Source organism: Chelonia mydas, chromosome 28 (genome assembly GCF_015237465.2).
Source record: "Chelonia mydas isolate rCheMyd1 chromosome 28, rCheMyd1.pri.v2, whole genome shotgun sequence".
Lineage (NCBI taxonomy): Eukaryota > Metazoa > Chordata > Testudines > Cheloniidae > Chelonia > Chelonia mydas.
In genome coordinates this window covers 1,664,281-1,802,141 of record NC_051268.2, presented here as the reverse complement: position 1 = coordinate 1,802,141, position 137,861 = coordinate 1,664,281, and the positions used below count along the sequence as shown (strand labels likewise).

Below are 137,861 nucleotides of genomic sequence, written 5' to 3'. Positions count from 1 at the left end.
TGGCCAGCTGTGTGTACTGCATGTGCGTGAGATTTTTTTTCCCTTTTTTTAACCCCTGAAACGCCAGGTGGGTAAAGAAAAGTCCAGCTGGGGGTCGGCCCATGTCCCCCAGGACAGCCCCTCTGCCGTGACCCCCCCACATTCCTCTTGGGCACCGTTCGCGTGGTGCATGAGGAGACAATCCTGGGTGGGTCTGATGGGCATGTCCGGGGGCAAGGTCTGTGGTTTTAACCCCCCGTGGGAGGAAGAGCGCAGCCCAGACCTCGGCCGGTGAGGGAAACGCAATCCACGAGGAGACAGTAGATTTCAGTGTTACCAGGTGGATCCAGCCCTGGCCCCCGACGGATTCACTCCCAGCCCACTTGAGTCAATCGCTTTCTCCCATCCTGAAGATGCGGAAAAGCCCCCTTGTCCCATTCCCTGCCCCCCTGAGCCAGCCAGTCCCTGCTCTGGGGCCGGATGGGAGCTGGCGCCCCCTAGAAGGGACAAGCCCCGTGCCCCATTCCCACCCCCCAATGCCCCAGTCCCGGCCCTTGGTCTGGATGGGAGCTGGTGCCCCGTAGAGGGGAAAGGGCCTGTGTCCCATTCCCTGCCCCCCTGAGCCGGGCAGTCTTGACTCTGAGGCCGGACGGGAGCCGATGCCCTCTAGAGGGGAAAGGTCCCGTGCCACATTCCCCCCCCCCATGCTCCAGTCCCTGCCCCCTGGGGTCATATGGGAGCCCAAATACTACAGTGCTGGATAGGGAAGCCTCGTGCATACAGCCAGCATGGCCGTGGGCGGGAACTGAACCCAGGACCTCTAGCCCCCACAAAACATCTGTTAGCAGAGAGGGAGCAAAACTTTGTTCCCTTTGCTGCCCCTAGAGGGAGCTAATCCCCCGGCACTCAGCCGGCAAACTACAGTAACCCCATGGGGGCGGCGCTCCATTCCCCCATCGTGTCTGTCCGGGGTTCTCTGCAGAAAGCAATTAGGGTCTGAACAAACCACCCAGCCACCCCCATCTCCTCGCAGTGGTACAGTCTGAACCCCTGAAGAAAGGGGGGAGAACGGCTGGTCCCAGGGGACACTGCCCATTACAGGAATGAATGCGAATTCCCAGGTTGGCTGAAGTCCCATGATGCACCTGGGGACCTTGATTGGAGGTGAACGGCAAATTCCAGGTTGGCCGAAGTCCCATAATGCACCTGGCTTTGTAGTAGAAGGTACATGGAATTTCCCAGGTTGGCCAAAGTCCCATAATGCACCTGGCTCTTCGGCTGCAAAGCAAACAGCGATTCCTAGGTCAGGGCCACAGTCCCACAATGCACCTGGGGAGGCGGGACCAGCGCACACAAAGACGAGTCCATTTCTGGTGACCGGCACCAGTTGCCCGCCTGCCCCAGCCCATCCTCCTTCCGCAGGGTGTGATGGGGTCGAGGCGGGGGAGCAATCTGAGTCTGCCCTGCAGCAGAAAGGCCCACAGGGACTGACCGGAAAGCGTCAGGTGGTCTTGGCCGCAGATCTGGATAAGGGGGGTGGAGGCAGAATTAGTCACATCAGAGCCACTTGGTCTCCCCCAGTTTCCCCCCCGCTCCCGCTTTTATTGGGGAGGCACTCTAGGCCACATCTCTATGGCTAGGGAGAGCTGGAGGACTCTAAATGCAATAGAGTTGGGCCTGTCCATGACCATAGGGCGTGGGCCAGGGCAATAGAGTGGGCAGAGTGGCTCTATGTAGGTGGCTGTTCTGGGCCCCGCCTCTATGGTTCAGGAGAGTTGGAGGACTCCAAATGGAATGGAGCATTGGGGTGACCTCAGTGGGGGCAACCTGTAGGCCACCCATGACCATAGAGCTCATGGCTAGAGCGGTGCTACCGTCCCAGGCATTCTAGCCTCGTCTCTATGGTTATGGGTCAGTCCATAGGAGTGGGGGTGGAACCAGGCTCCTGGAGGGGGCTCTGTGATCGGGGCGGGGTGGGAGGTTGTTGGAGGGGAAATTCGGAGGGAGGGTGAAGGGGAACGATATGGTGGAGTTATGCAAATGATCTGGTGCATATTAATCAAATATGTAAATGAGAGCAGTGCTCATTTGCATAGACCTGTGGTTTCTGGACCTGGCTCTGGTTTGGAGGGGATTAGGGATTTGCTCCCGGTGAAAGAGGAGAAATTAAGAGCTGCCGGTGGCTGCTGATGGAGTGTCTAAGGGGGAGGAGCCCAGGGTAGCCCCGCCTTCCAGGAGGTGGAGCCAGGAGGGGCGTGGCAGGTGCCTCTGTCTCCCAGCATGGCTTGGCCTTGCCGAGTTGCTCCTGGGGGCTCCTTTATCCACAGGGGGGCAGTTATCGCAGCTCCCCGTCCCCCAGCCCTGGCCTCACCTCGGCCCAGCCTGGCTTTCCGCTCGCTGGCCTCCCTCACTACTTGTTCTGCCGGGCTTTCTCCAGCTTCTTCCGCCGGTCCTCGGGGATCTCGTCCAGGCTGATGCCGTGGTTACTCGCCCTGAAGGAGGGGGGCAGAGTGAATCCTGGTGCCCAGGCCGCTCCCCTGCTCTAACCACCAGCCCCCACTCCCCTCCCAGAGCTGGGGAGAGAACCCAGGCATCCTGGCTCCCAACCCCCCCTGCTCAAACCACTAGCCCCCACTCCCCTCCCAGAGCCAGGGAGAGAACCCAGGCATCCTGGCTCCCAGCCCCCCCTGCTCAAACCACTAGCCCCCACTCCCCTCCCAGAGCGAGGGAGAGAACCCAGGAGTCCTTGCTCCCAGCCCCCCCTGCTCAAACCACTAGCCCCCACTCCCCTCCCAGAGCCAGGGAGAGAACCCAGGAGTCCTGGCTCCCAGCCCCCCTGCTCTAACCACCAGCCCCCATTTCCCTCCCAGAGCCAGGGAGAGAACCCAGGAGTCCTGGCTCCCAGCCCCATCCCACTTTGCTTCTTTCCAGGCGTCCCCTCCCATCTCCCTCAAGGCCCTCTCCCCTCTCAGGGTGGCCTCCGGGCCTGGGCACAGACGGTGGCCACCCACCCCCTCCCGTCCTGTCCCTCCCATCCCCCCGTGGAGGTCAGAGGGGGCTCCAGGCCCATGATGCTCTTACCCCGGCTGCAGGTCGGGGGGCGTAGGGATGGGTTTGTTGAATCCGTCTCGTCCCACCAGCCAGTACGTGTCTTCTACACCTTTGCCCTACGGCAAGGCAGAGAGAGAGAGAGACTGTCAGCCCAGGGCTGGAGTGGCGGGGGGGCTGCGGGTCAGGAGTGGGGGGCACCGGCAGGGCTGCGGGGGGCAGGGCTGGGCCAGCAGGGGCTGCGGGTCAGGAGTGGGGGGCACCGGCAGGGCTGCGGGGGGCAGGGCTGGGCCAGCAGGGGCTGTGGGTTGGGAGTGAGGGGCGCCGTTACCTTGAGCTCCGTCTTGCCCCGAACGTCCAATTTGAATCCCTCCTTTAGCGAGTGCAGGATGGTGACCGTGCGGATGTTCACGTGGATACGGTAAGCTGTGGGGGGCGGGGGGCACCAAGAACATGGGGGGTGAGGACCCCTAATAAAATCGCCACCCTCTGCTCTGTCCACCCTCCCCCTCGCCCCCCACATACAAACACCCCTGGGCGCCACCCCAGGAGAGTCTCTCCCGCCCGCCCCAGTGCTGCCCCGGGGACGAGGGGGGGACTCACGCAGGCCGGTGGACTCCATGCGGGAGGCGGTGTTGACGGTGTCCCCGAAGAGGCAGTACCGGGGCATGGTGAGCCCCACCACGCCAGCCACGCAGGGCCCTGTGGGGAGACAGGCCAGGAGACGGGTTACGGGGGGGACGGACAGGGTGACAGGGCGCTGGCCTGGGCGGGACCAACACAGCAACGTGGCCTGAGATTGCAGAGAGCCTGAACCCATTGTTCTGACAGGGGGAGGTGCCCCCTGAATCTCAGTGGGGAGTTATCTCCAAACCCCACTGCTCTGGGGGGGGCCCAGCCAGCCCCAAGCCAACAGGGAGGTTGTGGGGGGGGAGCAGCCCTGATTCCCCACCACCACTCGGTGAAGTAAACCCCGGGGAAAATACCGGGATCCCACCGCTAACACCAAAACCTCTCCAGGGGTAGGGGTGGAAAGAGTTCCCCGGTGGAGGGGAATGAAGGACCCCATTATGGTACCACTCCAGATGGGGATCCGGTAAGCTGTGGTGGGGGCATGGGGAGGGCAGAGGAAAAGGGGCACGGCCATCATGAATGAGCGGAGGCCCACAGAGGCCATGGCATTGTGCCCGCGCCATACCAGAGTGCAGGCCAATGCGGATGCGGATCGGCACGTCGGGCATGTGGCGCATGCGGAAGGAGCCGACGGCGCTCAGGATGTCCAGCGACATGTTGGCGATTTCGCCCGCGTGCCGGTTCCCGTTCCGATGGGGCAGCCCCGAGGCCACCATGTAGGCATCTCCGATGGTCTCCACCTGCCGGGGAGGGGCGGGGGTCAGAGGGGGAGCCCTGTCCTCCCGCTGCGGGGCGCCCCACTCCCAGAGCCCCCAAACTCCCCAGTCCCTGCCACCCAAATCTCTGCTCCCCTGCCCCCCAACCTCCACCTGCCCCTGGCTGGGCCCCCCAATCTTGCCCCGACAATCCTGTTCCCCTGTGCCGCCAGGCACTGCCCCCCATCTCTGGGGTCCCCAATTCCCCTGTGTCAAGATCTTCCCCCGTGTCAATGCCCTGCCTCCCGCCCAGGCCGGGCCCCACCCCCCAGGCCTGGCCCCACCCCACAGGCCCGGGGATGGGGGCAGCACCTTGTAGACATCGTGGGAGCCAATGATGGCATCGAAGAGGGTGTAGAGGTCGTTGAGCAGGTCGACCACCTCGATGGGCTCGCTCATGGCCGAGATGGTGGTGAAGCCCACGATGTCACTGAAGTAGAGCGTCACCTCCTCGAAGTACTCGGGCTCCACCGGAGTCCCCATCTTCAGGGCCTGCGCCACCGACCTGCGCCACCGGGGGGCGTCAGTGGGGCTGGGACGGACCCTCCCCGGCCCCCCCACCGCATCCCCAGAGCCTGCGCCACCGACCTGCGCCACCGGGGGGCGTCAGTGGGGCTGGGACAGCCTCCCCGGCCCCCCACCGCATCCCCAGAGCCTGCACCACCGACCTGCGCCACCAGGGGGCATCAGTGGGGCTGGGACGGCCCCCCGGTCCCCCACCACCTCCCCAGAGCCTGCACCACCGACCTGCGCCACCAGGGGGCATCAGTGGGGCTGGGACGGCCCCCCGGTCCCCCACCGCCTCCCCAGAGCCTGCACCACCAATCTGCGCCACCGGGGGGCACCAGTGGGGCTGGGACGGCCCCCCCGGTCCCCCCACCGCCTCCCCAGGGCCTGCGCCACCGACCTGCGCCACCGGGGGGCGTCAGTGGGGCTGGGACTGCCCCTCCCCGGCCCCCCACCGCCTCCCCAGAGCCTGCACCACCAACCTGCGCCACCGGGGGGCGTCAGTGGGGCCGGGACGGCCCCCCAGTCCCCCACCGCCTCCCCAGAGCCTGCGCCACCGACCTGTGCCACCAGGGGGCATCAGTGGGGCTGGGACGGACCCCGACCCCCCGGCCTCCCCAGAGCCTCTGCCCCAGTCTCAGGTGGGACCTGGCAGCCGGGCCGCACGTTGTTTCTCTGGGTACCGCCGGCTTGGGGATGCGGGGAGTGTCTGGTCAGGCGCAGCCCGGCCCCTGGGAGGACTTGGGTGGCTGGCTGGTGTACAGGCCCCCCCCCCAGTGGCACGGCTGTGCCGGCCTCGTGAGTCTGCCCTGTATGGCTCCGGGCTCCCGCTCCCCCCCGGCTGGGACTCACGGCGGCAGCATCTGGGTGAGCAGCTTGTCCGTCTTCTGCTTCTCGATCTCCAGCTCCTCCGTCCGCTCCCGGATCAGGTCCTCCAGGTTGCTGGAGTACTGCTCCAGCATGCGCAGCATGGAGTCGATGATGTTGGTCTTCCGGCCCTTGTTGATGTTCTTGAACTGCGGCGGGGGGCGGGGGGAGGCGTGAGAGAGACGGCTCCCGCCTGGCTCCGGCGCCCCCCCCCCAATGGCTCCGGCGTCTCTGCTCCCTGCCTCGGCATCCCCACTCCCTATTGACTCTGGCTCCAATATCCCGGCCCCTCCTGGGCATTGGCTCCAACATCCCCTCCGGCTCCGGCGCCCCCCCCCCCCCCGTGCCCCATCCCCCATGGGCCCCCCCGCTACCTGGTCAAAGATCTGGTCGACGGTGGGCCGCCGCTCGGGCTGCTCACTCCAGCATTGCTTCATCAGCTGGATGCACTCCAGAGGGGCCTGGTCCACCGAGACCGAGGGCCGGCAGAGCGGGGGGGGGTTCTCCACCTTCCGGATGATCTCTGCCCACGAGAGGAGACCCACGGTCACCGCGGGCGCCTGCCGCCCCGCTCTGCCCCCTCCTACTGCCCCGCCGGAGCTGGGGGGCAGCCCGGGGCTAGGCTAGCGGGGGGCTGTGGGTCGGGAGTGAGGGGCACCGGCAGGGCTGGGGGGGGCAGGTCTGGGCTGGCAGGGGCTGCAGGTCGGGCGTGGGGGGCACCGGCAGGGCTGTGGGGGGCAGGGCTGGGCTAGCAGGGGCTGCAGGTCGGGAGTGGGGGGCACCGGCAGGGCTGGGCTGGCAGGGGGCTGTGGGTCGGGAGTGAGGGGCACCGGCAGGGTTGGGGAGGGCAGGGCTGGGCTGGCAGGGGGCTGTGGGTCAGGAGTGAGGGGCACCGGCAGGACTGGGGAGGGCAGGGCTGGGCTAGCAGGGGTGTGGGGCGGGAGTGAAGGGCACCGGCAGGGCTCGGGGGGCAGGGCAGGGCTGGGCTGGGAGGGGGCTGTGGATTGGGAGTGAGGGCCCCCAGCAGGGCTGGTGGGGGCAGGGCTGGGCTAGCAGGGGGTTGTGGGTCAGGAGTGAGGGCCCCCGGCAGGGGTGGGAGGGGGCAGGGCTGGGCTAGCAGGGGCTGCGGGTCGGGAGTGAGGGCCCCCGGCAGGGCTGGGGGGGGCAGGGCTGGGCTGGCAGGGGACTGCGGGTCGGGAGTGAGGGGCACCGGCAGGGCTGGGGGGGCAGGGCTGGGCTAGCAGGGGGCTGCGGGTCGGGAGTGAGGGGCACCGGCAGGGCTGGGGTGGGAGGGGGCAGGGCTGGGCTGGCAGGGGGCTGCGGGTCGGGAGTGAGGGGCACTGGCAGGGCTGGGGGGGGCAGGGCTGGGCTAGCAGAGGGCTACGGGTCAGGAGTGAGGGGCACCGGCAGGGGAGGGAGGGGGCAGGGCAGGGCTAGGCTGGCAGGGGGCTGCGGGTCGGGAGTGAGGGCCCCCGGCAGGGCGAGGAGGCGGGAGCTGGAGGAGATGGGGGCCCAGTCCCTCCCCCCCGTACCGTCGGCCGGCATGTCCAGCATGCAGTAGGGGGCGCTGCGGCAGATCACCTCCTGCATGATGATGGAGATGCTGTAGACGTCCCCGCGGAAGGTGCCCTTGCGCTCCAGCGACGGGTCCCGCAGCAGCTCCGGCGCCGTCCAGAACCGATCTGGGGCCAACAACAAGCAGGGCCGGCTCAGTCGCCTGTAGCCCCCTCCAGCCGCGCCCCCCCCCCCCACCTGGGCACTCCCCCGGGGCGTCACCTTCGGGCCTGGGCGGGTCGTGCGGGACCTTCTGGGCCTCCAGCAGCTCATTGTAGCCGTGGTCCGTCACCTTCAGCACGAAGCGCCCGTCCACCACGCAGTTCCGCGACTTCAGCCGCCCGTGGACCACCTCCCGGTGATGGAGATACTTCATCCCCTGCAGGGGGGGCGGGGCGGGGGGGGGAGAGAGACAGGGGGGTGAGATCAACCTCCCCCACCCCCGGCTGGTCCCCAGGGCCGCCGGCAGCACTGGGATCCACTCTGACTGTGCGACAGCCCCGATTGGCCGTGGGGGAGATCCAGTGGATCCCTCCAACTCAGCCGGGGAGTTTGCTCCTTGGTTTATTTGCATCAATAGGTCCCAGGGGATCTCTGGTCCTGAAGCCCGGGCGAGCGAGTGGATCCCTCTGGCTGACCCAGGATTGAGTGGATCTTATGTTCTTTGAGGATGGCCGGGCTCCGGTGCCTAATCATCCAGTGGATCCATCCGCTCGATCGTTTAATTGATACGGTGAGTTTGCTCTCTGGTCGACGCACTGAATCAGTAGATCCAACTGCCTCCTGATTGGTTCGATAAATCCATCTGCCCCGGCCAGTTGATCTATCCCGTGGATCCTCTGACCAGATTTTTTGGCCAGTGTATCCCAGTGGGTCCCTGACCAGCACCTGGCTGATCCAGTAGACCCTTGTTGTCACGAGACCTACTGGCTAGCTTCCCTGGGGTGTCTAATTAATAGATCCCAGTGGATCCACAGCCCTGCAGTCTGAATGATCCAGTGGATCCCTCTAACCGTGCCAGTTGGTCTATCCCATTGGCATCTTGCCTGGTGTGTGGTGCCAGTGGATCAAAGATTGACCCCGTTTTGATCCAGTGGATTCCTCCACTGCAGACAGTTCAACTATTCATGGGGATCCCTGTCCAGTTGTGTGTTGTACCCGTTACAGAGTGGGGGGGAGTCCGGGGCCTGCACCCCCCTCTTCCTGGGATTCACCGTGACTCTCAGCCAGCCAGTAAAGCGGAAGGTTTATTGGACAACAGGAACACAGTCCAAAACAGAGCTTGTGGGTACCCCCAGAAGGTCAAGTCCTTCTCGGGAGCAGGGAGCTTAGACCCCAGCCTTGGGGTTCCCTGCGTTCCACCACCCAGCCCCAAACTGAAACCAAACCCCCCCCTCCCCCAGTCTCACTCCTCCTCCCCCCGGCTCCTCCTCCAGCCTTTGTCCAGTTTCCCAGGCCAAGGTGTCACCGGGGTCCAACCCCCTCCCGGCTCAGGTGACAGGCTCAGGTCTCCTCACTCCAGTGGAGTCTCTCCCATCCCCCGTGCAGACAGTCCCAGCAGATGTAGACGGCATTCCCCGGTCAGTCCGCCCCCCTCCCTGCTCCCTCACATCTCTCCCCCTTCCAGACTGAACTGAGCGGGGTCACTCTGACCAGTGACCTGGGGAAGTTCGGGGCCCCCTCTCCGGGACAGCGCATCCGCTATCAGGTTGGCCCTTCCCTTCACGTGGACCACGTCCATGTCGTAATCCTGCAGGAGCAGGCTCCACCTCAGGAGTTTGGCGTTGGCTCCTTTCATCTGGTGCAGCCAGGTCAGGGGAGAGTGGTCGGTGTACACGGTGAAGTGTCGCCCGAAGAGATAGGGCTCTAGTTTCTTGAGGGCCCACACCATGGCCAGGCACTCCTTCTCGATGGCCGCGTAGTGTTGCTCCCGGGATAGCAGCTTCTTGCTCAGGTACACGATGGGGTGTCTCTCCCCCTTTTCATCCTCCTGCATTAACACCACCTCCAGCCCCGTGTCTGAGGCGTCGGTGAACACCACAAAGGGCTTGTCAAAGTCTGGGTTTGCCAGAACTGGGCCACTGACCTGAGCCTCCTTCAGCGCCCGGAAAGCCTCCTGGCACTGCTCGGTCCAGACCACCTTGTCTGGCTTCCCCTTCTTGCATAGCTCAGTGATGGGGGTGGCTATGGTGCTAAAGTGGGGCACAAATCTTTGATACTACCCCGCCATCCCAATAAAGGCTTGGACCTGCTTTTTGGTGTGGGGAGCGGGCCAGTCTCTGATCACCTCCACCTTGGCCGGTTCCGGCTTTAGGCGGCCGCTCCCCACCCGATGGCCCAGGTAAGATACTTCAGCCATCCCCACCTTGCACTTCTCAGCTTTTACAGTCAGCCCAGCCCCCTGGAGTCGGTCCAGCACTTGTCTAACCTGGGACACGTGGTCCTCCCAGGTCTGACTAAAGACACAGATGTCATCAATATACGCCACGGCAAAACTCTCCATCCCCCTCAGTAGCTGGTCCACCAGGCGCTGGAAGGTGGCCGGCGCTCCCTTGAGGCCGAAAGGCAGGGTCAGGAACTCACAGAGCCAAGAGGGGTGATAAAGGCCGATTTCAGCCGGGCATCTGCATCCAGCGGCACTTGCCAGTAGCCCTTTGTAAGGTCCATGGTGGTAAGGTACCGAGCTCCTCCAGCTTGTCTAGGAGCTCGTCCGGCCTGGGCATGGGGTAGGCATCAGATACAGTGACGGCATTGAGCTTCCGATAGTCCACACAGAACCAGACCGACCCATCCTTTTTGGGGACCAGCACCACCAGCGAGGCCCAAGGGCTGGCCGATGGCTGGATCACCCCCAAAGCCAGCATGTCCCGGACCTCTCTTTCCAGGTCCTGAGCAGTTTTCCCTGTGACTCGGAAGGGGGAGCATCTTATCGGCGGGTGCGACCCCGTCTGCACCCGGTGGATAGTCAGATTAGTGCGTCCAGGCTGGTTGGAAAACAGCTGTCAGTACGGATGCAGCACCCCCCTGACCTCAGCTTGCTGGGCAGGGGTTAGCTGATCCGAGAGGGGAATTGTTTCCAGGGGGGAACCAGCTCTGGTCCCAGGGAATAGATCTACTAAAGGGTCATCTCCCTGCTCCTCCCACTGACCACACACGGCCAACACCACATTCCCCCTGGCATAATATGGCTTCATCATATTCACATGGTACACCCGGCGGTGGTGAGCCCGGTTCGACAGCTCCACCACATAGTTTACCTCATTGAGCTGCTTGACGACCTTGAAAGGGCCCTCCCAGGCGTCCTGTAGTTTGTTCTTTCTCACGGGGATGAGAACCATCACCTGATCCCCGGTGGCGTAGGCCCGGGCCCGCGCCGTGCGGTCATACCAGACCTTCTGCTTCCTCTGGGCTCTGGCCAGATTCTCCCTGGCCAGGCCCATGAACTCAGCCAGTCTCTCTCGGAAGATCAGGACATACTCTTCCCGCTCCTGCTGCAGTTCCCACTCCCTGAGCTCCAACTCTCACAATTTTCGCTCCTTCTCCCATTCCGGCCACCTCAGATCCAGCGATGGCGAGCTCTGCCTGGAGGATCCCCCGCTGGCCGCAGGGGTCACGGTGCCCTCCGTATTCGCTGGGCTCCTCCCGGCCCTTACCCTAGGCATAGGTAGAAGGGGTCTCGGGAAGCCCTCAGCAGCCGCCTATCACTCCCCGCTGGGACAGACACCGGTGCTTGCACTGCATCTGCCAGGCTGCTTCCCTCCGAGACAGGGATCGGTTCGTTCCAGCGATCTCCCTCCTCCAGCTGGGCAATCAGCTGTTCTTTGGTGGGCCTCCCAATGCGCAGCCCCCGCTGCCCGCACAGCTCCACCAGGTCGCTCTTAAGGCGTTTAGCGTACATCTCCCTGCTGGCCACTCGCCGCTCCCCGCGGTTTCCAGGGAGAACCCCTAGGGTGCCAGCCTTTCTCGAGGTCACCTCCTCTTTGCCAGGGTCGAGCTGCAGACTCCTCCGCCCCTGGGACCGCTCGCTGCAATCCCCCGGGGGACCCTGTTACTGCAAAAGTCCTTCTCTCTGGTCACACACTCCCAGGGGTAACCGTGCCCCCCGAAACCGCTCCTCTCTGAGCCTTCAGCACACCGGGTCCTCGTCAATCCCTCTTCATCTTACTGCTCCCCAGTCACTTACGGCAGGAAGCGCCGTCCACGGGGTGCAGTATATCCCACCTCTGCCACCAGTTGTCACAGAGTGTGGGGGAGTCCGGGCTCTACACCCCCCCTCTTCCTGGGATTCACCGTGACTCTCAGCCAGCCAGTAAAGCAGAAGGTTTATTGGACAATAGGAACACAGTCTAAAACTGAGCTTGTGGGTACAGCCAGGACCCCTCAGTCGAGTCCTTCTGGGGGTCAGGGAACTTATACCCCAGGCCTGGGGTTCCCTGCGTTCCACCACCCAGCCCAAACTGAAACCAAACCCCCCCTTCCCCCAGCCTCACACCTCCTCCCCCCGGCTCCTCCTCCAGCCTTTGTCCAGTTTCCCGGGCCAAGGTGTCACCTGGGTCCAACCCCCTCCCGGCTCAGGTGACAGGCTCAGGTCTCCTCACTCCAGTGGAGTCTCTCCCATCCCCCGTGCAGACAGTCCCAGCAGATGTAGACGGCATTCCCCGGTCAGTCCGCCCCCCTCCCTGCTCCCTCACAGTACCAGTGGATCCCCAGCCAGCAGATCGATCCACTGGATCCCTTCTATCCTCTCACTGAGTAGACCACTCTGGCCAGTGGTTGGTTAGCCCAGTGGATCCCCCAGTCCTACCAAGGAGCACAATCTAGGAGTGGGTCCTATCCAGCCTCCCAGCCCCTGGAGTAGATCCCCTTCCCCTGCTGTGAGTGGATTCCCCTTCCAGCAGATCTCCTCCACCTAGTGCTTTGGGCATCAGGATCCCTTCCTGAAGCCGGGGCTGCAGGTGAATGGATCCCCCCCTGCCAGGATCCTGCAGCATCCCAGTGGATCCCCTCTGCTTAGCGCTCTGTGTGAGAGGGATCCCTTCCTGAAGTGACAGCAGGCTCACTCCTCAAATGGATCTCCCAGCAACCTTCCAGGCAGCGTCACCTGGAAATCGATCCCCTCCAAACTGAGCTGGATCCCCGCCCTGCCAGCAGTCCTTCCCTGTGTGAACAGATCCACTTAGGTGATTTCTGGCAGTGGATCCCTGAGCTCCCAGCAGATACTTGCTGTCACGGGATACCCATTGGCTAGCCATCCAGCAAGTGGATCTCCCCCTCCCCATACCCAACGAACAGCAGATCCTGGCTGGCAATTCAGACAGCTGGATTCCCCTGCCCACCCCCTTCAGATCTGCCATGTATCCGTGGATCCTGGACGGCTTTGCAATCCCTGCAAGTGGATCTCCTGGGCCTCTCCGCAGATCGGTCATCTGAAGGGGATCCCCTCTGTGTGGTGATTTCAAAGTGGATCCCTTCCCCCCTGCACATGCACATTGCTCCTAGCTGATGCCCCATGTCCTTAAATTCACTCACCAGTGGATCCCCGGGGATCCTCCCCCACCAGGTGCGATTCCCGCCCCCGCCCCAGACCCCAAGGCAGGATCCCTGCCCCGTCCTGCCCCCGTCCTCCCGGCTGTACCTTGATGAGGTCGATGAGCAGGGAGGACTTGAACATCCAGTCGAGCTTCATGTCCTGGTTGCGGATCAGGTCCTCCAGGCTGCCGCGGGAGCAGTGCTCCGAGACGATGGCGAACACCCCACAGTCGTAGAAGAACCCCAGGAACAGGTTCACGTTCTCATGCCGGAGGTCCCGGAGCTGGAGGTGGGGGAAACGGGGGAATCCCAGTGGCCAGGGGGGGAACGCACAGGGTGTATCCAGCCCCCCCGGAGCAGCGCTGACACCCAGTGGCCAGGGAGGGGAACGCACAGGGTGTATCCAGCCCCCCCAGAGCAGCGCTGACACCCAGTGGCCAGGGAGGGGAACGCACAGGGTGTATCCAGCCCCCCCAGAGCAGCGCTGACACCCAGTGGCCAGGCAGGGGAACACACAGGGTGTATCCAGCCCCCCCGGAGCAGCGCTGACACCCAGTGGCCAGGGAGGGGAACGCACAGGGTGTATCCCAGCCCCCCCAGAGCAGCGCTGACACCCAGTGGCCAGGGAGGGGAACGCACAGGGTGTATCCAGCCCCCCCGGCGCAGCGCTGACACCCAGTGGCCAGCGAGGGGAACGCACAGGGTGTATCCAGCCCCCCGGAGCAGCGCTGACACCCAGTGGCCAGGGAGGGGAACGCACAGGGTGTATCCAGCCCCCCCGGAGCAGCGCTGACACCCAGTGGCCAGGGGGGGAACGCACAGGGTGTATCCCAGCCGCCCCCGGAGCAGCGCTGACACCCAGTGGCCAGGGAGGGGAACACACAGGGTGTATCCAGCCCCCCTGGAGCAGCGCTGACACCCAGTGGCCAGGGAGGGGAACGCACAGGGTGTATCCAGCCCCCGGAGCAGCGCTGACACCCAGTGGCCAGGGAGGGGAACGCACAGGGTGTATCCAGCCCCCCCGGAGCAGCGCTGACACCCAGTGGCCAGGGAGGGGAACGCACAGGGTGTATCCAGCCCCCCCGGAGCAGCGCTGACACCCAGTGGCCAGGGAGGGGAACGCACAGGGTGTATCCAGCCCCCCCCGAGCAGCGCTGACACCCAGTGGCCAGGGAGGGGAACGCACAGGGTGTATCCAGCCCCCCCGGAGCAGCGCTGACACCCAGTGGCCAGGGAGGGGAACGCACAGGGTGTATCCAGCCCCCCCGGAGCAGCGCTGACACCCAGTGGCCAGGGAGGGGAACGCACAGGGTGTATCCAGCCCCCCCCCGGAGCAGCGCTGACACCCAGTGGCCAGGGAGGGGAACGCACAGGGTGTATCCAGCCCCCCCGGCGCAGCGCTGACACCCAGTGGCCAGGGAGGGGAACGCACAGGGTGTATCCAGCCCCCCGGAGCAGCGCTGACACCCAGTGGCCAGGGAGGGGAACGCACAGGGTGTATCCAGCCCCCCCGGAGCAGCGCTGACACCCAGTGGCCAGGGAGGGGAACGCACAGGGTGTATCCAGCCCCCCCGGAGCAGCGCTGACACCCAGTGGCCAGGGAGGGGACCGCACAGGGTGTATCCAGCCCCCCCCCGGAGCAGCGCTGACACCCAGTGGCCAGGGAGGGGAACGCACAGGGTGTATCCAGCCCCCCCGGCGCAGCGCTGACACCCAGTGGCCAGGGAGGGGAACGCACAGGGTGTATCCAGCCCCCCGGAGCAGCGCTGACACCCAGTGGCCAGGGAGGGGAACGCACAGGGTGTATCCAGCCCCCCCGGCGCAGCGCTGACACCCAGTGGCCAGGGAGGGGAACGCACAGGGTGTATCCAGCCCCCCCGGAGCAGCGCTGACACCCAGTGGCCAGGGAGGGGAACGCACAGGGTGTATCCAGCGCCCCCGGAGCAGCGCTGACACCCAGTGGCCAGGGAGGGGAACGCACAGGGTGTATCCAGCCCCCCCGGAGCAGCGCTGACACCCAGTGGCCAGGCAGGGGAACGCACAGGGTGTATCCAGCCCCCCCGGAGCAGCGCTGACACCCAGTGGCCAGGGAGGGGAACGCACAGGGTGTATCCAGCCCCCCCGGCGCAGCGCTGACACCCAGTGGCCAGGGAGGGGAACGCACAGGGTGTATCCAGCCCCCCCAGAGCAGCGCTGACACCCAGTGGCCAGGGAGGGGAACGCACAGGGTGTATCCAGCCCCCCCGGAGCAGCGCTGACACCCAGTGGCCAGGGAGGGGAACGCACAGGGTGTATCCAGCCCCCCCGGAGCAGCGCTGACACCCAGTGGCCAGGGAGGGGAACGCACAGGGTGTATCCAGCCCCCCCGGAGCAGCGCTGACACCCAGTGGCCAGGGAGGGGAACGCACAGGGTGTATCCAGCCCCCCCGGAGCAGCGCTGACACCCAGTGGCCAGGGAGGGGAACGCACAGGGTGTATCCAGCCCCCCCGGAGCAGCGCTGACACCCAGTGGCCAGGGAGGGGAACGCACAGGGTGTATCCCAGCCCCCCTGGAGCAGCGCTGACACCCAGTGGCCAGGGAGGGGAACGCACAGGGTGTATCCAGCCCCCCGGAGCAGCGCTGACACCCAGTGGCCAGGGAGGGGAACGCTCAGGGTGTATCCAGCCCCCCGGAGCAGCGCTGACACCCAGTGGCCAGGGAGGGGAACGCACAGGGTGTATCCAGCCCCCCGGAGCAGCGCTGACACCCAGTGGCCAGGGAGGGGAACGCACAGGGTGTATCCAGCCCCCCCGGAGCAGCGCTGACACCCAGTGGCCAGGGAGGGGAATGCTCCCTGTGTCTCAGCATGGCCATTACACTGAGACCCCCACGGCTGTTCACACTCACCTTGCAGAAGCTGGTTTTGGTGGCTGGCTTGATCTCCGTGTGCTTTTCCCCTGGGAACTTCTTGAGCCAAACCCAGTCACCCTAGGGGAGGAGACAGAAGGGCAGCCCGGTAACCCCAGAGCCGGGAGAGCGGCGGATTCCCACAGCCAGTCACACCAGGGCAGGGATCAGAACCAGCCAGGTTTGCGACAAACCAAGCCAGAGCCACCCTGCCCCACCTCATGCTGCCCTCCTGGCCCCAGCTCGCCCTCCGGAGGTATCCGGAGGTGTCCAGTGGGAAGAGCAGCAGAAGCTGGTCTTCCCAACGGTGAGGAGAGGGCAGCAGAGATGCTGCAAACATGAGGGGGGACGGGGGCTGTGTGACGGAGCAGGGAGTGGGGCGGACTGACCGGGGAATGCCATCTACATCTGCTGGGACTGTCTGCACGGGGGATGGGAGAGCCGGGGGTGACCCCACTGGAGTGAGGAGACCTGAGCCTGTCACCTGAGCCGGGAGGGGGTTGGACCCAGGTGACACCTTGGCCCCGGAAACTGGACAAAGGCTGGAGGAGGAGCCGGGGGGAGGAGGTGTGAGACTGGGGGAGGGGGGTTCTTTGGTTTCAGTTTGGGGCTGGGTGGAGGAACGCAGGGAATCCCAGGCCTGGGGTCTAAGCTCCCTGCCCCCCAGAAGGACTTGACTGAGGGGTCCTGGTTGTACCCACAAGCTCTGTTTTAGACTGTGTTCCTATTGTCCAATAAACCTTCTGCTTTACTGGCTGGCTGAGAGTCACGGTGAATCCCAGGAAGAGGGGGGTGCAGGGCCCGGACTCCCCCACACTCCGTGACAACTGGTGGGTGCAGTGGGATATACTGCACCCCGTGGACGGCGCTTCCTGCCGTAAGTGACTGGGGAGCAGTAAGATGAAGAGGGATTGAAGAGGACCCGGTGTGCTGAAGGCTCAGAGAGGAGCGGTTTCGGGGGCGGCGGTTACCCCTGGGAGTGTGTGACCAGCGAGAAGGACTTTTGCAGTAACAGGGTTCCCCTGGGGATTGCAGCGAGCGGTCCCAGGGGCGGAGGAGTCTGCAGCTCGACCCTGGCAAAGAGGAGGTGACCTCGAGAAAGGCTGGCACCCTAGGGGTTCTCCCTGGAAACCGTGGGGAGCGGCGAGCACACAGGCCTGCGAGCAGCCAGCAAGGAGATGTACAGCAAAAACCTTAAGAGCGACCTGGTGGAGCTGTGCGGGCAGCGGGGGCTGCGCATTGGGAGGCCCACCAAAGAACAGCTGATTGCCCAGCTGGAGGAGGGAGATCGCTGGAACGAACCGATCCCTGTCTCGGAGGGAAGCAGCCTGGCAGATGCAGTGCAAGCACCGGTGTGATCCCAGCGGGGAGTGACAGGCGGCTGCTGAGGGCTTCCCGAGACCCCTTCTACCTATGCCTAGGGTAAGGGCCGGGAGGAGCCCAGCGAATACTGAGGGCACTGTGATCCTCCCGGCAGAGCTCCCCATCCCTGGAGCTGAGGTGGCTGCCTGGGGAGAAGGAGCTAAAACTGAGAGAGTTGAAGCTCAGACAGTGGGAACTGCAGGAGGAGTGAGAAGAGCGGGAAAAGCAGCGACAGCATGAGCTGGAGGAGAAGGAGAAACAAAGACAGCAGGAAGAGAAGCAGAGACAGCATGAGCTGGAGTTGGCCAAGCTGAGGAGCAGCGAGCCCCCGGCTGCGGTGAGTGATGGGGGACCCCGGACGGCTCGGAGCTTTGACAAGTGCATCCTGGCCCAGCGTAAGGAGGGGAGGACATGGATGACTTCCTGGATGCCTCTGAGATGGCCTGCGAGGTGCACCAGGTTGATCCTGCGGACAGGCTCCGGTTTCTCACCCCCTCACTGGACCCCAAGGCCATGGCATTGTACCGCCGACTGGAAGGGGCGGAGAAAGGGGACTACGAACTATTCAAAAAGGCCCTGCTCCGCGAGTTTGGGTTGACTCCTGAGATGTATCGGGAAGGGTTCCAGAGTCAGCGTAAAAACCCCTGAGGCCTCATATCTGCACCTAGCCCCCCACATGGAGGGATATGCCACCAAGTGGGCAGAGGGGGCCCAGATGAAGGAGGACCTGGTTAAACTGATCGTACTGGAGCAACTGTATGAGCGGTGCCCATCTGACCTGAGGCTGTGGTTGGGGGACAAAAAGCCAGAGAACCTGCGACACGCAGGGCGGCTGGCCGATGAGTTTGTGAAAAGCCGGTCGGGGGTAGCAGGGAGGAGCCCCAAAGGAACAGGCCCCGCGCGATGCAGAGAGAGAGTCACCATGGGACCTCCCAGCGTGGAAATATGGAGAACCTCTTCCCAAGGGGAACATCCAGTGTCAGGGCCAACCGACCGGCTCGAGGGGACCAACGGGACATGGGCTGCTATTACTGTGGCCAGAGAGGCCACCTACGGACCCAATGCCCAAAGCTCAATGACAGACTGAGCAGACCAAACTCACCCAGGGTTAACTGGGTAGGGACCCAGCTGGATGAGGGGCAGGCTTCCCAGGCAAGGGGGGCTGGCAGCTTATCAACTTCTCAGGAGGGGGAGGGCCCCAGGCCAGCTCCTCTGGGGGGCTGGATGCCCCAGACTCAAGGGTCTCCATTTACAGGGTGGGTAGGGGCTGTCCCTGTGGAGCGAATGCCTTGTTCCCCTGGAGGTGGATGGGAGGAAGGCCCAGGGATCCAACGTCATGTCGGCCCTGCTCCGGTGCCTGTGGGAGAAATGTGGTGTCCGGCACAACTGGGCCTCAGCTTATCACCCCCAGGCCAATGGGCTGCGGGAGAGATTCAATGGGACACTAAAGATGATGCTGAAAACCTTTATGAACCAGCACCCGCAGGATTGGGACAAGTACTTACCTCACCTGTTGTTCACGTACAGGGAGGTGCCCCAGGAGTCTACCGGATTTTCGCCTTTTGAACTGTTATATGGCAGGAGGGTAAGGGGGCCCCTAGACCTGATGAGAGAAGAATGGGAGGGGAAGGCCACTCCCGATGGAGAGTCAATGGTGGAGTATGTCCTGATCTTCTGAGACTTGCTGAGTTCATGGGCCTGGCCAGGGAGAATCTGGCCAGAGCCCAGAGGAAGCAGAAGGTCTGGTACGACCGCACGGCGTGGGCCCGGGCCTACGCCACCGGGGATCAGGTGATGGTCCTCATCCCCGTGAGAAAAAACAAACTACAGGCCACCTGGGAAGGTCCCTTCAAGGCTGTCAAGCAGCTAAATAAGGTAAACTACGTGGTGGAGCTGTCTAACCGGGCGCACCACCGCCAGGTGTACCATGTGAATATGATGAAGCCATATTATGCCAGGGGGAATGTGGTGTTGGCCGTGTGTGGTCAGTGGGAGGAGCAGGGAGATGACCCTTTAGTAGATCTATTCCCTGGGACAAGAGCTGGTTCCCCCCTGGAAACAATTCCCCTCTCGGATCAGCTAACCCCTGCCCAGCAAGCTGAGGTCAGGGGGGTGCTGCATCCGTACCGACAGCTGTTTTCCAACCAGCCTGGACACACTAATCTGACTGTCCACCGGGTGCAGACAGGGTCGCACCCGCCGATAAGATGCTCCCCCTTCCGAGTCACAGGGAAAACTGCTCAGGACCTGCAAAGAGAGGTCCGGGACATGCTGGCTTTGGGGGTGATCCAGCCATCTGCCAGCCCTTGGGTCTCGCCGGTGGTGCTGGTCCCCAAAAAGGACGGGTCGGTCCGGTTCTGTGTGGACTATCGGAAGCTCAATGCCATCACTGTATCTGATGCCTATCCCGTGCCCAGGCCAGAGGAGCTCCTAGACAAGCTGGGAGGAGCCCAGTACCTTATCACCATGGATCTTACAGAGGGCTACTGGCAAGTGCCGCTGGATGCAGATGCCCGGCTGAAATTGGCCTTTATCACCCCTCTGGGGCTCTATGAGCTCCTGACCCTGCCTTTCGGCCTCAAGGGAGTGCTGGCCACCTTCCAGCGCCTGGTGGACCAGCTCCTGAGGGGGATGGAGAGTTTTGCCGTGGCGTATATTGATGACAGCTGTGTCTTTAGCCAGACCTGGGAGGACCACGTGTCCCAGGTTAGACAAGTGCTGGACCGACTCCAGGGGGCTGGGCTGACTGTAAAAGCTGAGAAGTGCAAGGTGGGGATGGCTGAAGTATCTTACCTGGGCCATCGGGTGGGGAGCGGCCGCCTAAAGCCGGAACCAGCCAAAGTGGAGGTGATCAGAGACTGGCCCACTCGCCACACCAAAAAGCAAGTCCAAGCCTTTATTGGGATGGCGGGGTAGTATCAAAGATTTGTGCCCCACTTTAGCACCATCACCACCCCCATCACTGGGCTATGCAAGAAGGGGAAACCAGAAAAGGTGGTCTGGACCGAGCAGTGCCACAGGGCTCTCTCTGCGTGCTGAAGGAGGCTCAGGTCAGTGGCCCAGTTCTGGCAAACCCAGACTTTGACAAGCCCTTTGTGGTGTTCACCGACGCCTCCGACACGGGACTGGGGGCGGTGTTAATGCAGGAGGATGAAAAGGGGGAGAGACACCCCATCGTGTACCTGAGCAAGAAGTTGCTACCCTGGGAGCGACACTACGCGGCCATCGAGAAGGAGTGCCTGGCCATGGTGTGGGCCCTCAAGAAACTAGAGCCCTATCTCTTCGGGCGACACTTCACCGTGCACACCGACCACTCTCCCCTGACCTGGCTGCACCAGATGAAAGGAGCCAACACCAAACTCCTGAGGTGGAGCCTGCTCCTGCAGGATTACGACATGGACGTGGTCCACGTGAAGGGAAGTGCCAACCTGATAGCGGATGCGCTGTCCCGGAGAGGGGGCCCCGAACTTCCCCAGGTCACTGGTCAGAGTGACCCCGCTCAGTTCAGTCTGGAAGGGGGAGAGATGTGAGGGAGCAGGGAGGGGGGCGGACTGACCGGGGAATGCCGTCTACATCTGCTGGGACTGTCTGCACGGGGGATGGGAGAGCCGGGGGTGACCCCACTGGAGTGAGGAGACCTGAGCCTGTCACCTGAGCCGGGAGGGGGTTGGACCCAGGTGACACCTTGGACCCGGAAACTGGACAAAGGCTGGAGGAGGAGCTGGGGGGAGGAGGTGTGAGACTGGGGGAGGGGGTTTTTTTTGGTTTCAGTTTTGGGCTGGATGGTCGAACGCAGGGAACCCCAAGGCTGGGGTCTAAGCTCCCTGCCCCCGAGAAGGACTTTACCGAGGGGTCCTGGGGGTACCCACAAGCTCTGTTTTAGACTGTGTTCCTATTGTCCAATAAACCTTCCATTTTACTGGCTGGTTGAGAGTCACAGTGAATCCCAGGAAGAGGGGGGTGCAGGGCCCAGACTCCCCCACACTCTTTGATAGGCTGCCCCCTGCATTTTCAGCACCAGGTGCTTCAGTTCTTTATCCCTCACTGCACCAGGCTCTGGGTCAGTCCCTGATGTCCAGCCCTCCCCCCTGCTCTGACCACTAGACCCCACTCCCATCCCAGAGCCAGAGAGAGAACCCAGGAGTCCTGGCTCCCAGCCCTTCCCCTTCTAACCACCAGGCACAGGGCTGTTCAGGGTTTAGTGCTACAGCTTTAAAAAATGCAACCCTCCTTTTCCACCCCCACAGCTCCATCCCCCCATGCCCTGAACAGAGTTGGCATCTGGCCTGGGGGTGTGTGGGGGTGGGTCTGGGGATGGTAGAGGGGGGCTGAGTTGTTAGTTGCCCCTCCCAGCTGGCTAAGACCCACCATCAAAATTGTTGCATCCTGCAGCTTTGGCCTCATGCCTTCGTCCTCAGCTGGGGAAAGCCAGGCCCACGATCACCCACCCCAGCCAGAAAGAGAACAAACCCGGCGTGAGCAGGCAGCCGCTCAGCCAGCTATGGCACCGTCCCACCAGTTGCTATGAGGACTATGATTCAGGGTGGGGGGGAGCAAGGTTTGCCCCAGGCTAAGGTTTCCTTCTCAAAACCCCATTTCACAGGTCTTTGTCAATCTCTCCCCAGTAGAGGCAGTAGGAAAATTTTCAGCAAAACAGTTTCCCATTGGCAGACGCCGTTTGGGCCACACCAAAATTTTTGGCATCAATTTTGTTCAAAAAATTGGGGAAGGGGCAAGCGGGGAGAGGGCAATTTCAAAAGGGTGAAAAACATCTGATTTGGGGGCAAAACATTTGGGTGGGTTTTTTCCCATTATGCAATGACTTTTCATTACTCGATCATCAAAGAGAATTCAAACCAACCATGGAAAAAGTTCGGACTGAGCTGAACGAAACATTGGAATTCCTCGAGACGAGAGACTTCCAGCTGAAACAAAATCTATTTCGCAATTGGGTTTTGCCCTTCAAATTCTGAAATTTTGAAGGTGGAAAATGTACCCCCCTCAAAAAAATTGTGTTTGATTCCTCCCCCCCAAAAAAATCTAAAAAAACATTAAAAAATTGCAAGACAGAAAATCCATTTCTGACCAACTCGATTCAAAACTCCCCGATTCACCAGCGCACTTCCTCACGGATTGAGTTCTGAGAGTCCCACTCAGATGGACGTGTAGCCAGAATCGGAGTGGAAAACACCAATCCTGCGTGGGACAGATTCATTGATAGGATCGGGGCCTCGGGACCCGAAAGACCAGAGCTGCTTTCGGCGGGGGGAAGGGTGGTCAGTAGTATACGGCTGAATAGCATTCATCACCATGTCTTTTTTGACAGGTTTCCATGCCCCATTCAGGGCTTATATCCCACCCTCCGTCCCCGTTTCCGTTGGTGTCGAAGTTCGGCGCCATCGGCCATTTGGAAAAAAAAAAACTGATTATTTAATCTTTAAGCTCTCTCACGCTATTCTTTCAATGTTTTTCTCTAAACAAACAATCAAATGTATCAAAGCAGAAGCATGCAACACCCCCCCCCATTCAAACATAAACCATAATCAACAGGTTTTTTTTTCAAAATGGCCAATGGCACCGAACTTCGACGCCAACGGAAACAGGGATGGAGGGTGGGATATAAACCCTAAATGGGGCTTGGAAACCTGTCCAAAAATATATGGTGATGAATGCTATTGAGCTGTATACTACTGTGGTCAACCTGATGGGTTCAAACCCCATTTTCCAGCACTTCAGAGAGGCAGTGGGCACCATTTACCCAATTTTCCAGGGGTGTGTGAGTCGCGGGAAACTGAGGCATGGAGTAATTCAGCCCTTTCCCCAAGGTCTCACCATCGAACCAAGAATAGAACCCAGGCGTCCTGCCTCTTTGCTAACAGACTCTGCTTGACACAACTCAAACAAAGCAGCAGAAACAAGAAAACCTGGGGTATTTTTGGTAAGAAAGCCCAAAATTTTAGAGCCAGGGTTCAAGGGTCACGGGGGGGAGTCATGGCAGGGTTACAAAACCCTCCCTTTCTTTATGGCTAAGAAACATGCCATTGGGTTTAGCACAGGGAGAAATTGTGTCCCACGCAAGAGTTTGAACGCATCTGGCTTCCAACCCCCTGAACTTTCGCCTGGAGCTGCAAAGCGGGATGGGGTGTCCTCCACCCGCGGGGTTAATCTGCCAAGGATGCCAGCTGGGGTTGATTTGAGGCCTCGTGTCAAAGAACAGAGATAAAATTCCAGGCTGTCCCGCTTGGCACAGAAAGAACAGGGCAATTCGGACAGCGGCCGTCAAAAATTCACCCATTGCCATACCCGGACTGGCCACTAGTGGGCAACAAGGAGTCACCCCCGGTGTTGGGAGAGTCCCCAGTGGGACTTCACATTGTCACACACCCCCGCCCGAACCCCGCTGCCAGGCGAGAGGAAATCGAGTCTCAGCCTCGAGGAGACCCCACTGGCCGATGGGTCAGCTGCTGAACGTGGGCTCAGGAGGGTTGCAATGTTGGTGGCATGCAGCTCCTGGAGTCGGGGATCGTTACAAGAGGAACACAGCCCAGATCTGGGTCGGAGTCTGGGCAGCACCTGGCCCAACAAGGCCCAGATCTGGGTCTGAGTCCAGGCAGCGCCCGGCATGAGAGAGCCCGGCCCTCGATCGGGGTCTGGGCAGCGCCCGGCACAATGGGGCCCCAGTGAGCAGTAGCTGGCCCCGTAACACCAATAGTAAGAACCACTCCCCCTTCCCCGGGGTGCCCCCTACTGCGTGCCGTGTGCATCGCGGGGAGAAATTCTCACTTCTCGTACCATTAAAAAAAAATCAAAATACCCTCCCCCGGCAAGGGGGATCCCCCTCTCCCTCCAGGGACAGGCAGATCCAACAGGCGGGGGATGCAGTTGATGAGGAGATTGGACCCAGGCCCGGCAGTGGTGTTATTGACTGAATGCCAGGTGACGGGGAAGTGGGGGGCGGCTACCAGTTGCCATAGCCGCTGCTTTCCCTCCTGTCCTTGGGAGAGGAGTGAAACCCGGGGGGCAGGAAGGGAAGAAGCTGAGGGGGAGGATGCGGGAGCCCAAAGGCAGTGCCTGGAGCCTTTGGCCGCTTACCTGCACGGCTGCCACTAGCCCTTGGTTGTTAAACAAAAGGAGGAGGAAGGGGACGTGGCTGTTGCATTTTTGCTTCTCATCTCCCTAAGGATGGCAGGAAGCAGCTGTCAATCATGTGGCCTGGCGGGGTGGGGGGAGAGAGAAGCGGGGGCGAGGGGGGACGCCCCGAATGCCGGCGGGGTGGGGAAAGGGGACGGAGGTGGAGGAGCAAGGGGGGATCCTGTTCAGACGGAGGAGGGGATGGCTGGTGCTGGGGCGCGGGGTGGGAAGCACAGGTGTCCCAGGGGGGATGGCATGGCCAGGGGTGGTGGGAAGAGCCATCCCAGGGAGACACGGAGGGAGTGAAACCCAGGTGGATACTTACGCAGGGGGTATTTTCCCAGGAAGGGGTATTTACCCAGGAAGGGGTATTTACCTGGCAGAGGGTGTCCTGGGGTAAATACCCAGTGCGGGACAATGCCCAGGGGGTATTTACCTGGTGGGGGCACTCAGGGGGTGTGCACAAGGGACAATTATCTGGTGGGGGCACATGGGGGCAGTGCCCTGGGGTATTAACCTGGTGGGGGCACCTAGGGGCAGTGCCCAGGGGGTATTTACCCAGTGGGGGGCCTGTGCCCTGAGGGCAGTGCCCAGGGGGTATTTAGCCAGTGAGGGGGGTCTGTGCCCTGGGGGCAGTGCCCAGGAGGTATTTACCTGGGGGGGTCTGTGCCCTGGGGGCAGTGCCCAGGGGGTATTTACCCAGTGGGGGGGTCTGTGCCCTGGGGGCAGTGCCCAGGGGGTATTTACCCGGTGGGGGGGTCTGTGCCCTGGAGCCGGTGCAGAGGGAGGGGGCACCGGGGGGGCCGGGGGAAGGTTACCTCGGCGACAGCCATGTTGGTGTTGTCGGGGGCAGCTGCCAGGCTCTTGAAGCTCCTCATGTCGGAGACACTCTTCCCCGCCAGGCTGGTGCGGCTCTCGTCCATCCTCTGCCGGGGCCAAGAGCAGAGCATCAGCCTGGCTCTGGGGGGGGCCTCTGACCCCCAGATCCCTTCCACCCACTGAACTCCCTTTGGCATCTCTGACCCCTGACCTCTAGGGTGTGCCCCTCTGCCCCCCCCCAGGGAGCATGACCCCCAGTTGGCATCTCTGACCCCAGTCCCCCAGCCCTGGGGGTGTCTCTCCCTCTGACTCCGGGGGCGCCACTGCCCAATGTCCCTGATCCCGAGGCATGTCTGTGACCCCGGGAAACACGACTGATCCCCCTGGCCCCTCTCCCCCTAATGCCGTCACCATGGCCGTCCTACCTGACCTCCGACCCTCCTCCCGCTTCACCCCACCATCCCGAACCCCTGACCCCAAGGACTCCCTACCCCTTCCGAAGACCCACTTCCCAGCTCCGCCCCACCCATCACCCTGGACAGCCCCCGCCCCTTGGCCCCAGTGGGGTCCCCCCCCGCCGTCCTTTGCCCCCCCCCCACTCTGCTTCTTACTTTGTTGCTGCTCTGGGTGTGGATGAAGGTCAAGTCGTCCATGGTCAGAATGATCTTGTTGGGTCCCTTCATCAGCTGGGCGTGCAGGATCCGGCGCCTGCAGGGTGTGGAAACACAGACGCATGGGGGGCAAGCCCCGAAGTGTGTGGGGGGCATTGCACCTCCCCCCTGACTGCTGGGAAAGGATGTGGGGAGCCCAGCTTGGGAAATGGGAGGGGGGGGAACCTTGCTTGGGCTACCTCCCCTGCTGGGCACTGGAACATGGAAACACCAGATGACCCCCTGCCCCCCAGGATTAATTAAAAGGGGGAGTTTATGGAGATAGTAGGGCAGCAGGCATGCATGTGGGGTCTCCCCCGGCAACCTCTGCCTGACAGTCCCAGGAAAAGCCAGGAGACGGCACGATTATCAATACAATTGTTAGCCCACAGCTAGTGATAAGGAACAAGGATCCAAGATGGATGGGCCGGGACCCCACATGGCCGCCAATGACGCCATGAGCCCACAGCGGGATGGGCCGGGACCCCACATGGCTGCCAATGACACCACGAGCCCACAACGGGATGGGCCGGGACCCCACATGGCTGCCAATGACGCCATGAGCCCACAACAGGATGGGCCAGGACTCCACATGGCTGCCAATGACGCCATGAGCCCACAACGAGATGGGCCGGGACCCCACATGGCTGCCAATGACGACATGAGCCCACAACGGGATGGGCCGGGACCCCACACGGCTGCCAATGACGCCATGAGCCCACAGCAGGATGGGCCGGGACTCCACATGGCTGCCAATGACGCCATGAGCCCACAACGGGATGGGCCGGGACCCCACGTGGCTGCCAATGACGCCATGAGCCCACAACGGGAGGGGCCGGGACCCCACATGGCTGCCAATGACACCACGAGCCCACAACGAGATGGGCCGGGACCCCACGTGGCTGCCAATGACGCCATGAGCCCACAGCGGGATGGGCCGGGACCCCACATGGCTGCCAATGACGCCATGAGCCCACAACGGGATGGGCCAGGACCCCACATGGCTGCCAATGACGACATGAGCCCACAGCAGGATGGGCCGGGACTCCACATGGCTGCCAATGACGCCATGAGCCCACAACGAGATGGGCCGGGACCCCACTTGGCCACCAATGACGCCATGAGCCCACAGCGGGATGGGCCGGGACTCCACATGGCTGCCAATGACGCCATGAGCCCACAACGGGATGGGCCGGGACCCAACATGGCCTCCAATGACGCCATGAGCCCACAACAGGATGGGCTGGGACCCATGTGGCTGCCAATGACACCATGAGCCCACAGCGGGATGGGCCGGGACCCAACATGGCCGCCAATGACACCATGAGACCACAACGAGATGGGCCGGGACCCCACATGGCTGCCAATGACGCCATGAGCCCACAGCGGGATGGGCCGGGACCCAACATGGCCGCCAACGACGCCATGAGTCCACAACGGGATGGGCCGGGACCCAACATGGCCGCCAATAACGCCATGAGCCCACAGCGGGATGGGCCGGGACCCCATGTGGCTGCCAATGACGCCATGAGCCCACAACGGGATGGGCTGGGACCCCACGTGGCCGCCAATGACACCATGAGCCCACAACGGGATGGGCCGGGACCCAACATGGCCACCAATGACGCCATGAGTCCACAACGGGATGGGCCGGGACCCCACATGGCTGCCAATGACGCCATGAGCCCACAGCGGGATGGGCCGGGACCCAACATGGCCGCCAACGACGCCATGAGTCCACAACGGGATGGGCCGGGACCCAACATGGCCGCCAATAACGCCATGAGCCCACAGCGGGATGGGCCGGGACCCCATGTGGCTGCCAATGACGCCATGAGCCCACAACGGGATGGGCTGGGACCCCACGTGGCCGCCAATGACACCATGAGCCCACAACGGGATGGGCCGGGACCCAACATGGCCACCAATGACGCCATGAGTCCACAACGGGATGGGATGGGACCCAACATGGCCGCCAACGACGCCATGAGCCCACAACGAGATGGGCCGGGACCCAACATGGCCGCCAATGACGCCATGAGCCCACAGCAGGATGGGCCGGGACCCCACGTGGCTGCCAATGACGCCATGAGCCCACAACAGGATGGGCTGGGACCCATGTGGCTGCCAATGACACCATGAGCCCACAGCGGGATGGGCCGGGACCCAACATGGCCGCCAATGACACCATGAGACCACAACGAGATGGGCCGGGACCCCACATGGCTGCCAATGACGCCATGAGCCCACAGCGGGATGGGCCGGGACCCAACATGGCCGCCAACGACGCCATGAGTCCACAACGGGATGGGCCGGGACCCAACATGGCCGCCAATAACGCCATGAGCCCACAGCGGGATGGGCTGGGACCCCACGTGGCCGCCAATGACACCATGAGCCCACAACGGGATGGGCCGGGACCCAACATGGCCACCAATGACGCCATGAGTCCACAACGGGATGGGATGGGACCCAACATGGCCGCCAACGACGCCATGAGCCCACAACGAGATGGGCCGGGACCCAACATGGCCGCCAATGACGCCATGAGCCCACAGCAGGATGGGCCGGGACCCCACGTGGCTGCCAATGACGCCATGAGCCCACAATGGGATGGGATGGGACCCCAAGTGGCCGCCAATGACACCATGAGCCCACAACGGGATGGGCCGGGACCCAACATGGCCACCAATGACGCCATTAGCCCACAATGGGATGGGCTGGGACCCCACGTGGCTGCCAATGACGCCATGAGCCCACAGCGGGATGGGCCGGGACCCAACATGGCCGCCAACGACGCCATGAGTCCACAACGAGATGGGCCGGGACCCAAAATGGCCACCAATGACGCCATGAGCCCACAACGGGATGGGCTGGGATCCAATTTAGCCGCCAATGACGCCATGAGCCCATAGCAGGAAGTTGCCCACCACAGCTCTCACCTGATGTAATAAGCGAGAACCATTCCCCCAACAATCAAGCTGGAAACCAGGATGAAGAGCAGCAGGATGAAGCTGGGGTCCACCCCTACAGGGGAGGGACAGCAGGGGTGGGGTTAGCGATGGAGGGTGGGGGAGACCTCCAGCTCCCCCAGCCCCACTCAGGATCAGCCCTCCCTCTCCCCTTGAAACCCACACAGGAATGCCCCCATTTCCCCTGCTCCCCGCAATCCCTTACAAGGGGTTTCCGGGGTCCAACCCTCTTCTTCTCCCCGTTCCAATACCCCAAAAAGGACTCCCCTCATCTCCCCCAATCTCATCCATATGGACCCCTCCTCTTTCCCCATTTCCGCTCAGCAGAACTCCTCCTCTTTCCCCTCCTCCATCCCAAAAGGACCCCCCCCCTCACTCCCTGCCACCCCACGGATGGAAGGAGGGCAGGGGAAGGGGATTCTCTGACTATTGGCCACAGCTCAAGTGGTCATGGGATAATGAAGGCTCCAGAACCAAGCCAGGAGGTCCCAGGGCAACCGTCAAGCATCAAACTGGGCAAATCCGTGGCCAGCTGAGGAATTCCCGGCTGGTGCAGAGCCATGAGTCGCCTGCTCCGAAAACACGGGCTCCAGCCGAGGGAAATTCTCCAGGAATAAGAGCAGTATGGGGTCTATGACACACAGGGGAGGGGCTCTGTGCCCAGCCAATAAAGGTCAGCTCAGAGTAAAATAGCCAGCCCAGTGCATTCTTAGCGCACAGCGGGAAGTGCCAGGATCCAACATGGCCACCACTAAAGTCCTTCACCATGAACAGGAACTGGACAGAGACAGACAGTCTGAGGCATGTATGGAAATGGATGGGTGTGCAAGGGGATGCATGACTGAACGAAGAGGTGAGTGGATGGACGGACAGATGGACAGATGGGTGGGTGTGAGGAGGGTGGAACAGACAAATGGATGGATGGACAGACAGATGGGTGGGTGGGTGAATGAATGGACAGATAGGTGGGCACATATGGGAATGGGTGGGTGGACAGACAGATGGGTAGATGTGCATGGGACGGATGGATGGATGGATGGATGGATGGATGGATGGATGGATGGATGGATGGGGGGTTTGTGCATGGGGTGGGATGGGTGGACAGAAGGATGGATGGATGGATGGATGGGTTTGCATGCAAAGGGGTGGAGGGAGGGATGGACGGACAGACAGACAGGTGGGTTCATGTGGGGAGGGAGGTGGATGGATGGGTGGGTGCGTGGGAGATGGATGGGAGGTTGTTGGGAGGGTGCATTTGGGGATAGATGGATAGACAGGTAGATGGACGGACAGACGGGTGGGTGGGTATACGTGAGGACGGATGGGTGGCTGGGCATGGGGATGAGTGGATGGACAGTTGGATGTGTGTGAAGATAGATGGATGGATGAGTGGATGGATGTGCATGCAGAGGGATGGATGGACAGACGGATGGGTGGACGCACTTGAGAATCGATGGATAAAAGGACAGGTGGGTGCAGAGATGGTTGGGAAGGTGTGTGTAGGGACAGATGGCTGGACAGATGGGGGATGGGCACACATGGGGACAGATGGCTGGATGGACAGACAGATGGGTGCATATGGGGACAGACAGATGGGTGGACAGATGGGTGGGTGGGGGCGTGTGGGGACGGACAGATGGGCGTATGGGTGCATGTGGGAACGGATGGACAGATGAATGGGCATATGGGTGCATGAGGGGACAGACAGTTGGACGGACAGGCGGACAGGGGCGTGTGACGTTATTGACATAACCTGTGATCATGTAGATTATTGTTGCAACCACTGTTATATATTTGCAGCAAATATTGTACAAAGGTGGTCGTGTAAGGTGTCTATGGGAAGTTTATGATTTGCTGATTATGGTTATGTTGTCTCTGGGTGTGTATCATTCTTGTAGTTGAAGTTATGAATATTGGCTATGGACTTGTATCTCAGTGTGTTTTGATTCTAAGCAGCCTCAGCGAAGCATTTGGTCAGCTTCTTGAGAAGGGACTATTCTCAGTAAGTGCCCAGTCAAGAAACACTTAACGGACAATGGACTTTGGGAGATGCCAATCCATATCTGAGCTTTCCTGGGAACATTCAATCTAACATGTAAACAATGGCGTCGGCCTGCAAACTGAGTCATGAGGGCACGTGTGACTTGCCCATGTGACGCCAGACTCCATCTTGCTGCTGTGATCGTCCACAGGGCAGAGGATACAAAAAACGGCTGCAGCTCCTCCATCTTGTCTTCAGTCCTGCTTCTTGCCTCTGGAGGGACTTGGCTACAAACTGAAGCTCTGAACCAGGGACTGAAAGCCCCATCCCAGCTGGGGATGTTCTCCAGAGATTGGATTTGAACCTGCAGTTTATTCCATCCCTGCTACAAGCCTGAACCAAGAACTTGGCCATTACTCTATGGAATTAGAATCATAGAATATCAGGGTTGGAAGGGACCTCAGGAGGTCATCTAGTCCAACCCCCTTCTCAAAGCAGGACCAATCCCCAGTTAAATCATCCCAGCCAGGGCTTTGTCAAGCCTGACCTTAAAAATATCTAAGGAAGGAGATTCCACCACCTCTCTAGGTAACCCATTCCAGTGTTTCACCACCCTCCTAGTGAAAAAGTTTTTGCTAATATCCAGCCTAAACCTCCCCCACTGCAACGTGAGACCATTACTCCTTGTTCTGTCATCAGCTACCACTGAAAACAGTCTAGATCCATCCTCTTTGGAACCCCCTTTCAGGTAGTTGAAAGCAGCTATCAAATCCCCCCTCATTCTTCTCTTCCGCAGACTAAACAATCCCAGTTCCCTCAGCCTCTCCTCATAAGTCATGTGTTCCAGTCCCCTAATCATTTTTGTTGCCCTCCGCTGGACGTTTTCTAATTTTTCCACATCCTTCTTGTAGTGTGGGGCCCAAAGCTGGACACAGTACTCCAGATGAGGTCTCACCAATGTTGAATAGAGGGGAACGATCACGTCCCTCAATCTGCTGGCAATGCCCCTACTTATACATCCCAAAATGCCATTGGCCTTCTTGGCAACAAGGGCACACTGTTGACCCATATCCATATTAAATTGATTCCATTTAACCAGCTCTAGCTCTCATCTCTCTCTTTTTCCTTTTATGAATAAACCTTTAGATTTTAGATTCTAAAGGGTTGGCAACAGCGTGATTTGTGGGTAAGATCTGATTTGTATATTGACCTGGGTCTGGGGCTTGGTCCTTTGGGATCGAGGGAACCTTTTTTCTTTTACTGGGGTATTGGTTTTCATGACCATCTGTCCCCATAACGAGTGGCACTGGTGGTGATACTGGGAAACGGGAGTGTCTAAGGGAATTGCTTGTGTGACTTGTGGTTAGCCAGTGGGTAAAACCAAAGTCTTCTCTGTTTGGCTGGTTTGGTTTGCATTGGTGTGCACAGAGACCCCAGCCTTGGGCTGTAACTGCCCTGCTTTAAGCAATTTGTCCTGAATTGGTATTCTCAGTTGGGTCCCACCAAAGCCAGCATCATTACAGGGCGCATGGGGATGGATGGCTGGATGAACGGGTGGAAGGGGGTGAATGGGGACAGGTAGATTGGTGCACATGGGAACGGATGGCTGAATGGATGAGGGGGTGGCGGTCGTAGGAACAGATAGATAGATGGACAGGCAGGTGCACATGGGGACGGATGGATAGATGGACAGGTGGATGGGTGCACATGGGGACGGATGGTTGGACAGATGGGCGGATGAGTGCACATGCTGACGGATGGATAGACAGATGGGTGGGTGGGTGCGTGTGGGGCAGATGGATAAACGGACGGGGGGATGCGTGTGCATGGGGATGGATGGCTGGACAAACGGGCATGCGTGGGGACTAATGGCTGGATGGACAAACGGGCGGATGGATGCGCGTGGGAACGGGTGGCTGAACGGACGGACAAACGGGTGTGTGTAGGAACAGATGGCTGGATGGACGAGCGGATGGGTGCCCATGTGGACAGATGGCTGGAGGGATGGTGAAAGGGTGCGTGTAGGGAACATTGGCTGGACGGACAGGTGGTTGATGCGCATGGGAATGGATGGCTGGACAGACAGGCAGATGCGTGCATGTGGGGACAGATGGCTGGACGGGCGGACGGGTGCACGTAGGGAAGATTGGCTGGACAGATAGGTGGGTTGGTGCACGTGGGAATGGATGGCTGGATGGACGGGCGGATGGGTGCACATGGGGACTGATGGATAAATGGATGGGTGGATGGCTGCGTGTGGGGATGGATGGACTGGAGGATGGGTGCTTGTGGAGACGAATGGATGGACGAGAAAATGAGTGTTCATGGGGACAGACTGCTGGATGGGCGGGCAGACTGGTGCGTGTGGGGACAGATGGAAAGACGGACGGGTGGATGGGTGCATAGGGATGGATGGTTGGATGGATGACCAGACGGGTGCTCGTGGGGATGGATGGCTGGATGGATGGGCTGATGGGTGCTCATGGGGATGGATGGATAGATCAACGGGTGGATGGGTGCTCGTGTAGACAGATGGATAAACGGATGCGTGGATGGGTGCACGTGGGGATGGAGAGTTGGACAAATAGGCGGATGGGTTCACGTGGGGATGGATGGACGGACAGACGGGCGGATGGGTGCGCATGGGGACAGATGGCTGGACGGGCAGGTGCACGTGGGGATGCATGGATAGATGAATGGGCAGATGGGTGCGCTTGGGAATGAATGGATGAACGAGCGAATGGGTGCACATGGGGATGGATGGGTGGCCGGGCGGATGGGTGCGCGTGTGGACAGATGGCTAGACGGACGGGCAGATGTGTATGCATGGGAACAGTTAGATGGACAGACAGGAGGGTGGGTGAGCACAGGGACGGATGAATAGAGGGACAGGTAGATGGATACATGTTGGGACGGATCGCTGGATGGACGAGTGGATGGGTGCTTGTAGAGATGGACGGACGGGTGGATGGCTGCGCTTGGGGACAGATGGCTGGACAGAGAGACAGACGGGTGGGCATGCACAGGGGTGGATGTCCAGCTAGACCGACAGACCAGAGGCGTGCAGGGAGGGACACATCGGGAGGCCAGAGGACAGACGGCGAGCGCTCACCCCCAGAACAGACAGATGTTGGGTCGAACCAGCAGCTCGAGTCGGTGCCGGGGCTGGCACCGTGGGGCCAGTGGATGGCGTGCCCTGCATAGCGCAGCCCCTCGGGCCCCGTGGCCACGCTGTAGGTGGGCCAGAGGTGGTTCCCTTTGCCGTCCGTGTCAAGGATGATGTAGCTCACCACGGGGTCGCCATCCTCGTCGGCTGCCAGCGGCTGGCAGAAGCCGTCCAGCTGGAAGTCCCGGGCGTGCTCGGCGACGCTGGAGCCCATCACCCAGCGGCCGGCCTGCTGCGTGCGCTCCACCGCCTTGGCCAGGTAGTAGATGGAGTTGTAGATGGTGCCGAAGAGCGGGTGCACCTGGGGGCAGAGGGGGGACGGGGTCAGCGGCAGCGGGTGGCGGGTTTTGGCACGCCCCCTCCAGCTGCCCAAGGGTGCTGTCTCCTCACTGGTCACATCTGTGCACCTCCAACCCGCCTCCCCCTTGGCCCTGGTCCCAACACCCCTACCTCTCTGCCCGTCCCAGGGTCAAGACCAGCATCCTACGGCCTGTGCCCTCCGTGTCCGGTGCCCACCTGTGCGGGGTCCAGGTGAGCCGGCAGCTCATGCGCCCGCTGGGCATCCTGGAAAGCCTCACGGAAGCTGCGCTCGGGGGCGTCGATGGTGACGGTGAGCACGGCGTCGTAGGCCAGCCGCAGCTTGGTGTTATTGCCCAGCACGGGGTAGGGGGTCCGGTGGTAGGGCAGGCTGTATGTCAGGGCGTCGTAGGGGATGAAGATGAAGGTGCCGTCCGTCATGCGCAGGTCCTCGGCCTTCTCCAGCAGGAGGCGCTGCTCCTCCCCGCCCAGCAGCACCGAGTGCATGCACATCACCACCACTGCGGGGGGCGGGGACATGGGGGGCAAGGGGACATAAGGGGGGAGGGGAGGAAGACGCATCAGAAGGCTGAAAAGTGCCCGACAAGTTAGAGCGGTGGGCAGAGCTGGCCCCCCCTAGGGCCCCCAAGCCCCCACGGCTTGGGATCGGGCTTCACCCTTGCACCAGGACTTCGGTGTTCCACCTGTCACCCCAAGAGTCCTCTGACTTCCCATCCCCGCACACCCTCTATTCCCCCCACGCCTCTGTCCCTCCATCCATCCTCAAGCACTTCTGTCTGTCCATCCATCCATCCCCCACACACCTCTCCGTCTGTCCGCCCATCCATCCATTCCCCACACACCTCCCGTCTGTCCATCCATCCACCCCACACACCTCTCAATCTGTCCATTCATCCACCCGACACACCTCTCCGTCTGTCCATCCATCCCCCCCACACACCTCACCATCTATCCATTCACCCACCCCACACACCTTTCCATCTGTCTGTCCATCCACCCCACACACCTCTCCATCTGTCTGTCCATCCACCCATCCACCACACACCTCCCGTCTGTCCGTCCATCCTCCCCACACACCTCTCCATCTGTCCTTTCATCCACCCCACACACCTCTCCGTCTGTCTATCCATCCATCCTTCTCCCCCCCACACCTCACCATCTGTCCATTCATCCACCCAACACACCTCTCCGTCTGTCTGTCCATCCACCCCACACACCTCTCCGTCTGTCCGTCCATCCATCCATCCCCCACACACACCTCACCGTCTGTCTATTCATCCACCCCACACACCTCTCCGTCTGTCCGCCCATCCATCCATCCCCCACACACCTCCCGTCTGTCCATCCATCCACCCCACACACCTCTCGATCTGTCTGTCCATCCATCCATCCCCCACACACACCTCACTGTCTGTCCATTCATCCACCTGACACACCTCTCCGTCTGTCTGTCCATCCATCCATCCCCCACACACACCTCACCGTCTGTCCATTCATCCACCCCACACACCTCTCCGTCTGTCCGTCCATCCACCCCACACACCTCTCCATCCTCCATCCATCCATCCCCCACACACACCTCACCGTCTGTCCATTCATCCACCCCACACACCTCTCCGTCTGTCCGTCCATCCACCCCACACACCTCTCCATCCTCCATCCATCCATCCCCCACACACCTTTCCATCTGTCCATTCATCCATCTATCCCACACACCCCTCCGTCTGTCCATCCATCCATCCCTCACACACAGCTCTCCATCCATCCATCCATCTACCCCACACACACACGTCTCCATGTGTCCATCCATCCCCCACAGGCCCAATCATCCATCCATCCACCCCCCACGCCTTTCTCTCTGTCCGTCTGTCCATTCAACCACCCAACACACCTCTCTGTCTGTCCATCCATCCACCCCCATACAAACATTCTTATGCCTTTATTTATCTATCCATTCCCCCTACATCTCTCTGCCCGTCCATCCCCCTATACCCACACCCATCTTCTCTATCTAGGCACCCAGCCCCTGGTAAATGCACATGTCTCCAGGCCAGCAGGGCCAGCAGGGCTGGCCAGAGCCCAGGGGACCTCGCTGAGCCCTCCCACCATCGAACCCGCAGCTTCCAGCTCAACCAGCGCGCCCCCTTGGCCGTGAAAGTCTCCCAGTGATGGGGCATTCTCCCTCCTTTGGGGGCTGTTCCCAGGAGCTGATCCCCCTCCCGGGGCAACATGGACCCCTTATTTCCTGTCTGAATTTGTCCGGTTTCAGCTCCCAGATAGTCCTGACTCAGAAATCCTGGCTCCTCTGCTCTAACCACTAGACCCCACTCCCTTCCCGGAAACAGGAGAGAACCCAGGAGTCCTGGCTCCCAGCCCCCCCTGCTCTAACCCACTAGACCCCTCATCCCCTACCCTCCCAGAGGTGGGGAGAGAACCCAGGAGTCCTGCCCCTCTCCCACCGGCGTACCTCGGACGTTGTCGGCTCTCTGCACCCTCCGCAGGGCATTCCGGGCCCCGTCGGCCCCGGGCTCCATGGTGGTCACCACACCCACGGGCAAGCCGAACTCGCGCAGGGAGCTGGCCAGGCCCTGCCCCACCTCCACCCACAGGTCCTGCCGGGAGGTGACCACGGCCACGTGGGCCCAGCGGAAGAACTGGAGGACGGCGTAGAGGACGGCCGAGGCCCGGGGCAGGGGCCGGGCGAAGGTGCCCCACCGCTCGACCTCGGCGTCCCCGTTCAGGCAGGCCCAGGAGAAGACGGGCTTGTTCCAGGCCCGGCCCAGCGGCCCGGCCGCCCCGCAGGACCCCGGGTTGAGCGGCCCCACGAAGCCCGAGGCGTAGCGCTCGGCCTTGACCAAGGCCACCAGCGCCTGGCTGGTCTGGCATTCCTCGTTCAGCAACACGTAGTCGAACCAGTAGCCCTGGTTCATGGTGGGGTCCTTGTTGAGCCGCCCCACGGCCAGCTTGGCGGCCACCTCAGGCAAGGCCTGGGCGAAGATGGGGTCGCAGGTCCAGGGCCCCATCACCCCCACCTTGAAGGTGGCCGGCTGGACCCAGGCGGGCCAGCCCAGGAGCAGAAGCCAGAGCAGGGGGGTCTGGGGCCGCCGGCGTCCCCACCTGGGGTGGTTGGAGAGGCGCAGCAGGAAGCTGTGGACACCGAACCAGGCGGGAGGCATGGTTCAAGGGAGCCTGGAGGGGACGGGTGCAAGGGGGGGAGAGGGTGCCGGGCTCTTTAGCCCCGTGGGGGCCAGGCCCCGGAGGCTCGGGTGGAAAGAGGTCTGGCCGCCGCGCCCGACATCACGGGAGGGGAGGTCACTGCCGCCGGAGCTACGGGGAACGGTGCGCCTGGAAGAGAGAGGAGACAGGTGTCAGAATGGGAGGCAGAGAGTGGGGGAGACGGGAGCCAGGACTCCTGGGTTCTCTCCCCGGCTCTGGGAGGGGAGTGGGGGCTGGTGGGTTAGAGCAGGGGGGGCTGGGAGCCAGGACTCCTGGGTTCTCTCCCCAGGCTGGGGAGAGCGGAGTGGGGGCTAGTGGTTTGCGCAGGGGGGCTGGGAGCCAGGATTCTCCCCCTGGCTCTGGGGAGGGGAGTGGGGGCTGGTGGGTTAGAGCAGGGGGGGCTGGGAGCCAGGACTCCTGGGTTCTCTCCCCAGTTCGGGGGGGGGAGTGGGGGCTAGTGGTTTGCGCAGGGGGGCTGGGAGCCAGGATTCTCCCCCTGGCTCTGGGGAGGGGAGTGAGGCGTACTGTACTGTCTTGCTACCCAACGGCAGCCATCTTACTGCCAGGGGCAGCCCTCTTGTTGCCAGCGGCAACCACCCTACTTCCAGGGGTGGACGTCTTGCGGCTAGGACCATCCATCTCACGGCTGATGGAGACCATCTCGATGTCAACAGTGACCACAACGCCAACCACGGCGGCTGAATTGCCCACAACGGCAGCCATATTCTTAACGACGGTGGCCACCAGCCGTAACGTCACAAACGGCAGTCATATTGCTAACAATGGCGGCCACATTCTTAACTTCGGTGGCCAATTGCCAAGGGACTGTGCAGAAATTACACAACATTTAGTGGGCGGGTCCTGACTTGTGCGGGTTTGTTTCGGCATCGCAAAGCGTTACAAGGGGTGAGCGGCTCTTGAAAATCACCAGGAAAGCGTGTTGCATCAATTATGGCCAGCCCCGGCCTCCCCCCCCCCGCAATGGTGGCCATATTGTCACCATGCCAGCAATATGTTCGCTAATGGTCGCCAACAACGGTCGCCAAACTGTTAACTGCAGCGGCCATGTTGCGAACAGTGGCGGCCACATTGCGAACGGTGGCCATATTGCGAACAGTGGTGGCCATGTTGCAAACAGTGGCGGCCATATTGCGAACGGCGGCCATATTGCGAACAGTGGTGGCCATGTTGCGAACAGTGGCGGCCATATTGCGAACAACGGCGGCCATATTGCGAACAACGGCGGCCATGTTGCGAACAATGGCGGCCATATGGCGAATAACAGTAGACAAAGTGTTAACAACGGCCATATTGCCAATATGCCAGCCATATGGTCACTAACAGTGGCCATATTGCTAACAACGGTGGCCATATTGTAGACCTACTGTTAACGGCAGCCATATTTGTGAATAACAGCGGCCATATATGGCCACCAGCGGTGATTATAATGCTAACAATGGCAACCATCTTTCCAGGGCATGACCCTCCAGCCCGTACCCGCCCGCCATGACCCTTGCCTTGACAGCAGGCAACCCCCGGCCCCTCGTCCCTCCCGCCCCACGCGCATGGGGCCTTGCATGGCTCATTTCCACGGCAGGCCAAGCAGGAGGGGTCGCGGCGGGCGAGGACAGCTGTCCTGGCCTAAATCCACCTGATCTCATCAGCCTCGGCTGGTATTAGCCAAATCACGGCGACACGTGGCGCCCGGCACGTCCATAAACCTGCCCGCTCCCCTCCCCCACCCCAATCCTAATCCCCCAGCTGAGCTAAACGGGGATTAACCCTTTGGCCCCAGCTGCCCCGTCGCATTAGGTGTGAAGCAGCCCAATGGCCCAGGCAGCCACGTGTGAGCGCAGCTCCGGCGGCCCCAGCCTGCATGTCGCCTGCCCCACGTGGATGGGCCGGAGCGGGGCGGGGGGGGGGCTAGAAGAGGCCATGGGCAAGGTGGGGCAGGATGGAGGGAATGGATGGGTGGCCAGGGGGAGTCAGTGGTGACCTTGGTCCTCAGTCGGTTCTCGGGCTAAGCAGGGAAGAGAGCCAGGGAGCGGGGCAGGGGGCTCAGCAGGGGGCGCTCTCCCCTGGCTGGCAGGGCTGGCCCCAGGGCGGCCCTAGGGGGCGCTGGGTGGGCAGGGAGCGGGGGGCTCGACAGGGGGCGGTCTCCCCTGGCTGGCAGGGCTGGCCCCAGAGCGGCGCTAGGGAGCGCTGGGGGGGCAGGGAGTGGGGCAGGGGGCTCGGCAGGGGGCGCTCTCCCCTGGCAGGCAGGGCTGGCCCCAGGGCAGCGCTAGGGGGTGCTGTGGGGCAGGGAGCGGGGCGGGGGGCTCGGCAGGGGGCGCTCTCCCCGGCACTGAGAGTTTGAGGCTGGAGGAGACCACACGATCGTCTAGGGTGACCTCCTCCACAGCACTAACTACCCAACGCACCCGACCCCCAACATTAAACCGCGGGATCCCAGCCCACAGGTGACTCAACTGGCCGAGAACAGGCGGGAGCAAGATGCCCCCCGTGCCCGCAGGGAACCGACTACGTGAGACGGGCCCAGATGAGCCCCACGGGGGAGCTGCGCCCTGTGCTACAGAGGAAGGCATAACCCCCCACCCCCCGCCATAGTCCCTGCCACTTTGACCCAGGGGAGCAAATTCCTTCCCGGCCCAACTCAGGCGATTGGCTGGATCCTGAACCCGTGAGCGAGACCCACCAGCCAGGCTGCTGGCGAGAGGATGCTCCGAACGCCGCCCCATGTCCCAGCTGTGCCCAAGTGCGGCTGCCTCAGAGGAAGCAGGCACACCAACACATGAACAGGGCCAGGAGCCACCAGGGCGAGTACCCTTCCTGACCCTTGCAGGGGACCAGCTGGGGCCCTGAAGCATGACCATTAGGAACGTGAGACCTAAACTGGGGGGGAGAAGGGGGGACCCAGAGCCTGGCCAGCCCTGCCCCCGATCCTCATGAGCAACCCCCTCGCTCAACCCCCCTCAGATATTTCTCCAGCTCTTTCGCAAAACGAATTAAGCCATTTGGCCCCCACAGCACCTCGTGGGAGGCTGTCCCAGGCCCACCCATCTCCAGTGGGTAGAAACCTTCTGTTCTCCGGCATCCACTGATCCCTGGCCCGTTGATCCCCATTCGTTCTGGTGCCAACATTGCCCTGGGGCTGGACTCCCACCGAGGGACTTAGGTACAGCCACCTCGCCCCCCTCGCTGACTGCTGACAAGGCATGCTCAGCGAGACAGGCTCTCTGGTCCCCTGGGCATCCTCATGGGTCTTTCACCCTCCCCCCTGCCCCAAGTCATTCCCAGCTGGCGAGCCCCCAGCCCCATGGCCACACAGCCAGTCCTCGCCAGGAGGCCAGCCGCGGTTTTTGCCACAGCCGGAGACGTTCGGGATGCAGTCCTCTCGGCTCTCTGTGCATCCCACAATGCATTGCTCTGCTCTGGGAGACCCACCGGGATTTCCCAACATGCCTTGCTCAGTGTGGGCCAGCTGATGCATTCTGGGAGAACTGCCTGGATTTTCCCAGCCTGCATTGCTCAGTGAGAGTGGCACTCCAGCTGATGCATTCTGGGAGAACTGCCTGGATTTTCCCAGCATGCATTGCTCACTGTGGGCTACATGCCAGCTGATGCATATTGGGAGAACTGCCTGGATTTTCCCAGCATGCATTGCTCAGTGTGGGCTTCATGCCAGCTGATGCATTCTGGGATAACTGCCTAGATTTTCCCAGCATGCATTGCTCAATGTGGGCTTCATGCCGGCTGATGCATTCTGGGAGAATTCCCCGGATTTCCCAGCATGCATTGCTCAGCGAGAGTTGCGCTTGTCATAAATGTTTTTCACCTAAAAAGTCTCTTTTCTTGAACTTTTCCCTCCGCCATTTTTGTTCCCTCTTGTCCCTTGCATCTCTTTCCCTCATCTTTTCATCTAATAAAACAAAAAGGGCCTTGTTTTACTAATCCCTAAACCACTGCTCAGCTGCGGCTCTCCCGGCACTTTGGGGGTGAAACCAAGGCACGGCGCAGGGGGAAGCAGCTTTCCACGGGCACCCAGCAGACTCCAGGCGTTCGGAGTCCCTCTCCTGGTGAAACAGTTGCATCCATTTCAGCCTGGTGATAAAACAAATAATTTTTTTTTTAAATCCAGTCTCCCAACCTCAAAGCAGCTCGTAGCATTGCCGACTGGTTCAGTCTCTCGGGGCAGAGACGGCTGGTACCTGCTAAGAGTAGGGGGGAGGGGAGCACAATTTAAAGGTTCCCCCTGAACAACTTGAGTCTCTCCCCACCAGGCAGGTGCCCCCTTCTTACCCTCAGTGGCCCCCCTCTGCCACTCCCGGCTTGTGAGGGTGCTGCCCATGGGAGCCAGCTGAGGTCACTCAATCAGAGTGAACTGCAAACAAAATGGGGAGACCAACCCCGAATGCTGGTGGATATTCCAATACTTATATTTACCCAGCCAGCCCAAAACAGCTTCTGTAGCACCTCCCGGGTTACTCAGACGTCCAAACAACGCAGTTCCCTTAAAGTGATCCAGCCTCCGGCCTCCATCCAGACACACACGTCAAACATAGGATGATAAATTCTGAAAATCTTGTCTCATCATATAGAAGAAAAGGTTCTCCTGACCCCAAAGGACCAAGCCCCAGACCCAGGTCAAATGGTAACTCAGATCTTACCCCAAATACACGCTTATAGTCAATTCTTGTTATCTAAGCTAAAATTTATTAAAAAGGAAAAGAGAGAGAATTGGTTGAAAGATAAGACAGACTTGAGTTCAATTCTTGAGGTTCAGACACAGAGATGAGCTCGTAGCTGCCAAAAGACCTTTTAGAAATAGTCCAGAGGTTATAGTCCAATGTCCATGTTCAGTGACTGGGGATCTCCATCCTTATGGCTTAAGGTTTCCCCCTCTTGAACCCCAAAGCAGATCTGAGATGAAGGAGGATCCTGTCCCAAGGTTTTTAGACATTTTCTGCAGCCTTTGGGCCTGAGAAAACAATCGGCTTAACTTTCCTTCTCCCAAACATCATGGCAATTAGCACAGGGTAATTTATCCATTCAACAGTTCAGATACAGGTTACCACAACCTTCAAAGAGACATATAGACAATAACCCTATTTCACTCAAGTGTCTTCCTAAATGTTAATATTCCTTTTTTGATCTTTGAACCAAAGCTTCGCAATAGACAAGACTTGTTTGCTGACATTACAAGACCTGAGCGAACATCTCCCCTTCTGTCTCTAACAATGCCAGCTGCATTGCAAAGCTCTATTTATTTACATCTCTTCCTAACCAGGCTTTAAAGTTCGGCCATGGGTCAGGTCAGTCTGAGAGTTAATTAACTCTTTCTGGCCCTGTCCCCTTATTACACACATTACGTCACACAGCTGTTTGCTGCTGCCTGTCCCCATGGCCGCAGCTTGCATCTCGCCAGCTCCTGAAGCTGCCGCACAAGGTGAGGGCCCAGCCGGCAAAAATCTGGCAGAAATCTGGGGGAGGGGGAAGGCCCCCACATGTGCCCCCCCACACGCGTCACTTCTGTCTTTGGGGACAGGGGTTCAAATCTCCCTCAAGGCTCCACGTTTCCCAGCATCCGCCTATTCAAGACGGATGTTGACAAATTGCCAAGGGTCCAGCGTGCTTCCATTCCCAGCGTGACCGCTGCTGGAATCCTGTGCCCAATTCTGGTGCCCACGGTTCCAGGAGAAGGCGGGTCAATTGGAGATGGAGTCTGGGAAGAGCCACGAGGGGGGCGGGTTAGTTCATGAAGTAATTGACCAATGGCTCCATGTCTATTTGGCAGCCGGTATCTAGTGGAGTGCCCCAAGGGTCGGTCCTCGGGCCGGTTTTGTTCAACATCTTCATAAATGATCTGGAGGATGGCGTGGATTGCACCCTCAGCAAGTTTGCAGATGACACTAAACTAGGAGGAGAGGTAGATACGCTGGAGGGTAGGGATAGGATACAGAGGGCCCTAGACAAATTAGAGGATTGGGCCAAATCGGATGAGGTTCAACAAGGACAAGTGCAGAGTCCTGCTCTTAGGACGGAAGAATCCCATGCACCGCTACAGACTAGGGACCGAATGGCTCGGCAGCAGTTCTGCAGAAAAGGACCTAGGGGTGAAAGTGGACGAGAAGCTGGATATGAGTCAACAGTGTGCTCTTGTTGCCAAGAAGGCCATGGCATTTTGGGATGTATAAGTAGGGGCATTGCCAGCAGATCGAGGGACGTGATCGTTCCCCTCTATTCGACATTGGTGAGACCTCATCTGGAGTACTGTGTCCAGTTTTGGGCCGCACACTACAAGAAGGATGTGGAAAAATTGGAAAGAGTCCAGCGGAGGGCAACAAAAATGATTAGGGGACTGGAACACATGACTTATGAGGAGAGGCTGAGGGAACTGGGATTGTTTAGTCTGCGGAAGAGAAGAATGAGGGGGGATTTGATAGCTGCTTTCAACTATCTGAAAGGGGGTTCCAAAGAGGATGGATCTAGACTGTTCTCAGTGGTAACAGATGACAGAACGAGGAGTAATGGTCTCAAGTTGCAGTGGGGGAGGTTTAGGTTGGATAGTAGGAAAAACTTTTTCACTAGGAGGGTGGTGAAACACTGGAATGCGTTACCTAGGGAGGTGGTGGAATCTCCTTCCTTAGATATTTTTAAGGTCAGGCTTGACAAAGCCCTGGCTGGGATGATTTAGTTGGGGATTGGTCCTGCTTTGAGCAGGGGGTTGGACTAGATACCTCCTGAGGTCCTTTCCAACTCTGATCTTCTTAGATTCTATGATTCTATGAATTGGTCATGAGATGGGTCCCTGGGAAGGGATGGGGAAGGAGGGCGGTTGGGAGGGACAGGGGTGAAATGGATGGCCTAACCGAGAGATTATGACCTCCAAAACCTACTTGGTGAATGAGGCTGGAACTGGAAGAGGTGACATCCAAAGGCTTTGAGACTACGGCAGCAGGTTCAGACTCCCAACCAAGCCATCAGCACGGGCACTGAGGGGATGTGGACAGCTGGGATGAAGTAGATGTGGCAGTAAGCCAGCTTCTTTTTGGCATCTCTGGGTCGGAGGCTCCAGTTGGCCACAGAAAGTAGCTGAGTGAGGTGGGCGAGGTCTTTGCCTGCGACTCCTTCGGCGGGTGAAGGGAATTGTCCGTAGAGTCTGAAGATCATTTGCGATCTCTAGCAATGCCAGAGAGCCGGAGCCAAGATGCTCGCTCCATCACAATCATGGTGAAAATGGACCAGGCTGGAGTTCCGGCGGCATCTACGAAGCCATGCGAAGACATCTGTGCCAAGAGTTGACCTTCACCCGGGATGGGCCTTAAAATCGGGCCTGGTGCTTTGGTGGCAAATCGTCAGTAAAGGTGTTAAATTCAGAGTTGCATTTTGACACAAGCGCCTGATTCGCTCTCCGGGATGATAATGTCACAGAGGAGTAGCTTTTCATAGACTCATCGAAGATCAGGGTTGGAAGGGACCTCAGGAGGTATCTAGTCCAACCCCCTGCTCAAAGCAGGACCAATCCCCAACTAAATCATCCCAGCCAGGGCTTTGTCAAGCCAGGCCTTAAAAACCTCTAAGAAAGGAGATTCCACCACCTCCCTAGGGAACCCATTCCAGTGCTTCACCACCCTCCTAGTGAAATAGTGTTTCCTAATATCCAAACTAGACCTCCCCCACTGCAACGTGAGACCATTGCTTGGGACCAACTCGAGACCTTTGGCAACCAACAAGATCAAGACACTTCTGATCCTTGGTATACGGAGTAACCTTGGCATGGTGCCACCTCCCAAGGTCATTAACGCCATCCACAGCCAAGGAATTGGGAGTTAGGTGTGAGAATAAAAATTCCGAATCCTTCTTCGGGGATATGAGTATTTTTTGTTGGCTCATCAATAAATGCAAAGTAATGCACATGGGAAACCACAATCCCAACAGTGCATGCAAAGAGATGGGGTCTATTTTAGCAGTTGTGATGAAGCAAAGGGTTTTCTTGTTGTGTCCAATGGTTTGCACGCAGAGGGCGTTGGACTCAGCTTCCCTGGGTGTTACTGCTTGAACAAGGTGATGGGAGAGGGAGTTTGTTGTTACAGAGGGCCAGCGAACGACCTGGAGAATGGAGACCACAGTGACTGGTGACCTGGTGACCGGGAGGCCCAGCTCGGCACTCACAAGCCAGTTCCGGCCAGTGGGAGGACAATGAGCTGCGAAGAGAGGACCCCGGTGACCTGACCAGTGGGTTCCAGCCAGAGGAGAAACAAAGGACGGCTGAGAGGAGAAGAGGCCCAGGCGACCCTGTTTACCTGGATAGAAGACAAAGGACAGAGGCGGGATTTGGGGCCGGTGAGATCAGATGCCCGGGTGGGAAGCAGGGGGTCTCGGAACTGGAGAGAGGGAGCAGGCAGAGCCCACCTGGATGCAGGGGAGACTGGAATGTGCGGTGCTGAGGGAGGCCAGGCTTGAGGGCCCGGAGAGTTTCCTGTGCTGGGTTCAGACGCTCAATAAACCCTCCTGTTTTATGCTCCAGTCTGGAGAACAGGGGGGCATTATTCCCCCTGGGCGTGGAGGCTCCGGGGTCCAGAGCCAGTGGACTCCTTGAGGGGGCCCACAGCGAGAAACAGGCATGCTAAGGCTCAGAGAGGTGCAGCTCCAGGAGGCAGAGAGGCTTAACCTCCGAGAGAGAGTGGACCCCCGAGAAGGGCTGTTGCACTGAAGGGGGTTCCCCCCAGGGACCGCACGGGGCCAGGAGTGGGCCTGACCTGTGGGTCTGTGACAACTTGGTAGCAGAGGATGGTTGGTGGCTGCACCCTGTGTGAGTGGCTTTGCAGTGAGTGGCTGCCAGCGATAAAATGAGGGAATTGAAGGAACCAGGGCGGAAATGGCCTAGAACCAGCTCCGTAAGAGGAACCTGGCACGTCTGGAGAGAGGGCTGAGCATGGGGAAGCTCACGAAGGAGCAGCTGATGGCTCAGCTTGTGGAGAACAATCAGTCTGAGGAACAGGCTCCAGAGCCCCGGGTGCCCGGAGAGCTGGGAAGGAGCCGTGGGGGAGGTCGGAGTAACAACCGGGAGTCTCTCAGACCCAACTCCCCAGTCAGCCCAGGGGGACCCCAGTCAGGTTTCTCCCTGGAGGAGCTGTGGAGACTGGAGCTGGAAGCGAAGGAGATGGAGATGGAGGAGCGGAGGCTGATGGACTGTGCAGAACAGCAGAAGCACGAGTCAGAGTTGGAGGAGCGGGGGGCCAAGAGGTGCTGCCAGGGGGGAAGTGGGGTAGGGCCCCGAGACACCAGTGTTGTGGGGAATCTAGACATCAAACTGCTGCCCCGGTTTAATAAGCGGGGGGGGGGGGGATATTGATGCTATCTCACAGACTTCGAGAAGGCTTGTGAGCTGAACCAGATTGACCCCGCAGACAGGCTTCCCTGTGTGACCCCACTGTTGGGTCCCAAGGCCATAGAGGCGTTCAGCCAAAGGGATGGTACTGAGACGGAGGACTATGACCTGGTCAAACAGGCTTTGCTGCTGAAGTCTGAACGGACCCCCGAGGCGTACAGGAAACGATTCCAGAGCGTACGCAAGACTTCAGGGGTCACTTACAAGAAGGTCGCCAACCTGCTGGGGAAATATCTTCGTAAGTGGGGGCCGCTACCGCAGAGGACTTGTATAACCTGGTGGGGTTGGAGCAGCCGTATGACATCTGTCCTCCAGACCTTAAGGTGTGGTTAGTGGTAGGGTGACCAGAACAAAATATCGGGACACATGGCGGGGCAGCCACAGACTCACCCCACGACCAGGGCCGGCTCTAGGTTTTTTGTCGCTCCAAGCAACAACAAAAAAGCCGGAGTGCTGCCGAAGCAAAATATCGGGACAAATGCCATATGCCGAAGTACGGTCGGGACACAGGACAAACAACTAAATATCGGGACAGTCCCGATTTTATAGCGACGTCTGGTCAGCCTAGTTAGTGGACCAGAAGCCCATAGGTCTGCGTTGTAGTGGATGAGCTTGTGGACAGCAGATCGGGGGCAGGAGGGAGACCCACATCAGGGACTCAGAAGGGGAGTCCCCCAGAGACCTCTCAAAGGTGGGACTCCAGGAAGCCCAACTCAGGGGTGCCCGTGAAGCACGGGGAGGGCCGACCCACTTAGTGGGACTTGAGGGACTTGAACTGTAATTACTATGGCCCAAAAGGACTCAAGGTGGTGTCACTCCCAAAGAGACAGGAAATTTTCGCCCAAGAGAACCGTCCAAGGATTAACAGGTGAAGGGAAGACAGCCTGTAACCCAGACTGAGAGAGCGAGCTGGGAACGGGTCACCGGCCAGCTCCTGGGGCAGAGCTGACCAGGGGAATGGGGAAGGCAGACGGGCTTCCCCTCCAAGCCCAGCAGATAGGCCTGCTTGTGAGTCCTGGGCTCAGGCCCCTCTGATCCCGAGGGGGAGCGGCAGGTGGGGAGACATTCACAGAGCGACGCGCTTCTGGGACCGAGACTCTTGCGGGTGTGATGCAACCTCACCAGCTGCGGGGGGGGCCGTGTAAGTTGCGGGGAGGCTCCCAGCCGGCTGCCGTCCACCCGGGGTTCCTGTGCAGACACAGGGCTCTTAGCTGGGGTCCTTCAGCACATCAGCCTTGACGTACTCATGGGAAGTGACTGCGTCTCTTTAAGACAGGATCCAAACCCCATGCCAGGAACGGCCAAAGAGCTGAACCCGGAGATTGTCAGGCGGACAGGGCAGGAGCCAGTGAGCATGTGAATGGCCCGTAAATGGGGCTGGCAGGGACGGGGGTCCTTTCCCCCCTGGCTAGTAGCACAGGGGAAGAACTGCGAAGCTCCGGTTTCCTGCCCATCTGTAGCCAGCCCCTGGAGCTGAGTGGGACAACAGCCCTGCACAGGTGAGAGGTGGCTCCCACTGGCAACCAAAGCAGTGGGCCCACTCCCTACCCTCACTGGGACACAGGTGCTGGGGGTGGTCGGACCCCAAGTTAAGGTCCTGTAGCGAGGACGCATCTGAATGGGGGCCCCAAAGAGGTTGGGGTGCATGATCCCAGCTGATGGGGGATGGACTGAAGAACTGGCCAGATGGTGCCCCGGTCCTTGCCTGTGGCTAAGGTCAAGGAGAGCCACTTGGCCTGGCACCGGCAATCTACCCAGCAGGAGGACGTGGAACCACCAATGGGGGGAAGTGAGTTGCCAGGGCCAGGGCTGAGACCAAGGCCTTGTCCCAAGGTGGGGAAACTGAGGCACAGCCCTTGTGGGCTGGGCCCCGAACCCAGCAGCTGAATTCAAGACCTAGGCGCAGAAGGATCCTTCCTGGAAGAAGCGGGGGCCTTGTGGGGTGTTGCGAGATCCTGGGGAAGAATCCAGGTGAGAGAAGCGACCCGGGACCAAAAAGGGCTCCCTGAGGGAAAACTGAATGTGGGGGTCAGAGGGTGTCTGGTGGTCCCCCAGAAGTACCACCGGGGGGATGTCCCTCCTTCTAAACATCAGGGGGGTCAGTGCACCCAGCGAGAGCTGCTGCAGAACGTTTACTGCCCCGGGAATTCACAGGGGTCCCCCCCTTTTGAGTTGGGGTATGGAAGGAGAAAGAGGGGGACCCCTGGACTTGATGAGAAACAAATGGAGAATGGGTGGTGGATTCTGGGGAAAGCTCACTGAGCTCATGGGTTTGGCCAGGAAGAACCTAGCCGGGCCCCAGGAACGGCAAAAGGGCTGGTACGACAATGTGCCTGATCAGGGACCAGAAGAGGGGAAAGGGAATCTCTCTCCTAAACCAGGAGCCGACCTCCCTTCTAGAATAACTTCCCTTTTCTGGCCAGCTAACCCCTGCCTGCCGGCTGAGATCAGAGGGGCTGCGTTTGTACCCGCAGCCGGGCACCAGCTGGCCTGGGCTCACTAATCTAGCTGTGCCTGGGGGGAGGGGAGGTGTTCCCCATTCACAGTTACCGGGAAAGCAGCCCGGGATCCGGAAAGAGATGTCAGTGACGTGCTGGCGTTAGGGGTGATCCAGCTGCCCACCAGCCCCCGGGACTCAACCCATGGGGCTGGACCCCAAGTAAGACGGGTCAATCAGACCCGGGGTGCACTGTTGGAAGCTCAAGGCCGTCACCATGTTTGATACCTGCCCCAGGTTTAAGACTAATAAAATCCTAGATGGGGGGCAGGGGTGTTATCTCACTACTGTGAATCTCACCAGGGGCTACTGGCACGTGCCTTTGGACCCAGTTTCTGGGTTGAAATCTGCTCCCATCACCCATATAGGGCTCTGAGATCCTGGTGTGACATTCTGTACCTCATGGGAACACCCTACCCCCCCCATGTTCATCCTTATGATTGTGTAGTATCCAATGCAAAGTTGGTCATGTCAGGTGTCTTCGGAAGTTCTCATGGTGCACTGAGCATGGTTGTTATAGTGAGGTTATACTAATGTTATAGGTTGTAATTTCATGATTGTAGTTATGAGGCTGAAAATGTGTCTTCATGGCTTAAAATAAGCCCAGGAAAAAACTCCCCAAGAGCAGAGAGGCAGTTCACACCTCATCAGGGCAGGTATGGGACAAACCCACCCCAGCCTCTCAGGAACGAAGGACGCTGGACTAGGCAACAACAAAAGAATCTGTTGGACTCTCGAAGGAGTCACCCCCCCTTCCTTTGGTCAGTTTGGGACTGCGATGAGGTAACGCTCACCTGACTCTGAACGGGGGGGCAAAGTCAAGAGAGAGGAAAGGACATGATAAAAGGGAGAGACGTTTGCCATGCTCTTCCTCTCTCTTCCACCTCCATCTACAGACACCACCACCAAGCGACTGAAACGCTGATCAAAGGGGAGAGTCTGGCTGAAGGGCAACCAGCCAGCCCATGGTGAGAAGCATCTAAGTTTGTAAGGACACTGAAAGTGCTAAGATCAGCTTAGAAGGCGTTTTGCTTTTATTTCATTTGACCAGATCTGACTTCTTATGCTTTGACTTATAATCACTTAAAATCTATCTTTATAGTTAATAAATCTGTTTGTTTGTTCTACCTGAAGAAGCGTGTTTGGTTTGAAGCATGTCAGAGTCTCCCCTTGGGATAATGAGCCTGGTGCATATCAATTTCTTTGTTAGATTGACAAACTCATAAGTTTGCAGCATCCAGCAGGCATAACTGGACACTGCAAGAGGGAGGTTCCTAGGGCTGTGTCTGGGACCGGAGATATTAGAATATCAGGGTTGGAACGGACCTCAGGAGGTATCTAGTCCAATCCCCTGCTCAAAGCAGGGCCAATCCCAACTAAATCATCCCAGCTAGGGCTTTGTCAAGGCGGGCCTTGAAAACCTCTAAGGAAGGAGATTCCACCACCTCCATAGGGAACCCATTCCAGTGCTTCACCCCACTCCTAGTGAAAAAGTTGGCGAGTGTCATTCGGATGCACAATCCAAGCAACTTACATGCCAGAGGCTGTGCGTGACCAGCCCAGGAGTGGGGGTTCTCACAGCAGAGCAGGGTCAGGCTGGCTCCCAGAGTCAAGGATTGGAGTGACCTAGCAGATCACCGGTCCAGATAACACCAGAGGGGAACATCACACCTGCTCAAAGGGGCGCCTGCCACCCCACAGAGCCGGGGGGATCAGTTACTGAGGGGGGTGGAGGACTGTGCCTGGCTATATTATGATATCTGTGTCTTCAGCCCAAGCTGGGAGAACTGCGTGTCCCAGTGAAGAGGGAGCTGGGACGCCTCCAGGATGCAGGATAGGATGATAGAGGCTGGAAAGGGTAAGATGAGGGTGGCAGAGGTGTCGTACCTGGGCCACAAGGTGGGAAGCAGCTGCCTAAAGCCAGAGCAAGCCAAGGGGAAGGTAACCAGAGATTGGCCAGTTCCTCAAACCAAGAGACAGGCCCAGGCCTCTAATGGGATGGCAGGGTACCATTGAAGGTTTGTACCCCACTTTAGCTCCCATTACAAAGATTGGTACATTGGACGAGCCCGACAAGGGGGTCTGGATCGAGCAATGCCAGGGGGGCACTCTGTGTGCTGACGGAGGCTGTAACTCAGGGGCTGGTAAACCCAGACTTGGACAAACCCTTTAGGGTGTTCACTGACACGCCTCAGACACAGGGCTGGGCACGGTGCTGACGCAGGCCAATCCGAAGGGGAAGAGACACCCCATCGCGTACCTGAGCAAGAAGCTGCTCTTCTTGGAGCAGAACTATGCGGCCATAGAGGAGTGCCTGGCCCTGGGATGGGCTCTTAAAAAGCTGCCTATTTGAGGGGCGCTTTACGGTTTACACTGACCACTCGCCCCTGACGTGGCTGCACCAGATGAAAGGGGCCAATGCCAAACTCCTAGGGTGGAGCCTAATCCACCAGACGATCCTCTGGGGTGGTCCATGTTAAGAGGAGTGCAGATGTTATAGCTGATGCTGTGTTCCGGAGAGCGGGGGCCTGAACTTCCCCAGGTCACCGCCTGAAGTGACCCCGCTCAGTTCAGACTCAAACGGGGGAGAGATGTGAGGAAGTTGGGGATTTTTGTAGTGTTTTACATGATTAGCGTGTGCGCGCCTCAGTTTCCCTGTGTGCTGCAAGGTGGTGGGAGAGGGTTTGTTGGTGCAGAGAACCAGGTGTGACCTCGTCTGGCAGCCGGGACCCCCGGACAACAGCCTGGAGATGGGGAACCCAAACAACTGGTGACTAGGATGCCCACGCCAGCTTGGCCGTCAGCCGGTTCTGGCCAGTGAGAGGACAATGGACTGAGGAGAAAGGACCCCGGTGACCTGTTTACCTGGGATGGAAGACAAAGGACGCGGAGGAGCTGTTGGGGCCAATGATATCCGATGCCCAGCTAGGAAGCAGGGGGTCGCGGGACTGGAGAGAGGAAGCAGACAGAGCCCACCCGGATGCAGGGGAGACTGGGATGTGCGGTGCTGAGGGAGGCCAGGCCTGAGGGCCTGGAGAGTTTCCTGTGCTGGGTTCAGACGCTCAATAAACCCTCCTGTTTTACGCTGGCTGAGAGTCGCTCCGGGCTAGAGGTCAGGGGGGCATTATTCCCTTTGGGAGTGCAGGCCCCAGGGGTCCAGAGCAAGTGGACTCCCTGAGGGGGCCCACGGCGAGAGACAGGTGTGCTAAGACTCAGAGAGATGCGGTTCTAGGAAGCAGAGGGGCTGAACCCCCAAGAGAGGCCCCCGAGAAGGGCTGTCACACTGAAGAGGGTTCCCCCCAGGGACCGCACAGGGCCAAGAGTGGGCACGACCTGGGAGTCCATGACAGGGGGATGGACGGACGGAGAGAGGGGAGTGAGGGAGACAGACGGAGAGAGTGGAGTGAGGGGGATGGACAAAGAGAGGGGAGTGAGGGGGACGGATGGACGGAGAGAGGGGAGGGAGGGGAAGCAGGGTACAAGACAGGAGGCCTCCTGATTCATACTGAGGAAGCAGGGCAATTGGATAGTTATCTTAGGTGCCTGTACACGAACACAAGGAGCCTGGGAAACAAGCGGGAAGAATTGGAAGTCCTGGCACAGTCAAGGAACTCTGATGTGATTGGAATAACAGACTTGGTGGGGTAGCTCACATGACTGGAGCACTGTCATGGATGGGTAGAAACTGTTCAGGAAGAACAGGCAGGGGAGGAAAGGTGGAGGAGTTGCACTGTAGGATTGCTCAGAGCTCCGGTATGAACCTGGAGAAAAGCCCGTTGAGAGTCTTTGGGTTAAGTTTAGAGGTGAGAGCAACCAGAGTGATGTCGTGGTGGGCGACTGCTATAGACCACCGGACCAGGAGGATGAGGTGGACGAGGCTTTCTTCAGACAACTAACAGAAGTTTCCAGATCACAGGCCCTGGTTCTCATGGGGGACTTCAATCCCCCTGACATCTGCTGGGAGAGCAATACAGCGGTGCACGGACAATCCAGGAAGTTTTTGGGGAGTGTTGGGGACAACTTCCTGGGGCAAGTGCTGGAGGAACCAACTAGGGGCCCTGCTCCTCTTGACGGGCTGCTCACAAACAGGGAAGAATTGGTGGGGGAAGTAGAAGTGGGTGGCAACCCAGGAAACAGTGACCATGAGATGGTCGAGTTCAGGATCCTGACAAAAGGAAGAAAGGAGAGTAGCAAAATACGGACCCTGGACTTTAGAAAGCAGATGTGGACTCCCTCCGGGAACCGATGGGCAGGATCTCCTGGGAGGCTAATATGAGGGGGAAAGGAGTCCAGGAGAGCTGGCTGTATTTTAAAGACGCCTCATTGAGGGCGCAGGAACAAGCCATCCCGATGTGGAGAAAGAATAGTAAATATGGCAGGCGACCAGCTTGGCTTAACATCTAAATCTTCAGTGAGCTTAAACACAAAAAGGAAGCTTACAAGAAGTGGAAACTTGGACAGATAACTAGGGAGGAGTATAAAAATATTGCTCAAGCATGCCGGGGTGTGATCAGGAAGGCCAACAGCTAGCAAGGGATGTGAAGGGTAACAAGAAGGGTTTCTACAGATATGTTAGCAACAAGGTGGTCAGGGAAAGTTTGGGCCCCTTGCTGAATGGGGGAGGCAACCTAGTGACAGAGGATGTAGAAAAAGCTGAAGTACTCAATGGTTTTTTTGTCTCGGTCTTCACAGACAAGGTCAGCTCCCAGACTGCTGCACTGGGCAGCACAGTATGGGGAGGGGGTGAGCAGCCCTCAGTGGTGAAAGAACAGGTTAAGGGCTATTTAGAAAAGCTGGACGTGCACAAGTCCATGCGGCTGGATGCACTGCATCCAAGGGTGCTGAGGGAGTTGACTGATGTGATTGTCAAAAGCTAGCTAGATCATCAGGCTCAACGGGGAGTGATCAACAGCTCAATGTCTAGCTGGCAGCCGGTATCAAGTGGAGTGCCCCAGGGGTCGGTCCTGGGGCCAGTTTTTTTCAGCATATTTATAAATGATCTGGATGATGGGATGGATTGCACCCTCAGCAAGTTTGCAGATGACACTAAGTTGGGAGGAGAGGTAGATATGCTGGAGGGTAGGGATAGGGTCCAGAAGGACCTAGACAAATTGGAGGATTGAGCCAAAAGAAATGTGATGAGGTTCAACAAGGACAAGTGCAGAGTCCTGCACTTAGGACGGAAGAATCCCATGCACTGCTACAGACTGGGGACCGACTGGCTAAGCAGCAATTCTGCAGAAAAGGACCTAGGGGTTACAGTGGATGGGAAGCTGGATAAGAGTCAGCAGTGTGCCCTTGTTGTCAAGAAGGCCAACGGCATATTGGGCTGTATTAGTAGGAGCATGGCCAGCAGATGGAGGGAAGTGATTATTCCCCTCTACTCATCACTGGTGAGGCCACATCTGGAGTATTGTGTCCAGTTTTGGGCCCCCCACGACAGAAGGGATGTGGATAAATTGGAGAGAGTCCAGTGGAGGGCAACAAAAATTATTAGGGGGCTGGGGCACATGACTTACGAGGAGAGGCTGAGGGAACTGGGCTTGTTTAGTCTGCAGAAGAGAAGAGGGAGGGGGGATTTGGTAGCAGCCTTCAACTACCTGAAGGGGGTTCCAAAGAGGATGGAGCTCGGCTATTCTCATTGATGGCAGATGACAGAACAAGGAGCAATGGTCTCAAGTTGCAGTGGGGGAGGTTTAGGTTGGATATTAGGAAACACTACTTCACTAGGAGGGTGGTGAAGCACTGGAATGCGTTACCTAGGGAGGTGGTGGAATCTCCATCCTTAGAGGTTTTTAAGGTCCAGCTTTACAAAGCCCTGGCTGGGATGGTTTAGTTGGGGATTGGTCCTGCTTTGAGCAGGGGGTTGGACTAGATACCTCCTGAGGTCCCTTCCAACCCTAGTCTTCTATGATTCTATGATGGACGGATGAAGAACGGGGAGTGAGGGGGATGGACGGACGGAGAAAGTGGAGTGAGGGTGTGACACTCTGTACCTCGGGGGAACACCCTGCACCCCCATGTTCATCCTTATAATATGATTGTGTGGTATCCAATGCAAAGTTGGTCATGTCGGTTGTCTTCGGAAGGCTCATGATGCACTGAGCATCGTTGTTTTAGTGATGTTATAGGTTGTAATTTCATGTATATAATTATGAGGCTGAAAATGTGTCCTCATGGCTTAAAATAAGCCCAGGAAAAAACTCTCTGGGAACAGAGGAGCAGTTCACAACTCATAGAATCATAGAATATCAGGGTTGGAAGGGACCTCAGGAGGTCATCTAGCCCAACCCCCTGCTCAAAGCAGGACCAATCCCCAATTAATTCATCCCATCCCTAAATCATCAGGGCATGTATGAGACAAACCCACCCCAGCCTCACAGGAACACAGGATGCTGGCCTAGGCAGCAGCAAAAGGATCTGTTGGACTCTCGAGGGAGCCATGGTCAGTCTGGGACTGCGATGAGGTAATGTTCACCTGACCCTGAAGGTGGGGGGCAAAGCCAAAAGGGAAGAAATGACATGATAAAAGGGAGAGACGTTTGCCATACTCTTCTTCTCTCTTCCACCTACATCTGCAGACATCACCACCAAGTGGCTGAAGCGCTGATCAAAGGGGAGAGCCTGGCTGAAGGGCAACCAGCCAGCCTGTGATGAGAAGCATCGAAGTTTGTAAGGGCACTGAAAGTGTTAAGATACGCTTAGAAGGCGTTTTGGTTTTATTTCATTTGACCAAATCTGACTTGTTCCACTTTGGCTTATAATCATTTAAAATCTATCTTTTGTAGTTAATAAATTTGTTTGTTTATTCTACCTGAAGCAGTGTGTTTGGTTTGAAGCGTGTCAGAGACTCCCCTTAGGATAACAAGCCTGGTACATATAAATTTCTTTGTTAAATTATGAACTCATAAATTTGCAGCGTCCAGCGGACATAACTGGACACTGCAAGACGGAGGTTCCCAGGGTTGTGTCTGGGGCTGGAGATATTGGCTAGTGTCATTCGGTTGCACAATCCAAGGAGCAGCTTACATGCCAGAAGCTGTGCGTGAACAGCCCAGGAGTGGGGGTTCTCACAGCACAGCAGGGTCAGGCTGGCTCCCAGAGTCAAGGACTGGCGTGACCTAGCAAATCACCAGTCCGGATAACACCAGAGGGGAGTGTCACAGTGGCGCATCGAGCAGGCTGTATGTGCAGTTTGTTACTCCAAGTGAAGTTCACACTTTAAGCACTGATATTTGTGATTTTAAGTGAGTCTTAAAAGCAGCCAGGAGGAGGTCACAGTTTTGTTATTTCCTGTTTGCTGATTTCAGGAAAGGGAAGTAAGAACAGAAAAGCAGGAAAATGAGTGAAAGCAGTGAAGCAATTGCGAAGTTGGAGCTTTTTCAGCTGCGGGCCGCAGAAAAGGAGAGGGAGCACCAGAGAGTATTGCAACTGAAAGAACTGGAGATAAAATAAAAAGAGAGAGAGAGAGAGCGCGCAAGTTAAAGAAGTATGGGCTGGATGAATGCACTATAAAGTGGATAGAAAGTTGGCTAGATTGTCGGGCTCAACGGGTAGTGATCAATGGCTCCATGTCTAGTTGGCAGCCGGTGTCAAGTGGAGTGCCCCAGGGGTCGGTCCTGGGGCCGGTTTTGTTCAATATCTTCATAAATGATCTGGAGGATGGTGTGGATTGCACTCTCAGCAAATTTGCGGATGATACTAAACTGGGAGGAGTGGTAGATATGCTGGAGGGCAGGGATAGGATACAGAGGGACCTAGACAAATTGGAGAATTGGGCCAAAAGAAATCTGATGAGGTTCAATAAGGATAAGTGCAGGGTCCTGCCCTTAGGACGGAAGAACCCAATGCACAGCTACAGACTAGGGACCGAATGGCTAGGCAGCAGTTCTGCGGAAAAGGACCTAGGGGTTACAGTGGACGAGAAGCTGGATATGAGTCAGCAGTGTGCCCTTGTTGCCAAGAAGGCCAATGGCATTTTGGGAGGTATAAGTAGGGGCATAGCGAGCAAATCGAGGGACGTGATCATTCCCCTCTATTCAACATTGGTGAGGCCTCATCTGGAGTACTGTGTCCAGTTTTGGGCCCCACACTATAAGAAGGATGTGGATAAATTGGAGAGAGTCCAGTGAAGGGCAACAAAAATGATTAGGGGTCTGGAACACATGACTTATGAGGAGAGGCTGAGGGAACTGGGATTGTTTAGTCTGCAGAAGAGAAGAATGAGGGGGGATTTGATAGCTGCTTTCAGCTACCTGAGAGGTGGTTCCAGAGAGGATGGCTCTAGGCTGTTCTCAGTGGTTGAAGAGGACAGGACAAGGAGTAATGGTCTCAAGTTGCAGTGGGGGAGGTTTAGATTGGATATTAGGAAAAACTTTTTCACTAAGAGGGTGGTGAAACACTGGAATGCGCTACCTAGGGAGGTGGTAGAATCTCCTTCCTTAGAAGTTTTTAAGGTCAGGCTTGACAAAGCCCTGGCTGGGATGATTTAATTGGGGATTGGTCCTGCTTTGAGCAGGGGGTTGGACTAGATGACCTCCTGAGGTCCCTTCCAACCCTGATATTCTATGATTCTATGAGAGGAAAGAGAAAGAGAGAAAACACCCGCTGGACCTGCAGAACCAGAACCCCCCGACCCCAACGACTCCCATCACTCCAAAAATCCACAAGTGGGAACAGTTATGTCCTACGTACTGTGAAGAGGATGATATTGCTGAATATCTGACTACCTTCGAAAGGCTGTGAAATCCCTGATAAGAGACTTCCTACCCTGACTGTGAAATTAACTGGTAAAGCTCAAAATGTGTTCAATGGAGTGTCTGTTGAAGATGCTTTAGACTATTGTAAATTTAAAGATACAGTTTTGGGACGTTTTCAGATCACCCCTGAAACATATAGAGTTAAGTTTAGGACTCTTAAGAGGGACATTGGGACGAGTAATGGGGAATATGTGAACAAAACGAAAGATTTGCTGGGAAAATGGGTGAGGGGTAGAGAGGTGGCAAGTTCTGAGGGAACGTTGGATCTTGCTGCCGAAGAGCATTTCCTAGGCACGCGTCCGGCTGACGCGAAGCAGAGTCTGTGGGACAAAGGTGTCGAGTCTGTGGAGGATTTGGCTTCTTTGTCTCATGCCTTGGAACAGACTCCAGCGTCTATTGAGGGCAGGCCACAGAAAGAGGGGTTTAAAACTGGTGGGGAGGGAGGATCCCATTTTGCCCCTGGGAAAAGAGAAGGGGGTTGGGAGCCTAAACATTCCTCTAACCCTCATCCCAAATCTCCGGTAAAAGCAGACGAGCCCAGGAGGTGCGATCAGTGTAATTCCACTGATCCCCTGGGAATAAACGCCCTGGGCTAGGGGGAAGCAGGCAACCAATAGCTCACGTTAGTTCTGTTGTCCTCAGCACAGAAACCCCCCAAGCAATTGAAACCGACCATATTGGCTCTGTGAGGTTAGCCGCTGCTGAACCAGATATGGAGCATGTTACGGCTGTCCAAATTGATGGCAGGGAATACTTGGGCAGAGGGATACAGGGGCCCAGATCTCTCTGGTTAAGCAGAGTGTGGTCCCAAAGGCCAGTATGTTGCCTGGCCAAATGGCAGAGATTGTGGGGGTGGGCGAAAGCAGATTCCTTGTACCACTAGCTAAAATCCATGCGGGGTGGGAAGGTTTGGAAAGTGTTTTGACTGTGGGGGTAATGGAACACCTTCTAGTCAACCTGCTTCTTGGGAATGATTTCTTCCATGTAGCGCAGGTTAAAGTATTTGCCTGCAGCAGGAGGGAGTGGGACCCCCGAGGGAAAGGGGAAGGTCTCAGGAACTGCTGAGAGAATGGGAGAGAGTCTCCTTGATTCTTCTGCAGCCGGGGGAAGCCACATGCTTCCAGGTGGGAGGGTGGTTGAGACCAACTCCTGCACTGCAGCGGGAGGCACCACCACATCAGGAAGGGATGGGGGCGTAATGCCTGCCAGGGAGAGAACTGTCCAGGTTGTTAGCTGCCAGCAGCTTGCTGCTGAACCAGACAAACCCGGCTCTAGGGAGCAGAGAGAAGTGTGCCCCAGAGGAGAGCCCAGAGACGGGGCAGGGGATCTCAGAAACCACCAAGATGGGTGAGGATTCCTGTGACTCTGTAACACAGGGAAGCAGGGTGCTTCCAAGTATGGGAGGGGCTGAGACGAGCTCCTTTCCAGCAGAAGGCAACATGCCCTCAGGCGCAGGGGCAGGAGAGGCGTGGTCTGTAATTAAGGAAACTGTCCCAGTTGCTAGCTGGCAGAGTATTGCAGCTGAACAAGAGACAGATCCCTTCTTACGGAGCACAGAGAAATGCGTCCTAGGAGGGGGCCAGAGGAGGAAACGGGGGAAGGAATAGTGGGGGTACAGGAATGTCTCCTCACTAGTCACTTAGGGCAGGATGCCCAGGGCACTAGGAGGAGGCTGGGTCAGCGTCTGTGCACCCAGGCACTCAGCCTGTGACCTAGGGTTGGAGAGGGAACTGTGTCACTGACCTCCTGGAGGGGAGCAGTCACACCGCTGACTTCTCAGGGACAGAGAAAGGGGTGTCGGAGGGTACCCCAATCCAGGTCCCAGTTTTTCGGGATGCTATTTCTGATAAGTTTTTGGAAAGTAACCGTCTCTTTACATCTACGTGCAGCTCCAACGCCTGTGACAGCTGGAAATTGCCAGGTGGTAGTTTGTGAGAACGCAAATGACCCAACTGACAGAGAAGGGGGTGTTTTCCCCCAGGCTGGTGAGAGACAGGGAGCAGTTATGGGAGAGCTGCTGGGAAAAGGTGCATCTGATCAAAGAGCAAATACACCTAGCCCAGAGAGCACCGATCACAGCCCTCTAGGGGGCAGGGGAGGACTCAGTGCTGGGAGTGGGAAACACAGGGTAACCCCGAAAGGGGAGCTGGATTTTCTGTATATGGACAGTCCTGGGGTTGGGAGATCGCTCCCCAAAGGGCCAGCCAATGTACAGGATCCCCCTGGACACCTATCTTGCCAGACCCTGAGGCACCAAAATGCCTGAAACATGATTAAATTAAGAGCCCACAGAGAGGGGAACACTGACAAGCCAGTGACTGATTACATGGGAGAGAGTCAAAGGACACCATGGGTAATGAACAAAGCAACCTCAAACTATACTATCTGAACAGAGGGCGTGGTATCATAAAGATACTTGTAAATGCCCATCTGTGATAAAAATTTTGGTATTAATGTTAAGTTTTGGGGATAAGAATTTTGACACAGATGATAAACCTTATGATAATGCTACTTTTCAATGAATACCTGTAAAAAGGTTAAAGCTTATCACAGGAGAGGAACCATAAAAAACCTGGTTTGCTGTGTGAGAATGGGGAAACTGAGGCACACTGCCTCATGGCCGTAATGGCTGGATGCCAAGAGAACCATAACAAACTGACTTCGAGATAGTCAGTGACTAACCCTCTTGCAGTAAACCAGGAGGGGAGGTGTGATGCTCTGTACTTTGGGGGAACACCCAGCAACCCCATGTTCATCCTTGTAAAATGATTGAGTGGTATCCACTGCAAAGTTGGTCATGGCAGGTGTCTTCGGAAGGCTCAGGATGCACTGAGCACTGTGGTCATAGAGATGTTACAGTAATTGTTGTTACAGTAATGTTAAACTAATGTTATAGGTTATAATTTCATGTATATAGTTATGAGGCTGAAAGTGTGTCTTCGTGGCTTAAAATAAGCCCAGGCAAAAACTCCCCAAGAGCAGAGGGGCAGTTCACACCTCATCAGGGCAGGTATGGGACAAACCCAGCCCAGCCTCACAGGAACAAAGGACACTGGCCTAGGCAACAACAAAGGATCTGTTGGACTCTCTAGTGAGTCGCCCCCCTTCCTTTGGGCAGTTTGAGACTGCGATGAGGTAATGCTCACCTGACTCTGAAGGGGGCGGGGGGACAGCAAAACCAAGAGGGAAGAAAGAAAATGAGAAAAGGGAGAGATGTTTGCCATGCTCTCTGTCTTCGACCTGCATCTACAGACATCACCACCAAGTGACCGAAGCACTGATCAAAGGGGAGAGCCTGGCTGAAGAGCAACCAGCCAGCCTGTGGTGAGAAGCTTCTAAGTTTGTAAGGGCACTGAAAGTTGTAAGATCAGCTTAGAAGGCGTTTTGCTTTTATTTCATTTGACCAGATCTGACTTCTTATGCTTTGACTTATAATCACTTAAAATCTATTTTTTTTTTGGAGTCAATAAATCTGTTTGTACATTCTACCTGAAGCAGTGTGTTTGGTTTGAAGCGTGTCAGAGGCTCCCCTTGGGATAACAAGCTAGGTACATATCAATTTCTTTGTTAAATTGATGAACTCATATAAGCTTGCAGAGTCCAGTGGGCATAACTGGACACTGCAAGACGGAGGTTCCCAGGGTTGTGTCTGGGACTGGAGAGATTGGCTAATGTCATTTGGTTGCACAGTCCAAGGAGCAGCTGACATGCCAGAGGCCGTGCGTGACCAGCCCAGGAGTGGGGGATTTCACAGCAGAGCAGGGTCAGGCCGGCTCCCAGAGTCAAGGTTTGGAGAGGCCCAGCAGATCACTGGTCCAGATAACACCAAAGGGGAACGTCACAGGGGGACTGATGGATGGACAGAGAAAGGGGAGCGAGGGGGATGGACAGACGGACAGACAAAGAGGACTGAGGGGGTTGGATGGACGGAGGGATGGATGGACAGATGGACGGAGAAAGGGGAGGGAGGGTTGGATGGACGGATGGAAAAAGGGGAGTGAGGGGGATTGTTACCTATCAGCTCTGTGTTCTTGGGGAACCAGGGAGCAGTACCCAGCCTGTCTGACTCACCAAAGACCTTTCCCCCACTATCTCCCACCAGCCTCTGCTTGAACCAAAACCAATCAGAAGAAAGACGTACAAAAAGCAAAGAAAAGGCGGTGGGAGACCCACCTAAACCACTGGGATAAGGGTGACAGGATTAAGGCAACTCCCCTCACCTCATTTGCATGGACGATGGGACAAGGAGGCTTACAGAATGGAGAACAGAGATTCCAAGGCAAGAACCGCAGGGAACTCTGGGACCGGAAAAGCAGGGAAGCACTGCAGGATGGGGGATCTCTGCTCCAGATGCGAATAAGCCCACGCCTTCACACCCCCAGCTCAGTAGTTATCAGACCAATTCTAGTAATAAATCCTTTATAGATATCCAAAATAGTGAAGCTCCCTAATTGCATTGAGCGCTCCCTCCAAGGAACACTGCCCACAGCCAGAATGATCAGCTCCCGCCGTCTAGCCTGAACAAAACACCTTTGGATCCTCCCTTGAGCCATCAGTTCACCCACGAACAAATCTAGTGTTCTCCCTCGAACCATTGTTGTTTCCCTACAAACACCCCGACCCACACTCCAGTAAGTGCTCTGATGCCTGGATCCAAAATCTGTGGCAGTTCCACTGGGGCTTCAATCTTCTCCAGACTGATCGTGCTGGGGGCTCTGCCTGACTCCAGCAGTCCAGACCCTCAGCTACCCCCCACCACCTAGACCCTCATCAATTCAAGCTTCACAGAGTGGTGAGAATCCATCTCTCTCTCCCCCCCACGATGGGTGTTTTTTGGTTTCCTCATTCGCTCTGCAGTAACACTCCTCATACCTAAGCTAAAAGGTCCCTGCAGCGCCCAAAAATCCGGTGGGATTTGCTCATCAAGTGAACCAGAACGTGAAAATGGGGAGAGGGACATGCTGAACCAGGGGCCTATGAGGGTGACAGCTTGGCGGTGCTGTGCAAGCCGGCCTGCTGAGTCCAGGGGTCAGCTTGGGAGTGCTGATTAACCCGGTCCTCTCAGAGGCACTCTAATTCTGGGGCTGGAAGAACCCAGTCCTGGGAAACCGAGGTCCTGCAGGATAGCTCCATTGGGAGGGAATTTGCAGCAGGGAGAAGTAGAGCTCCCTATGAGAACATAAGTGACACAAGCAGGACATTGATAGAAGTACAGAAATGCCCCCCACCCCCCAGAAGAGTAACCCTAATAAATGAGCATACCCCAAAGTAACAGGCAAAACTGGTAACAAATTGGTGGAGAATGCGGGCAGCCCATGACCCTAATCACGTGTTACTTGTTGAGTAGTTGCTGTAGAGTGGGGAAACTGAGGCACAGACCTGCACAAACTCTCTCTTCCTTTTTCAGACTAAGCTCCTTTAGCGAGGTCTCTCTTTCTCTCTCATAGAATATTTGGTAACGTCCTGTAACTTTTAAGTTAAGAATCATGCTTAGAATAACTGTAGGACCATGCAATAAGGAGTTAAAGAGTTGTGCCTTAAAAGTAAAGATTTTAGAGCAATACTGTGACTGCATGACAGGGCTTTTGGGAGGGATCATTAAGATAAGGGAAGTAGAGATGGCTGGAAAAAAAAAACCGCTTGGCTCCTCGTCTGAGTCAGGAGAAAACCAACAGGTTGGAGAGATGGGTAATGAAGAAGGGGAAATGCCCCTGGGAAAGGGGGTGCTGTAAGGGTGAGAATCCCCTGACCGAAGTGCGTCTGAGCTTTGAACAATGTTGCACAACCTTTAAGCGACGGGGTAGCGCAAAGGATGCAGTGTCTGCCTGGGCTTTATTTTACGCATGTCTGGACAGGGTGGAAATGGTAAAGGGAAGGCAGGAACTGGAGCTGGAGAACAAGCAGTTACAACAGTGTTTGAACAAATGTGAGACAGACGGGTGTGAATTTATAACAGAAAAGCTTAAAATGGTGACTGTAGTTAGAAATATGCAAGACGAGGGAGACAAGGTGAACAGGAACGCAGAAAAGTATAGGAAAGTTAACACACACACAAAAATTTTGTTAGAATAAGCGAGAGCAGCAGCTCGTTTCCTTGTAGATGAGAATAAGGCAGCAGCAGGCCATCAGGAGTGTGAGGCAGAGATTAGTAAATTGCGTGCCCAATTTAGTGCCCATAAATTCAGGTTATGGTCAGCTCCCAGACTGCGGCACTGGGCAGCACAGTGTGGGAAGGGGTGAGCAGCCCTCAGTGGAGAAAGAATAAGTTAAGGACTATTTAGAAAAGCTGGACATGCACAAGTCCATGGGTCCAGATCTAATGCATCCGAGGGTGCTGAGGGAGTTGGCTAATTTAATTGCAGAGCCACTGGCTATTATCTTTGAAAATTGTGGCAATTGAGGGAGGTCCCGGATGACTGGAAAAAGGCAAATGTAGTGTCCATCTTTAAAAAAGGGAAGAAAGAGAATCCGGGGAACTACAGACTGGTCAGCCTCACCTCAGTCCCCGGCAAAATCATGGAGCGGGTCCTCAAGGAATCCATTCTGAAGCACTTGGAGGAGAGGAAGGTGATCAGGAACAGTCAACATGGATTCACCAAGGGCAAGTCATGCCTCACCAACCTGATTGCCTTCTATGATGAGATAACTGGCTCTGTGGATATGGGGAAAGGGGTGGACATGATATACCTTGACTTTAGCAAAGCTTTCAATACAGTCTCCCACAGTATTCTTGCCAGCAAGTTAAAGTAGTATGGGCTGGATGAATGGCCTACAAGGTGGATAGAAAGCTGGCTAGATCGTCGGGCTCAATGGGGAGTGATCAACGGCTCCATGTCTAGTTGGCAGCCAGTATCAAGCCGAGTGCCCCAGGGGTCGGTCCTGGGGCCGGTTTCGTTCAATATCTTCAAAAATGATCTGGAGGATGGTGTGGATTGCACCCTCAGCAAGTTCACAGATGACACTAAGCTGGGAGGAGAGGTAGATATGCTGGAGGGTAGGGATAGGGTCCAGAGGGACCTAGACAAATTAGAGGATTGGGCCAAAAGAAATGTGATGAGGTTCAACAAGGACAAGTGCAGAGTCCTGCACTTAGGACGGAAGAATCCCAGGCACCGCTACAGGCTGGGGACCGACTGGCCAAGCGGCAGTTCTGCAGAAAAGGACCTGGGGTTACAGCAGACAAGAAGCTGTCTAGGAGTCAGCAATGTTCCCAAGAAGACCCAACGGCATATTGAGCTGTATTAGTAGGAGCATTGCCAGCAGATCGAGAGAAGCGATTATTCCCTTCTATTCGGCACTGATGAGGCCACACCTGGAGTATTGAGTCCAGTTTTGGTCCTCCCACTACAGAAAGGATGTGGATAAATTGGAGAGAGTCCAGTGGAGGGCAACAAAAATGATCAGGGGGCCGGGGCACATGACTTACGAGGAGAGGCTGAGGGAACTGGGCTTGTTTAGTCTGCAGAAGAGAAGAGGGAGGGGGGATTGGATAGCAGCCTTCAGCTACCTGAAGGGGGGTCCCAAAGAGGATGGAGCTCAGCTGTTCTCAGCGGTGGCAGATGACAGAACAAGGAGCAATGGTCTCAAGTTGCAGTGGGGGAGGTCTAGGTTGGATATTAGGAAACACTATTTCACTAGGAGGGTGGTGAAGCACTGGAATGGGTTCCCCAGGGAGGTGGTGGAATCTCCATCCTTAGACAAAGCCCTGGCTGGGATGATTTAGTTGGGGTTGGTCCTGCTTTGAGCAGGGGGTTGGACTAGACACCTCCTGAGGTCCCTTCCGACCCTGATATTCTATGATTCTATGAAGAGCAGAAGCCAGGAGAGGCCCCTGCAGCTTACCTAATTTGAAAGAAGATGCTGGCAGCTGTCTCTAATTCACTACCCCAGCCAGAAGAGAATGGGATTATCACTTCCCATTATCAGGGACCCAAACTAGTACAGAGCACTTACTCGGGACTAAATTCTGAGACAAAAAGGACCATGGGGGCTGTGGGTCTAGAACACCTAACCTGGAATGAACTAGTGGCAAAAATCAAACAGGCAGGGAATTTGCTGCGAGAGGCGGGCGTCTTAAAAAGATAAATCAGCAAAAAGACTACCTCAGAGCCAGTACAGGCTATCACATTTGCGAATGATGGTCCTCACTCTGCCAGTCGACCCACTGCCCCAGTACGGAGTGCATCCCCCCACGCCCACTCCCTGTCTAAAGCCACATCCCTGCCCCCTCTTCTGAGTGGAGACTCTCGAGGGAGTCGGCCGAGCAGGAGGGGTGCCCCGGTCCCTGCGGGCCTCCTCAGCTGTTCGCAAGACTTCACTGCGATGTGTGGGGCAGACCCACCGTGAGGGCTACAGGGATATTTGCCCAAGTGCTAGTGGACACCGGAGCATCCATAAATATTCGAAGTCCTTGGTGGCTCTCCGGAGGGAGACCCCGGGTGAAGGAAAAAACTGGGGACACCTGGGTGACTCACACAAAGGGGCATCAGAAAAATCACTTAGCCAAAGCTGCTGCTAAAAACCACACCAGAGCCACAGACCAGGTCGAACAAACAGAGGCAGTAACTATGCGGGGGAAACGTTGTCCCGGCTCTCTGCTGAACCTGTGATCCCGCTGAACCTCTGGAGGTGCTTGCCAACTGGAGCCCAGGATGTAGAATTGCGGGGCCACATTCATGGATTCTGTGGAAATGGGAACAACCCCCTGGCCCTGCCGCATCGCTACCAGTTCTACGCTGTCGGCAACTCCTCGGGTTGCCCCCGGGAAAGCGTTGCCAATTGCACGCAGAATCGCTCAAGTTTTGTTAGGAAACTAAGATCACGCCAGACTCCGTCCCAATCTTCTCTAAGCCGGTGTGGTCACCATTAAACGCAACCAGTGACGGCCTCCCAGGTGACAGAAGGTGCAGGATAGTCTTGGTTTCCTCCACTGTTTGGGCAGCTGTGATGGGTTCGGTCACAGAGACCCGCTTGGGATTGTCACCTGACGAGCTGGAATAACCTCAGAGCCCGTTTTCCCTGCCAGCTCGGGACTCCAGAACCCTGCCTTGTTGAGCCAGACAGGCCAGCCTGCTGCAACCCAGACGCAGGGTTTGGTCCACGCCCCCAGAGCTGCAGACTTTACCTAAAAACAGCTCAGCAGGTCACCTGTCTCCAGCACCCAGACACCCAGTTCCCAATGGGATCCAAACCCCAAATAAATCTGTTTTACTCAGTACAAAGTGTATACAGGGTAAACTCATAAATTGTTCACCCTCTATAACAGAGAGAGAGAGAGAGAGAGAGATCTGCACAGCTGTTTGCTCCCCCAGGTATTAATCACTTACTCTGGGTTCATTAATAAACAAAAGCGATTTTATTAAGCATAAAAAGTAGGATTCAAGTGGTTTCAAGTACTAACAGAACAAAGTCAGTCACCAAGCAAAATAAAGCAAAAACATGCAAGTCTAAGCCTAATACTTTAAGAAACTGTTTACAGGTAAAATCTCACCCTCAGAGATCTTCCAATAAGCTTCTTTCACAGACTAGACTCCTTCCGAGTCTGGACCCAATCCTTTCCCCTGGTACTGTCCTTGTTAGTTCCAGCAGGTATCTTAGGTGGAAAGCAGGGGTGTTCTCATGACTGGGACCCCTCCCCCGTATTTTTCAACCCCCTTTAGTATCTTTGGCACAAGGTGGGAATTTTTTGTCTCTCTCTAGGTTCCCACCCCCTACTTCTAAATGGAAAAGCACCAGGTTTAAGATGGATTGCAGTATCACGTGACATGGTCACATGTCACTGTAACACCTCATTCTTCCTACCCAGGAAGGTTTGCAAGAAACAGAGCTATTTACAACCAATTGTCCTAGTCAGTGGGAGCCATCAAGATTCCACACCACCATTAATGGCCCACACTTTGCATAATTACAATAGGACCGCAAAGTAATACTTCATATTCCTAGTTTCAAATACAAGAGTGATACATTCATACAAACAGGATGAACACACTCAGTAGATAAGCTTTGTAATGATACCTTACAAGAGACCTTTTGCTTAATGCATATTCCAGTTACATCATATTCACACTCATAAGCATATTTCCATAAAACATTATGGAGTGCAATGTCACAAGAGCAACCATGTCCCTACATGTCGTCATTAGCGTCGGAACCCAGATACCTCCGTTACCCGGAGATGAACTGTAGCTGTCTCTGATCATGCCAGCAGGCAAGAATATCACATGGTTCCTCGTAAACTGGGAGCCGCCGAACTGGACTTTAGCTGGACAGGACTTGATTCAGCAACGTCCCCCAGACTGGGTAGTTCCATTAAAGGGCACACATTGCGACAAGCTCATGCCAACAATTTGGTTTAAATTCTACGGGCACGTTGCCATTTCGGAGGGATTTCATGAGCCCGGATTGTACAGAATGGAACTGGGCCAGCAACAAGAAACAGTTTTAAATTTTGATTCTCTGATCACAAACCTCGCTCCCCTCCAATGTCTAAGAGCCCCAATTTCAGGACCCCGTGTGTTGAAACTGGATCAACAAGAAGATTTGGTTTTTCAACCTCAGACGTCTCTGAAGGAGGTTCATATCCACTTTGAAGGCATGAATATCTCTCACATAGCACCTGTATGCGCTCCCTTGACTGGAACTAGCCATAAGGGTTGGGATGAATGGGTAAGAATGTGGCAAAGGGCCGACCATGTAAACAGAGTAAAAAAGGGAATTAAGTTATTGGATTGCACCTGTAGGAACAGGAATCTCTTTGGTTGATGCCACATAGAAGTTCTGGCTAATAAACTATCATATGCCACCGAAAATATAGGGAAGATGGGAACTCCATTAACAGCATCTTTGAAACAGTTAAGTAAGGAAGAGCAGTTAATCAGTAAGAAGAAAAGGAGGACTTGTGGCACCTTAGAGACTAACCAATTTATTTGAGCATGAGCTTTCGTGAGCTACAGCTCACTTCATCGGATGCATACTGTGGAAATCGCAGAAGACATTTTATACACAGACACCATGAAACAATGCCTCCTCCCACCCCACTCTCAGTAAGGTATTTCCCGGGTGGGAAAGACGCATAGAAAAAGATGAAGAGTTAATGATGTCTGGGTGTACAGTCCCTCCAGAATAACGTCTCATTGACCTCAGCATGGGACAAGCTCAGGTTTTCACCCAAAACGTAGTCATGGGAATGATTCGGCAAGCCACAGCAGGACAAATTCCCCTGGAGGCAATCAACTTGATTCGGCCCCATGTGACGGAGGAAGAATTAGTCCTCCGGCCCGGGGGGAAGACTAGTTAACGCTTCGTACAATCACCACCAGCAAAGCTTGCAGTTATTCCTGATAACTGGGGCAGGCAAAGAAATTAGAGTAATCCACCCAGTAGGCCCACTGGGATTACAGATGAATGATAACTCAGCAATGGACTCCAGAGATCCTAGCACGTGGGCCTGGCAGACAGAATAATGCGTGGAACACAGTAAATGTAAAGGGGTGGTGGAGAAAAGAAGGTTTGGGCTCTATCTGTGAAAACCAAGCATTGGAGGAACAGGACAAATGCTTCTTCCCACAACCTGGGAATAAGTCTCAAGGCTCCTTCGATGGTATCCAGGAAGAGGGGTCTGTTATTGTCTAGTGGGTAAAGCTTGTGTGTGAGTAAGAACAAGACGTAATACTGGATCAATTAATGGACACTGGAGTCAACCCACGGGGCCATACGTTAATCGTTGTTTCTGTAACACCATGGTTAGTTGTAATGTTAAATTTCCTGTGCCTACATGGACTGTTCAACATTTGAAAGCCTATCCTGAGCTCCCCAAGGGGGTTCCCCCATTTCACTGGGAGTGGGTCTCACGGCCATTCACGGACGATTAACTCATCCCTCTTTACAAGCTGAGCTGCAAAGGCTCAGAACTTTGGGAGAGAAAGGCAAACTCAAGATTCAACACCACAGCCGGGAGATCCCTAGGCTGGCAGCTACAGTTAAAAACATGGGCCACCACTCCTTGGGGGAGACTTTGCTTGGGTGGAGCCCCAGGGAAACAGCTCTTTTAAATATCATGCTTCACCCCATTGTGGACGGAGGGAGAAAGGGGCGTGAGGGGGACGGGCGGATGGAAAAGGGGGAGTGAGGAGGACGGGCGGATGGACAGACAGAAGGAGAAGGGGGAGTGAGGGGGATGGATGGACGGATGGAGAAAGGTGAGTGAGGGGGATGGATGGATGGATGGATGGATGGAGAAAGGGACATGAGGGGGATGAATGGATGGACTGACGGACAGAGAAAGGGGCGTGAAGGGGATGAATGAATGGATGGATGGACGGACATACAGATGGAGAAAGGACAGCTGGACAGCTACAGGGTGATGGATGGGGATGGACGGGACCCACTGGGGCATGGCTCATGCTGTTCTGACACCCACAGCCCCCCCCCTCCTCCCCCGAGTCACCCCCAGCTCCTTCTATCTGACCCCTGCTCACAGCTGGGCCTGTGCAGAACCAGCCCTCGGGGTGCTCCCTGCCACAGGGAAAGAGGAGAGCCCCTTCCCCAGCCGCCTCCCTCCCCCACTGCCCCGTTCAGCTGCCATGCCCATCCCCAGCCTTGGGCAGCACTGACCGCAGGCCCCCTCACTCCCACTGGCTGCCCCCCAGCAGGGTCCTGTGGGTCCAGGCAGTGTGTGCGGGGGGGGCTGCCCGAAATTACCGTGGAGCGCATAGGGGCTGGGCTGCCCCCACCCTGCAGTGGGGCCAGGGGAGGTCCAGAGGCTCCCCCAGAGGTTAAGGGGAGGGAGATTGCCAGCAGCGAGGTGTTCTCGTCCCGTGGCAGCTCGGACCCCGGCCAGCAACACACTGACCGTGGCTCTGTACAGCCCCCGGTACTAACGCGCCATGCGAGTCAACCCTTAACCCATCGAAGCGATTAGCCCACCCGGAGGCTCTCACTTGACAGGGAAAGGAGCGAGCCGAATGGCGAGCTGTTCTGGGTACAGGCGCCCAGCTGTTCCGACGGCGTCAGCCAGGTCATAAGCCGAGCGGGAGAAGACGGTCTGAACCCACCCCCCAAAAAAATGCCCTACACAAAAGGAGCTTAGTGTAACTATAGCTAGGAACAGAGAATGCTGGCCAGACCTCCAGGCTGGGGGACTCCCTCCTGGGGAGCAGGGACTCGGGAAAACATTCAGGGGTTGGTGGCGGAGAATCGGCTGAACGCGAGCTCCCGGCGCGAAGCTGCGGTCCAAAGAGCTAACGTGACCCTGGGGTGTATAAACTGGGGAATCTGGAGTAGGAGCAGAGAGGTGACTTTACATCTGGATTTGGCCCTGGTGAGGCCACCGCTGGGATCCTGTGTCCGGTTCTGGTGGCCCCAATTCAAGGAGGAAGTGGCTAATTTGCAGAGGGGATCAAAGAAGATCCACGAGAATGATTCAAGGGTTAGAAAACCGGCCTTAGTCATGATAAACTCCAGGTGCATGTTCCAGCTATTTAGCTCACAGAGACTTTTATAGGGTGACTTGACCCCAGTTTGCGGGGGACACACATTTAATCTAGCCGAGAAAGGTTGGTAGATCATAGTACAACAGCTGGGAGTTGAAGCTAGACAAATTCAGATGGGAAATAAGGTGCAAATTTTTAACTGTGACTGAGAGTTATTAACTCCTGGGGAGAATTTGCCAAGGGTCCCAGCGGATTCTTCGTCATTGGCACTTGTTTTGAATCCAGATTGGCTGTTTTTTCTAGAAGATCTGCTCTGGGAATTATCAGGGGGCTGTTCTCTGGCCTGCATCCTGGCCTTGAAGTCGACGAGCGACGGGTCACTCTTCTGCCAGTGAGGCCAAGTATCCGGAGAAGTGACCGACCAGCGTGTTGCCAGGCTGCCGAGGCATCTGACTCAAGCATCTTGGGTCAACCACAGGCCTTGTGCTCAACGGGACGGCATTTCTCCATTGGGGGTGGGATGCGACCGCTTTTGAACGCCGCACCCAACCTGCTCCAAAATTTCAGGGACTCTTCCAGGCTTCCCTGGCCAGAATTAATGTTGATCAATGCAAATTAATGCACATTGGAAAACATAATCTCAACTATACAGATAAAATGATGGGGTCTAAATTAGCTGATAACACTCAAGAAAGATCTTGGAGTCATTGTGGATAGTTCTCTGAGATCATCCACTCAATGTGCAGCGGCAGTCAAAGAAGCCAACCGAACGTTGGGAATCATTAGGAAACGGATAGATAATAAGACAGAAAATATCCTATTGCCTCTATGTAAATTCATGGTACGTCCACACCTTGAATACTGCGTGCAGATGTGGTCACTCCATCTCAAAAAAAGATATATTGGAATTGGAAAAGGTTCAGAAAAGTGCAACAAAAATTATTAGGGGTCCTCTTCTGTATGAGGAGAGATGAATAAGACTAGAACTTTTCATCTTGGAAAAGAGGTGACTACGGGGTGGGGGATATGACAGAAATCTATAAAATCATGACTGGTGTGGAGAAAGTAAATAAGGAAGTGTTATTTATTCCTTCTCATAACACAAGCACTAGGGGTCACCCAATGAAATTAATGGGCAGCAGGTTTAAAACAAGCAAAAGGAAGTATTTCTTCACACAACACACAGTCAACCTGTGGAACTCCCTGCCAGAGGATGTTGTGAAGGCCAAGACTATAACAGGGTTCAAAAAAGAACTAGATATGTTCATGGAGGATGGGTCCATCAGTGGCTATTAGCCAGGCTGGGCAGGGATGGCGTCCCTAGCTCTGTTTGCCAGAAGCTGGGAATGGACGATAGGGGATGGATCACTTGATGATGACCTGTTCTGTTCATTCCCTCTGAAGCATCTTACATTGGCCACTGTTGGTAGACAGGACATTGGGCTAGATGGACCTTTGGTCTGACCCAGTATGGCTGTTCTTATGTTCTTAATCCTATTCATCTGGGGGGAAAATTGGAAGGGGGAATGGTGGGAAAACGGGGGACATGCCAAGCCGCTGACAGCCGGTTAGGGCAGCCCCGACTTCCGACACCTCTACAATTGTCTACAGCTCAAAGCACCGGTCGATGGCCGCCATTAACGTCTCCCAGCACCAATTCACCCCCCAGCTCGGCTCCGCCTGGCCTTCCTGAACGACTCTTCTCCCAGAGAGGAACTAACTCGCGCTGGGTGAATAATGGAGAGGAAAAAGAGGTGAGCACACTCAGGAAGCCTGGCTGCAGATGGACGCAAAATTAGCGCCCAAGCCCCCGTCAATCCTGACGCGTGATATCAATGCAGCAAAAAGAAACGCTCAGGCGAGCCCCGGGGGCCGAGATGAGACAGACGCACAGAACCCAACTGGCTGATGCGCCGCTATCTATTGGGCATTCAGGGCATGGGACCGGGCAGCCACGGTAGGGCCAAAAGCATCACCGCATAGTTCTTGTGGAGCCACAGGAAGTCCCGCCTCGGAAGTCCAGACTGACAGCTTTCCTCGCGGCCCCTGATTGATCCCGGCCCCCTCTATCTGCCCCAGCCCTGAGCAGCCCGGCCCCAGCCGTGACACGAGGTTGCAAGGACTCCCTCGGCTTTACGCAAGGGGAGAAAGCAAAATCGCAGCCGAAGCTAAACGAAAACCGAACGCTGGCGTGACCCGAACGCCACTGTGACAGTGCAGATTGCACGGAAACGTTTCCTGGCGGAAACTGCCAATGGTACAGACGCCACCGCTCACAGCTCCTGGCACGACACCCAGACCAAACGATTCACACAACAGACCCACAAGCAAGACCAAAAGACACCTCCAGAGCCGACAAGGCACCGTGGCCTCCCGCTGCAAAGCGGCTAAAAGATCACCCCCACGTATTCGAAGGGCTGTGATGTCTACTGGACATGATCCGCCCAGAAATAGATCAAAGAGGTCAGCCAGGATGGCGCCTGGCAATTACAGACAGGGATTTCAGCCTAATTTCAGTACCAGGGAAATTGGTAAAACTCTAGTAAAGAGCCGAATGATCAGACACAGAAATGCACATGATTTGTTATGGGGGAAGAGTCAACGTGGTTTTTGTAAAGGAAAATCACGCCTCGCCAATCTACTAGAATTCTTTGAGGGGGTCGACACGCATGTCGGGGGTGAACCCAGTGGATATAGAAGGCTTTCTGAAAATCTAAGCACACAACGAGGTGCCTCACCAAAGGCTCTTATGCAAAGTAAGCTGTCGTGGGATAAGAGGGAAGGTCCTCTCATGGATCGGTAACTGGTTAAAAGACAGGAAACAAAGGGTGGGAATAAATGGTCAGTTTTCTGAATGGAGAGAGGTAAATAGTGGTTTCCCCCAGAAAAAAAAAAGTCCACCCAGTTCCAGTTCACAGGATTAGGGACCAGTACCAGACTGGCCTAGAGATACACACACACACACACACACACAGAGCAGCCTACATCCCATGCAGGGGACCATCCCCCCAGTGCTCCGGTAGCCGATTGGCTGATGCTGCTCCTCCACACACACACACACACACACACCACATTACTCTGAAAGCCAATGGGAGAGTGGGATACATAGGTGGTATTTCTGGTCTGGGGCCCATGGCTAGCATACCCTCCCCCCACCCCAAGGGCCGTAGCAATGCAGGCTTGTGGGGTACAACTCATACTGAGGGGACCAGCGCCACCAGAGACCCTACAAAAACAACAACACACACGCAGGCCCAGAGACCCTACAATAACACAGCGGCACACGCAGCCCCAGGACCCCCAGAGACCCTACAATAACACACCCGCAGATGCAGCCACCGCGCCCCCGGAGACCCCACAATAAACACACCAGCTCACACAGCCCCAACGCTCCCAGAGACCCTACAATAACACCCCACATACATCCCATCCCCCATCCCTCCAGCCATCCCCCCCATATACCCCATCCCTCCTCTTTCACCCCTCCCTGCATCCCCCCCCATACACTCCATCCTGCCCAGGCCAGGCCAGGCCCCCAGCTCTCTCCACCAGTGGGGCAGGCCAGCTGTGTTATTAATTGGCTTTAACATTTAACCCTGCGCTTCCCAGGCCACACTCACCCGCACTCCCCAGGGGCCCGGCAGAGCCGCTTATCGAGACGGACAGGTGTGAGCCGGCCTAATCCCCCCACCGCTGGCAGCCAGCTCCCTCCACCCACTGGCAGGGCAGGATCGGCCCCTGTCCTCTATCCCCCGCCCCCCCACAAACTCTGCGCCCTCCCTCTGGGGCAGACAGCTCCCCACTGCACCCCCTGTGTCTCCTAGCCCCAAGCCCCTTCTCCGCTGCCCCCCCTCTGGGGAGTTAGACTGTGCCCCCCCCCGAAGTGTGTTGGGGGGCTCTCCGCCCAGGCTGGCACCCAGAGCACTCGACAGGTACAAGGAGCAGGGATGCCCCCTCTCCAAATCTTGTTTTCTACCGGGGGAAACTGGCAAAACCAGCGAATAACCAGAATTCACCCAGCAAGTAACTGAAAAGGACCCAGGAATCCTGGCTCCCAGCCCCCTGCCCCGCTCTTACCACTAGACCCCACTGCCCTCCCAGAGCCAGGGAGAGAGCCCAGGAGTCCTGGCTCCCAGCCCCACCCCACTCCAACCAACACACCCCAGAGTCCTCGCCCCAGTCCCTTACCTGGCTCTGTGGTCCAGGCGACTCACGGACGCTGTCCGAAATATTCCAGGCCCCGAACGGGGCTGTTGGGTGAGAATCCCAAAATGGGGGTGAGCAAAGAAATAGCAGCGTGGGGGTGGGGATCCCCGTCCAATCCTGGGGGGCACTGCTGGTCCTTGGGAGGTCCCCGGGTTAAAGGGGGTGCCCACGCCGCAGAGCTCCAGGTCCCGCAGAGCTGGCCTCTGGCCGTGGGGTCCCCCTGCACCGGCTGGGCCCCCCGAGAGCGGCAGGTCTGTGCGGCTTGTGTGGACGGGGCTGCCAGCACCTGGGGATGGGGCCAGGGAGGGGGGGCAGTTAACACCCGTAATCCTCACCCTGTGTCTTTGCTGAGCTAATCAGCTTATGGGTCCTGGGGGTGGGGGGAGCTGGGACGGGCCGGGGGGGGGGACAGGAGCACGGGGGTGGCCGGTTCCCAGCCGAGCCAGGCAGACGGTGCCGGGGAAGCGGCGCGAGCAGACGGGGGTGCCGGGGGAGGGTGGGTGGGGAGTGCTAGGGGGAAGATGGTGACTAATGGGTTGCCAGGGGCCGTGGGGGTGAGATGGGGGGCAGAGGGGTTGCAGGAGGGAGATGGGGTGCTGAGGGTATGTGGGGGTGCCGGCGTCTATGGGGCAATGGCGGCGCACGGGGTGATGGGGGATCACGGGGGCACACGCAGAGGGTGCTGGCCGCACTTGCAGGCTGTGGGGGTGCGCGCACTGGGCAAGTTGGGTGTGGGTCTGTGTGTGGGGAGACCAGGTTGTGTGTTGGTGTGTGTTAGAGCAAGTTGTGCATGGGGGGGTGGAGAGCAGGTGGTGGGTGGATGTGCGGGTGGGTGTAGAGGTTGTGTGTGTTTTGTGTGTGGGCATGCGTGAAGATTGTGTGGTGTGTGCATAGAGGTTGTGTGCTGAGGGGGTGAGGGGTGTAGAGGGTGTGTTGGGATTTGTGCATGGAGGGGGGGTGTGTGTGTGTGTGTAAGGCATGTGGGAGGTGTGGGGGTGTGTGTGTTGGGATTTGTGCATGGAGGTTGTATGCTAGGGTGTCTGTGGATGGTGTGTGCGTGTAGATTATGTGTAGAGATTGTGCGTTGGGATTTGTACGTGGAGGTTGTGGGGGGGGGTGGAGGTTCGGTGTGGGTGTGCACGGAGGTTGTATGGGGTGTGTGTTTGGGATTTGTGCAGAGGTTGTGTGTGTGTCTGTGGGTGGAGGGGGTGTGTGTGTGTGTGTTGGGGATTTGTGTGTGGAGGTTGTATGTTGGGATGTGCATGGAGGGTGTATGTGTGTGTCTGTGGAGGGTGTGTGTAGGGATGCATGTAGAGGTTGTGTGTTGGGATTTGTATGTGGAGATTGTGGGGGGGGTGGAGGTTCAGTGTGGGTGTGCACGGAGGTTGTATGGGGTGTGTGTTTGGGATTTGTGCAGAGGTTGTGTGTGTGTCTGTGGGTGGAGGGTGTGTGTGTGTGTTGGGATTTGTGTGTGGAGGTTGTGGAGAGGTTGTATGTTGGGATGTGCATGGAGGGTGTATGTGTGTGCCTGTGGAGGGTGTGTGTAGGGATGCATGTAGAGGTTGTGTGTTGGGATTTGTATGTGGAGGTTGTGTGTGTGTGTAGAGGGGGTGTGTGCAGAGGTTTTGTGTTGGAGGTGCCAGCATCTATGGGGCAATGGCGGTGCACAGGGGTGATGGGGGCTGTAGGAGGGAATGTGTGTGTGTGTGTAGGTTGTATGTTGGTATGTGTGTGTGGAGGTTATGTATTGGTTGTGTGGGTGTGTCTGTGGAAGGTGTGTGGGTATAGGGTGTATGTAGAGGTTGTGTGTTGGGCTTTGTGTGTGTAGGGGGTGTGTGTGTGTAGGGGTTATGTGTTGGGATTTATGCGTGTGTGTGAGGTGTAGGGGTGTGTGTGTAGGTTGGGGTTGTATGGGGGTGTAGCGGTTGTGTGTTGGGATTTGTGCATGGAAGTTGTGTGTGTGTAGCGTGTGCGGAGGTTGTGTGTGTAGGTTGTGTGTAGGTTGAGGTTGTATGGGGGTGTAGCGGTTGTGTGTTGGGATTTATGCGTGGAAGTTGTGTGTGTGTAGCGTGTGTGGAGGATGTGTGTGGAGGTTGTGTGTAGGTTGAGGTTGTATGTCGGGGGTGTTGCACGTAGAGGCTGAGGTTGTATGGGGGTGTAGCGGTTGTATGTTGGGATTTGTGCGTGGAGGTTGTGTGTGTGTAGCGTGTGTGGAGGTTGTGTGTGTAGGTTGTGTGTAAGCTGAAGTTGTATGGGTGTGTGTGTGGAGGTTGTATGTCGGGGGGGTGTTGCGCGTAGAGGCTGAGGTTGTATGGGGGGGGTGTTGCGCGTAGAGATTGTGTGGAGCGGCTGAGTGGTGGGTAGGAGCGCGGGTGTTAGCGTGCGTAGAGGACTAGTGTCCGTGGGCACGTCGGGAGGGGGGCAGGGTCCAGGTGTGGGAGCTCGGGGGTGTTGCAAGGGGGAGGGTTGGTGCGCCTGTGGAGTTGTGGGCGGAGGGAGTACAATGGGGTGTGTACCTGTGCTAGGGGGGGCTGTCTGTGGTCGGGGGGGGGGGGGGCTATGTGGATACCTGTTGTATGGGGAGACAAGCAGAGATGGGGGGAGTAGGCATGTGTGGGACAGGGTGTGGGGGGGTGCGGTCTGTGCATTGGGTTGCAAGGAGGTGTGAGAGAGGTTGTGTGAGGTGGGGGGGTTGTGTGTTTGGGGGGGTGTCAGGGAGGGAGAGAGGGGTGTCTCCATGGATTGGCTGTTCCCTTCCACCACCCAGCCCCGTTGATAGGGAAAGGGGGCACGGGAGGAAGTGGGAGGGGGCGTGTTGACCCCAGCTGGCTGGGAGGGAGCTCGGAGGACCCCGGGTGCGAGCTGAGCGGCCCCAGGGAGGAGCCCCTGGCACCAGCCCCACACCAGGCCGTGAGGCAAGGCAGGCGCGGGTTCCCATGGGGCAAGGGTGCCCAGGTGAGTGGGGTGGGGGCTGTGGGGCAGAGGGGATGCAGGAGGAACAGAGCCTGGGGGGCAGGGGAGCGGGACTGGGAACCGAGGGGACAGGAGGGCAGAGATTGGTGGAGGAGCCCGGGGAGCAGAAGGGGAGTGACTGGCACTGGCCATCCCCCTCCACCAAGGGGATAACAAGCTACTACTGCTGGCAGCCATTCCAGCGGCACAAGGCAAAGGAATGCCGGGGGGGTGGGCACGGGCATTATCTGGGTGGGCGCCCCCACCCCAGCTCATTTGGTCCCGAGAAAGTTGGCAGTGGGCGGGAGTGGGAAATAAAAGAAGCCGGGTCGCCCATCCGGTTGACCAAGCAACGATTCATTTTAACCCGGCTCCGTGTAAACGCAGCCATCCGGGAGCAAAGGCGGCGGATCGGCGCTCCAGGCCGGGGCTGGGGGGGTCTCCGGGAAGCCGGGACCCTGAAATCGGCGTTGCTGGCGGCTCAGCAGACGAACAGGCTGACGCAACCCGGCGGCTGGGGGCTGAAGAAGCGCTCGCACCGGAAAGACGCCGGCGTTTTGCCCGGCCAGAGGCGTGAACCGGGACGCCGCGAGGGGCGGGATTTCGGCCAGGTCTGCGCCGGGAGCTACTTGGGGGACGGGTCGGGCGGTTGCAAAGGCCCCGCGTCTGGCCCCGGGCGTCCGCACCGGGACAACAGAAACCTGCACCTGACCCGGGCCGTGGGGCCGAAAAATCGCCACAGTTTTTTTAGCCCCGCCGGCCGAGCCCCGGGAGACGGAGCCCTTGACCCGGGCCGGCTGCGGGTCTTTTCTCCCTGTGTGGACGTGCCCCCAGGGGGGCCCCGCAGGGCTGTGTAAGCCGCGTTTGCACAAAAGCAGATTAGAGCTAATCACGGCGGCCTGATCGCCCTGCGCTGCCTGGGGGCAGCAGATGGCAGTGCCCAGCCTGGGGGAGGGGCTGGGCATGGGGGGACGCCCTCTCCCCGACAAAGCCAGCTCTGCCGATCGCTGCACAGGCTCCGCTACTTGGGCCAGGGCAGGGAGGAGGCGGGATGCCGGGGTAGATGGGCCCGTGGTCTAAGTCAGGCAGAAGGAAGGAGACGGGATGCCGGGGTAGATGGGCCCATGGGGCTGATTCGGAGCAGGAGGGAGGAGGCGGGAGGCCGGGGTAGATGGGCCTGTGGTCCAAGTCAGGCAGAAGGAAGGAGGCGGGATGCTGGGGTAGATGGGCCCATGGGGCTGATGCGGAGCAGCAGGGAGGAGGCGGGAGGCCGGGGTAGATGGGCCCTTAAGGCTGATGCGGAGCAGCAGGTAGGAGGCGGGATGCTGGGGTGGATGGACCCATGGTCTGAGCCAGGCAGCAGGGAGGAGGCAGGAGGCTGGGATAGATGGGCCTGTGGTCTGAGCCGGGTGCCAGGCAGGATGCCAGGGTAGATGGGCCCATGTAGCTGATGTGGAGCAGCAGGGAGGAGGCAGGATGCCAGGGTAGATGGGCCCGTGGTCTGAGCCAGGCGGCAGGGAGGAGGCGGGATGCCGGGGTAGATGGGCCCATGGGGCTGATGCGGAGCAACAGGGAGGAGGCGGGATGCCGGGGTAGATGGGCCCGCGGTGTGAGCCGGGTGGCAGAGAGGAGGCGGAATGCCGGGGTAGATGGGCCCGTGCTCCTGCCCTTCCCAGAGGAGGGCACGGCAGCGAAGGGTTGGCGGGCATGGCCCCCCAGTCACGGCACCGGATGTGCTGCAAAACCAACTCTTCTTTATTTAGAAAAATAACCAACAGCGCCCCAACAGGGGGGCAATAACTTAGAGCAACGCAACACAGTGCGGATGGGGGGCAGCCCCGCCCCGCTGCCCCATGTGCCACCCTGGCACCAACATAACCTGTGAACTGGGGGTGAGAAGGGGGAGACCCCTGGGCCCAGGGGGTGCTTTACCCAGGGGTGCAGGGTGTGAAGGCTTCAGGACGCCCACGGGACCCTGCTTCATCTCCACACGCCGCCCCCCCTGCCGGCGCGGGGGCCAAGCTGGGCCGCCTTCCGCCCGCCCTTGCTGGGACCGTGCGTCTTCTCGGGGCCGGGCCGGCCGCTGGACGGGCGCCGGGGGGGACCCACCTGCGGGAGAGGTGGGGGAGAGTGAGCGGCCGGGAACGGGGCCTCGGCAGCAGAGCCCCAGGGGGTGGGGGAAGGGTGCGACTCCTCGGGGTGCCCAGCGCCCGTCCCCGTCAGCACCCTGCCCCATAGCAATCTCCACGGCACCCAGAGCCCATCTCCCACAGCCCCGACACTGTGCCCAGCACCCACAGAGCCCCCCATGGCATCCAACAGTGACAGCACCCTGCCCCCTAACCCCCCCCCACCTCCCCCGGCACTCACCTCTCTCCTGCCAGCCTCAGGCAGCCTGGGGTCAAGGTTCCTGCGGGCGGCCTGGTTCACGTGGCCCCCGTCGCCCTTCACATCGGGCCTGGGGAGCAACAGATAGGAATGGAACTCTGGGCCAGGAGAACCCAGGAGTCCTGGCTCCCAGCCCCGCTCCTGCTCTAACCACTAGACCCCACGCCCCTCCGAGAGCCAGGAATAGAACCCAGGAGTCCTGGCTCCCAGCCCTCCCCCAGCCAAGCCCTAAACCCAGCTGATAGGGGAGTAGATGGGGGGATCCTCCCACGCCTGGACCCATATCCCAAGGTTCATATCCTTGTGCCAATGGGCAGGTGAACAACTACACCTCCCAGCATGCAAGGCGGGGTAGAGCAGTGCACGCTGGGAGTTGTAGTTCCCTCCGGCGGCCCGGGGGGGGGGTATGTCCTACCCCCATGGGTCCCTCGGAGCAGGGTGGAGCCCGGCGGCCCTGGGGTGGGCGCGGCGCCAGCCTTACCCGCTGCTGTCGCCGGAGCGCAGGTAGGCGAACAGCTCCTCGGAGGAGGGGGCCACGCGGCCCTTGGCCTGGTACAGCCGCAGCAGCCGGGAGACCTCGGCTACCTGCCGGGGAGACAGGACGCCCCCCTCGCCGCCTGCTGAGAGAGACGGGGTGAACCAGGGCGGGGTGCTCTCCCCGGCAGGCAGGGCTGGCCCCAGGGCGGGGTTAGGGGGCGATGTGGGGCAGGGAGCGGGGCGAGGGGCTCAGCTGGGGGCGCTCTCCCCTGGCAGGCGGGGCTGGCCTCAGGGCGGGGCTAGGGGGCGCTGTGGGGCAGGGAGCGGGGCTGGGGGCTAGAGCAGGGGGCGCTCTCCCCAGGCAGGCAGAGCTGGCTCCAGGGGGCGCTGTGGGGCAGGGAGCGGGGCAGTGGGCGCTCTCCCCGGGCAGGCAGAGCTGGCTCCAGGGCAGTGCCAGGGGGCGCTGTGGGGCAGGGGGCTCAGCAGGGGGCGCTCTCCCCTGATAGGCAGGGCTGGCCCCAGGGCAGGGCTAGGGGGCGCTGTGGGGCAGGAGGCTCAGCAGGGGCGTTCTCCCCTGGCAGGCAGGGCTGGCCCTAGGACAGCACTAGGGGACGCTCTCCCCTGATAGGCAGGGCTGGCCCCAGAGCAGGGCTAGGGGGCGCTGTGGGGCAGGGGGCGCTCTCTCCTAGCAGGCAGGGCTGGCCCTAGGACAGCACTAGGGGAGGCTGTGGGGCAGGGGGCTCAGCAGGGGGCGCTCTCCCCAGGCAGGCAGGGCTGGCCCCAGGGCGGCGCTAGGGGGCGCTGTGGGGCAGGGAGCGGGGTGGGGGGCTCAGCAGGGGGCGCTCTCCCTGATAGGCAGGGCTGGCGCCAGGGGGCGCTGTGGGGGAGAGTGCCTTGGGGAGGGAGGACTCCCCGGCCGGGCACCATGGGGGAGGATCGGGGCGGGGGGCTCACCAGCTGGGCGCTGCGGGGGGCTCGGCGGCTCCAGATTCCGCTGCCCGTAGCTGGCTTTGGCGAGCGGCACCTTGGTCTTCTGCACGGCGGCGGTGGGGGGGGCGCGCTGGGGGCCGTGGGGCCGGAGCGTCTCCCACAGCGAGGGATGGTCCTCCCGGGCCAAGCCTGCAGGCAGAGGAGATGAGGGGGGGGGTCACATGGGGGCTGAGCCATGCCTCTGCGTGGGGCAGGCCCTGGGCTGCTGGGACAGGGGGCAGGACCCATGGGGGGCAGGACCCGGGCCGGCCCTGGGCTGCTGGACCCTCGTGGGACGGGACCCGAGCCGCTGGAGGGGCGGGACCTGCATGGGGCAGGAACCGGGTGGGGCAGGCCTGGGGCTGCTGGGGGGCAAGCTCCATGTGGGGCAGGCTGAGCCAGGATCTTCACTCCCCCCCAGCCCTAGACGAGCAGCATGTCCCACCCCCATCCCTCACCCTTACCTGGCTGGCCTTGGGGCTGGGCCTGGCCCGTGGGGCGGGGGGGGCTCTCACCCCCCGGCCTCTCCTGACTGTGGGGGTCACTCGGCATCTGCTCCAGCAGCTGAGAGAAAGATGGGGGTGGGGGAAGAAGTGAGCAGCCGGGTACCCCCACCTGACCCACACACCCAGCCCCACCCCCCGGCTCTGCCCACCCCTCCCTGGCCAGAAGCCCCCACGGCCAGCCTCCTACCAGTGCCATATAGTACTGCAGCTCCGGGTGCAGCTGGCCGGGGGGCACCCGCCCCCCGCTCTCCAGGCTGCTGTTCGGGGGGGTCTCGCCATCGCTGGGCCCCCCCTCGTCCTCGAGGTACGGGTGCTCCGCCAGGTGAGGGGGGTGCAAGCTTAGCCCTGGGCGGGAAGAAGGGGTCACAGCAGCACAACCCAGTGCCCCCCCAACCTCAGATGCCAGCCCCAAGGCCCCAGGGCAGCACTAGGGGGTACTGTGGGGCAGGGAGCAGGGCGGGGGGCTCAGCAGGGGGCGCTCTCCCCTGGCAGGCAGGGCTGGCCCCACGGCAGCGCTAGGGGGCGCTGTGGGGCAGGGAGCGGGGCGGGGGCTCAGCAGGGGGCGCTCTCCCCTGGCAGGCAGGGCTGGCCCCAGGGCGGTGCTGTGGGGCAGGGAGCGGAGCAGGGGGCTCAGCAGGGGGCGCTCTCCCCTGGCAGGCAGGGCTGGCCCCACAGTGGCATTAGGGGGCGCTGTGGCGCAGGGTGGGAGGACCCCTCTCATGCTGGGCAGGGGATCCCTGCACCAACAGCCCCGCGCTCCACCCCAGAGCCAGCTGCATCTCAGCCAGCGGCCGGGCGAGGGAGGCCAAGGGGAGCCGCTCCCAGCCCCCCCAGCCCGGCTGGGGCGCCGGTGGTGCTTCCCAGGAGCTGGCGGCGGGCTGGGGGGCGCCCCCCGGCTCCGTACCTGGCCCGGCGGAGTCGTCGAGCTGCGGCTCCAGCGGCTGGAAGCCCGGCTGGCTCCGGAGGCTCTGGTTCAGGAGCTGTGCCAGCTCGGCAGAGACGCACCCGCTGGGTGCCAGGGGCAGGAAGCGCTCGGGGCCCCGCGCCGCCGGCAGGGAGCTGCGCTGGGTGACGGGCTGCAGGGGCACCGCTTGGGCGAAGGCCCAGCCCCCCGCTTCGCCGTCCCCGGCACCGCCGCAGGGGTCCCCCTGCCAGCTCTCCAGCTTCCCGGGCAGGGCGGGGCTGGGGGGCTGGCCCAGGCGCTCCGGCTCCGACAGGGAGGCGGCGTCGGAGACAGGAGGCTGTTGGGGGGGCAAAGAGATGGGGGGGGTTAGAGACCAGCCGGAGGGCCACAGGCTGAGGGTTGGGGATCAGAGCAGGACTCCTGGGTTCTCTCCCTGAATCTGGGAGTGGGGTGGGAGCTAGGGGTTAGAGTGGGGGGGGGCAGGGAGCCAGGACTCCTGGGTTCTCTCCCTGAATCTGGGAGGGGAGTGGGGTCTATTGGTTAGAGCAGGGGGGGGTTGGGAGCCAGGACTCCTGGGTTCTCCCCAGCTCTGGGACGGGAGTGGGGGCTGGTGGTTAGAGCAGGGGAGGCGGGGGGCCAGGACTCCTGGGTCCCCCGGCACTCACCTGGCGGGGGCCCTTGGCGGGGGACTGCGAGGAGGGATCTCCGGTCAGCACGCGCAGGGCCTCGTTCCAGTGCGACTGCATCATGGCCTGGAGCCGGGCCACCATGTCAGCTCGCTGGGCTTCCAGCCGCCACTTCCCGGCCTGCAGCTCCCGCGCCGCCTCCTCTTGCCGGGCCAGCCTGCAGAGAATGGGGCCGTCGGGGCTCTACTGCGGGGCACCCCATGGGCCCAGCCTGGCCTGGGTAAGCAGCCGCCCCGCCCCAGAGGTGGCCGCATCTCGGCGCCGGGCGAGGGGTCCCTGGGTAACCAGCCGCCCCGCCCCAGAGGTGGCCGCATCTCGGCGCCGGGCAAGGGGTCCCTGAGTCACCAGCCGCCCCGCCCCAGAGGTGGCCGCATCTCCGGGCCGGGCGAGGGGTCCCTGCATCACCAGCCGCCCTGCCCCAGAGGTGGCCGCATCTCGGCGCTGGGCGAGGGTTCCCTGGGTAACCAGCCCCCCGTGCCCCCCCGGTACCTCAGCTCGTAGTCCTCGACCAGGCGCCGCTGACGCTCCTCGCGCTCGGCCAGCTCGGCCCGGAACTGCGCCAGCTGACTGCCCAGCTCCCGCTCGTGGTGCCCGCTGAGCTCCAGGAGCTGCTTCCTGCGGGGGGGGGGGGGGGGGGAGGAGGAGCCGGGCTTAGCAGCGGGCACGGCCCACCCCACCCACAGGGGAGCTGGGACCAAAGGGGGCCTGGGGAGCGGCTGTGGGGCGAGGAATCGGGCGGGTACCTGTGCTGCTCCCGCATGGCGCCCGTCTGGCGCAGGCTGTCTTCATGCACCCGCGCCAGCCGCTCCGTCACCTGCTGCTCCAGCGCCACCTTCAGCTCCGCCTCCAGCTTCGCCTTCTGGGCCTCGCACCGCGCCTGGGGGCACAGGGGGGCTGGCAGCCAGGGAGCCCCTGAGCCAGCCAGTGCCCGCCCTGGGGCCGGACGGGAGCCGGCGCCCCCTAGAGGGGAAAGGCTCCGTGCCCATTCCCGACCCCCCTGAGCCAGCCAGTGCCCGCCTTGGGGCCGGACAGGAGCCGGCGCCCCCTAGAGGGGACAGGCTCCCTGCCCATTCCCCACCCCCCTGAGCCAGCCAGTGCCCGCCCTGGGGCCGGAGAGGAGCCGGCACCCCCTAGAGGGGACAGGCTCCGTGCCCATTCCCGACCCCCCTGAGCCAGCCAGTGCCCGCCCTGGGGCCAGACGGGAGCCGGCACCTCCTAGAGGGGACAGGTACCTGCCCCATTCCCCGCCCCCCTGAGCCAGCCAGTCCCCACCCTGGGGCCGGAGGGGAGCCGGCGCCCCCTAGAGGGGACAGGCTCCGTGCCCATTCCTGACCCCCCTGAGCCAGCCAGTGCCCGCCTTGGGGCCGGAGGGGAGCTGGCGCCCCCTAGAGGGGACAGGCCCCTGCCCCATTCCCCGCCCCACTAAGCCAGCCAGTCCCCGCCCTGGGGCCGGAGAGGAGCTGGCGCCCCCTAGAGGGGACAGGCCCCGTGCCCCATTCCCCGCCCCCCTGAGCCAGCCAGTGCCCGCCTTGGGGCCGGAGGGGAGCTGGCGCCCCCTAGAGGGGACAGGCTCCGTGCCCATTCCCGACCCCCCTGAGCCAGCCAGTGCCCGCCCTGGGGCCGGACGGGAGCCGGCGCCCCCTAGAGGGGACAGGCCCCTGCCCCATTCCCCACCCCCCTGAGCCAGCCAGTCCCCGCCCTGGGGCCGGAGGGGAGCCGGCGCCCCCAAGAGGGGAAAGACCCCCAGTACCTTCACCAGGCTGATCTCCATCTGCAGCCCGTCCCGCTCGCTCCGCGCCGCCTCCAGCTCGCTCTCCAGGCGCTGGGAGTCGGCCTGCGCTGAGGCCAGGACCTGCTGGGCGTCTGCGGCGCGCTGGGCCTCCCGCTGCATGGCCACCTGGCAACGGGACACCCCCATAACCACTGCCCCGCGCTGCCCGCTCCAGCAAGGGGAGAACCCAGGAGTCCTGGCCCCCAGCCTCCCCGTAACCACTGCCCCACGCAGCCCGGCTCCAGCAGGGAGCGAACCCAGGAGTCCTAGCTCCCAGCCCCCCTCCGTAACCACTGCCCTGCGCTGCCCGGCTCCAGCAAGGAAAACCCAGGAATCCTGGTTCCCAGCCCCCCCGTAACCACTGCCCTGCGCTGCCCGGCTCCAGCAAGGAAAACCCAGGAGTCCTGGCCCCCAGCCCCCCCATAACCACTGCCCCGCACAGCCCAGCTCCAGCAGGGAGCGAACCCAGGAGTCCTGGCTCCCAGCCCCCCTCCGTAACCACTGCCCTGCGCTGCCCGGCTCCAGCAAGGAAAACCCAGGAGTCCTGGCCCCCAGCCCCCCCATAACCACTGCCCTACGCAGCCCGGCTCCAGCAGGGAGCGAACCCAGGAGTCCTGGCTCCCAGCCCCGCCGTAACCACTGCCCCGCGTGGCCCGGCTCCAGCAGGGAGAGAACCCAGGAGTCCTGGCTCCTGGCTCCCAGCCCCCCCCCCCCCCGTCATAAATATCAAGGGAAGGGTAAACCCCTTTAAAATCCCTCCTGGTCAGAAGAAAAACCCTTTCACCTGTAAAGGGTTGAGAAGCTCAGGTAACCTGGCTGGCACCTGACCCAAATGACCCATAAGGGCACAAGATACTTTCAAAGCTGGAGGGGGGGAGAAACAAAGGGTCTGGGTCAGTCTGTGGGATGCTTTTGCCGGGGACAGACCAGGAATGGAGTCTGAGAACTTAGGAAATAATCTAGCTAGAGACGCATTCGATTGTTTCTTTAAATGGCTGAGAAAGTAAGTTGTGCCAGAGAGAATGGAGATTCCTGTTTTTGTAACGTAAGGTTTTGCCTCGAGGGATTCTCTCTGTTCTGAATCGGATTACCCTGTAAGGTATTTACCATCTGGATTTTACAGAAGTGATTCTTTTACTTTTTCTTCAATTAAAAGTCTTCGTTTAAGAACCTGATTGCTTTTTCATTGTTCTTAAGATCCGAGGGTTTGGGTCTGTGGTCGCCTATGCAAATGGGTGAGGATTTTTATCAGGCCTTCCCCAGGAAAGCGGGGGGTAGGGTTTGAGGAGGATTTGGGGGGAAGACATCTCCAAGCGGGCTCTTTCCCGGTTATATATTTGTTAGAGGCTTGGTGGTGGCAGTGATAAGGTCCAAGGGCAAGAGATAAAATATAGTTTGTACCTTGGGGAAGTTTTAACCTAAGCTGGTAAAAATAAGCGTAGGGGGTTTTTCATGCCGGTCCCCACCTTAGAGTTCAGAGTGGGAAAGGAACCTTGACACCGCCCATAACCGCTGCCCAGCTCCAGCAGGGAGAGAACCCAGGAGTCCTGGCTCCCAGCCCCCCCGACTCTAACCCACCAGCCCCCACTCCCCTCCCAGAGCCAGGGAGAGAACCCAGGAGTCCTGGCTCCGAACCCCCCTGCTCTAACCAATAGACCACACTCCCCTCCCAGCGCCAGGGGAGAGAACCCAGGAGTCCCAGCTCCCAGCCCCCCCTGCTCTAACCCACCAGCCCCCACTCCCCTCCCAGAGCCGGGGAGAGAATCCAGGAGTCCCAGATCCCAGCGCCCCCTGCTCTAACCCGCCAGCCCCCACTCCCCCAGAGGGGGCTGAGGGAGCGGTGGGGTGGAGGAAGAGCTGGACCCCAGATGTGTGGGGGAGACAGGTGGGGTTTGTGGCACAGAAGGCAGTGGGGGCAGGACGGAGGAGCCAGGGGGCACGGGTGGGGGGGGGGTCGTGGCAACGGAACTGGGCATCTAGAAGACGGGGTCACCCAGGGCGGGGGGCACAGAGGGAGGGCCCGGTGAGGGGCATCAGGGGAGTTCCCTGGGCAGCAGGGGGGCAGAGGAGAAGGGGCGCCGGGCGAGGACAGAGGGCGGCGGGGGTGGGTGGGCAGAGTGGCAGGGCACCCAGCAGGCAGGGGCAGAGCGGACGGGGGCAGAGGGCATGGCTCCCAGTTCCTGGGGGGAGTGGGGGGAGTCTCACCTTCTCTCGCTCCAGCTGCCCGGCGCTCTCGTCCCGCAGTGCCTGGCAACGCTGCTCCAGCTGGCGCTCCCGCTGCGCCCAGCCCGCCTGCTGCTCCTCCAGCGTGGCCCGCAGCGCCTCCAGCTGGCACTGCCCCTGCTCCCGCTCCGCCTGCAGCCCCCGCCCCCGCTGGCGCTCCGCCTCCAGGCTCCGCAGCAGCCCCGCCTTCTCCTCCTCCTGCGTGGTGGGGGGGGACACAAGGGTGAGAGGGGCCACCTGGCCCAGCATGCTCCGGCGCCCGGCTCTAGGGGCAGCAAGGCATGCCGGGAGCTGCGGTCCCCGGGGACTCCGGCGCCCGACTCTAGTGGGAGCAGGGCATGCTGGGAGCTGCGGTCCCCAGGGGCTCCGGTGCCCGGCTCTAAGGAGAGCAGGGCATGCTGGGAGCTGCGGTCCCCGTGAGCTCCGGCGCCCGGCTCTAAGGGGAGCAGGGCATGCTGGGAGCTGCGGTCCCCGCGAGCTCCGGCGCCCGGCTCTAAGGGGAGCAGGGCATGCTGGGAGCTGCGGTCCCCGCGAGCTCCGGCGCCCGGCTCTAAGGGGAGCAGGGCATGCTGGGAGCTGCGGTCCCCGGGGCCTCTGGCGCCCGGCTCTAAGGGGAGCAGGGCATGCTGGGAGCTGCGGTCCCCCGGGGCTCCAGTGCCCGGCTCTACAGGCAGTAGGGCACGCTGGGAGCTGCGGTCACCATGGGCTCCGGCACCCAGCTCCAGGGGCCCCTTTCCGCGCCCCCGGCCGCGGGGCTCCAGCTCGGGCAGGGGACCCTTACCAGCGCTGCTGCCTCCTCGCGCTGCTGGCTCGCCGCCTGCTGCTCCCGGCTCAGGTCCTCCAGCACCTGCTCCAGCCGCGCCTCCAGCTGCGACACCCTCTGCGGGGGAGACGCACCGGGGCTCAGGGTGGCGCCGGGCGGGCGGCTCGGCCCCCAGCGCTCCCCAGCGCCGCCCGCCACTCACCTCCCGCTGCTCGCTCAGCGCCCGCTGCGCCGCCTCCTTCTCCGCCTGCAGCCCCCGCAGCAGCTCCGTCCGCTCCGCCTCCTGCCGGTTCCAGCCCTCCACCACCTTGGCCAGCGTCTGCCAGGGAGAGGGCAAAGGAGTGGGCCATCGGGGACGGCCCTGCCGGTGCCCCTCACTCCCGACCCGCTGCCCCCCGCCAGCCCGGCCGGTGCCCCTCACTCCCGACCCTCAGCCCCTGCTCACCTTGTCCAGCTGCTCGATCATACTGTCCTTCTTCATGTCAGCGGAGATGGCTGCGGCCAGCTGCTGCTGCAGCTCCAGGGCTCGGCTCTGCAGGCCCTGCACGTGCCGTTCACAGTGCTGCAAGGAAAGTAGGGGTCAGTATCGGGGCGGGGGGTCGCCCCCCAGCTCCCTGCGGGCCATGCCATAGGTTCGGCCAGAGCCTGTCGGCTCAGCCGAAACCCACCGCACCAAACCCACCAGTGCCCGGGGAATCCCCCAAGCCGCTAGCAGTATGGGGCATGTGACACACGCCCAAAATGCAGCAGAGCACTCCCCAGAGACAGCACTTCAGGGTAGCGAGGGCCACAAAGCACCGCTCTCTCCCCGCCCCCATGGGGGGAAGGGTGAGAGCCAGGACTCCTGAGATCTAATCACAGCTTGTAAAATTAATGAGGAGATCTTTAAATCCATCCCTTCTGGATTCATAGAGTAGCAAAGAAACACATGGAAAAGCCACGGACCCCTGGAGGATCTGAGAGAGAACCTAGGAGTCCTGGTTCCCAGCCTGCCACTGCCCCGGCCCCACTCTAACCACTAGCCCCCACTCCCCTCCTAGAGCCGGGGGAGAGAACCCAGGAGCCGGGGAGAGAACCCAGGAGTCCTGGCTCCCAACCCCCCCCCACTCTAACCACTAGCCCCCACTCCCCTCCTAGAGCCGGGGGAGAGAACCCAGGAGCCGGGGAGAGAACCCAGGAGTCCTGGCTCCCAGCCCCCCCACTCTAACCACTAGCCCCCACTCCCCTCCTAGAGCCGGGGGAGAGAACCCAGGAGTCCTGGCCCCCAGACAAACCGCTCTGACCCACCAGACCCCAGTCTTCTCCCAGAGCCATGGAGAGAACCCAGGAGTCCTGGCTCCAAGCCACGCCCCCACCCCGCCCTGCTCTAACCACTAGCCCCCACACTCCCCTCCCAAAGCTGGGGGGAGAACCCAGGAGTCCTGATCCGGAGCCCCCCACAGGCAGAGCAATGGGCCCGTCCAGCTGGGGGGTCCCTCTCTCCCCAGCCCCACCCCAGATCAGACCAATGTGCCCATCTAGCCCAGGACCCCACCCCATCTCCTTAGCCAGCCCCACGCCGCTCCAAGTACACACACACATACACACGCAGCAGGCACACAGCCTGGGTACACCCAGCACACGTAAACACACACAGCATCCCGGATACACCCCTCACAGGTACCCGCCCAACCAGCCCTGATACGTGTAAACACCCACCACCACCCCGGGTACACCCCTCCCCAGGTACACCCGCCCAACCAGCCCCGGTACGTGTAAACACCCACCACCACCCCGGGTACACACCCACAACCCCTCCGGCACGCGTTTACACACCCATACACACGCTCTGGGTATGTCCCTCCCCAGGTATACACCCCTTCACACCACCAGGTCAGCACACCCAGGGCACACCCTCCCCCAGGTACACATCAACACACACACCTGTACACGTATACACACCCTCCCCTCCACGTGTGCACACCGCTGGTACACACACAGACTGGGTACACCACTCCCCGGAAATACATTCAGCGTGGGAGCTGGGCGCAAAGGATCCTGGGAGACCAGCCCGGCCCCTCACCTTCCTGCGGGCCCGTTCCTTGGCCAGTGCCTCCTTCAGCAGCACGGGCTCCGTGGCGGGCACGGGCTCAGGGGGTGTGCCAAGGCGCAGGCTGGCGTAGCGGGGAAACAGCTCCTCCAGGCCACACACCGAGCCGGGCGGGGACAGCTCCTGCAGGGGCCTGGCGCTGAAACAGGGCAAAGGGGTTGGGGGGCTCCCGGAGATGCCGGCACAGCTCAGCACCCACCGGCCCCTCCTCAGCTCCCTCCAGGGCGGCTGCTTATACAGGACCCCTCGCCCAGAGCCGAGATGCGGCCACCTCTGGGGCGGGGCAGCTGGTGACCCAGGGACCCCTCGCCCGGCGCCAAGATGCAGCCACCTCTGGGGCGGGGAGACTAGTTACACAAGGATCCCTCGCCTGGCGCCGAGATGCAGCCACCTCTGGGGCGTGGTGGCTCAATCACGGCCTGACTTTGACCTGCCCCCGCACGGCACTCACGCGAGGAGGGCAGTGGTGCTGTCGCTCTCAAAGGAGTCGTCATCATCCTTCCGCTCCACCGTCCCCAGGCCGAGGGCGCCCCCTGCTGGAGAAAGGGGCCCTCTGCTCAGTGACACCCTCTCTCCAGGATGGGCTCTGGGAGGGGGGTAGGGGCTGGTGGATTAGAGCAGGGGGGCTGGGAGCCAGGACTCCTGGGTTCTCTCCCTGGCTCTGGGAGGGGAGCGGGGTCTAGTGGTTAGAGCAGGGGGGGCTGGGAGCCAGGACTCCTGGGTTCTCTCCCTGACGCTGGGAGGGGAGTGGGGGCTGGTGGCCTAGCCAAGGGCCCAGGCAGGGCAGCACTGTTCCCTGTCACACACAGGGAGCAGGCCCAGCGGCTCTGTGCTGTCCTCTGCTCCCTGGCACCGCTGGGCACTGCCACAGTGCCCCCTGCAGGCCCTGCCGCACCTTGCAAGCGGAGAGAAAAAGAGTGGGGGGGGCGCTGGAGAGGGCAGAATGGATTCTTGGGGAGAACCCCCCAGGCTGTGGAGCGGGAGGGGAATGAAAGGGAACCTGTGATGGCCCAAGGTAACCTAGTGAGTCTTGTAACCATAAGCCACCCCCAACCTACTGCACGTGCAGGGACCCCTCGCCCGGCGCTGAGATGCCGCCACCTCTGGGGAGGGACGGCTGGTGACACAGGGACCCCTCGCCCGGTGCTGAGGTGCGGCCACCTCTGGGGCGGGGCAGCTGGTTATCCAGGGACCCCTCGCCGAGATGCAGCCACCTCTGGGGCAGGGCGGCTGGTGACACGGGGACCCCTCGCCGAGATGCGGCCACCTCTGGGGCAGGGCGGCTGTTCTGACTCCAGCCCTGACTGCCAGGGGAGAGTGCCCCCCACCCCACTCACCAGGGGGCAGCTCACGGGAATCCTGCAGCATGGTCCGCAGGCGCGACCTCACGGTCTCCATCTCGGCCACATGCCGCGACTCCCCACCCTGCTGGAGGAGCCAGACACCGCCGTCAGCACCACCCGGCCCCACGGCCGGCCCCGCCACCCCGCCCCACATCCCTCCTCCTCACCTTCCTGCGGGCGCTCGCCTCCACCCCGGCCGAGAGCGTGCGGCTCAGCTCCTCGGCCAGGGCCTCCAGGTCGGGCGGCTGCAGCTGGGAGCAGGCGTCCCGCTCGGCCTGACGGCTGCGGTGCAGGGAGGCGTAGAGCTGGGCCGTCACCTCGGAGCCGAAGGGCTGGGCCGGCGTGGCCGGGGCCGAGAGGGGCAGCGGCTCCATGTCGCTGAGCAGGTCCTCGCTGCGCAGGGAGGCGTCCAGCCCGGGGCAGGTGCCCTTCTCCGCCATGGGGCGGCCGCGCCCTCGCCGGGGGAGAGCACAGCCAAAAGGACGGGAACTGCCGGCTTGTCCCCTGGGGAATCCCCCTTGGTTGTGAGCAGTAGAGGGGCTCTGATACACACACACAATATAGCCACACACACACATATTCACTGCGAGGAATCCCCCCAGCTAAGAGCGGTAGAGGGGCTCTGACACACACACACAGAGCCAGGATAGAACCCAGGAGTCCTGGCTTCCAACCCCCCCACATTCTAATGACTAGCCCCCCCACTCCCCTGCCAGAGGCGGGGAGAGAACCCAGGAGTCCTGGCTCCCAGCCCCCTCTTCTCTAACCGCTAGCCCCCACCCCCGCCCAGAGCTGTGAAGAGAACCCAGGAGTCCTGACCATATTGGACCCCCCAATGTTTCATCACCCTGGGCAGCTGGAGGTCACCCCCACACCCCAGGCTCCCTTGGCCCTGTGGCTCTGGCCCAGCCAGGGGTCAGGAGCTGGTTTAAAGGCCGCTCCAGCCCCCCCGGGGGTGTCAAGCAGTGGGGCAATCCCCAGGAAAGGGGGGACCCTGCTATGGGGCAGCCCAGCGGCTCTCACCTGCCCGAGGTGGGGGGAAGGTGCTGGGCCCCTCACGCCAGGGCAGCTGCCGCCGGGGGGCGCTCCAGGCTCTGGCTCCGCACGGACCCTGCAGGGAGGTGGGGGCACAGAGCAGTCAGGGGGGGCCCCCCAGCACCACCAGGGTCAACCCCATCCCCCCAGGTTTCCCTTATCCCCTCCTCCCAAAAGGGTCACCGCCTCCGGCCCCCCCTCCACCCCCACAGGGGTCACCCCCCAACCCACAGGGGTCACCCCCCAGCCCAGGCCCCCCCTCCACAGGGGTCACTCCCCAACCCACAGGGGTCACCCCCCAGCCCAGCCCCCCCCTCCACCCCCACAGGGGTCACCCCCCAACCCAGCCCCCCCCTCCACCCCCACAGGGGTCACCCCCCAACCCACAGGGGTCACCCCCAGCCCAGCCCCCCCCTCCACCCCCACAGGGGTCACCCCCCAACCCACAGGGGTCACCCCCAGCCCAGCCCCCCCCTCCACAGGGGTCACCCCCCAACCCACAGGGGTCACCCTCCAGCCCAGCCCCCTCTCCACCCCCACAGGGGTCACCCCCCAACCCACAGGGGTCACCCTCCAGCCCAGCCCCCTCTCCACCCCCACAGGGGTCACCCCCCAACCCACAGGGGTCACCCCCCAGCCCAGCCACCCCACAGAGGTCACCCGCCAGCCCAGCCCCACAGGACTCCCCACAGGGCTCCTATCTCTCCCCCTTGGGGAAAAACCCTCCCCAGATCCCCCCTCCCCCCATGGGGCTGCCCAACCTCACCCCCCTCAACTGCTCTTCCAGCCCCGCCCCCAGCGCGCCAGCCCCGCCCCCTGCCTCGCGGCGCGCCAGCCCCGCCCCCAGCGCGCCAGCCCCGCCCCCTGCCTCGCGGCGCGCCAGCCCCGCCCCTCCACATCCCCCGCCCCAGCCCCCCCAACCGACGCCCCGCCACCATCCCCGCGCGCCCCTCCCTTGCCCCCCCGCCCACCGGGCACCTGGGCGCGAGGCGGCCGCCGCCATCTTGGTGCGGGGCAAGGGGCCGGCGGGCGGGGCGGAAGCGGAAGCGGAAGCAGCCTCCGGCGGGGGCGGGGCCAGCAGCGGCGGAGCGGCCGGGCCGAGGTGCGGGACTGGGGGGGTCTGAGAGGGCGGGGCCGGTTCGGGGGGAAAAAGCCGCGGGGGCGGGGGGGGGTTGGACTGGAAGGTGCGGGGCTGGGGGCGGGGCTGGAGGTGGTTTGGGGGCAGGGCTGGGACAGGAGGTGGGGCTGGGGGGCGGTTTGGGGGCGGGGCTGGGGGCCGGGCTGTGGGTGGTTTGGGGGCAAGGCTGGGTTGGGGGGCTGTTTGGGGGCTGGGACAGGAGGTGGGGCTGGGGGGTGGTTTGGGGGCAGGGGGTGGTTAGGGGGCGGGGGCGGGGCTGGGGGCCGGGCTGTGGGTGGTTTGGGGGCAGGGCTGGGTTGGGGGGCTGTTTGGGGGCTGGGACAGGAGGTGGGGCTGGGGGGTGGTTTGGGGGCAGGGGGTGGTTAGGGGGCGGGGGCGGTTTGGGGGCTGGGGGCGGGCTGGGGGCTGGGCTGGGGGTGGTTTGGGGGCAGGGCTGGGTTGGGGGGCTGTTTGGGGGCTGGGGGCTGGGGATGGTTTGGGGGCAAGGTTGGGGCGGGGCTGCAGCAGGGGGTCGTTTGGGGGCTGGGGCACAGGGGGTGGTTTGGAGGCAGGGCTGGGGGCAGTTTGGGGGGAGGGGGCTGGGCTGGGGATGGTTTGGGGGCAACGTTGGGGCACGGCTGGGGCTGGGGGCGGTTTGGGGGCGGGGCTGGGGTTGGGGGCGGGGCTGGGGTTGGGGGCGGGGCTGGGGTAGTTTGGGGGCTGGGGCTGGTTCAGGGTGAAAAGGCCGGGGCTGGGGTGGGTTGTGGGGTGGGGCTGGGAGGGACGTGGGGCTCAATGTGGGGGGCTTGGGCGGGGCTGCAGGGAAGGGGTAGGGTGACCAGACAGCAAGTGTAAAATGTCGGGGGGGCAATAGGCGCCTGTATAAGACAAAGCCCCCAAAATCGGGACTGCCCTGCAAAATCGGGACATCTGGGCACCCTAGGTAGGGGAGAGGGAGAAAAGCAGAAGGAAATTAATGAGGCCAGTAACTGAGGTCTCTCCCCCCTGCCCCCTTGTTTGCCCTCCCCCCCCTTGCCCTGCCCCCCCATGCCCTGCCCCCTTGCCCGTCCCTCCCCACAGATGACGGTGCACAACCTGTATCTCTTCGACCGCAACGGGGTCTGCCTTCACTACAGCGAGTGGCACCGCAAGAAACAGGCCGGCATCTCCAAGGAGGAGGTGAGACCCCCCCCCGCACCTCAGCCGGCCGGGCCCAGGCCCTTGCTTCCCGGGGGGCCGAGCCCATGGGGCTCCAGGAGAGACACGGAGGCCCTGAATTAGCCATGGTGGCAGCCGCCCCGGTGGGGCGAGGGCGCACGTCTTCCTGCCCACCCCAGCCCCGCTGTGGTGCGGGGGGGAGTCTCACGCTGCCCTCTCTCTTTCGCTGCCCCCCCAGGAGTTCAAACTCATGTACGGCATGCTCTTCTCCATGCGCTCCTTCGTGGGCAAGATGAGCCCCGTCGACATGTATCCTTCCGCCCCGCCGTGGGGCTCCACTGGGGGGCAGGGGCTGTGCAGGGCCAGAGGGGGGTCCGTAGCCATGGGATGGGCTGGGGGGCCCAGCAGGGGACTGTGTAGGATCTGGGGGGCGCTTTCAATCCATGGGATGGGCAGGGGCCCCTGCTGGGGGCTGTGTAGAGACTGGGGGGGCTCTGTCCACGTGATGGGCTGTGTGGGGTGGGGGAGGTTCCCAGTCCACATTAGCAGCCTGGGGACCGAGCTGGGGGTGGGGAGTTTTGGGGGGTGTCTCTCTGGGGGGGCCAGGCCCCATCACACTCCTTAGCCGCGCGGGCGCAGGAAGGACGGGTTCCTGGCCTTTCAGACCAGCAAGTACAAGCTGCATTACTACGAGACCCCCAGCGGGCTGAAGGTCGTCATGAACACGGACCTGGGCGTGGGCAACATCCGAGACGTTCTCCACCAGATCTACAGCAACGTGAGTCTGGGCCCGGCCCCACGGCACCTAGGCCCTGCACGGGGAGTGGGGGGCTGGGAGCCAGGACTCCTGGGTTCTCTCCCCAGTTCTAGGAGTGGAGTGGAGGCTGGTGGGTTAGAGCCAGAACCAGGACTCCTGGGTTCCCCCCCGGCTCTGGGAGGGGAGTGGGGATTGGTGGGTTAGAGCGGGGTGGGGGTTGGATCCAGGACTCCTGGGTTCTCTCCCCAGCTCTGGGAGGGAAGTCGGGGCTGGTGGGTTAGAGCAGTGGAGGCTGAGAGCCAGGGCTCCTGGGTTCTCTCCCCAACGCTGGGAGAGGATTAGGGACTGGTGGGTTAGAGCTGGAACCAGGACTCCTGGGTTCTCCCCCCGGCTCTGGGAGGGGAGTGGGGATTGCTGGGTTAGAGCCGGGGGGGGGGTTGGATCCAGGACTCCTGGGTTCTCTCCCCAGCTCTGGGAGCAGAGTGGGGGCTGGTGGGTTAGAGCAGTGGGGGCTGGGAGCCAGGACTCCTGGGTTCTCTCCCCAGCTCTGGGAGAGGATTAGGGGCTGGTGGGTTAGAGCTGGAACCAGGACTCCTGGGTTCTCTTCCCGCCCCACATGCTTGCTCTCCCCCCCCCCCCCCCCCCCCCCCCCGCAGATCTACGTGGAGTTCGTGGTGAAGAACCCGCTATGCAGCATGAGCGAACCCATCCAGAGCGAGCTCTTCCGCACCAAGCTGGACGGCTTCATCCGTGGCCTGCCCTTCTTCTCGGCCCGGGCCGGCTGAGCCCCCCGCCCCCCCCGCGGCTGGCCCCCGCCGTGCCTCTCTACCAGGCAAACCACGGCCCCGCGGCCTGCGCAGCACCCAGCCCAAGACACGGCTGAGCCCCACCCTCCCACCCCCTTCACAGATCAGACGGCCTGGCCCTCCGGGTGAGCCTGCATCCCACAATTCCCTGCAGGCTGGTGCACCCCTTCCCCACCCAGGGGACTAGCTAGGGGGGCTCGCTCAGTCTGGGAGGGGAGTGAGGTCTAGTGAATAGAGCAGGGATGTGCAGGCTGGGAGCCAGGACTCCTGGGTTCTGCCTCTGAGAGGGGATCTAGTGGGTTAGAGCAGGAGGTCAGGAGTGAGGCTTCCTGACTTGCATCCTCCTCTCCTCTAGACCGCAGTCCCCATCCAGCCACAGGAATAGAACCCCGGAGTCCTTGCTACCAGCCCCCCTCCCCGCTTTAGCCCCCCTAGACCACACCCCAGCGGTGGGGACAGAGCCCAGGAGTCCTGGGTCCCAGCACCCCCCTACTCTAACCACTAGCCCCTACTCCCCTCCCAGTGCTGGGGAGAGAACCCAGGAGTCCTGGCTCCCAGCCCTTTGCCAAGCGGGATGCGCGTCTCCTGTTCAGTGCGGCATTAGTGGGTGTGTTCGGACCTTCCCTGCGCTGGGCGGGCGCTGGGGTTGTCCCGGTGGCACTGGGCCGATCCCAGTTCTATGGTGGAGGCTCCTTGGTGAATTAAAATGTTGCTCTCCGATTCCAGCAGCCTTCCCTTCACTGCCGGCGCCTCTGGCCCTCCGGGGAGCTGGCCTGGGGCAAAGGGCGCAGCCGCAGGCAGGCCGAACGCCCTGGGGCGCCGGCTCGTGTCCGGCAATTGGGGGCGGGGGGCACCCGCTGCTGCTGGACAGAGGGGGGTCGGCACAACCAGCAAGTGTCTTGCCTTGGGCCCTTTCCCCTCTAGGGGGCGCCGGCTCGCATCCGGCCCCAGGGCAGGGACTGGCTGGCTCTGGGGGATGGGGGTCTGTCCCCTCTAGGGGGCGCCGGCTCGCATCCGGCCCCAGGGCAGGGACTGGCGGCTCCAGCAAGTGTCTTGCCTTGGGCCCTTTCCCCTCTAGGGGGCGCCGGCTCGCATCCGGCCCCAGGGCAGGGACTGGCTGGCTCCGGGGGATGGGGGTCTGTCCCCTCTAGGGGGCGCCAGCTCGCATCCGGCCCCAGGGCAGGGACTGGCTGGCTCCGGGGGGATGGGGGTCTGTCCCCTCTAGGGGGCGCCACGCTGGAGGCGCCATGCGGCACCCGGTGCTAAAAGGCAGCGCATGCTGCCCGGTCGGGGAAGTGTCTGCCGGAGATAATTCCTCTAATCCCCTGCCAGGGCGCTCAGGTACCAGCGCCGGGGAAGGGCTGCAGCTGGTTCTCGCCTGTGCGGAACCCAGGAGTCCTGGACAGAGGAGGGGGCAGAATTGGGGGGGGTGCCCCTGTACTCGGCATGTGACAGGCTGGGAGGGCGGCCATGGTTGTGCGTGGGGCCCCCTCACGGCTCCCCGGGGCTGCCGCTGCGGGCCGGAGCGGAGTGCTGAGTTGTGGGAGTTAGCCCACCGGCTGGCTGCAGGCTGCATTGACGGGGGGGGGCTCACAAGCCCTCCCTGAACGAGCCGTGGCCCAGACCCCAAGGTGACAGCCACACCTGCCCCGAAACAGGTGTAACCCTTCCCCCCCCCCCCATGGGGTAGCAATGCAAAATACAGAGGGAAATTGAGTCTGAGTGGGGGTCTAGGGGTTAGAGCAGGGGGGCTGGGAGCCAGGACTCCTGGGTCCCCTGCCTTGCTCTGTGGGCTGCATTGCTGGTCTCCAGAGGGCACCCAGTGGGAGCAGAGCTGTGCTGCTGTGGGGGGGGGGGGTAATCCGGTGCCAGGTGGCACGTTGGGCATTCGTTTTTTGCACGATGCCGGTGCTTTAATTCCCTGACAGCCCCAAATACCGGGATCTGAGCAGTGCTGTCAGCAGCTGGGCCGGCTGCATTAACCCTTCGGAGACCGCGGGTCAGCCTGTCACGGCACCCGCTCTCGCAGCTGGACCCGGCCAGGCTGGCACTCCGTGGGCATGCAGCTGGCAAGCAAGGGATGAGTCCTGGGTACCCTGCTCCCCCATAAATGCCCTCACAGGCCCTGTATGGGGATAGAAAGCAGGTGCCCTGTCACTGACCTCCCCCCCCCCCCGCTAGCCCCCACTTACCTCCCAGCGCCGGGGAGAGAACCCAGGCATCCTGGCTCCCAGCCCCCCTGCTCTAACCACCTGACCCCATTCCCCTCCTAGAGCAGGGAAAGAACCCAGGAGTCCTGGCTCCCAGCTGACCCCCTGCTTGTCAGGCTCCTTAATAGTGATTCCTTCGGTGAACCCACCGCGTGGGGGATGCCTGGACACCGCAGGGTGATCTCGCCCCCCAGCCCCACTGTGTAAGGGCCCTTCCCTGCCCCCCTGGCAGATGCCCCTGCCCCCCCCCCCGCCCCCCTCCCCCCAGCTCTGAGCCAACCCAGACTGCTGGCCTCCTGTTCCCTTAAGCAGCTTAGCTAATCTGGTCACTCCAGGAAGCTGCAGTCATGGTGATACAGGGGGGCTGGGTTTGCAGAAGGGGGGGGGTCTCCTTCTTCCTAGGGTCCCTGGGACGGAGCCCCGCTCCCAGCACTGGGTCACACAGGTGAGGTTCACAATAGGGCTTGTGATTGCAGGTGACTCATCTTTGGGGGGAGGGGCTTGGGGGCTTGCCCCGTGCTGGCTGAAAGGGGCAGCCCCTTAGGGTGTCTACAACTGGGTGCCTCAGACAGTCCAAAAAAATCACCAACCTCCAGTGGAAAATTAGGGACCCTTCGTGAAAAATCATTGGTCTCGTGAAAATCTTAGGCCTCTTGTGAGCTGCAAGGACTGCTTGTGAAAAATCATTGTGAAAATCCCTGGCCTCTTGTGAAAATCACAGGTCTCTGGGGAGAATTGGGGACTGCTTGTGAAAACCACAGGCCTCTTGGGAAAATCTCCAGGCTCTTGTGAGAACCAGTCCTTGTGAGAACACGGCTGGTGAGAACCCACTGCCTGGGGGAAGGGTGCTGTGATCCCTGTCTGTCCATGCCCCCTACATTCGGGGCAGGGTGGGTGGGTTAGAGACATGCCCAGGCTGGGAGAGGGGCATTGGGTAGACCAGTTCACATGGCATGGTCCCTGTAGCCCAGGGAGGGGTGGGGGTAGCAGATGGGGGCACGGGTTGGGGAGGGGAAATGCCTGTGGGGTAGGTAGGGAGAGGAGATCACTCTACCGGGGTCCCCCTGCTGTGGGGGTTCACCAAGGGAGTGGCTCTCCAGGGGGGGCGTAGGGCAGGGGGTAAGTGCCCCGTGGGGAGGGGGGCTGCGGTTAATGAGACACGGCGTGGGGAAGGGGGCACAAGGAGAGGGGACTGGAGACGGGTCACAGGCGGGATGGGGAGGGGGCAGATGGTGGGAGGGGGCAGAGGGGCACAGCATGGCAGCTGCCCGGCTAAGCCGGCTCCACGTGGCTCCCCGGGGAGGGGAGTAGAGGGGAGAGTGTCCCGGCGTCGGGAGCGCAGCGCACCCAGGGCGCACCGAGGAGAAGGCGCACAGGGGTCGGCGTAGGACGCACCGAGGCCAGGGAGCACAGGGGTCGGCGCAGGGCGCACGGAGACCGGGGCGCACCGAGGAGAAGGCGCACGGGGGTCGGCGCACCGGCAGGGCGCACCGAGACCGGGGGCGCACGGAGGAGAAGGCGCAGGGCGCAGCGAGACCAAGGCACAGGGAGACCGGGGCGCACGGAGGAGAAGGCACAGGACGCACCGAGACCAGGGCGCGCCGGGCCATGTTCGCCAGCTCCTCGCGGGCGGCCCCGGGCCCGGCGGGGCGCGGCGCGGCGGGGGCCAAGCTGAGCGTGGACGAGCTGTACGGGCTGCCGACCGCCAAGAAGGGCAAAGGCGGGCGGGGCGAGGGCGGGCGGCGGCGCAGCCAGGGCGGGAGCGCAGCGGGCCGGGACCCGGCTCTCACCCCGGGCCAGCTGCTGGAGGCGGCGCGGCGGCTGCTGGAGGGCAGGCGGCTGGAAAGCTACCTGCTGGAGGCCGGGCTGCCGGCCGAGGAGCTGCAGAGCAACCGCACCGCCATGGGCTACAGGTAGGGGGCACCACAGGGGTGGGGGCAGGGGGAGGGGGGTCCTGGTAGGGGACCCCCAGAGCAGGCTGCGGACACGGGGTACCTGGGGGAGGTGCCAGCGCAGTGTACAGGGGGCACCGGGGGCAGGTACCCAAGCAGGCTACAGGGGGGCACCCTGCAGCTCCCCCACCCCCTCCCTCCATGCCAGGGGCTCTGTGCACCCCCCCATTCCCTCTCCCACCATACCTGGACCCCCATTCTTCAGGCTGCAAGGGCTCAGTAGCGCCCCCCGGGGGCAGCCATGATCCATGTCCCCGTCGGGGCCCTCGCAAAAACCATGCTGGGTGGCTCTCCTATGCAAAGGAGCTGGGGTGATTTGCATAAGACAGCACCACCAGGGAAGGAGCAAAATCTCCACAGGCCTCTGGCCTGTGCTTCCCACATGCAAGGGGATGGCTCCCTTGACCTGGCAACCAGATTCGGGGGTTGAGGGGCAGTGACCAGCACATTCCCAGGGGCCACCGGTGAATCGATGAGGGACCTCCAGCTCTTTCTCCTGTATACACCCCGAAGGGGGGCAAAGTCCGGACGTTAAGGATGTCTATTTCACCTTAACTCTGCCCCCCTCCTATGCATTTGGCTACAGACCCTTGTCGCCTAGGTTCGAGCCTCTAGAACCCCGGCACAGACTCCTGTCTCATGAGCTTGTGAGGGTGTGGGTCACAATAGTAGGTTATTATCCCCTACGCAGACCCCAGCCCTGCGGCAGACACCCAGGGGGAGCATGTGTTTGTGAGATGGCCCTGGAATGTCAGGAATCTGGATGACTGGGTTCTTAGCCTCCGCTCCGGGAGGGGAGTGGGGTCTAGTGGTGAGAGCAGGGGGGGCTGGGAGCCAGGACTCCTGGGTTCTCTTCCTGGCTCTGGGAGAGGTGTGGGGGCTGGTGCTTAGAGGAGCAGGGTGCATGGAGCCAGGACTCCTGGATTCCATCACCAGCTCAGGGAGGGGAGTGAGGCCTAGTGGGTGTACAGAACGGGAGCTGGGAGTCAGGGGAAGCACCCTTCCTTGTCACTCCTGTGTGAGACCCCATGTGCCCCCAACATCCTCACACACACATACCCCTCAGGCTAATCCCTCGCAATCTGTCCCTGGGCTGAGCTGAGATGAGCGTGGCCCCGCCAGCTGGTGTCCTCTGCTTTCTGCCACGGAGCCTAATCAGGGGAGACAGATGCTGGCACCAGCCCCCACAGCTGGCAGGGCCCCCTCCCCCACCTCCCAGCTGTGACCACCCACCAAAATAGCTCCGATTGGGCTGGGGTTCGGGGAGGCTGGGAGCCAGGACTCCTGGGTTCTATCCCCGGCTCTGGGAGTGGAGTGGAGGCTAATGGTTAGAGCTGGGGCGGGGGACTGACACTCACACTCACACACACACACACACACACGCTTGACCTGTTCTCTGCCTCCCTACCCTTGGCTACGGACATCGCCACCAAGCCTGCAGGCTTCAGGGCAGGACGTCACCATCCCCCGTCTCGGTTTGAACCCTGCATTTCCCAAGCCACCGAGGCCAGGGCGGACTCGCTGGCTGCCCTGGGACAAAGTCTCCAGGCAGCATGTGGGGCAAACACAGAGAAAACTGGGAGGGGGGCAGGGAAAGGCCGAGGCCGGGTGGCTGCTTCGGGGCGGGCGCGATCACTCGGGGAGCTGGGTGCCCACACACGGCCCAATGCGAGCACAGACATCGGGGAACACGGAACGCAGACCGGGCCGGTGGGCTGGGAAAGAGATTTGGGGGAAAGGGACTGTGGGGAGACCATAACACATTTAGTTCACACGCAGCCGGACACCCGCACCCCACAGATACACACAGGTTTATTGTATCCACCCTAGGCACATGCCCCGTATTGGGGTCTCTTCCCCCCACCTCACCCAGCCCCTCCTGCAGCCTTCGCACGTCAGCACCCGCAGCCAACGTGCAAACGTGCAAGATTCCTAGGGTTCCGCAAAGCGTGCGAGCGGCCCCGTGTCCCACGGGCCCAGAGTGTCACAGGAGACCTGGCTGAGCTGGGGAGCGCTGGGTCTCTGATCCCTACCACTGGGAGTCAGGGCTGGGGGACCCCTGTGGCCACCTGACCTAGAGCCCCCAGCTAGCCCAGCCCTGAGCCCCCCAGGTCTGCCGGTGCCCCTCGCTCCCAACCTCCAGCCCCTGCTTAGCCCCGGCCTCAGCTCCCCCCAGCTCTGCTGGTGCCGGTGCCCCCCACTCCTGACTCGCAGACCCAGGCTCCCTGTGAGGGGCAGGGGGGTGCAGACATGTACCCTGGCTGCATCAGGCGGAAGTGGGGGGCGCTGGGGCCCATTCTGCCCTCCTGCCTTCCCCCCACCTCCCGGCAGCCAAGATCCCACCCGCACACACTGCCCCAGAACCCCCAGAGACCCTACAGTAACACACCCACACACACAGCCCCAGAACCCCCGGAGACCCGACAATAACACACCCGCACACACAGTCCAGATGCCCCCAGACAACTGACAATAACACACCTGCACACACAGCCCCAGAACCCCCAGAGACCCTACAGTAACACACCCATACACACAGCCCCGGCGCCCCCAGACAACTGACAATAACACACCCGCACACACAGCCCCAGAACCCCCGGAGACCCGACAATAACACATCCGCACACAGCCCCAGAACCCCCGGAGACCCGACAATAACACACCTGCACACACAGCCCCGACGCCCCCAGACAACTGACAATAACACACCTGCACACACAGCCCCAGAGCCCCCAGAGACCCTACAGTAACACACCCACACACACAGCCCCAGAACCCCCGGAGACCCTACAGTAACACACCCGCACACACAGCCCCAGAACCCCCGGAGACCCGACAATAACACACCCGCACACACAGCCCCAGAACCCCCGGAGACCCGACAATAACACACCTGCACACACAGCCCCGACGCCCCCAGACAACTGACAATAACACACCTGCACACACAGCCCCAGAACCCCCAGAGACCCGACAATAACACACCTGCACACACAGCCCCAGAGCCCCGGGAGACCTGACAATAAAACACCCGCACACAAAGCCCCAGCATCCCCTGGAGACAGGACACATGCACCCCAGACACCCTACAATAACACACCCAGACGCCTAGGCCCAGCACCCCCAGAGACCCTACAATAACACACCCAGACGCGTAGCCCCAGCACCCCCAGAGACCGTACAATAACACACCCACACACACAGCCCCAGAACCCCCGGAGACCCGACAATAACACACCCGCACACACAGTCCAGATGCCCCCAGACAACTGACAATAACACACCTGCACACACAGCCCCAGAACCCCCAGAGACCCTACAGTAACACACCCATACACACAGCCCCGGCGCCCCCAGACAACTGACAATAACACACCCGCACACACAGCCCCAGAACCCCCGGAGACCCGACAATAACACATCCGCACACAGCCCCAGAACCCCCGGAGACCCGACAATAACACACCTGCACACACAGCCCCGACGCCCCCAGACAACTGACAATAACACACCTGCACACACAGCCCCAGAGCCCCCAGAGACCCTACAGTAACACACCCACACACACAGCCCCAGAACCCCCGGAGACCCTACAGTAACACACCCGCACACACAGCCCCAGAACCCCCGGAGACCCGACAATAACACACCCGCACACACAGCCCCAGAACCCCCGGAGACCCGACAATAACACACCTGCACACACAGCCCCGACGCCCCCAGACAACTGACAATAACACACCTGCACACACAGCCCCAGAACCCCCAGAGACCCGACAATAACACACCTGCACACACAGCCCCGACGCCCCCAGACAACTGACAATAACACACCTGCACACACAGCCCCAGAACCCCCAGAGACCCGACAATAACACACCTGCACACACAGCCCCAGAGCCCCGGGAGACCTGACAATAAAACACCCGCACACAAAGCCCCAGCATCCCCTGGAGACAGGACACATGCACCCCAGACACCCTACAATAACACACCCAGACGCCTAGGCCCAGCACCCCCAGAGACCCTACAATAACACACCCAGACGCGTAGCCCCAGCACCCCCAGAGACCGTACAATAACACACCCACACACACAGCCCCAGAACCCCCAGAGACCCTATGATAACACACCTGCACACACAGCCCCAGAACCCCCAGAGCCCCTACGATAAAACACCCGTACACACAGCCCCAGAACCCCCGGAGACCCTACGATAACACACCCGCACACACAGCCCCAGAACCCCCAGAGACCCTACGATAACACACCTGCACACACAGCCCCAGAACCCCCAGAGACCCTACAATAACACACCTGCACACACAGCCCCAGAACCCCCGGAGACCCTACGATAACACACCCGTACACACAGCCCAGAACCCCCAGAGACCCTACGATAACACACCTGCACACACAGCCCCAGAACCCCCAGAGACCCGACAATAACACACCTGCACACACAGCCCCAGAACCCCCGGAGACCCTACGATAACACACCTGTACACACAGCCCCAGCGCCCCCAGACAACTGACAATAACACACCTGCACACACAGCGCCAGTGCCCCCTAAGATCCTAGAAAAACACACCGGCACATGCAGCCCCAGCACCCCCAGACAACTGACAATAACACACCTGCACACACAGCCCCAGAACCTCCGGAAACCCAACAATAAAACACCCCCACACAAAGCCCCAGCATCTCCTGGAGACAGGCCACATGCACCCCAGACACCCTACAATAACACACACAGACGCGTAGGCCCAGCACCCCCAGAGACCCTACAATAACAAACCCACAGCCCCAGAAACCCCAGAGACCCTACGATAACACACCCGTACACACAGCCCCAGAACCCCCAGAGACGCCACATAACAGGGGTTTCTCAAACAGGGGGTCTCAAGGCTATTATATGGGGGGTTGTGAGGTGTCACCCTACACCCTAAACCCCGCTTTTCCCCCCAGCATTTATAATGGGGTTAAATATATTGAAAAGTTGGTTTTAATTTATAAGGTCGGGGGTCGCACTCAGACGCTTGCTGTGTGAAAGGGGTCGCCAGTACCAATAACTCTCCCGCATACACAGCACCGGTGCCCCCAGAGACCCTACAATAACACAGTCACACATGCAGCCCCAGCACTCCCAGAGACCAGACAATAACAAACCCACACACGTCACCCCAGTGGCCCCGGAGACCCTACAATAACACACCCGCAAATGAAGCCCCACCACCCCCAGAGACCGGACAATGACACACCCACACACGTCACCCCAGTGGCCCTGGAGACCCTACAATAACACACCCGCAAATGAAGCCCCAGCGCCCCCAGAGACCGGACAATGACACACCCACACACGTCACCCCAGTGGCCCCGGAGACCCTACAATAACACACCTGCAAATGAAGCCCCAGCGCCCCCAGAGACCGGACAATGACAAACCCACACACGTCACCCCAGTGGCCCCGGAGACCCTACAATAACACACCCTCAAATGAAGCCCCACCACCCCCAGAGACCGGACAATGACACACCCACACACGTCACCTCAGTGGCCCCGGAGACCCTACAATAACACACCCGCAAATGAAGCCCCACCACCCCCAGAGACCGGACAATGACACACCCACACACGTCACCCCAGTGGCCCCGGAGACCCTACAATAACACACCCGCAAATGAAGCCCCAGCGCCCCCAGAGACTGGACAATGACACACCCACACACGCAACTCCAGCCCCCGCAGACACCCCACAATAACACACACACACACAGAGCCTGGCGCCCCCAGGAACCCTATAATAACACACCCACACACGCAGCCCCAGCACCCCCAGAGACCCTACAATAACACACACACTTGTCCAGAGCTAACTCCTATGATCAGGGAAGCGGAAACGCTGGGTGCTGCCTTCCCCTCCCCCCGTTATCAGCTCCCCCTCCTCTCCCTGGCAGCCTGCCCAGCCCCCCCAAACAGTGCAGGTGGCGCCCAGGCCAGGTCTGTGCCATGGCTGGGCACAGATGGGTGTAGACAGGTGCCCTGGGCTCCCTCTGCCCCCGCCACCAGGAGAGCGGGGGATAAGGGGCAATGGGGGTCTGGCACAGCCCTGGTGTAGGGAGTGGGGGTGAGGCAGATGCTTCAGTGAGGCCAGACCCGCATCGGGGCCTCTGCCCCGCTTACCCTGAGAGACCCTACAATAACACACCAGAGCAGGCTGCCTCCCTCCCCTCCCTCTCAGCTCTGGGAGGGGAGTGGGCGCTGGTGGGTTGGAGCAGAGGGAGCTGGGAGCCAGGACTCCTGGGTTCTCTCCCGGCTCTGGGAAGGGAGTGGGGGCCGGTGGTTAGAGCAGAGGGAGCTGGGAGCCAGGACTCCTGGGTTCTCTCCCGGCTCTGGGAGGGGAGTGGGGGCCGGTGGTTAGAGCAGAGGGAGCTGGGAGCCAGGACTCCTGGGTTCTCTCCCTGCTCTGGGAGGGGAGTGGGGGCTGGGGGGCTTAGAGCCTTTTCCCACTGATTGGGAAATGACGCCACCATGTGGCTGTAGGAGCAGCTGCAGCCTGGGTGCTGCGGGGAGAAGGCAGCCCCGGGCTGGGATTTCAGCCCCCCGCCCCCAAGCCACGCGCTGTCCTGTGGGGGAAACGTGCAGGGCTCTGAGTTCGAACTCCCGCTCCTCCCCCAACCCTTGTATCCAACAGGGACCCCCTGCAACAGCCCCCCCTGCTCTGACCACCAGCCCCCCTCCCAGAGCTGGGGAGAGAACCCAGGAGTCCTGGCCCCCACCCCCACTGCTCTAACCCACCAGCATCCACTCCCCTCCAAGAGCCCGGGAGAGAACCCAGGAGTCCTGGCTCCCAGCCCCTCCCGCTCTCACCCACCAGCCCCCACTCCCCTCCTAGAGCTAGGGAGAGAACCCAGGAGTCCTGGCTCCCAGCCCCTCCCCCACTGGACCTCACCCCGTACATCCCATCCCCTCCGCTCCCCAGATATCCGGGGGGGGGGGAGGGTGTCTGTGCAGCGCCGAGGGGGGGTCTGGTCTGGCCTGTGTCGGTACCTCCCAGCTGCGCTGCGGACCACGCCCAGCAGGGGGAGCGCTGAGCTCGCTTCTCCCGGACCCTTGCTTTTTTTCTGGGGGGGGGGCGGGGCGGGTCTGGGCTTCGGTCCCCCTCCCCAGCTCTTCCCGCCCTCCCCCCATTAATCACACCCCCCCCCTAATTCTTATACTTTATCTCAGAAACTCTTGGCCGGACCCAGGCGTCCGGCTACGAGGGGACCAGTCCACCCCTCCCCCATACACACTGGAGCGGGACGGGGGAGGGGGGGAAACTGTCCTACATAGCAACAGCCGCACCCCCCCCCCCTCCCCAGCAGAGCCTCACACTCCTAGCGCTCGGGGATTAACGGGGGGGGACAACCCGGGATGGGGGCCCTTTAAGAGTCACTGCGGCGATGAGCGCAGCGCCCCTCCCCCTCCAGCTTGGGGGGGGTTCAGACTGCAGGAGCGAGAGGCCCCGGGACTGGGGTGGGGAGAGAACCCAGGAGTCCTGGCTCCCACCCCCCCCCCTGCTCTAACCATCAGGCCCCACTCCCCTCCCAGAGCCGGGGAGAGAACCCAGGAGTCCTGGCTCCCAGCCCCTCCCCCGCTCTAACCATCAGCCCCCACCCCCCTCCCAGAGCCAGGGAGAGAACCCAGGAGTCCTGGCTCCCAGCTCTAACCACCAGCCCCCACTCGCCTCCCATCTGCTTCCCTCCCGCCATCCCTTGCCCTGGACCAGTGGGTGGAGCCTGTTATGCTAATGAGGCCGAGGCTGCTCTGCATTGTGCAGCGATCCCTCCGGGACCGGGGGGACTCTCTCTGCCCCTCCCCCACTTCCCCCCCCCGCCCAACCCCACTCCCAGGACCCCGCATACCCCCATCCCCAGCACGGCCTCGGCCCCTCCCCCACGCCCACCCCAGATTACCGGCAGCCCCCATCCGGGGGAGAGGAGGGGGGGGGGGGCTGCAGTCACCGTAAGGTTAAGAGCGAACATCCCGGGGGGGTCCCGGCCCCCCCGCACCTGAGCCATGCAGGTCTCGATCGCCTGCACCGAGCAGAACTTGCGGAGCCGCAGCACCGAAGAGCGGCTCTGCACGGGGGGGCGCGGGGCGCCGGCCCCGGGGGGCGCGGGGAATGGGGGGCACCAGCCCCCTAAGGGCGCCCGGGGGCTGGCGGCGGTGGCGGGGCTGCGGGCTCCCGGCCAGCACCTGCCCCACATCGCGTTCCTGCTGCGGGAGTCCACGGGACTGGCCACCGGCATGAAATACAGGTAGGGGGCCAGGGACGGGGAGTTGGGGGGCTCTGGACGGGGGGCCGGGGATAGAGAGGGGGAGCTGGGGGCACCCATGGGGCGTGGGGGTCTGCTGACGGGAACATTGAGAAGGATAAGAGCTTCTGCCTCAGTGGTTAGAACAGTGGGGGCTGGGAGTCAGGACTCCTGGGTTCCCTCCCTGGCTCTGGGAGGGGAGTGGGGGCTGGTGGGTTAGAGCGGGGGGGGGGCTGGGAGCCAGGACTCCTGGGTTCTCCCCCCGGCTCTGGGAGGGGAGTGGGGGCTGGTGGGTTAGAGCAGGGGGAGCTGGCAGCCAGGACTCCTGGGTTCTCTCCCTGGCTCTGGGATGGGAGTGGGGGGTCTGGTGGGTTGGGAGGGGGCAGGGATTGGAGACAATTGGACACACATCATTCAACTTCCAGTCACAGATACTCCAAGTCCTACCAGTTTAGTTTCCACTGGTGTGATATTGTGGGGTCTCTGGGGGCAGAGGGACCTCCATATGTGGGTATGTTATTGTAGGGTCTCTGGGAGCGCTGGGGCTGCGTGTGCGGGTGTGTTATTGTAGGGTCTCTGGGAGCGCTGGGGCTGCATGCGTGGGTGTGTTATTGTAGGGTCTCCGTGGGCTCTGGGCCAGTGCGTGCAGGTGTGTTATTGTAGGGTCTCTGAGGGCACTTGGGGCTGCTTGTGCAGGTGTGTTTTTGTAGGGTCTCTGGCGGTACAGGGAGCTGTGATGGGGTAGCTGGGCTCTGTACCCCCTTCCCACCCCTGGCAGGGGCCAATTAATTCTCTGTCCCATTTGACCCTTTAAATTGCTTTAAAATAATGCCTCTCTCCCTCCAGACATGGGTGCGAATCCCTCTTAAGGTGGGGGCAGTCCTGTGGCTGCAGGACTCCTGGGTTCTCTCCCCCGCTCCAGGAGGGGAGTGGGGGCTAGTGGTCAGAGTGGGGGGGGAGCGCTGGGACTCAGGAGTCCTGGGTTTGTTGTAGCTGTGTGATCTCTGGCATGGCCTGTGGTCAGTGCCTCGGTTTCCCCTCTCTGCTCCGGACGGAGATGCCCGGCTCCTGTGCCAGCCGGAGCAGCCGCAGTGAGTGAGAAGTTACTATAAATAGCTCCCAGATCGGGGCTGACCCCAGGTCTCTGCACCGCCGGGGGGGGAGGTGGGACACCGGAGAGTATCTGCCTCGTATACGGGGCCCCTCGTAAATCAGCCACCTCTGGGGTGGGGCGGCTGGTGACACGGGGACCCCTCGCCCGGCGCTGAGATGCAGCCACCTCTGGGGTGGGGCGGCTGGTGACACGGGGACCCCTCGCCCAGCGCTGAGATGCAGCCACCTCTGGGGTGGGGCGGCTGGTGACACGGGGACCCCTCGCCCGGCGCTGAGCCTGGTGGGGCTCAAGGTAATCCAAGAGCATTAGCAGAGCAGGGGTGGAGGGTGCCCTGGATAGGGTTGGCACGGGGCTGTGGGTCAGGAATGAGGGGCACCAGGACTCTCTGTCCTTGGGGGGGTGGCATCTGTAAACCCCCCCAATTCTGCTTTTTCTCCCGCAGAAATCTGGGTAAATCCGGGCTCCGTGTGTCCTGCCTTGGGCTTGGTGAGTTCTCGTGGCGCGGAGGGCGCGGGCTGGGGGGATCCCGGCAGGGCTTGGGGCTTGCTGGGAGGGCACAGATGGGGGGATAGAAGGGTATCTGCCCCCCCCAAGACCTCCCCACGTCTTCCCCCTCTCCTGGCTCTGGCTCATATCACCGATTCTCTCCCCACAGGCACCTGGGTGACGTTTGGCTCCCAGATCTCAGACGAGGTGAGTCCTGGGTCAGCCGGGGAGCTGTGGGTCCCTGTGAGATCCTGACGGGGCCCAGCATGGGGGTGGGGGGGGGCATGGAGCAGTGGGTCCCTCACCTGACTCCGCTCTCTGCACCCCCAGACGGCGGAGAAGGTGATGACCATCGCCTACGAGAACGGGGTCAATCTCTTCGACACTGCCGAGGTCTACGCTTCCGGCAAGTAGGTGTTCCTCCCCGGGCAGGGGAGAACCCAGGAGTTCGGGCTCCCAGTTCCCCGCCCCCACCCTGCTCTAACCACTCTACACCACTCCTCTCCCACAGCTGGAGAGAGAACCCAGGAGTCCTGGCTCCCAGCCCCCCCTGCTCTCACCCACCAGCCCCCGCTCCCCTCCCAGAGCCGGGGAGAGAACCCAGGAGTCCTGGCTAGGGAGCGCTGTGCTGTTCGGTTGGGGGGACTCCTTCGTTTCTCGATTTTTTTCTTTCATCTGTTTTTTTTCCCCTTCTTCAGGGCAGAAAAAACTCTGGGCAACATCCTGCAGAGCAAAGGCTGGAGGTAACCCGCCCCCCAACCTCCCTTCTGTGGGGCAGGGACTGGGGGGGGCTCAGCCCCTATTAGGGGGCAGAGCCAGTGGGGCTGGGCTGGGGGTCCCCCCCCATTGCCTGTCTAACCTTCCTCCCTTTCTTCCCCCAGGCGATCCAGCTATGTTGTCACCACCAAGATCTACTGGGGTGGCCAGTGAGTACCCAGAATGCCATGGGGCTGGGGGGGCAGGGAATGGGGCACAGGGGACCGGCCTCTAGGGGCGCTGGCTCCCATCAGGCCCCAGAGCGGGGACTGGCTGGCTCAGGGGGGCAGGGAATGGGGCAGGGGCCTGTCCCCTCTAGGGGGCGCCGGCTCCCATCCAGCCCCACAGCAGGGACTGGCTGGCTGAGGGGGGCAGGGGAATGGGGCAGGGGCCTGTCCCGTCTAGGGGGCGCCGGCTCCCATCCAGCCCCACATCTATCAATGAGAGGAGTTTGCTGGGTCTCAGCCCAGCGGCGGGGGTAGGGTGTGTGCTAAGGCTGAGCTGGCCATGGGCCCTGAGGCCCCTGGTGCCCCCTGGGGGCAGGTCCCTATGGGGTGGCTTAGGGGATTCCCCCACCCCCACCTCTTAATCTCTCCCCCTCCAGGGCGGAGACGGAGCGGGGCCTCTCCCGGAAGCACATCATTGAGGGTGAGATGTGTGGGGGCGGATGGGGGGCAGCACAGGGGTGGGGTGGAGCTGGGGGAAGGGCAGGGCAGCGGGGGGGTGGGGGGCAGGGGGAGCGGCGGGACAGGGTTTGGGCTTACGGGGGTGGAGCTGAAGGAAGGGGGGCAACAGGAGGGGCTGGGGCAGGATTTGGGGGGCCTCAGGGGAGATGGAGTAGGGGATGGGGTGGGGGTTAGCAGGATTGGGGGGGGCTGTGGGGAGGGAGCAGCATGGGAGTGTCCATCCCAGGCGGGTGGAGTTGGGGAGGTGGCAGGATTCAGGGGTCCAGGCAAGGTGGGGGGGTCTCTGTGCCCCCCGACTGATCCGCCATGCCCCCCCCCAGGGCTGAGGGGGTCACTGGAGCGGCTGCAGCTGGAGTACGTCGATATCGTCTTCGCCAACCGCATGGACGCCAACAGCCCCATGGAAGGTGGGTCCTGCCCCCCCCCCCCCCACACCGCCCCCGCTGGCTCCGTCTCCCCTCCCCCCGTCCCTTCAGCATTGCCCCTCCGGGGAGCCCCCACCCCGGCACCGAGAGCCCTCGCATGTGTGTGTCCCCCGGGAGATCTCATGGGGGGGCTGTGGGGGGATGGGCCCCCCATATCCCCTCCCCTCACCTCTGTCTGCTTCCCCCCGCAGAGTATGACCCCAACTTCCGCCTACTGCTACTGGAAGGTACTGGAGAGACACACACACCCCCGACCTCCCCGTAGACCCCCACCCCATGGAAACCTTTACAGCCCCATAGACCCCCCAAACTCCTATAGAACCCCCCAGAACCTATCGAACCCAATAGGCCCAGGCTTGAGAGCTAGAGAGCCCCCTGAACTCACATTGATACCCCCAAACCCCATAGACCCCTGAATCCCTGTACTACCCCATACACCTGACCCCATAGGGCAGAGACCCTCCTGAACCTCCATAGACCCCCCCACAAACTCCATAGATCTGGCCCCATAGGGCAGAGACCCCCTGGAATGCCCATTGACCCCCCAATCTCCATAGAACTGGCCCTGTAGGATAGAGATCCCCGAAACCCCATAGTTGCCCCTTAAAACCAATAGAATCTGAATGCCCCAGAAACCTCCCCCCCTCAATGGACCCGGCCCTGTAGGGCAGAGATCCCTGAACCGCCTAGAACCCCATTAATCCCCCTTGCTCTCCAAACCCCATAGACCTCCCCCATAGGGTGGACCCCCCCAAGCCCTCATAGACCCAGCCCCATAGAGACCTGCCCCAAAGCCCCCTAGAACCCTATAGCACCCCGACCCTCATTGACTCAGCAGTGTAGGATAGAGACCCCATGCTGGGTCGCTGTGGGGTTCACGGGACTCTACCCTATAGGTCAGGCTCTATGGGCCGGAAACCCTGCCATCAGTCGGTTTTTTAGCCATTGAGCTACATTATAGCGGCCCCCATATCCGTCAGGGCTATGTACTTGCCCATCGGTAGGGGCCAGGATTAACACCCCCATTGGTGTCACTGCCAGCAGCTTGCAGCTCTGACAGAGCCATTGTTCCACAGCTCAGGCTAAAATGTGCTATCAGTAGGGTTCAGAGTGAACACGGCACCCGAGTGGGGCGCAGGTCCCGCAGCTTTGAGCAGCTGGGGGTAGAAAGCGGGGCTCCCTCGGGGGGGGGAGGGAAGCGGGGGTCCTCGGCTGACCTGTCTTCCCTCTTTCTCCCCACCAACCCCCCGGGCCCAGAGATCGTGCGGGCCATGACTTATGTCATCAACCAGGGCATGGCCATGTACTGGGGCACCTCGCGCTGGAGCGCCATGGAGATCATGGTGAGTGACCCGCCCACATCGGGAATGGGGGGGGCAGAGGGCACCACCGGTTTGCGGGGGGGGGGGGGGAGCGGGGCAGAGGGGAGGGGACGTGGCCTCCAGGCAGGGAGAGCCTTTCAGGGCCCCATGCCTGGAAGGAGGATGCCAGGAGGTGGGGAGGGACTCCGGGGGGCGCCCTCCAGCCACGCCAGTCTGACCCCCCTCCCTCCGTGCCCACAGGAGGCATATTCGGTGGCGCGACAGTTCAACCTGGTGCCGCCGGTGTGCGACCAGGCCGAGTACCATATGTTCCAGCGCGACAAGGTGGAGTCGCAGCTCCCCGAGATCTACCACAAGATCGGTGGGTGCCCGCGCTGGGCGGGGGGGAGGGGAAGGGGGTCCATGGGGCAGGGTGTTGGGGGGTGGAGGGGATATGTGGGGTGGGTGATGGGTAGAGGGGGGTCCATTGGGGCAGGGTGTTGTGGAGGTGGAATCGGGAGCTGGGGATGGAGGGGATCTGGGGTGGGTGATGGGGGATCGATGGGGCAGGGTGTTGGGGGGGTTCAGGGGATCTGTGGAGAGGGGATGCGGGTGGGGGGATCCATGGGGCAGGGTGTTGTGGGGGTGGAATCGGGAGCTGGGCTTGGAGGGGATTTGTGGGGTGGGTGGAGGAGGATCCATGGGGCAGGGTGCAGAGGGGGAGGGGATGAGGACAGGAAGATCTGTGGGGCAAATGGGGAGGGGCGGGGGGAGTCACTAGGGGGCGCTAATCCCTCTGTTCCCCCCTCCCCTGCCCCAGGTGTGGGCGCCATGACCTGGTCCCCCCTGGCCTGCGGCCTCATCACCGGCAAGTACGAGGAGCGGGTCCCCGAGAACTGCCGAGCCGCCATCAAGGTACGGGGGCCCCCCAACCCCCCCATGTCCCCCCTCCCTGCCCACCCCCCATGCCTTGCCGGGATGCCCACACACACACCCTGCCATGACCCCCCCACCCTTGTCCTGCCTCTACGCCTGCGGTGCCCCTGGTGGCCCTGCACCCCCATCTGGGCTCCCTCTGCCTCGTGTCCCCTAACCCGCTCCCTGGCCCCCCTGACGGTCTGTCCCCGTCCCCCCCCAGGGCTACCAGTGGCTGAAGGATAAGCTCCAGAGCGACGATGGGCGGAAGCAACAGGCCAAGATCAAGGAGCTGCAGCCCATCGCCGAGCGTCTGGGCTGCACCGTGGCTCAGCTGGCGATTGGTGAGGGACAGGCCCCGCCCCAGGGCGGGGCTGGGGGCGCTGTGGGGTGGGAGGGCTCAGCAGGGGGCGCTCTCCCCTGGCAGGCAGGGCTGGCCCCAGGGCGGGACTCGGTGGTGCTGTGGGGCAGGGGGCTCAGTGGGGGGCGCTCTCCCCTGGGGGGCAGTGGGGACTGACCCACCCCCCCGGGCCCTTCCCACCTCCCCGTCTCTGTCCCACAGCCTGGTGCCTGCGCTCGGAGGGCGTCAGCTCCGTCCTGCTCGGGGTGTCGAGCGCCGAACAGCTGATTGAGAACCTCGGAGCCATCCAGGTGAGTGCCCCGCCCCTGCCGTGCTCTCCCCCCCCCGGCACTGGAGGGGAGCAGGGGCTGGTGGGTTCGAGCAGGGGGGGCTGGAGCCAGGACTCCTGGGTTCTCTCACGGCTCTGGGAGGGGAGCAGGGGCTGGTGGGTTCGAGCAGGGGGGGCTGGAGCCAGGACTCCTGGGTTCTCTCACGGCTCTGGGAGGGGAGTGGGGGCTGGTGGTTAGAGCAGTGGGGGCTGGGAGCCAGGATTCCTGGGTTATCTCCTGGCAGGGGGAAGGGCATGGGCATGGGAGAATCTCACCCCCCCCCCCGTCCCCCATCTCTCGGCAGGTGCTGGCCCAGCTGACCCCGCCCGTCATTCAGGAAATTGACGCCCTCCTGGGCAACAAGCCCAATACGAAAAAAGAGTCCCGGGCGTAGGGACACGTCGGCGCCCGGGCCTATGCACGTCCGTGTCCCACCGGACTGCGTATCCCTCCACCCGGCTCTCTGCACCGGTGGGGAGGAGGAGCCGCTTCGCGCATGACCCCAGACCCCCCCCCCGTATCTTTCCGTGGCGGGGGCGGAGCCGGATCCCTCCGCCCGACACCCCCCCCCCCGGGCACTGCTTCGACCTATCCCCACTGCCGGCATGAGCCAGGGGATTGGCGGGCGAGAGGCCCCGCCCTCCCCGCCAGCTTTCGCGCCGGATCTCGCCGGCCGCTTCGCCTCCCGCCGGATCCATGCTCCCGTTTTTAAAGGGACGGGCCCCCGCCTCGTCCTGGGGGACAGGCGAGGGATTCATTGATCGATCTAACGAGCCCTCGTTAATTTGCTGGCGGCCTCTGCTAGTTGAGCCGGTTTCCCGATTTTTATTTATTTTTTTTTTGGTCCATCTGTCCGCGAGATTTGGGGAGGGGCCGTGAGGACCCCAGGGGGAGCCAGGAGCGCCGGCTGCACGGGCCGGGGGGAACCCCAGTAATCGGACAGAGGTGGGGGGAAATCAGGGATGGATCCCAAGTGCACGGCCCGGCAGCTGACGTGGAGAAGGGGGTGGGGCGCGGGGCACTTTCCTTGCGCCCCCCCCCCCCCCGTTGGCTCCTGTGTGGCTCTGGGACTCTTCCCCCCACCCCAGCTGGCTGCCCCCTGCTGGGGCCTTGGGAAATTCCCTCTAGGGGCCTATTTTTCTCTCCCTGCCCCCCCCCCCCCCCCCGGTGGCAGAAGGATATTGATCAAATCCACCCACCCCCGGGGACATTTTTCTGTCCACTTGAGTTTCTTTCTCTGCTTTAAATGGAAAAAACAAAACAAAACCCATCAATCATCCAGAGCCAGCTGTTCCTATAGCAATAATGCTCCAGCGAGGGGGGGCGCGGGGGGCCTACGAGCCCCCCCCATCCAGGACCGCCCCCCCCCTCCTGCTTTCGCACAATCCTGGCTTCCGGTCGGATGGCCGGGGGCTGGACAGACGGGCCCCGTCCTCTCGGGGGAAGGTGGACTCTGTACCAACACGAGAGCGGCGCTTCCCATTCTCCCCAGGAGGGGGCGACAGGCCCTGCTGCTGACAGACACCCAGAGGAAAGCGGTGGGGGCGGGACCCAGGCGTCCGGGACAAAGTCTCCGCTCCCCTGAACCGTCCTTTTCCTTTGCTTCCTGGCCTACGTGGCATGCGGCTGCCGTGACTTGCCCCAGAGGTGGCCGCATCTCCGCATCGGGCCAGGGGTCCCTGGGTGGCCTGGCACCGGCTCCCGCGGGGCTGCTCCAGCTGGGCTGGCAGGCAGGTGGCCCCCGCTCTGAGCCGGGCTCTGGGGAGGGGAGTGGGAGCTGGTGGGTTACAGCAGGGGCCCCCCCGCCCCGAACTGGGCTCTTTTCCGCAGACCCTGTGTGAACCTGCACTGCACCTCAAGGGCCAGTAGGGGGCGCGTTTTTCTTAGATCCCACCGGATGGGATTCAGACTTGGGAGGGGAATTAAACTCCGGGGTGCGTTAGAGTGGGGGGGGGGGGGGGGGCTGACAGCCAGGACTCCTGGGTTCTCTCCCCGACTCTGGGAGGGGAGTGGGAGCTGGTGGTTAGAGCAGGGGGGACTGGGAGCCAGGACGCCTGGGTTCTCTCCCCAGCTCTAGGAGGGGAGTGGGGGCTGGTGGGTTAGAGTGGGGGGCTGGGAGCCAGGACTCCTGGGTTCTCTCCCCGGCACTGGGAAGGGAGTGGGGGCTGGTGGGTTACGGGGGCGGGGCAGGGAGCCAGGACTCCTGGGTTCTCTCCCCAGCTCTAGGAGGGGAGTGGGGGCTGGTGGGTTAGAGTGGGGGGCTGGGAGCCAGGACTCCTGGGTTCTTTCCCCGGCACTGGGAAGGGAGTGGGGGCTGGTGGGTTACAGCGGGGGCGGGCAGGGAGCCAGGACTCCTGGGTTCTCTCCCCAGCTCTGGGAGGGGAGTGGGGGCTGGTGGTTAGAGCAGGGGGGGCTGGGAGCCAGGACTCCTGGGTTCTCTCCCCAGCACTGGGAAGGGAGTGGGAGCTGATGGGTTAGAGCAGGGGGGCCCCCCACCCACCCACCCCGAACTGGGCTCTTTTCCGCAGACCCTGTGTGAACCTGCACTGCACCTCAAGGGCCAGTAGGGGGCGCGTTTTTCTTAGATCCCACCGGATGGGATTCAGACTTGGGACGGGAATTAAACTCCGGGGTGCGTTAGAGCGTGGGGGTGGGGGGGCTGACAGCCAGGACTCCTGGGTTCTCTCCCCGGCTCTGGGAGGGGAGTGGGAGCTGGTGGTTAGAGCAGGGGGGACTGGGACCCAGGACTCCTGGGTTCTCTCCCCAGCTCTGGGAGGGGAGTGGGGGCTGGTGGTTAGAGCAGGGGGGGCTGGGAGCCAGGACTCCTGGGTTCTCTCCCCGGCACTGGGAAGGAAGTGGGGGCTGGTGGTTAGAGCAGGGGGGGTTGGGAGCCAGGACGCCTGGGTTCTCTCCCCGGCTCTGGGAGGGGAGTGGGGGCTGGTGGTTAGAGCAGGGGGGGCTGGGAGCCAGGACGCCTGGGTTCTCTCCCCGGCTCTGGGAGGGGAGTGGGGGCTGGTGGGTCAGAGTAGGGGCGCTGGGAGCCAGGACTCCTGGGTTCTCTCCCCGGCTCTGGGAGGGGAGCGGGGGCTGGTGGTTAGAGCAGGGGGGGCTGGGAGCCAGGACTCCTGGGTTCTCTCCCCGGCTCTGGGAGGGGAGCGGGGGCTGGTGGTTAGAGCAGGGGGGGCTGGGAGCCAGGACTCCTGGGTTCTCTCCCTGGCTCTGGGAGGGGAGTGGGGGCTGGTGGTTAGAGCAGGGGGGGCTGGGAGCCAGGACGCCTGGGTTCGCTCCCCGGCTCTGGGAGGGGAACGGGGGCTGGTGGTTAGAGCAGGGGGGCTGGGAGCCAGGACTCCTGGGTTCTCTCCCTGGCTCTGGGAGGGGAGTGGGGGCTGGTGGGTCAGAGTAGGGGCGCTGGGAGCCAGGACTCCTGGGTTCTCTCCCCGGCTCTGGGAGGGGAGCGGGGGCTGGTGGTTAGAGCAGTGGGGGGCTGGGAGCCAGGACTCCTGGGTTCTCTCCCGGCTCTGGGAGGGGAGCGGGGGCTGGTGGTTAGAGCAGGGGGGGCTGGGAGCCAGGACTCCTGGGTTCTCTCCCCGGCTCTGGGAGGGGAGCGGGGGCTGGTGGTTAGAGCAGGGGGGGCTGGGAGCCAGGACTCCTGGGTTCTATGCCGAGCTGACGCAGTCTGTGACCTTCTCCGCTGTTCATAATGCGCCGCTTCAATGAGCGGTTCTGCGGCTGACGGGATGTTTGTCCCCTTGTTCCGCAGCAGGGCGTGAAAGGAGAATAGCCCAAGGCCTGAAATAGCTGCCGGGCTGCGGGGCGGGAGTGGGGGGCACCGGCAGGGCTGGGGGCTCGGGGCTGCAGGACAGGAGTGAGGGGCACCGGCAGGGCTGGGGTAGCAGGGGCTGCGGGGCGGGAGTGAGGGGCACCAGCAGGGCTGGGGGCTCAGGGCTGGGCTGGCTGCGGCTGCGGGGTGGGAGGGGAGTGAGGGGCACCAGCAGGGCTGGGGGGGTTCAGGGCCGGGCTAGCAGGGGGCTGCAGGGCGGGAGTGAGGGGCACCGGCAGGGCTGGGGTGTGGGGGGCCCAGGTGTGGGTCTATCTCAGGGTTACGCCTCCCCACCCGCCTGATGCGGTGCATTGCAGGTCATTCTGTTGTGCCCTCCAGTTGGGGCCCCCCTGCCCTGTAGCCTCACCCCACACGGACCCCCCGCCCCCCCGAGATCTCTGGGGTTTGGGTGTGGACGCTTCGCTCTCTTTTCAGAAGGTTGAAATGTAAAAAGGAAAATAATAAACCAGTAACCAACCGAGCCTGGTGGCGCCTGCCTTCCTCCCGAGCACCAGCAGGGGGCAGCGACGCTGAGGGGACTGGGCCACACAGCCAGGAGGGGGGTCCCCGGGTAACCAGCTGCCCCGCCCCAGAGGTGGCCACATCTCAGCACCGGGCGAGGGGTCCCCGGGTAACCAGCCACCCCACCGCAGAGGTGGCCACATCTCAGCACCGGGCGAGGGGTCCCCGGGTAACCAGCCGCCCCGCCCCAGAGATGGCCGCATCTCGGCGCCGGGCGAGGGGTCCCTCAATAACCAGCCGTCCCGCCCCAGAGGTGGCTGCATCTCGGCGCTGGGCAAGGGGCCCCTGGGTCACCAGCCGCCCCACCGCAGAGGTGGCCGCATCTCGGCGCCGGGCAAGGGGTCCCTGGGTCACCAGCCGCCCCACCGCAGAGGTGGCCACATCTCAGCGCCAGGCGAGGGGTCCCTGGGTCACGAGCTGCCCCACCCCAGAGGTGGCCGCATCTCGGCGCCGGCCGAGGGGTGCCTGGATAACCAGCTGCCCCACCTCTTCCCCCCACAGCATCATCCTGAAGTGGGGCTCTGGTGTAACCCCCCTGGATCCTTTCCCGCCATCCTGCTGCCTGGGCTCGTGCGTCCCGACTTAGTGGCTGCTAATTTTTCCCCTTCCTAAGGCTTGTTTCAGCCCGATCCCCCCACTGAGCGTAGCCCTCCCACCCCCCCACAGAGACCGGCCGGTCCCACCTCGTCCCCGGGGCCCCTCGGCGTGTGGAGAACTGGGCTGAGCCCGGGGCGGCGGGGGGGGGAGCGTGGCTGAGATCGGGCCTAGATGGCACGTCCCCCCACACAGGGGGCCTGTATCAGCCACGGAAGCCGGGCACAAGGGGGGAACCTGGCGCGCGCAGGGTTGGACGGGGCCGACGTGGGGCCAGGGCGGGTGTTGGCAGGGGCCTCGGCAGCTGGGAGAGTCCCCGGAGAGCCGCTGACTCATCATTACTAGAGTCACACGGGGGGTGGCAACGGGCCAGAGCACACAAGCCGTGCGTTTCCACAGGCTTCCCGGCTCCGGGGGCGAAGAGCGAGTGGCTGGGAGCCAGGACTCCTGGGTTCTCTCCCAGCTCTGGGAGGGGAGTGGGGGCTAGCCCCCAGAAACAAACCCCAGCACGCCCATGTCCGTCCGACGTGCCGGCCGTTTGTCTGCTACATAATTGAGTTTGGCTTGGGCCAACATCTCGCTAATCCCGGCGGAGAATAACGGAGGGGACAAAATACTTGACCATAAACCCAGTTAGCCTGTTATTCGCTCCGGAGTCACTCCACGGGAGTCAATGGACGGATCTCTCCCCTCCCTCACTCCGGAGTCAATCCGGAGTCACTCCACGGGAGTCAATGGACGGATCTCTCCCCTCCCTCACTCCGGAGTCAATCCGGAGTCACTCCACGGGAGTCAATGGACGGATCTCTCCCCTCCCTCACTCCGGAGTCAATCAGGAGTCACTCCACGGGAGTCAATGGACCGATCTCTCCCCTCCCTCACTCCGGAGTCAATCAGGAGTCACTCCACGGGAGTCACTGGGACAATCACCCTCCCCCCGCACACACACTCATTCCGGAGTCAATCAGGAGTCATTCCACATCTTGGCTGTAACTCCCTTTCTCTACGTGCCGCTGGGCCACCCAGCGCAAGAACAGAGAGGGGCTGGCACATTGTGCCATGCTGCATATCGGCACCCAACTCCCATGGGCCGTCCCTGCCGTTCCACCATCTCGCGCCCGGCTGGGCAGCCCCACGTGCCACGTCCCAAACCCACCCGATCACATCCTGTTCGCTAATTTGCCTCTTCCTCTTCACCCCCCGGGCACTGCCCGTTGGGGAGGTGACACCCCAGTTACAGCCCTGCCGCGAAGGTGGCTGGACAGGCCCAGCCAGCCGCCAGGCCCACAGTAATTAGCCAACAAATTTCATGCTCCCTGAGCCAGGCGCGTGGGGATAATGCGCCTCCCGTGACCAAGGGAGGCTGGCCAGGCACATGGCAGCTTCAATTACCAGAGACAGGCAGGTGGGGCTGTGTGCCTCAGTTTCCCCACCTCTTTGGCTAGTCTTTGGGGCAGAACCCGTTGCTCCCCATGGGTCTGTGCAGCACCTGGCACAATGAGGGGCCCAGATCCGGTTTGAATGGTCTTACAGCTTCCTTAAGACTGTGTGATTATTTCACAGGGCTGGGAGGGGGGTGGCGGGGATAGCAGGGGGCTGCGGGTCGGGGGTGAGGGGCACTGGCAGGGCTGGGGCAGGTAGGGGGAGCTCAGGACTGGGAATCAGTTTGCTATAGGGCAGGGTGCCTCAGCCTCCTTTCCAGGTTCGCCGGGTTGAGCAATCCTGGGAAAACCGGCTCCTGGGATTATGCAAATCCCAGTGGAAGCCGGCACGGTGCCCGTGGCAGGGAAACCAGGCCAGGACCCAACCCCCCGAGCACACCTCTCTGCCCAGCCCCCACTCCCAGCCCTGCAGAGCCAGCGTCCCCGAATCCCATCCCCTGCCCCCCTGAGCCAGCCAGTCCCCGCCCGGGGCCGTCTGGGAGCCTGCGGGGGAAAGGCCCCGTGTCCGTACCCAGTCCCAGAGAGGAGGGGGTTAAGAGCCGGTCGTGGGGCGCAGGGGACACGCCCGCAGCTTTCTGGCCGTGTGGCATGTAGGCACCTGGTGTATTTATTTACCCGCTGGGACTGACTCACGCTTTGTGGCTGGCAGGCGTGAGTCAGAGGTTGGGAAATCGGCCATGTGGCAGGGCACAGGCCGCCGGGTCATCTCCCCCTTCCCAGAAGCTATTTGCCTGGGGGGGGGTCACATGGGTCCCTAGATCCCCTCTGTAGCTCCCAGGCCCCCGGATTCCCCCCGACACCCCCAGGCCCAGCCCAGAGCGTCCAGTTAAACCAAGGCCTGCCGGCAGCGAACAGGACAGGCCGAGGCCCCTGCCGGTCTGGGGGGTGTCCGAAACCTGTTGCACCCCGAGCCAGGCAGACACCAGGAAACGCCCCTGCACCAGCTGGGGTCTGGGGACGGGAAATCAGGCTGGTTGTAGGATGGAGGGAAGACAGGCGGACAGGGGACAGATTTGGGGCACATGGGTGCTGGAGAGGAAAGCGGGTGAGGGGGTGTTTGGGACAGAAACACACATGATCTATCAATCGCCCGCGCACAACCCGCAGGGGACACCACAAATATACCACCACCAGGGCGGTCGGCCCAGAGACGGCCGCACCGCCATAAGCAACCGCGGTCACGGGTACGACCGTACCCCCGCTCGCGGGCAACAGGCAACACGACGGAGAAGGGGCCAGAGACAGCCGCCCGGCCGCACACAACCGCACGCCCGCACAATGCGCTGACCCCGTGGCCAATTGCAAGCCCCCAGCCGGATTGGGGGGTGCTCGGCCATGGGGAGATCTGGCCCCGGTAGGGAGCCCTGGGCCTTTGGGGGTGGGGGGGGGTAGGATCCAGCCCTCAGGCAAACTGGACACTAGAGGAATGGGCTTCCCCAGCCCCCCAACTCCACAGTCTAGACCCCGACCTGCCTGAAGTGGGCACAGTCCCGGCACCCATGGGTGTCCTCCTCTGGGTAGGGCAACGAGTGCCTGACACTGATGGATTTAGTCCCACTCTCCTTCCACAGCTGGGGAGAGAACCCAGGAGTCCTGGCTCCCAGACCCCACTCCCCAGCTAGAGTGGGGGAAAGAACCCAGGAGTCCTGGCTCCCAGCGCCCCCCCCCCCCCCCAGCCTGCTGCTGACAAGGGAGCCCAGCTATTTGCTAATGACTCCAGCCCCTGCGGCTCCAGCTGCCCCAGGGCCGGGCCCGTCATCTCCAAAGCCAACTCCGCTTGGATCCAGGCCCGGGCCTGTCACCTGCAGGAAGAGCGAATGACGCACGGCTGGACCAGCAGCTGGGGGTGACCTCATCCTACCCCCAGGGGTATCCTGCCAAGGCATCTCCTCAGCCCCTTTCTGGCGCAGCACACCAAGGGCCCGTCAAGGAATGCAGCCACCTCTGAGGTGGGACGCGGCAGCTGGGTAACAGCCCCGGAGAAACAGTGCATAGGGATCACTCACCTAGCACTGCAATCCAGCCACCTCTGGGGTGGGACGCAGCAGCTGGGTAACAATCCCTGAGCGATACTGCATAGGGATCACTCACCTAGCACTGCAATGCAGCCACCTCTAGGGTGGGACACAGCAGCTGGGTAACAATCCCTGAGCGATGCTGCATAGGGATCACTCACCTAGCACTGCAATGCCGCCACCTCTAGGGTGGGACACAGCAGCTGGGTAACAATCCCTGAGCGATGCTGCATAGGGATCACTCACCTAGCACTGTAATGCAGCCACCTCTGGGGTGGGACGCAGCAGCTGGGTAACAATCCCTGAGCGATGCTGCATAGGGATCACTCACCTAGCACTGCAATGCCGCCACCTCTGGGGTGGGACGCAGCAGCTGGGTAACAATCCCTGAGCAATGCTGCATAGGGATCACTCACCTAGCACTGCAATGCCGCCACCTCTAGGGTGGGACACAGCAGCTGGGTAACAATCCCTGAGCGATGCTGCATAGGGATCACTCACCTAGCACTGCAATGCAGCCACCTCTGGGGTGGGACGCAGCAGCTGGGTAACAATCCCTGAGCGATGCTGCATAGGGATCACTCACCTAGCACTGCAATGCAGCCACCTCTGGGGTGGGACGCAGCAGCTGGGTAACAATCCCTGAGCGATGCTGCATAGGGATCACTCACCTAGCACTGCAATGCCGCCACCTCTAGGGTGGGACACAGCAGCTGGGTAACAATCCCTGAGCGATGCTGCATAGGGATCACTCACCTAGCACTGTAATGCAGCCACCTCTGGGGTGGGACGCAGCAGCTGGGTAACAATCCCTGAGCGATGCTGCATAGGGATCACTCACCTAGCACTGCAATGCAGCCACCTCTGGGGTGGGACGCAGCAGCTGGGTAACAATCCCTGAGCGATGATGCATAGGGATCACTCACCTAGCACTGCAATGCAGCCACCTCTGGGGTGGGACGCAGCAGCTGGGTAACAATCCCTGAGCGATGCTGCATAGGGATCACTCACCTAGCACTGCAATGCAGCCACCTCTGGGGTGGGACGCAGCAGCTGGGTAACAATCCCTGAGCGAAGCTGCATAGGGATCACTCACCTAGCACTGTAATGCAGCCACCTCTGGGGTGGGACGCAGCAGCTGGGTAACAATCCCTGAGCGATGCTGCATAGGGATCACTCACCTAGCACTGCAATGCAGCCACCTCTGGGGTGGGACGCAGCAGCTGGGTAACAATCCCTGAGCGATGCTGCATAGGGATCACTCACCTAGCACTGCAATGCAGCCACCTCTGGGGTGGGACGCAGCAGCTGGGTAACAATCCCTGAGCGATGCTGCATAGGGATCGCTGGCCCAGGACCGGAATGCAGCCACCTCTGGGGCAAGGCACAGCCGAGGTTTAACAGCTGCAGAGCACCACGACACAATCATTTAGGAGAGGATGCGCAAGAACCACATTAGGAAGCTGGAACAGGCGGTCGGGGCAGGGGGAGGCCGTAAGCCACGGGGTCCTGTCACCCACATGCCCAGCCCTGTAAAACACGGAGGGTCAGGCATGGCCGAATGGGCCCAGTACAGGCCCCCAGAGGGATTGGAGGCTGAGGGGAGAGCACAGTCTAGTGGCTGGGGCCGAGTCTATCCCCACCTTGGGCGATCACCTCCACCCTGTCTGCGCCTCAGTTTCCCCCTCTAGACAGACAGGCGTGGCGGTGTTAACTAGCCGGCGCGGAGACCCCGAGACCCGCCGGTCCCCTCGGAGGGGGATTATTTCTGATTTCTCCCCGGCGGGCGCCCAGGGGCCCGGGCCTGGTTCAGGGCTGTGCCAGGCGCGCACAGGAGGCCGGCAGAGGCGTGAGGGGAAGCGACGGGTTTTGGACGGACGGAAACAGGCCGTTAGGCGGGGGGGGGTGGGGGGCGCAGAGCGGTCGGGGCTCAGCCAGGGAACCAGGGTTAGGGAAACCCCTCAGCCGGGGGCCCTGGTCGGAGCCTCCTTTTACAGCGGGAGAAAATGACGCAGTGATGGGGACAGAACCCAGGAGTCCGGGGCTCCCATCCCCACATGCAGAGAACCCAGGAGTCCGGGGCTCCCATCCCCACGCGCAGAGAACCCAGGAGTCCGGGGCTCCCATCCCCACGCGCAGAGAACCCAGGAGTCCGGGGGAGGGTCCCATAGAGAACCCAGGAGTCCGGGGTGGGGGGTCCCATAGAGAACCCAGGAGTCCGGAGCTCCTATCCCCCAGTGTACAGAACCCAGGAGTCCGGGGGGGGGGTCCCATAGAGAACCCAGGAGTCCGGGGCTTCCACCTGCTCCTCCCCCCACAGAAAACCCAGAAATCCAGGCTCCCCGGAGAACCCAGGAGTCCGGGGGGGGGGGGTTCCCATAGAGAACCCAGGAGTCCGGGGCTTCCACCTGCTCCTCCCCCCACAGAAAACCCAGGAATCCAGGCTCCCCGGAGAACCCAGGAGTCCGGGGCTCCCATCCCCCCACGCAGAGAACCCAGGAGTCCGGGGCTCCCATCCCCCCACGCAGAGAACCCAGGAGTCCGGGGCTCCCATTCCACCCCCCCGAGAACCCAGGAGTCCGGGGCTCCCCCGCGCCGCGGGTCCGGGAAGGGGCGGAGTTTGGCCGCGGGCAGGCCCCGCCCCCCGAGGCCGGGGGCGTGGCCAGGCCGGCTATATAACCGCCGCCGGCCCGCGGGTGGAAGCCGTTAGGCGAGAGAACAAGTTTGTGCGCGTGCGCGCGGCCCCTTCCCCCCTCGGGTACGGCGGCCGCCAGCGGACACGCGAGCCATGGACGCGAACGCGGAGGGGGGCGCCGCCGCCGAGCTGGAGTGCGGCATCTGCTACCTGCCCTACGACCGCGGGGCGCGCGCCCCGCGCCGCCTCGGGCCCGCGCACGGCGCTTGGCGCCGCCCCGCCCCCTGCCGCCACGCGCTCTGCACCGCTTGCCTCTGCCGCCTGGCGCGCGACCAGAGCTGGGAGGCGGTCACGTGCCCCTTCTGCCGCACCCCCACCTCGCTGCGCGTGCGCGGCAGGGGCTGGCAGGCGGGGACGAGGAGGCGGAGCAGGAGCAGCAGCAGCCGGCACCGCCTGGCCCTGCCCCCCGTCGACCCCGAGCTCTGGAAGCGGATTGGCCGGCGGGAAGAGGAGGCGGGGGAGGAGGAGGAGGCGGTGCCTGGCAATGACGTACCGGAGGAGGCGGGCCAATCGCGGCTGTGGCGGGCGCTGATGAAGCTCCTGCGAGGGGGCGGCAGCCGCAGTAGCGCGCGGGAGCGGCAGCCAATCAACCGTAAGTATCTCCCCTCGCGCCTGCTCCTTCCCCCCCGCACCACCCCCCCCCCGTTCCCCTTCAACGGTTCGGGCGCGCGCTGCCTGCCCGAAGGGCGGGGCCGCACGTGCCTGAGGAGGGCGCAGAGCCTTGGCCACGTACATCCGGGTCCTTCCCGCTTTGGCCAAGGGCGGGCTCTGAGGGGTGGGAGCCTGGCCTCAACGTGGCCAATGGGGGGGGGATGTCAAGTCAACTCCCCCCTTCAGCTCGCGCCCCACCCCTAGGGGTCTGTGGGGGGGTGCTGTCAAGTTACTCCCTCCCCCCCCTTAGCGTGCCCACCACGGCGGGGGGGGGGTGGTGATGTCAACCCACTCCCACCCCAGCATGTGCCCCCTCACCCCTAGGTGGGTGGGTGATGTCATCCTCCTCCTTGGTGATGTCATCTCTTGTGGGGGGGTGACGTCACCCCCTGGCCATGGGGAGAGTAGGGTCTAGTGATTAGAATGGGGTGGGGGCTGGGAGCCGGGACTCCTGGGTTCCATCTCTGACTCTGGGGGGGAACTGGGGTCTAGTAGGTTAGAGTGGGGGGGGGGGGCGCGCTCTGGGAGGTAGGTGGGGCAGGAGGTCGGGCATCATCAGTACCCGTCCCGCCTTTCTGCTCAGTTCCCGCTCTCTAATGTGGGGACAGGAAATCCTCGAGCAGAGGCGTTTCAGTGGTAAATATTTGCCAGGCTGGGTTGCGTGGGCCGGGGAGCGTCGTTAGGTCTCTGCCTGCACTCACGGCTCTGTGACTCTCTCCCGCAGCCTATTGTCCAGAGATGAAGGATCTCGCCCTCATGAACTGCTACATCATGTGAGGCTCCAAGCGCTAGCCACACGAGCTGGGGCTGGCTGCTCGTCAAAAGGCTTAGAAGACTCTTGGGAGAAACCAGCTCTTTCTCTCCCCCTCCCCCAGCAGTGCTGGCTGCGCTTCTCCTCCAGGCAGGTAGTTACTGACAAACTGTCCGATCTCATTAGACTCCATCAGCTCTGTGGGACTCAATCATAGCACTGGAGCTAGAGTTCCTGGTTCTCATTAACCTGCAGAGAGAGATTCCCGAGGCACCAGCGACTGGCGCGATTGCTTGCGGCCTTGACCCGTCACTGCTCATCTCTGTTGCAAGCAGGGAGACTTGACGGGGGCTGTTGGGTCGAATCAGCCGCAGAGATCTGACTGCCTGTCGCCATGAGGCCTGGCGGCTGATCAGTTTGGAGGCTGGCATCCCAACAACTTGTCTGGTCCTGACATCTACAGCCCCTGAAATGCCTTACGTGTCCGGCTCTTCCACTCTCCACCCCTCTCTGCCGTATAAAATGCCAGTGATGCCGCTGACCTACCTACCAGCAGATACTGTAAATATCTGGTGGAAAGTCCCATATGGGCAAACTCTGAGCCTCAAGTATTAACTGATTCAGACAGCAAGGTTAAGTCTGTGTGCTAACGAACTAGTTAAAAATACCCCTCAAACCCATGACCTCTTTCTCTGCGAATCCCAATGAAAAGCCTATTGCTGTGGTGGTGTTGCCAAATTATCTGCCAACCCTTATCCTTTACCATTGCGCAAGTTAGCAGCCCGATCTGGAGGCAGAATTCCTGTCTGGCCCCAGTTTCGGAGCACTGCATGTGAAACTGTTGCATGAGGCGAAGGTTTCAGACGTCCCCAAGCATCTCTCGCCGAAGAGGCTGGCTTCTTGGTGCTCTCTGCTATTGTAGCATTTCTGTGAAATGAATTTAAGTATTGAAGAGTTTGAAATAGGGAATGTGTGTATGTGTTGTCTTTAATATTTAACTATTGTAACTTATATTTAATTTTAATAAAACCTGAGATGTCAACGCTTATTTGGTTGCCTTGATCTCCTTTCCAACAGGGAGGTGGTGCCTGGGGACAGTATCATCAGTAAGACCCATTGCTGTTACTTGGGAGGGAGGGAGGTCCAATAATCAGGACAGGGAGTCAGGACTGGCTTAGGGAACGGTCTCTAATGCTTAGAGCACGAGGGGGTTATTTTTTAAGCCCTGTTGCAGAGCCAGGGTCCTTCCTTATCCTGAATAGCGCATAACCTCAAATGTGAAGGATGCTGTCACTGGTTTGTGGCATGTCTCTGCCACTAGCCCCTGTTAAAACAACCTCCTAGAAGAGTCATTCTAGTTACCGTGTGGCCTGCTCCTATTTCTGTGTAGTCTTAAGACACTGTGTGCAGCTTCTCTTCACTCCATAGACCCAACACTCTTATCTAGGTGGCTCAGAAACTGTCTCTAGCACTCACAGCTGCCTCTGCTCTTTCTTCCCCAATCCTTGAGCCCATCTGATTGTTCTCTGCACCCCTGTTCTGACGGTGTCTCAATTTTATCCCCTACTCAGGACTTCAGGTTTTCATTTCCCACCACTGACAGCTCTTTAAAATGGGCCCTTTAAACTCCACGTGGATTTGGCTGCACCATCACCTGAGATTAGAGCCGCACGCTGGAACTACCTATCTGTGCCTGGCCTAGGGGAGAGAGGATATGACTAAGACTTTCGTGACTAACAATTCTCATTAAGCACCAGCTGTTTATTATTTAAAATTTAATAGATTCTAAGCCCACTGTGATCATCTAGTCTAACACAGGCCAGAGAACTTCCCCGAATTATCTCCTGTTTAAACTAGAGAAGAATCTCTTAGAAAAACATCCAACCTTGATTTGTTTGGCATCTACAGTAACTAGCCATACATAATCTCGGTCAAACCCAGTTCATCTTGACTCCCTTCCTACCTAGCAGCTCTGCTTACTCGTGCTTACTCTGATCTTAAAATGACCTCATGGCATGTGACTTTCAGATCACGAAGAAGCCTTTGCCTCACTCACCTACACCCTCCCAGATGTGCTCTTCTCCTTTGTCACCTAGGGTGTGACACTGAGCCTTGAGTAGAGTTTCTTTGGTGGCAGTAAATAAGGAGAAAATGAGGGACACCAGCCAGGCAGATTGGAACATGGCCAGTCCCTGGAGACTCCCTGTCTAGCTAATGGGACTCTGTGGCTCTTAATTGACTGTGATTGTTTGCGCTTTGTGTCTGAAAGGAAACAAATCTAGAGTAAAAATAAACAGAGGTGGGTGGACTTTCCTTTTTTTAAGAACGACCCAGTTTGGGGAGCTTGTGAGGTGGATTTTTTCCATCTGTGCTCTTCTCCAAAGAAGGTGTAAGTGGGTTTAAGGCCACAAGAGGCTGTCAGATCATCTCGTCTGACCTTCTGTGAAGCACGGGCTAGTCAGTTTCACCCAGATAGTGGTACGTTGAGCCCGATGATTTCAGTTAGACCAAAGCACATCTGCCCTCAGGATGCTAAACTGGCAGAGAACAGGAGAAAGCTAGGTGCCAAGCCTAGGTCCCCTGCAATGGCAGGGAATTGAGTAGGTGATGCATGCCCCATGCTGCAGAGGAAGATAAGTTCCCTGTGCCCCCCCCCCCACACACACACACATACAAAGTCCCTGCCTATTTGATCTATAAGGAAAATCCTTCCCATCCCCAAATCTGTTGATTAATCGGACCCACATGTGAGCAAGACGCAGCAGCCAGACATCCAGAGAGAGGATTCTCTGGACAAGCTCAGAGCACTGTCCCGTCTCCTGCTGTGGCCAGTTGTTGATCTTTCAGAGGAAGGTGGTGGTTTTGGGGGGTTGGCATCCGCTCTCACTTGCCCTTGGCTTTGTGGCTCTTGGTTTTCTTGGGCAGCAGCACTGCCTGGCTGTTGGGCAGGACCTCACCCTGTGCAATGGTGACTCCCCCCAGCAACTTGTTCAGCTCCTCGTCGTTCCGCACGACCAACTGCAAGTGCCGAGGGATGATGCGGGTTTTCTTGTTATCCCAGGCAGCGTTGCCAGCCAGCTGCAAGATCTCAGCGGTCAGATACTCCATCACAGCGGCCAGGTACACCGGGGCTCCAGCTCCCACTCGCTCCTCATAGTTCCCCTTGCGCAGCAGCCGGTGCACCCACCCGACTGGGAACTGCAGTCCGACATGAGAAGAATGAGACTTGGCCTTGGCCCGCACTGTCACTCCTTGCTTTCCATGGCCAGACGTGACGGGGATTCCCGAGCACCTGACTACTGTCACTGCAGCGATCAAATGCACAATAACACTACTTGGTGGGTAGGGGAGATTGGAAACACACATTGGGTGGGGGAAAAAGTCCCTTCTTGGCCCTTGCAGGTGACAGGCTGAAGCCCCGAAGCATGAGGTTAGATTCATAGACTCCAAGACCAGCTGGGACCACAAAAACCATCCAAACAGCACACAGAAGCTGGATTAAAACACATCTTTCACAAAGCTATCTTGTCATAAAGGCTCCAAACAAGGGAGAGTCCCTTGAAATGTCACCCTCTCTGGCCTTTGCCTCGCAGCTCAAGGGAAGAAAACACTGCTTCTCTAGCTTCTCTTGGAGATTTTTCATGCCTGGACCTGCTTGCTTCGTAAGGTGACGTCTCCTACAGAAGGGCCTCAGGCCGGTTGGCTGCATTTCGTCCACGTTCCTAACAGAGGAGGCTGTTTTCTGAACAAAGTATGGAGGCTATATATTTACATGAGGGGGGGACTATCCTGGAAAGCAATGAGGAGAAAAAATATATATATATGGGGCGTGTGGTATATAATCAGGTGAACCATGAGCTCCCAATGCAACTCTGTGACCAGAAGGGCTAATGCAGTGCTTGGATGCATAAACAGGAGCAGCATGAGTAGGAGCAGAGAGATGATTTTACCTCTGTATTTGGCATGGGTGTGACTGCTGCTGGAATGCTGAGTCCAGGTCTGGTGTCCACAATTCAGGAAGGGATGTTGATAAATTGGAGAAGGTTCAGAGAAGACCCAAGAGAATGATTACAGGATTCAAAAACCTGCCTTAGAGTGAGAGATTCAAGAAGCTCAATCTAGGTAATTTAAAAAAGAGAAGGACTAGGGGTGACTTGATCAGTCGGGGAACCAATATTTAATAATGGGTTCTTCAATCTAGTAGAGAAAGGTCGAACAACATGTTCCTATGGATGGAAATTGAAGCTAGACAAATTCAGAGTGGAAATAAGGCATAACATTTTAACAGAGCAGTTAACCATAGGAGCAACTTACCAGGGGCCGTGGTGGATTCTCTCACTGACCATTTTTTAAATCAAGATTCGGTGTTCTAACTTCCACTGAACTCCCTGATGAGTTAGGAGCTTAAATCGCTTTGAAGATTTGAGCCTACATTTCACTGACTTTCAGTGAGACTTAGGTTTCTGAAAAGTCGCTTCTAAGGTGTTCAAAAGTGCCTTGTGCTCAAAGTTTGGCCAGCTGTCCCTGGTTGAGAGAGAGGTGTTAGAAGGGATGGGAGTTGAGCAGAAAGAACAGCCTCAGCGAAGCTATTAAAATCCTCCCGTGCAGTGCTGTGTGACAGGCATAAAAGAGGTACGTGCATAAAAGAGCAGTGTAACTAGGTCAGATGTGGTTGGATTTCAGCTCTCCGAGGCTAAGCAGAGGGAAATGGAGCTGTGAGCCAGCCACAATAATTCCATCTCTCAGGTCCCTTGTCGTTCTAACATGGATGCATAGATTATAACACCGGGAGGGACCCTTGTAGTCCTATCTTGTATAACACGCTGGGTGGGAAGCCCCCAGCCCAGTTTCTGGGCTATATTTATTTTATGTTTTTAGATTTCAAATCAGAAAGATGCCTTTCTGATGCACCCTAGCATCATTAATCATATAATTAAATTAAATCTGAGCAGTGTTAAAATCATTGCTTCACAAGATCTCGGCTGGCCAGCGACCCTTCATCTAGGAAGCCGTCTCTAGAGAGCCTGCCCAACAAAGGTCGTTTTCAGCATACCCGGAGAGTCGCGTTATTTGGGCTATTTCAGATCATCTTGGGCAGCCTCTGAACCAGGAGTAAATAAGTATTTGAGCACAGGCAGATAAATAGAAACGCTGTGCGTTAACGAGTGTGAAGGATGTTTCAAAGGGAGAGGAATGACAGATTTAACAAACTTCTCCCACCTGCCTAGTATCTAAGAATAGCCAGGTGTGCCCGCTCCTACCCCTTTCATCAGGGGCTGCCTGGAGGGTAGCTTGTAGTTGGGAGGTTTAGGTTGGATATTAGAAAAACTTTTTCACGAGGAGGGTGGCGAAGCACTGGAATGCGTTACCTAGGGAGGTGGTGGAATCTCCTTCCTTTGAGGTTTTTACGGTCAGGCTTGACAAAGCCCTGGCTGGGATGATTTAGCTGGGGATTAGGTCCTGCTTTGAGCAGGGAGTTGGACTAGATACCTCCTGAGGTCCCTTCCAACCCTGATATTCTATGATTCTATGATAAGTGGAAGGTATTTTGGTAAGGGTCGTCTTTATGGCCTCTTTCCATCAACACAGCAACTCCCAGCTCTTGCTATCTCTCTGTAGCCTTTAGGCCCAAATTTTCATGTCTAAAGGTAGACCCTCAAATCCATATTTAGGCCCGGTAAGCAGAAGTCTATGGAAGCTACCGGCCTCTGAACACCAGACCAGTTGTCTATGGGGCTAGTTGTGCACGTGCGTGCCTGGTTTTGGGCACCCAAAATGTTGACCTTTTGCCTCGGTTTCAGATTTCCCCATCTGTAATATGGAGGTACCTGGGAGCTGCGATTCAAGGGTTAATTAGGAAAGCATAGACTATGCCATACTGGATCTAGACCAGCATGTCGCCTCAGGTTCTTGTGAGGAAGGTGGAAGAACCCCAGTGTAGACAGAAGTGAGATAATCTGTCCCTCACGTCCCCTTCTGATCCCTTTAGGGAGAGATTGGTTTAAATCTGGAAGCATGAGGAGTAAGATCCCTTACAATAGTGAATGCTAATCAACTTTGGAACTCTGGATATTCTTATCTATATGAATGTCCAATCCTTTCTTGAATCGTGCTGTGTTTCTGGGCTCAGTTAGTATCAGAGCCGAGATTTCAGGGAGTTTAGTGCTAAAGTTTTAGAAGGCGGGAGCGGCCCTGAGTGTAATCGATGCAGCAATGCTTCCTGAGTCTGCAGAGAGCCTGAGCCAATTGCTCTGAGATGGGGGAACTTTCCCATTCATACCAATTACCTCCAGAGTTTGGGGATACTTACAATTTAGGGTGGAAACTACCACACTCGGGGTTTTTTCCATGGTTTCCAAGCAAAACCGTGAGAGCCAGTGAGAAATGTTTCCACGTGATGTTTCTTTGTTGGAAAATGTCAGAACCAAAATTTTGTGGGAAAGGCTCGGTTTGGACACATTTCTCGATGTGAAACATTTTTGAAAAATTCTGAATGTTTCAAAACCAAAAATTGTGTTTTTTCCACTTTGAAATGATTTTTTTTTTATTTTGAAATGTTTAGCTAATTAGAAAACAAATATTTAAAACACCCAGTATGGTTGCATAGACATGAAACGTTTGAAAATGACTGACACAAAATGTTTTGATTGACCTGAACTAAATTTGGGGGATGGGGGGGAATTTTCAGTTTGTGAAAATATTCAAATTTTTGTGTTTTCCTCCTGATTTGGGACTGGAAAAATTTCCAAACTTTCCCAGATGTTCACAGGGCAAAAAAGCCATTTCCTACCCAGCTCTTAAACGACTTGTAACTTGATAACTTTGGCTGAGTTTCCTCAAAACTTAGTGAATCTCAGACTCAAAAATAAACTCCTTTAAGCCATACCAGTCATATTTCTCAAGCATGATGATTTCCCAGTAGCATTCCCTCTGAAGCATCTGCTGTTGGTCTCTGTCGGAAGACAGGATACTGAGCTAGATGGACAGTTGATTTGACTCAGTCTGGCCGTTCTTATGTATGTGTGTATTTTTTTGGAATGCGCACGCATTTCTATTTTGAATCTTATTTCGCTGTCTATATAAGCACCCCAAATATTTGCTTAAAGTTTTACTTTTGTGCAATAGAACGGATCCCTTCACTGTTTAGAGCTTACTTCATTAGACGTATTTGAAGACTAGCAAGCTCAGAATTATATAATCAAATCTGTGTTAGCGATGGATCGGGTGAATTCGGTGGCTTAGCAGAGTTGGGCATGTGTCTAAACATTTGATGTATCTATATGGGTAAACACTGGAGTATTTTAAGGGATCTTGGCACTTACCTCATTCTATTTCAAAGTACCGAGCAACAGAATCAAATCAGTATATTTCTTCCCTCAGTTCATCTCTGCCACCTAGTGGGTAAGTAGACACGTTAATTGTTGAGAAGATTTATTTTGAGTGTTTTTTTATTTGCTTTATTATTTTTGTATTTCATAGATCCTAAGCCAGATCATCCAGTCTGACCTCCTATAACACAGACATAAAGCTGCCCTGAATTGTTTCCTGGCTGAACTAGAGCAGATCTTTCAGGGAAACATCCAATCTGACACTAAACTGGGAGGAGAGGTAGACACGCTGGAGGGTAGGGATAGGATACAGAGCGACCTAGACAAATTGGAGGATTGGGCCAAAAGAAATCTGAGGAGGTTCAACAAGGACAAGTGCAGAGTCCTGCACTTAGGACGGAAGAATCCCATGCACCGCTACAGACTAGGGACCGAATGGCTCGGCAGCAGTTCTGCAGAAAAGGACCTAGGGGTGACAGTGGAAGAGAAGCTGGATATGAGTCAACAGTGTGCCCTTGTTGCCAAGAAGGCCAATGGCATTTTGGGATGTATATGTAGGGGCATTGCCAGCAGATCGAGGGATGTGAATCGTTCCCCTCTATTCGACACTGGTGAGGCCTCATCTGGAGTACTGTGTCCAGTTTTGGGCCCCACACTACAAGAAGGATGTGGAAAAATTGGAAAGAGTCCTGCGGAGGGCAACAAAAATGATTAGGGGACTGGAACACATGACTTATGAGGAGAAGCTGAGGGAACTGGGGATGTTTAGTCTACGGAAGAGAAGAATGAGGGGAGATTTGATAGCTGCTTTTAACTACCTGAAAGGGGGTTCCAAAGAGGATGGCTCTAGACTGTTCTCAGTGGTAGCAGATGACAGAACAAGGAGTAATGGTCTCAAGTTGCAGTGGGGGAGGTTTAGGTTGGATAGTAGGAAAAACTTTTTCACTAGGAGGGTGGTGAAACACTGGAATGGGTTCCCTAGGGAGGTGGTGGAATCTCCTTCCTTAGAAGTTTTTAAGGTCAGGCTTGACAAAGCCCTGGCTGGGATGATTTAATTGGGGATCGGTCCTGCTTTGAGCAGGGGGTTGGACTAGATGACCTCCTGAGGTCCCTTCCAACCCTGATATTCTATGATTCTATGATCTTGATTGAAGAATCACCAGTGTTGGCAAATCAACCAAAGTCGTCCCAATGGTTAATTCCTCTGGCTGTTTGCACCTTATTGCTAGTCTGAATTTGTCTCCTTCCAACTTCCAACCATCGGAAGTCCTTGTTAGACCTTTGTCTGCTAGATTAAAGTGCCTTCTCTTACCAAATTTATTTCCTCATGTAGGTACTTGTAGACTGGGATCGAGTCACCCCTTAACCTTCGCTTTGTGAAGCTAAACTGATCGTGTTCCTGGAGTCTCTCACTATAGGGCATGTTTTCCAGTCCCTTAATCATTCTCGTGGCTCTTCCCTGACCCTTCTCTAATTCATTCATATACTTCTTCAACTGTGGACACCAGAACTGGACACCAGGATTCCAGCAGCGGTTGCACGGGTGCCAAATACAGAGGTAATCGAACCTGTCCATTCCTACTCAAGTTGCCCCTGCTTAAGTATCCAAGAATCGTATTAAGCCCTT

The 137,861-nt window shown here is 60.1% G+C and overlaps 6 protein-coding genes across 16 annotated transcripts in view; 3 read left to right on the top strand and 3 right to left on the bottom strand.

Moving 5' to 3' along the window:
- The window catches only part of GUCY2D (guanylate cyclase 2D, retinal), a 37,593-nt gene extending 95 nt beyond the window's left edge, over positions 1-37,498 (bottom strand). Inside the window, exons 1-20 of the mRNA XM_043537182.1 lie at positions 36,626-37,498; positions 34,357-34,658; positions 33,787-34,141; positions 28,664-28,748; positions 25,683-25,779; positions 25,071-25,178; positions 24,214-24,297; positions 15,760-15,840; positions 12,979-13,155; positions 7,566-7,722; positions 7,322-7,471; positions 6,164-6,312; positions 5,775-5,938; positions 4,728-4,920; positions 4,226-4,400; positions 3,631-3,729; positions 3,359-3,453; positions 3,061-3,146; positions 2,351-2,471; positions 1-1,502 (exon numbers count right to left, since the gene is read on the bottom strand). The exon at positions 1-1,502 is cut by the window's left edge and continues 95 nt beyond it. Of these exons, the coding sequence (XP_043393117.1) occupies positions 2,390-2,471; positions 3,061-3,146; positions 3,359-3,453; positions 3,631-3,729; positions 4,226-4,400; positions 4,728-4,920; positions 5,775-5,938; positions 6,164-6,312; positions 7,322-7,471; positions 7,566-7,722; positions 12,979-13,155; positions 15,760-15,840; positions 24,214-24,297; positions 25,071-25,178; positions 25,683-25,779; positions 28,664-28,748; positions 33,787-34,141; positions 34,357-34,658; positions 36,626-37,334 (3,348 nt within the window). The 5' untranslated portion in view covers positions 37,335-37,498 and the 3' untranslated portion in view covers positions 1-1,502; positions 2,351-2,389. The remainder of the gene's footprint in view (positions 1,503-2,350; positions 2,472-3,060; positions 3,147-3,358; positions 3,454-3,630; positions 3,730-4,225; positions 4,401-4,727; positions 4,921-5,774; positions 5,939-6,163; positions 6,313-7,321; positions 7,472-7,565; positions 7,723-12,978; positions 13,156-15,759; positions 15,841-24,213; positions 24,298-25,070; positions 25,179-25,682; positions 25,780-28,663; positions 28,749-33,786; positions 34,142-34,356; positions 34,659-36,625) is intronic.
- A 42,845-nt stretch (positions 37,499-80,343) lies between these two features.
- CNTROB (centrobin, centriole duplication and spindle assembly protein) lies at positions 80,344-94,866 on the bottom strand. Of its 10 annotated transcripts, none has more exons than XM_043537175.1 (21): positions 94,742-94,866; positions 93,752-93,839; positions 92,896-93,232; positions 92,723-92,813; positions 91,837-91,921; positions 91,359-91,524; positions 89,742-89,858; positions 89,499-89,615; positions 89,315-89,413; positions 88,516-88,731; positions 86,290-86,436; positions 85,283-85,416; positions 85,029-85,154; positions 84,519-84,696; positions 83,854-84,190; positions 83,137-83,294; positions 82,908-83,007; positions 82,429-82,593; positions 81,479-81,617; positions 80,980-81,067; positions 80,344-80,718 (listed from the first exon to the last, which is right to left on the bottom strand). In XM_043537175.1, exons 3-21 carry the CDS (start codon positions 93,166-93,168, stop codon positions 80,590-80,592), a joined length of 2,865 nt encoding a protein of 954 aa, XP_043393110.1. In that variant the 5' UTR covers positions 93,169-93,232; positions 93,752-93,839; positions 94,742-94,866; the 3' UTR covers positions 80,344-80,589. The 10 variants fall into 10 exon arrangements, with proteins under 10 accessions (XP_043393110.1, XP_043393113.1, XP_043393115.1 ...); XM_043537178.1 differs by having other exon boundaries at positions 81,479-81,614; XM_043537180.1 differs by having other exon boundaries at positions 91,837-91,918.
- TRAPPC1 (trafficking protein particle complex subunit 1) lies at positions 94,708-98,321 on the top strand. The gene is made up of 5 exons (XM_037887627.2): positions 94,708-94,865; positions 95,961-96,059; positions 96,277-96,347; positions 96,678-96,816; positions 97,452-98,321. The coding sequence occupies exons 2-5, from the start codon at positions 95,961-95,963 to the stop codon at positions 97,578-97,580; spliced, it is 438 nt and encodes a 145-aa protein (XP_037743555.1). The 5' UTR covers positions 94,708-94,865; the 3' UTR covers positions 97,581-98,321.
- An 11,324-nt stretch (positions 98,322-109,645) lies between these two features.
- KCNAB3 (potassium voltage-gated channel subfamily A regulatory beta subunit 3) lies at positions 109,646-118,367 on the top strand. 2 transcript variants are annotated; one of them, XM_037887654.2, is made up of 15 exons: positions 109,646-110,067; positions 111,621-111,664; positions 111,834-111,871; positions 111,995-112,074; positions 112,363-112,407; positions 112,546-112,590; positions 113,025-113,068; positions 113,427-113,513; positions 113,723-113,758; positions 114,789-114,874; positions 115,094-115,214; positions 115,653-115,747; positions 115,971-116,091; positions 116,310-116,398; positions 116,721-118,367. In XM_037887654.2, the coding sequence occupies exons 1-15, from the start codon at positions 109,826-109,828 to the stop codon at positions 116,808-116,810; spliced, it is 1,263 nt and encodes a 420-aa protein (XP_037743582.1). In that variant the 5' UTR covers positions 109,646-109,825; the 3' UTR covers positions 116,811-118,367. The 2 variants fall into 2 exon arrangements, with proteins under 2 accessions (XP_037743582.1, XP_037743583.1); XM_037887655.2 differs by lacking the exon at positions 113,723-113,758 and having other exon boundaries at positions 109,667-110,067.
- Positions 118,368-127,503: 9,136 nt separating this feature from the next.
- Positions 127,504-129,954, top strand: RNF227 (ring finger protein 227). Its single transcript, XM_037887246.2, has 2 exons — positions 127,504-128,096; positions 128,880-129,954. The coding sequence occupies exons 1-2, from the start codon at positions 127,598-127,600 to the stop codon at positions 128,930-128,932; spliced, it is 552 nt and encodes a 183-aa protein (XP_037743174.1). The 5' UTR covers positions 127,504-127,597; the 3' UTR covers positions 128,933-129,954.
- A 1,672-nt stretch (positions 129,955-131,626) lies between these two features.
- LOC102946715 (histone H2A.J) lies at positions 131,627-132,690 on the bottom strand. Its single transcript, XM_037887245.2, has one exon. The coding sequence runs from the start codon at positions 132,345-132,347 to the stop codon at positions 131,790-131,792; it is 558 nt and encodes a 185-aa protein (XP_037743173.1). The 5' UTR covers positions 132,348-132,690; the 3' UTR covers positions 131,627-131,789.
- Positions 132,691-137,861: the final 5,171 nt, after the last annotated feature.

Excerpts from the sequence above, each read along its gene's own strand:
- RNF227 (XM_037887246.2), top strand. The coding sequence starts at position 127,598 with ATGGACGCGAACGCGGAGGGGGGCGCCGCCGCCGAGCTGGAGTGCGGC. Across the intron at positions 128,097-128,879 it reads GGAGCGGCAGCCAATCAACC|CCTATTGTCCAGAGATGAAG; the intron begins GTAAGTATCTCC and ends TCTCTCCCGCAG.
- LOC102946715 (XM_037887245.2), bottom strand. The coding sequence starts at position 132,347 with ATGAATCTAACCTCATGCTTCGGGGCTTCAGCCTGTCACCTGCAAGGG.
- CNTROB (XM_043537175.1), bottom strand. The coding sequence starts at position 93,168 with ATGGCGGAGAAGGGCACCTGCCCCGGGCTGGACGCCTCCCTGCGCAGC. Across the intron at positions 88,732-89,314 it reads GCGAGGAGGCAGCAGCGCTG|GAGGAGGAGAAGGCGGGGCT; the intron begins GTAAGGGTCCCC and ends CCCACCACGCAG. Across the intron at positions 84,191-84,518 it reads CCGCCAAGGGCCCCCGCCAG|CCTCCTGTCTCCGACGCCGC; the intron begins GTGAGTGCCGGG and ends CCCCCCCAACAG.
- KCNAB3 (XM_037887654.2), top strand. The coding sequence starts at position 109,826 with ATGCAGGTCTCGATCGCCTGCACCGAGCAGAACTTGCGGAGCCGCAGC. Across the intron at positions 112,075-112,362 it reads GAGGTCTACGCTTCCGGCAA|GGCAGAAAAAACTCTGGGCA; the intron begins GTAGGTGTTCCT and ends CCCCTTCTTCAG. Across the intron at positions 112,591-113,024 it reads AAGATCTACTGGGGTGGCCA|GGCGGAGACGGAGCGGGGCC; the intron begins GTGAGTACCCAG and ends CTCCCCCTCCAG.
- TRAPPC1 (XM_037887627.2), top strand. The coding sequence starts at position 95,961 with ATGACGGTGCACAACCTGTATCTCTTCGACCGCAACGGGGTCTGCCTT. Across the intron at positions 96,348-96,677 it reads AAGATGAGCCCCGTCGACAT|GAAGGACGGGTTCCTGGCCT; the intron begins GTATCCTTCCGC and ends GCGCGGGCGCAG. Across the intron at positions 96,817-97,451 it reads TCCACCAGATCTACAGCAAC|ATCTACGTGGAGTTCGTGGT; the intron begins GTGAGTCTGGGC and ends CCCCCCCCGCAG.